Source organism: Xenopus tropicalis, chromosome 2 (assembly GCF_000004195.4).
Source record: "Xenopus tropicalis strain Nigerian chromosome 2, UCB_Xtro_10.0, whole genome shotgun sequence".
In the NCBI taxonomy this organism is placed as follows: domain Eukaryota; kingdom Metazoa; phylum Chordata; class Amphibia; order Anura; family Pipidae; genus Xenopus; species Xenopus tropicalis.
Window position 1 is genome coordinate 138,067,219 of NC_030678.2, and position 106,731 is coordinate 138,173,949.

The 106,731-nt window shown below is 38.4% G+C and overlaps 1 protein-coding gene across 1 annotated transcript; it reads left to right on the forward strand.

Annotated features, from left to right (window-relative positions):
* Window positions 1-22,021: 22,021 nt before the first annotated feature.
* gdf11.1 (growth differentiation factor 11, gene 1) lies at window positions 22,022-83,837 on the forward strand. Its single transcript, XM_002934513.5, has 3 exons — window positions 22,022-22,700; window positions 74,041-74,414; window positions 75,841-83,837. The coding sequence occupies exons 1-3, from the start codon at window positions 22,301-22,303 to the stop codon at window positions 76,219-76,221; spliced, it is 1,155 nt and encodes a 384-aa protein (XP_002934559.1). The 5' UTR covers window positions 22,022-22,300; the 3' UTR covers window positions 76,222-83,837.
* The last annotated feature ends 22,894 nt before the right edge of the window (window positions 83,838-106,731 follow it).

Consider the following 106,731-nt stretch of genomic DNA (forward strand, 5'->3'; position numbering starts at 1 on the left):
CATATTTATGATAGGCATGCCTTTCTTTTAGCTATACTAATTACATATATAAATCAGTTATACACACAAAGCAGGTCTTGTAATCATGTTGGTCAATTTAGATTTATTATAATTTTTATGATCTCTATGAGGAATCCTGTAGGAGGAGATAGAAATCAAAGCAAGAATCACATTAGAGCAAGCTGTTGAACTGCGTTATAAATAAAACAGTTAACAAGATATAGCCTATACTCGGTTAGCAAAAATAAGATGTAGATGCCAAATCAAGGTGCATTTCATATTTTTTATATTTGCTATTTCTAACAGGAGATAATGAGTGTTTTGTTCCGTGGAAAGAGTCAGTAGTGGAATATGGAAGGTGGAAATTTTAAGAATTAGTTTTACAAGGTTGGTGCTTGCCTCTAGAGCAGCAGTGCTTGAATATTGTCTCATTTTGTATGACAGCTTGAATGGAAATGCCCATTGAATCCTTTTGCTGATATAAGTGATATTTCAATGCAAAGTTAAGAGGAAAACATTACATGGTTGTGCTGCTATAGTTTTAACTACTCTTACACATGTGGGCAGGTGTGTAGAACCATTCTTATAAAGCTGTAGCTTTTGACATTAATTGCTTTGACCTCTGGGATAGTTTACCAAAATTTAATACAGAAGTGCTGCATGCCATCCTCATAATGCATGGAAAGTGCATGGAAAGTGCCTACAAAAAAAAAGGATTTTTTTTGCAAAATAAGGGGCACATAGCTAGCCATTATACTATAATGGAAGCAAATGAAACTACTGTATATATGACATGATTAAAACCTATTACTGATAATTATCCTGCTTTGTTGCAAACTGTGGTTCCTTTCATCCTGATGACATGTAGTTCAGTAAGCAATAGCTCAATGAATAAAACTAAAGAAAGAATAAAGTGGGGAAGAATGCATATTATAACAGAATACAACACAATAGGTTTGTAGTAAGCAGGCACAGGAGGAGACACAGGTACAATTAATATGATACTAAGATATGATATGATATGATACTAACAATACTCCTGGCTATACTCATGGGAAAACCCCATAGACTGTGCAGTTTGCCCCAAACCAGACATTTCTCATATCTTCCAATATCAACTAGATATAAGAACATGATGACTTCTGAGTTAATTGTGATCTGCACAATGCTGTACAATCTTCAGTTAACTTGCTTTTTAGAAGGGTAAAGGGAGGGCTGGAGTGTCAGGATCCATTGCATCTCTGTATAAAATTTATTTGGGACCAAAGTTGCCATTGCCTCTCAATGTATTTAATGTATTTTGGGAGCCAGTACCCCATGCTCTCTCACTGTATAATTTATGTAGGATCAGAAGACATTGATCTTAGAATTAATTAAATGTATACTGTGTATATACATATACACATATATGTATGCTGGAAAGAATACTAGCCATACATACTTCTATACATACTTTCCATACTGCACTTCCATGATGTCACTGCATTCCTCACAATCACATTTCCCCACACTTTATATAATCATGTATAGCTTGGGTGCATGCATGCCGTCAGCTCAGTTCCCTAAATTAGAAGAAGTAATGGGGTTAGTACACCTCAGGTAATACTTGAGAAGTGTGAATAGAGACCCAAGGTATCCTCCCTTTTGAGATAGCATTCACTATAGGTATCCCCAGATTTAACCTGTGAGAGAGATTATATGTGTTTATACTTCAGTTGAACTCCATTTAACTAAATGGAGTTCAAATGCCCTCACTCGGCTGGGATGAGGGCAGGTAAAAGTTATGGTTAAAATACAGTGTAGTGCAAAGTACAGCACTGCATTTGCAATTACACAAGTTTATTTTGTTCAATTCACATGATAAAAGTGAATTTGGAATGATTTCTCATGGTGAAAGGTCTCATTCAAAGCTTATTTATTGGCTTACTGAAGTTTTTAAACTTAAAAAAAGGGAAAAGGCAGATTATTTACGTAAGGAATGTATAAATGAAAAAAAGGTTAACTAAATATTCTGTTTGACAGAGTAAGTTTAAAAAGCTGTTAACTGCAGTCTCCACTGACTGAGCAAACTTTACTTTTCATTCCACAAACACTATATCATTGACTCAACAAGCCAAGGTTTAAGCAATGATTGATAATCTGAGAACAGACACTGGGAAAACTAAGAATCTCATAACTTGGTACACAGGACTACATTTTATCACTGCATTAAATCTTCTTATATTGCCATTGTTATTACTATGATTATTCCTTATTTTGAATTTTTAACATAATATGTTTATACATTTTTATACATTAGTAATACAACACATAATAAAAACAGTTTATCGTTAATTTATGAAAAGAAGCCAAGACAAGAAAACCTGTACATACTATCTACCTTGACCTACTGAACTTGACTCAAGCACCCTGCTGCCTTTTTCTTCTCCAGTGCAAGGTTGTTTGACCCTGCTATATCCTTTTTGTGTTCCATTTTTATCACTTTACCGAGTACAATTATTTCCTTTACATAAAATCCATAGGGGTCATCAGCTGTTTTTCCACACTTTGAATACTGTGTTCTGCATCGTGTAACTTGCCGCATGTCTCTGCACTTTGTTTCAGAAAGACCTGGGGCTGGCCCCTTGTATAGGGTCCTGCCTGCATTCAGCAGTACTCTATCCAAGGCAAGGGGCGTACCCTCTCCTAACTTGACTTTTAGGAAAGTTGGGGAACGGCAGGAGGCCCTGTGCTTGCAATCTGCCCTAAGGCAGGTGCAAAGTAAGGACAGGGGTCTGCTGCCCCTCCTAATGCTGCTCTGCACCAAGTAATGGATTTTTGAGAGCATCATTTTCCTGGGTGCAGTTGCTTGGTAAGTGAGCACTTCCCTTACACTCTAGCTTTTTCACTGCAGGGTAATAGAATAAGTCCCCACATGTCTTTGACACTAACAGATGGCCTTACAAAATGAGAGAAAATGGTGAGCTGCTGAGAACAATTTTGAAGCCATGGAACATTAGTGTTATAGGGCTGCTGAACGTCTGGGCTGAACAGAAAGTTCAGTGTATAAAATACAGCATTTCTTGCCATATTCTAATTTTAGGATTCAATTCTCCTTTAAAGTTCTAGACAACTGCAAATGAAAGTTTTGTCCAAAGAAGACACAGCACATTGTTTGATAACTGAACATGCAAAGAAGAGTTTGGATATTTTTCAGTATTCAGCCAAATCTTTTGTGGAGAGTTTATTCCATCATAATGAGCATCCCTGTGTATCCCTTTTGTGCAGTGCAGAAACTGGGTCTATTAATTGTAGTGCTCGGGACCTAATGTTTTCTGCATATTATAAAGTTACTAAACATATATATATATATCTTAATAATAAGCCCTTGATGTTTTTTCTGTCAAAATATTACTACTTGTCCAGTTTTGATCTGGACAGCCCAGTTCTTCTAGGTTCTATTTGGTTCAAAACAGCTTATTACGGATTGTCATCACCTTTGTCCTGGTTTTGCCACCAACAAAAGATGGCCATCCTAATATAGACTTATGCTACTGCAATGTCCTGTCTAATTATTCCAGAGAACAAAGATCTTTGGAGTGAGTTACATTTGCATTGTTAATTCTGCTATTGACATCTTACAAGGTTAACTGCAATAATACTTTAAAGAAATTGCATGGCTGTTCTAAGTTGGATGTTCAATAAACAACTATTTTATTTTTAAAGGGGCAGTATAACACCTTGTTCAACATGAGGTATAAATCTGTCAGAGGGCCTGAGCTGGAGCTAGGCCTCAGTAAAAGAGTCTATATCAAGCCCAAGATAACCAAAACCGTAAATAAGGAACTTGTGAATGGGCTTTAGTGGATAGCAGTATTCAATCTTAGCTCACTCTTAGGAGTTGTGCATTAGACAATAATAGGGTTTATACAGTGTGAAAGAGAACCCAACACTGCTAAGGACCAGTTAGCAACAAATATAACCCACTGGGGGATAGTGTACAACAATAGAAGAAGTATGCTGGATTCTCAATAGTCTATAAATGGAACCTTATTAAAAAGCAGCTGGCCAGCCTACTAATCACTAATCACAAAGAAAACACTGTAAAAACACAGTAAATTCATATAAACCATTAATGAAACCATTAATTACATCAACAAACAATTAATTCTGATTAAAAAGGTCAGTCTGAACTGAACAAAATTAGACCCAAGTACTTTTCTGATAATTAGTAAAATGAATATCAATTCATGTAATTCATGAAGTCTAGGAGGAGGATATAATATGAAGTGGTTAATGGTGAGCTTGACACCCCATATATAGTGTGGTATATAGTAGTATATATTAAAAAGTTATTGCAGCTTGTGGGCCCCACCAGCCCCTGTCCACTCCCTGCCTTGAACTTGTGCCACAAACAAAAGTGCAAAATATTAATTTATTTTTTACAAATAATATAGTTTACGACTACAGTTTTAGTACTGTAATAATGGTTGGAGGCAAAACCATGTTCCGCAACTTTGTATGATTTACTTAGGTGTGAAAAATGAATTTGGCATAGTCACTGTGTGCTATAATGTCATCACTTGCAGCTTGCTGATGCATGCGACTATGATTCGTTAGGTGTGAGTGGCTGGTTTATGTACAGCGCACATAGAGACCTCTAGATGTATCCAATCCTTAAGGCAGGTGTTATTTTTAGGGCTCACTTGAGTCTGTATGCCCTGTAATTGTAGCAGTCCATCAAAGCAGGGTTATATATAGGCGAAAATATATTTTTTACATTTTTATTTTGCTCTTGCAATTTAACTTTAGATTTTGCTTTTTGCGCTTGTGAAAGCATTTGTAAATGAGCCCTAAACTGTTTTATATTTAAGGTTTTTTAATGCTCAGCGACATCTCAGCACTCAGTGCCACCTTGAGGTAGCCAAGTCAATAGTGCCCTTTGACAACCCCCTGTGCTTGTTTTTTTGGGTCCAGGGGGTGCTCATCACTAGTGCAGAGTGCGCATTTGCAATTTCTGCACTTGTCTTTAAGTTACCAGGAGTGGATTTTTGCCGCCCCTGCTAACCCAGTGGGCACTTCTGTCCGAGGCAAGATAGCAGCGCCACTGTACATACTGAGGATTCATTTTATATGCACTTGTAAACACAATTTCAGCTTGTTCTATATAAACAATTGTTTAGTGTATTATTACAGTATTTTCCAGGTTTGAGTGACACTATGGTATATCTATTTCTCATTCTCATCTCTTTCTTGATGTAACAGCTACTACTTTATGTTACAGTAGATTTTAGGCCATTTTTGGTGGGATTTGCTTCCACCGAGCCACATAAACATAAGTGATCCTGTCTGGTTTACACTCTGGTGTCCAGTTCATCCCTCAGGTTTTCATTTGAGTTGGATAGAGCTGTGTGCAGGCCAGTCAAGTTTTTTCATTTCCATTTATCCAACAAAGCCACTTTCTTTAGACCTCAGTTTGTGCTGAAACAGGAAAGGGCCTTCCATAAACTGTTGCCATAAATTTGGAAGCACTGATTTGTCAAGAATGTAATTTGTAAGCTGCACCCTTAAGGTTGCTTTCGGTGACACCAGGGGCCTTTGTCCAAATCATGGATAACAGCCTCAGACTATTATTCCTACTCCACCAAACTTTACCATTGGCATTTTATAATTTTGAAATGAAAATGTAATTATACACACTGTAAAGAGGGTATCTACAATTCATTTATTTGTATCACTAGAAGGTTAAATGGTTTGACTTTCAGAAGGGGTTGAAATCGACTGCTTTTCAGGTGTATTTACTGGATGAGTGGGGCTGTAATTTGTCTTTTCTAGAGTATGGGGTTATAATAGAATCCTTTTCACCTGTATTTGCTGTCAGTGAGGCCTGACAAGTTGAATTACTAGCTGAATTGAGAGAGCCTGGCTTCAAATGACTTTTGGGTGTGGTTAATGAAAGGAAACAATCAACCTTTGTTATAGTTTTGTACAACAGTAATCAGAGTGTATATGAGTTAGCAATCTCCAGAGTACCATTTAGTGTGCATTTTAAACTTTTCTGTAAGTAACAGGCTGTTAATATGGAATGAACTTCAGGGAGGGTTCATCTCAGTGGGAGCAGGTATCTTTCATCTTTATCTGATTCCCAAAAGGCACAATTCAGGCAGGCTTTTTCACATTAATATTTTACTATCCACCTAAGAGAACATGGTAGTGCAGGGAAGCCACTTCCCTGTATCTGATATGAATCCCGTATTTTGGTGTCTCCACATTGGATTCTACTGCTTGTTCTGCTACCAGTTTTGACAGTCACAGCACAAAATCAGCATAATCACACACAATAATTTCAAAGCAATTATTATCTTAAACTCTCTAGTCTAATACAGCTAGTCAACAAGATGCCATTACTGTGAATAGGGTGACTATAGTGAACTTCTAACCAGTGCAAAAGAAGCTTATTTGCATCCAAGAAAGTATAAAACTTGAGGCAGTTGGGAGAGCAACGGCAGAAAGCCAAATCTTGCTCTCTCTACTCATACCTTGTGCATGACCAACCGGTGCACACTGCTGTCTAACACCAAAACCCTTTGTCTGCTAATTTTGTTCACATTGTACCTGTAATTTTCCAAGAAATAATTAATCCTTATTGGAGAAAAAACAATTCTAGTGTGTTTATTTAATGTTTAAATGATTTTTAGTAGATTTTAAAATCAAAATTACGGAAAGACCCCTTATCCCGAAAACCCAAGGGCCCAGGTATTATGGATAACAGGTTCCATACCTGTAAAACTATATCCCTGTATGTTCAAAAATGTACATTGGAACAAAGCTCAGGAAAGTAGAAGGTTCAAAACTGAAAGTCTTTTAAAACTGTAGTCAAATGTCTCTAAAGGTCTGACCATGATCTACAAGTATAAATAAATCTGGAGGCATCCAACAACTATGAAAATAGCTAATATGTGTCTGCTGATGGTATAATAATAGAATCCATACAAAATTAATCATCCTTGCAAAAGAAGCAAAAACACAATTTAAGGTTTGGTTGTAGCAAATGAAATTTAGTATAAATAATTTGTCATAAATGCAGGCTGTGTATTTAAGGTTTAAGATATGGCTACTGTGGATTATTAATGACCCTTTGATGCCATCAAAAGCCATAACATTACATAAGTCAGACCTGTTTTATTCTAATTTTTCCACAAAAAGCGGAGCACCACGTGATTAAAAATAAAAACAGTCTTTATTCAGTTACATTTAAAAAGGCACATGTACATCTCATGGACTTACGCTTAACGCGTTTTCGTGGCGGGAGCTGTTTTATTCTAAGAAAGCATTGGCCAAGGCAAGTGGCCCTCACCCTTCCTGCTTTATTAGTCTTGTTAAATCATTCCACTTAATTAAACTATGAAATTAGTAAGTGTGTGTTGAAATTAGACAGTATGAAAAAACCTTAAGAGAGGTGAATTCTGCATGATGGGTTAAAGGCCAAGATTATTTTTGTTAGAAATAAGTAGCCACTACATTTATTGTGTTATGCTATTTATTGTGTGGATGCTAAGAATGCTTTTGCAAACAGGCATGGACAAATGTTTATTTATACATTGAGCCTTGACAGGATCTCCATAGGCTAAAAGTCCAGAAGTTAAATGGTTTATGGCTGCACTGTTAAGACTAAATCCAACAAAAAGATTCTTAGTGCCACCGAGGGGCTTTATTTCTACATTTCCTCCATCTGAACTCCTAAATATTGTTGCAAAAATACTTTTCCTTATACTGTTCTTCTAGTTGAAATCACAAGAAGGTTAAATGATGTCAATGCTTTTTAAACAATGGAATGCTTTACTGTTTTTATTAAGCTCAAAGTCGGTGTGTGCATTTCTGCCAAATGTTTTCACAATTTTATTGCTGCTCTGAAATTTCCTCATATGAAGAGCACAATCTTAGCAACCTGGATGTTATCAGATCAGCAATTTGCCCACTGCAGTGCTCATTTACAATGCACTTCATAGCGGGAAAAAAAGACCTCATTGTGTGGTGCAAGTGAAAATAGCCGCAAAAGTCTGTGCTATATTTGGGAGCAGCTATCTTCATTAACACAGTGCTGATCTCATGAGGTAGGAAGCCTCCTAGCACTTCTGTCTGTACTAAGTGTGTAATTGATTTGGTGCTCAGTGCAGAGAGCAGAAACCCTGGGGTGTAAGTGCTCTATAAGTGAGCACTAAGGGATTCACTCTTGCACTTGCATCTCTAAAGTTTGTAAGTGATCCCTATAATCTTCTTGAAGTTTTGAGAAGAGGAGGGCTAAATCATGTTGCTCCTATCACAGACATATAGAATACTTTGTCTATTATATAGGTTTGGAAGCTGTATGACTGGCTAAAAAATGCTTAAAAAGCACAGGCATACTAGGTGTGGACAGTAAGCTCAACTTGACATCAGCCAGACAGTTTTTTTGCAGACACTTTAAGTTTGGTGTTGTCAAACTTGGGGGCAGATTTATCAAAATATGGGGTTAGAACTTAAAGGACAAGTCAACCCATAAAAGGAAACATAATTCTAAGCAACATTGCAATATACATTTATTACAAATTAGCAATGGTTTTTGAGTTATTTGTACAGTATATATAACTGTTATTGGACGTAGTGTTTGCCAGTCCTTTTAATTCTCTGCCTTGGTGGCTCTGGCATTTGAAACAAAGTAACACAAGCAGCAGACTGACAGTCCTGTCTTACTGGAGGAGCCTGGTATTTGCAACATTGTTTAAAACATAACAACCAGGAGTTCAGCAAATGTTGCTTTCAATAGCAATTACATTTAGTGGATTTTTTAATTTTTTTTTAATAAACTCACATTGGAAAATTGCTTGAAATTACAATTTCTTTCATTAGGCAAAAAATTATTTTTGGGGTTGACATATCATAAATACATAAAAACTAAAAAGCCATGTTCTATTCATTCCTATGGGATTTTTAGAAAGGGGGCTACTAGTAGCAGCTACTTGTCATGGCTATGGGAATAGACAATTCTGATAATTTCCTGATAATTGTATGTATGTTTTAACAGAGGCAATTCTAAGTATTGTCTATGGTAGGGTGTTTTCTGGAATTTAGTAGCCATGACAAGTAGCTGCTACTAAGTAGCTCCATGTGTCTTCACCCTTAGGGCAGTGGCAGACGGGGAGATTAGTCACCCTGCAACAAATCTTCGTTGCTGTGGGCATATGGGTCGCTACAATTTCCCAAAGTCGCCCTAAGTTGCCTTGAGAGGAAACTTCGGGCGACTTCGAGAAATCATAACAACATGTATGCCATCCCACTGGTGATTTAGATTCTTGCCGGTGGGATGGCATTGCGGGAAGATTAGTCGCAGCAACAGAGATTTGTTGCGGGGTGACTAATCTCCCTGTCTGCCACTGCCCTTAGAGTTCACAGTTTGATAAAAATGCTTCTAAAAATCCCATAGGAATAAATAGAACATTGGTGGGTTTTTATGTATAAGGCTGATGTCACACTTAGCGTATGGAATATATTTTTGGCAAGCAGATAATCGCCTGCCGAAAATAGCACCATACGCTCCTATCTGTGCCTGCGCCCGAATGAATGGAATACGCTGGAGTGTAGGCACATGTAGCCGATATCCGCCAAAGATATGAAGTCTTGCATTTTTTGGTGGATATTGGCTACATGTGTCTGCATCTGAGCGTATTTCATCCATTCCGTTGCAGACACAAGGTAGGGTAAATGTACAGTAGCGGGGTGTATTCTCAGCAACTTCTAAACATTATGATAAATCTGTTCCCAAGACTTAATTGTGAAAGTAGTTTCATCTGTTTGTGTGTTTTTTTTTACTTCACCCTCCAGCTGTGATTCAGATTAAATCTCCAGCCTACAACAACAGCATTATACTCAGGTGGGTCAACCCTGACACACACGAATGCTGTTCTGTATATTTCTATGCATGTGCCTAGGTTTAGGCATATGCTGTATACTTAAAGCCCCAGGGAAAATGGAGCTCAGACAAACACCAGAATCCTGCTCTATACTGTACTTCTGTCTTTTAAATAACATAAACAAAATATAATTGTACAATATATCTTTCCTGACCTTCTGGTTGGCTGTAACAGTTATGTTATCTTTCAGCCATACATTTGTATATGCAAAAATGGGCAAAGATTGCTTAATGCCGGGGGTAGGGGGTTGACAATTGTTAGTGTTTTGGCATTCTATAAAGCCCATTTGATTTGGATATACAGTTACCATTGTAAAGCTGTTTGTCCAGAAAAACCCCAGAACTAGAACTATAAGTGTAAAATCATACAAAGTGTTATCTTGTAATTTTTTAAAAAAAAAACACAAGGCTCCTTATTATTTATCCCTATAAAACATAAATCTCTCATTCCATTCACAATAAGGCCTACATGTTCAGGTGGTAATTGTACAAAGGGTGTATTTTCATGACATTTGTAACCCTATGAGTGACAGATGGCAGCTGAAACATAATTGAGGTCAGCAGAGTCAAGAAAAAATAAATCATTGATACAATAGTATTCTGTTAAAGATTTCAGTTATGCACAACGGATGTTTTATATGCTGCTGTGTTGTGTGCTTTTTTTGTCAACAAATGTAACAGATGATGATTATAAACTTCTTTGCTGTTAGTGTAGCACTCCTCATGCATCTATTCAATGAGTGTGCTAGAATGGAATTTTACATCTTATGGCTTTGTTAAGCGCTTTCTTTGCGAGCAGTGTCAGGGGAATATTTGGGTCTCATTCAGGAAAGATAGAGATGAAGATGGAGGGACCTTGCAGTCACAAGGTCTATACCAAGATTGCCTGTAAGCTGTGCCCATTTTATGTGAAAACACAACATTTTATATAAATTCTGACCTGAGCACACATTTTTTAAAAATGTTTGCACAAAAGAATTTATTTGCAAAAGGAATTAGAGAGAACATTGGTCTATATATCAAAAAGTACTAAGCTGTATGTTAATAGAATACATAAACTAATTTAAAACTGAAGGTAAAAGTATAAAATCAACAGCCCAGTAATTCTAACTAGTCCAGTGAAATACTGAATCTTAGATGTTGCACATTAAAATTTGAGAACTATAGTATAGTTTTTGGTGTAATGCAATACAGATAATAATTATACAAAAGGACAGAATATCATTATTCACGTGCTGAACAAGCCAGAATGTGATGGGAAAAGATGTTTTGTGGCACAGTACAATGCTCCCACAACACTGACTGACACTACTTATAGTGTCACTAGTAATTCTGTCCATGAGTGCAATTATAACAGTTTCCAAGGGGACAATGACATTAATAGGCAAACATTTTACAGTTAGTGTTTTCAGCATGCACTTTAAATTGCGAGAGATAAAATATTACACAAAACGGGAAAAGCACAAACACACATATATACATAGATACATACATATGCATTGAATATTTAATAACCCATTTACAAGATTATGCTCTGATAAAATTCCATCTGAGAAGAAGGAAGGGGAGGTAGTTCAAGTCACAGAGGTAAGGGTGGGAGAGGGGGTGGGTGGGACAGGAGTGGCCAAGTAGCAGGCTTTGTGCCTTTAAGATCTGTCACAGCCCCCTTTCAGATCCAAATGACTGCATTTCAAACTGACACAGAAACACCGAGAGCGTAGTCCTGAGTTACTTTGCTACCTTCTGTTCTGTTCTCTTCTCTCCTCTCCCTCTCTCCTTCTTTTTTACTTTGTTGACAGCCCTGGTAGGGGCCTTTTGTTACCACCCCAGCCAATGAAAGCATTTTACGACAGAGAACAGTTGGGATATAAAAAGGAGTCCCTTTGCCTAGTGCATGATCTGTGGTTGCCTACCCCTCCCCTATAGAGACCTGCAGAAGGCAGCTGTCCTCTGTGCAGCAGCAGCAGCAGCAGCAGAACAGCCAGCAGCCCCACTCTGGACATTCACAAGTGAAGAAATGCTGTCTCAGCTGTGTCCTCTGTTCCTCTGCATGCTTGTCCTGTCTATGGAGTTCTCCAAAAGCAAAGGAGAGGCTATCCAGCAGAAGGGATCTCTGCAGGTGGAACTCACATTGGGAGAGAGTGAGGAGCAGGATTGCCCCGTGTGTACGTGGAGGAAACACAGCAAAGAAATGAGATTGGAGAGCATCAAATCTCAGATCCTGAGCAAACTTAGGCTGAAAGAAGCCCCAAACATCTCCCGGGAAGTAGTGAACCAGCTGCTGCCTAAGGCACCCCCTCTTCAGCAGATACTGGATCAGCATGAGTTTCAGGGAGACTCTTTCCAGCACAACACTTTCCTGGAGGAGGATGAGTACCATGCCACTACAGAGACTGTCATAAGCATGGCACAGGAAAGTAAGTGTTTTTTCTCTTTCATCTCCAGCAGTGGGCAGTTGCAAACCCTCTCATATTACAGGTATGTGGCATTCAAGCCAGTGTAATAATTTCATAAACTAAATCTGCCACTTAACATTGCTCACTTAACTGACACAAATCTTATCACAGTAGCCTAAAGTCACACATGGTTTTAACTCATGTGCGTCAACTCCCCAGGTTGCATACTGTCTAGTCACAAATCAGAATAGGTACTACACTGCATTACTCAGCTCTGAGCACATGAAGGGGAGGAACAATTTGGTACTTGCTGCTAGGAGTCAATATTATCTGCTTGTTTGCTTGTTACAGAGTTAAAAAATGGAAGCATGGGTATCTGTTTCAAGGCTTGGCAATCAAAATCAAGTTATTGAGGAGTGAGTTAAAAGTGACAGCTTAGTCTGGATGTTATTTAAATTGATGTATATTTTAAGTACATATGTAATTCCCTTCTTTGTATGGATACTGCTTAAACTAATGTTAGTCCAAAGTTGCTGCAGCATGACCTAGAGAAGTGCTGAGTCAGAATCCAGCCATATTTAGGATATACTGGTATTTCAATCTTTTGGGGTGTTATTATTATTGTAGCATTTGTCATGCATTTGCTCAAAGATCATTCCCTTTGAGAACTGACTCTGGTGGAATGGATTTTGAAGCCTATACCTCACAATATCAGTATGAAAGCTACCTTTCTGGAATATAAATAAAGCTGACTAGGTATTCTATACATTTCTATGATGTAACACTACTTTCTGTTAAATATAATACTCTGTATTAACATGAAGTGATGTATTTGGATAAACCTGATACACATTGTATGATGCGTTTATGGTTATTATTAATTAGTAATTATAGAACATAATTGTTGGGTGTGTATTTCATAGTGCTAATACCTAAATTTAGTATTAGGAATGGCACACATTTCAAATCTCTCTCTGTACCACTACGCCTGATCCTGTAAGTAGTGAAACATTGACACTGAGATGATTTTTTTTAACTAAGTAAAAATATTATGGGAACTTTGGTATTCTACCACTGAAAATGTGTAAATCTGATGTCTGGTCTGGTCTGAAATGCAGTAATATTTGAATTTATTTCTTACATAATCATGACACTTAGTAACCATATGAATGATATATACAGTATGATCCTTTTTACTATTACCACCTGAACATGTAGACCTTTATTGTGGATGGAATGAATGTTTTCACAAAGTTAGATTAAAGGAGTTCTGTAGGTTTGCCACCTTCTGATATTGCCAAAGCCAGGCAAAGCCAAGTCTTCAACATAAGTAAAGAAAAATTGCTTTGCTTTACCCCATGCATTAGTTATTAGTAAGGTATTCTTCAGTAAAGAAATATTGCAGATAGCAGGATATTTTGCCCACCGAAATGTTACGACTCAATTGTTTTACAAAAATGGCAAAACCCATACCGTGTTCCCAAAATGAATGATCAAAGAGCCCCATAAAAACAGTATCTCAGTGATGACGCACACAGGTATGAGTTCCTATGTGTCTCTACCCAGTCTCTCGTTCCACAGAAAGGAAGAAACTCATATATGATTGACTGTGTTCATTCTTGACAAGTTTTCTGTTCGACAAATGGCTTTAAAATGGTAACTGCATGGCTAAACCAAATTGTCTTTACCTTATGCCATATAAAGGAATGTCAAACATTTTGACCATAAATCTTACAAACAAGTTTGCATATGCAAATATTTGGATGAAAGATTTCCTGCAGTTAAAGGACCAGTAACATTAAAAAGTGAAAATATTTAATTTACATTTAAAGGGGTGGTTCACCTTTAAGTGAACTTTTTGTATGTTGTAGAATACCAATTCTTAACAACTTTTCAGTTGGTCTTTATTGTTTATTCTGTCTAGTTTTTGAATTATTTGCCTTCTTCGTATGACTTTTTCCAGTTTTCAAATGGGGGTCACTGACCCCGGCAACCAGAGATCTATTGCTCTGTGAGGCTACAATTGTATTGTTATTTCTACTTTTAATCTCTTATATTTCTGTTTAGGTCCTCTCCTATATATATATCTTTAAATAAGCTGCTGTGTAGCCAATGGGGCAGCCATTCCAGCTGAATAGGGCAAAAAGGCAAATTTTTACACAGCATGTGACAGATAAGCTCTATAGAGTACAATGGGCCTTGTTCTTACACAGGATAATATTAATATTAAATTGGAAATATTGGACAGTCACACCAAAAATGAATGTGCATTGAAGTAATTAGAATATTATATACTGTTACCCTACACATGTTGTGTGTTTGCTGCAGAAACACTACTATAGTGTATATAAACAAAGCTGCTGCATAGCCATGGGGATAGCTATTCAAACTGAAATAGGGCTAAATTGCACAGGTTACATAGCAGATAACAGATAAGCTCTGTAAAACACCATTGTATTTACTATGTAACTTGTACCATCCTTTTTTAGCATAAATGGCTCCCCAGTAGATACCCAGCTGTTTATTTATATAAATTATAGTAGTCTTTCTGCTGCAAACACATAACTTTTAGCTGTGCAGAGCAGCAGCACATTATATTATAATTACTTTAAAACACTTATTTTTTTGGTGTTATTGGTCCATTAATAAATTATTTTTACCAGTGCGGGGTAAAGGTATATGCTATTCAAATACATATAACACACTTTGGTGTTACTGTTCCTTGAAAATGCTCCTTGACAACTTCTGACAGAAGAATAGTAGCTATTAAGGATGAGTGGGGTAGTGGCTTATATCTTTAAAAAAGGTGGGGGAGGGACACAGGTATCTATCAATCCTGTGACCCCCACTGGCCCAGGATTGACTCAAAACACTGTGAAATGTGTTCAGTTGCAGGTAACTTGCTGCGCTACTCTGCTGTTTTAGGTTGGGGGTAAGTGACAGGGACACTTGTTAAACTATGCGATAAGGGATAGGTGAGGGGAGGTCAAGGCAGTGCTAGTTAAGGGGGCTTTTTTAGTACAGGTGGTATAGTTCTCCTTTAATTACTTTCTGTTTGTCACAGCAACGTTTAGTTATGCATTAGGTGATCAGTATTGATTACCTACATGTATATCTATATGGGGGACACTTCCTGGCTGCTTGAATTGGAAAAGGTTCTCCCTTGATGTCCACATGGCGGAGGGACGCAAAAAGTATGCACAGTGCATGCTGCTATAAATCTAAGTAAAAATGCAAAAGCATAGCATACCCACACTCTCAATTAAAATATACAATATATTTGCCATTCCCCAGCCCCTTATGTCAGACAACACCTTAAATATGCACCCAAAAGGGGGCTCATACATATTACTGGGAAAAATATCAGGCACATTGTTTGAACAGTAAACTACTGCTCCTGTAAGAAATACACAATATACTGTACATCAAGCAACCCCTAAATGGTTTTTATTGTGTCTAACATATATCTCCCACAGAAAGTATTGGTGTAAGTGTTAAAGGTGTGCCTGTAAAAATGTTTCTTATATAGTTGATACTATACTATATAATATTGATCCCTAATGTTTGTGCCTGAATTGTCAAATATTAATGTATGAATCTACATTGTATATTTTTGATTCTCTAGAAGTGTCATACATTTTTATATGGTGGTATCTCTTTACTCAAGCCCCTTAGTGTTCGATTAAGAAGCACTTATATGCCAGGATTGAAAATCCGTCACAAAGAGCAAAGCATGCCATCAAGAAACCATGTCTCCTGCTGCTCCCTAACTTGTGCGTCGGGAAAGTTAGGGGGATGGAATACCAACCTGTTTGCTCGCCAGTAAAGTAGTCAGCGCTGTAGTAATGGGGAAAGGCCCGAGACAGAGCACAGTGACCTGCAGCAATATGCACACAGCAGAATGGAGTGTGAAAAGCGCAAAAAATGGCTGACTGCACCTTTTTTGCAGTGACGTAACTACTGGGGGAGCAGCAGGTGCGGCTTCACCATTGTCAGTGCCTCAGCTGCCGCCCCAGGGGCCCTGCACCCCAAAAGGTGCCCCCACTGGCCGCGTCACCTGCACCCCCCACAGGGGCCCCCACTGCGCCCCCTAACCCCCTGCAGGGGCCCCCACCCAACATCCTCCCCTGAGTGCACAGAAGTGAAACACGTTGGGGGAGGACATCGGCGTAAATTACCCCTAAAATAATGTTAAATGAAACTTATATGTATATTTATACATACAAATTTTATGTGGAAACTGGCAAAGGTAAGGTTCATCAATTAAAGAGGTTGTTCACCTATGAACTTTTAGTATGACGTAGAGAGTAATATTCTGAGACAATTTGCAATTGGTCTTTATTTTTAATTATTGTTAGTATCTTCATTATGACACATAGGGCCCGATTCACTAAAGTGCGAAATAACGTGCGCTATTTTTAGCATGCGCTAAAAATTTTACTGCTTCTTAATTTTGCCGACTTTTCGCACGATTCACTATTAGTACACTTGAGCTATTTTACGCGTGGTATTTCATGCGATATTTTTGTCGTGATAAATAGCGTGCGCGGTATTTTCCGCATGCACGCTATTTATCGCATGCGCACGCGACAATCGGCAGCATAAAAATGGCGACATTTTGCCCTGGGAGAGCACAGAGTGCTAGAGAGTTGCTGTATAAATATTTATTTGCAGAAAAAACCCCAAAAAACCTATAAAAATATAAGTAAGAAAAAAAAAGAAGCGCTAGAGATAATAAAATGGGGGGGGGGGCATTTAAGAATATTTAGCCAAATACTTAGGGGTCCGTTTGCTAAAGTGGCTTAAATTAAGTGGGAGATTTTAGACACAGAATAAACGGCAAATATGTTATGGGCACTTTATTAAACGGGTACAAATCTAATATTGCAATTATTCTGGCAACAAAACATTGGATTGGCAGTTATCACACTCGCCAGAAAATACGCTACGTACTAATTAACACAAGTTTTACTATTCAGCAAAATGGGCTAAAGGCAAAATTGTTGCCAGAAAATTTGCAAAAATTTCACCCATATAGCATATTGATGCTGTTACTGATAAATGTAAGAGTGTAGGGGAAACTACATGAAAGTATAGAATACCATATCAAGTAAGGCAAAATAAGTAGACATTACTCAGTTCAAAAGTAGAAAAATATCAAATTTTACTATAATAATAAAATAAAGAAAAAAGGTTGGAAAAAAGGGGGGAAAAAAACTTAGGGCTTGCTGCCCTTGAGTTCTTCCATGTCCCTCTTTAACTCATCCACCTCCCCCCAGAGCTGGGCCAGCTTAGCCTTCATGTTGGCCAGGTCCTCCTGCACTGATGGTCCCGCAGGAGAACCTGGCGCCCAGCGCTTGGCCTGGGGGGAGTCCGGGGCCTGGGGGGAGAACCCAAGGGCCTGGGGGGAAACTGGGGGAGGAAAGAAGGGGGGGGTGTCTGGGGCCTCGGGGGACCCTGGGGCCTCGGGAACATATTCGGCCTCAGGGGCCTCTTCTGGCTCTTGGGCCGATGGTCCTGGGGCCTCTGGGGCCAGTTCTTGGGCCTCTGGGGCCGCAGGTCGGGCCGCTGGGGCCAGTAGTCGGGCCGCGGGGGCCGGTAGTCGGGCCGCGGGGGCCGGTAGTCGGGCCGCGGGGGCCGGTGGATGGGCCGTGGGGGCCGCTGGTCGGGCCGCGAGGGCCGGTAGAGCCTGCTGGGCTGGTAGAGCCTGGAGGGCCTGGGGTTGGGCCTGGGGAGGAGGCGCCAGCTGAAGTTCTGTGAAATAGTATTGCAAGCTCCCTGCTGCTTCCCCCCTGCTTTAAACTTATTTATGCATATGTATTTGAAAATAGATGTGTATATATATATATATATACAATACGAAATGCTGGGAAGCTGCACACCATAAGGAACAATAATACCTGGGTGCCTGTGGCAAAACAAAATCTAGACAGGCATGGGGTGACGGCACACACAGGATTTTCACAAGGAGTCACAAAGATGTGAAATAATATTCAGAGGTTTATTGTGACCAACGTTTCAGTTCCTCACTGGCATTATGGTTGAACGTGATGGACGTATGTCTTTTTTCAACCAAACTTACTATGTTACTATGTTACTTTCATCATCCCTGACATTTCTTACATTTGTACTTTAGTTCAAATTACTTGCTAAATCTTTTACTGAATGTATACTGTACAATACAAGTACAAGTACAAGTACAATAATTACCTTCTGCAATTTCAGCTACCAGTTCTGGGCTCCTGCGCTTCAGGACGGACCACAGACGCTGGAGCTGGCGGGGGTCCACATCAAGGGCTAACCCGGCGAGCAAACCCTCTCTTAGCTCGCCCAGGATTGCCCTCTTCCTCTCGTGGACCCCTAAGTCCCCCAGCGGCGGGTCATCATATCCTGCACGCAGGAGCACGCTGATAATGTAGCGCCTCTCCCCTGGAAGCAGATCCGAAACCCCAGGCATGGTCCTCTCAGTTTGGTGGCTGCAGGCTCAATGACACAAAATGGCCCCAAGTCGCACATGTCACGAGATTACAAAATCGCCACAAAATATCCGCAAGTCGCGAGATTACAAAATCGCGATAAAAAAAATCGACAAAATATACATAGTAATGTATTTTGCGCGACAAAATATTCACCGCTACAGTACAGTACATTATCGCGACAAAATATTCACCGCTATAGTACTGTATATTTTGGCGACAACATATTCACCGCTATAGTACTGTATATTAGTAGCGAAATTCCATACATGCCAAGACTTAAGTAAAAGACTTAAGTAAAATTGAGTAAAAAGACACATACTTGAATAAATAACACTGTAAGTCCATATTTTATTGCCAAAAACTAATTTACTGTACTTTTCTATAATTTTTCGCCTGCCTATAGTAGGTGTTAAATTTCGCATAGCCGAATGCGATATTTAGCGCGCAAAAGTTATAGTGAATCATGCAATTGTATTCTTTTCAGCGCGGAAATTAACGCATGCACTAAAACTAGCGTGAAAAATACCGCATGCGAAAATGGCAACTTATCGCACGTGATAATATTATGGTGAATCGCGCGCTAGTTTTCGCATCTTTTTTACCGCAAAAAAAGCGTGCGATAATTTTTATCGCACTTTAGTGAATCGGGCCCTTTTTGTTCAGCATCTCTTCAGTTTGGAATTTCAGCAGCTATAAAGGTCCCAATTACCTGAGCAATCAGGCAGTGGTTTCAATGAGAAACAGGAATATGAATAGAAGAGGGCCTGAATAGTAAGATAAGTAAAAAAAAAGTAACAAAAACAGTAAAATTGTAGCAACACATAGCTAATGTTTTTTGGCTGCTGGGTCAATGACCCCCATTTGAAAGCTGGAAAGAGTCAGAAGAAGAAGGCGAATAATTGATGAACTATAAAAAAATTAATAATGAAGTCCAAGTTAAATGTTGTTTAGAATTGGACATTCTATAACATATTAAAAGTTAATATAAAGGTGAGCCACCTTTTAATTGTATTCAGCAGTGGTTAAAGACAACTTGCAGGAATGCATGAAATTGATTTTCAGGTTAATGCATAATTACTGTGGAGCATTTGCCAATATGTCACCATACGTAATTATTTTGTTTTCCTTGCTATTCCATCACAACATTTACACACAAGAGGACTCTACAGACACCAGAAATCTCAATTTTTAATCTCTTTTTTAGGTACTACAATGTTGTTAGGATCTTCTTTTTCAGATATTTTTTTAAAGCTATCTTTGCCCTTGTGTATATACCTGTAAAAAGGTCAACCTTTCCTTTAATGGAGAGGACTGCCATTGTTCCTTCACTTTTGAAGGAAGTGTTTGTGTGAATTTTGTCATAAACACATAAACAGCTTCAAATACCTTCACACCAAAGGAAGTCTCAGCTTTGGTGATAACCCAAGCTTAGAGTGTTTGAAAAGAAGAAAAAAAAGAGTGTAGATTCCCAGTTAGCTGATTTTCAAATTATTAAAAAAATGAAAACAACTGGCTTTAGCTGGTTTGCATGTAGCAGTGCTGCCTTGGAGCCTAAAATAAACTTTGTAGTAGAAGCTGCTGCTGGGATTCTAGCTAGAAGTTGCTGAGCCCCTCAATGAAATCATTTTACTCTCCATTCCCTCAAACCTATAGAAAATATGTGTTCTCCACACTTAAAGTGGTGGTTTACCTTTAAGTTAACTTTTAGTATGTTTTATATCTAGAAACTTTGCAATTGGTGTGCATTATTTATTTGTTTAGTTTTTGGTTTTCTTTTCTGTCTCTTTCTATCTTTCAGATAGACAAAAACTATTTCTCTCTGAGGCCACAATTTTATTGTAATTGTTACTTTTTATTACTTATCTTTTAATTCAGCCCCTCTCCTATTTCTGTTCCAGTCTTTCATTCAATCACTGCCTGGTTGCTAGGGTAAATAATAAGACTAGCAACCAACTAAAATTCCAAACTGGAGAGCTGCTGGGCAAAAAGCTAAATAACTGAAAAAACTTACTTTATACTAAAAATTATTTTAAAGGTGAACTACCCCCTTTAATGTTCTGCAGCTGTCACAGTAAGTGCAGCCAAACAATTATTATTATTAGCAAGTATGTGTACAATATATTCCATAGTACACTGTACAATTATTTAAGCAATCATTTTTGAATCTACAAAACTGATTTGTTTGTCTACAACTACATTCCTTTCTGCTGTTAAATGAACCTGTCCATCGGCTTCCACATCCAAACAAAGTATCCCATGGGATGACCCAAAACTGAAATGATAAGAAAAAAAGGTAGAGGAAAATAGGAATGGTTATATAGAACAGCGTACACAGGACAGTTGTTTTTAATATCCCTCATGCCACGTGTAAATCTGTGTTTTTGATTGCACCAAGTTGCATACAATCTGATTTCAGTGCAAGTCTACGGTTGCGACTGCTTGGTGTTCCTGATCTGATTTTATGGGAGCAAATTAAGCTAATGCTATTGCATTTGAAAAATACATGTACATAAGGCCTTAGCCATGACAGTCTTATTTTTATTAAGACTTTTTAATACACCATACCATACTCGCTGGTGTTTTTCAAAGCTAAAAAGGTGTCCATGCCAATCTGAGTAAAAGAGTTCTTCAGATATATTAAAGCTGCCCAATTAATACAGCATGTGCTACGAATCATGAGATACATACAACAGTTATGATATACACATTTTCAGACACAAATCAAGCTACCCAGCCTATGACTTAAAATATATTGTATACAGTTCCATGCTTTCTATTTTGTCCAATAAGCTATAGTACCAAAATGCAACTAACAATAGATGGGAGAAGCACACAGTCAGATGGTTGTAAAATGTAGTTGGACGATCAGTATGTAATACAGAGAAATACTTCACCCAAAATAGTGTTTGAAATACTTGCTAATGGACTATGAAAGACTCTTTTTATTATAGTGAATTATGAAAAACTACTAAAGTTATACACACATAATCTAAATAATAATGTATTTAATCATAAAAATCCATTTGCAAGATCATGCTCCATTTAAATGCATTCTAAAGAGAAAAATGGGAGGGACCCAAGTTACAAAGGTGAGTAAGGGTGTGAGGGGGGCGTGAAGGGGATAGGAGTGGTCATTGAGTAGGCTTTATACCTTTAAGATCTGTCACTTGCAATTCCAAGAGACTACATTTCAAACTGGCACAGAATCAGTGAGAGCTCAGTCCTAAGTTACTTTGCTACCTTCTGTTCTCTTTCTCTCTTCTCCTTTTTTTTACTTTGTTGACAGCCCTAGTAGGGGCCTTTTGTTACCACCCCAGCCAATGAAAGCATTTTACGACAGAGAACAGTTGGGATATAAAAAGGAGTCCCTTTGCCTAGTGCATGATCTGTGGTTGCCTACCCCTCCCCTTTAGAGACCTGCAGAAGGCAGCTGTCCTCTGTGCAGCAGCAAAAGCCTACAGCCAGCAGCCCCACTCTGGACATTCACAAGTGAAGAAATGCTGCCTCAGCTGTGTCCTCTGTTCCTCTGCATGCTTGTCCTGTCAATGGAGTTCTCCAAAAGCAAAGGAGAGGCTATCCAGCAGAAGGGATCTCTGCAGGTGGAGCTCACATTGGGAGAGAGTGAGGAGCAGGATTGCCCCGTGTGTACGTGGAGGAAACACAGCAAAGAAATGAGATTGGAGAGCATCAAATCTCAGATCCTGAGCAAACTTAGGCTGAAAGAAGCCCCAAACATCTCCCGGGAAATAGTGAACCAGCTGCTGCCTAAGGCACCCCCTCTTCAGCAGATACTGGATCAGCATGAGTTTCAGGGAGACTCTTTCCAGCACAACACTTTCCTGGAGGAGGATGAGTACCATGCCACTACAGAGACTGTCATAAGCATGGCACAGGAAAGTAAGTGTTTTTTCTCTTTCATCTCCAGCAGTGGGCAGTTGCAAACCCTCTCATATTACAGGTATGTGGCATTCAAGCCAGTGTAATAATTTTATAAACTAAACCTGCCACTTTACATTGCTCATTCAGCTGACACAGATCTTATCACAGTAGCCTAAATGTTTACATTTTGATTCCTTTGTATTTATTCTATTTAGCCAAATATCAGCCCAAAACTGATAGCATGACCTAGACAAATGCTGATTCAGACAATTTTTAGTTCAATTTTGCCCCTTTGGACCTTTCTGCTCATGCGCAGTATTTGCTGATTTTGTGTAAATTTCATAGGGCTACTGCTTTTAACTCTTCATTACTAGGAATGGCACACAGATTTCAAATATGTATGCCTCTAAACTCAATCCTGTCTATGGTCACCTCTGCAAAAGAAATTCTGAAAACACCAAGGTATATATATATGTATATAATCCAACAATAGGTGCACTTAAATAACCAAATATCAATTGCCCCAGTCCATGGAATATGTAGAATTCATAGCAAAAGAATTAACTAGCACATGTAGGGTTTCACAGAAAAAAATAAAAAATAGCTTTATTCAGTGTTTATTCGCCATGAGCCTTCATTAGGAACTCCAACACTGTGTATCAAGTGAAATTTAAACACAAAAAAGCTCCAAAAACCAGACCCACCTCCGGTAGAACACGGCACTCATGTGAATGATCTCTGAGTAGAAAAAAAACACACCTATAGTTCCATGACCTCATAATTTGTAAAACTGTGATATAATGTGCATACATGAACAACATATTGAGTTAAAAATATATACAAGTAATAATATGATATATTTATAACTTACAGTGTTATACAGTGTTACTTCTGAAGCAATGGCTTAGATCATAACCATAGCAAACAAGCAGCAGATCTGTTCTTGTTTTTTAAGAGACATCCCATATTTACTCACATCAAAGGTAATGTAAAAAGCCCACAACCCCACGCTCACCTGAAACTGACCTGTGACCAATACTAGCTATATATCTATATATATAAAGTAGCTAAAGGTATTTTAAATATAGCTCTTTAGGAATCAATAAAATTAACTCTCATGAAATGCTGTAATTAGAACCTTTTTCACATTGCCAAAACACCTAATTAAGCTTTTTGTGAAACTGAGATTTATTCTGTACATTAAAAAAATAAGATAGATTACTATCATTAGACATCATAGGTTGTATTTTAAAAGGTGGAAAATTACTGCCTGTCACTGGAATTGAAACTGTATGATACAAAGTGTGTATGTAGTTATGTAGTGTATTTTGAGTAATAAATCTGCCTGCTTATACAATTGAGTCATTTTCAACTAAATTCTGTAACTATCTGAAGTATCTTAAACTCCTGTGCAATTGCATCTACCAAAACAGAAAACCATGTAGTGTATGAGATGTTGCCATTGTACTTTGCCTTTGATTTCAGGGGCATCTAATAAAAAGTGGGTGGTTGGTGCACAGCAATCAGGTTTACAATCTAAGAATTATTTGACACAGTCTGACATGTTGCCCTTTTTATAATTTATTTTGCCCCTTTTAACAAGCCTACCTGTTAAATTGTTTTTGTGTTGTTTCAAATGGTATTCTTACATTTGCACAATTATTCTGTAAATAAATATAAAAGGTTGCCATGCATGAGGGCTTTTAAGTAAAACTTGTCCTACTTACTTCATCTTGCTGTATTCCTTTATTCTGCTTCCTTTATTATTTCGTTTTTTCTTGTTTCCTGCCTTCCTATTTGTTCCTCCCCATCGCTAACACTCAGCCTTTTAGCCTTTCCTATTCTCTTCCTACTTCTGTGCTGTTTTGTTTCTCTTCCCCTTTTATCCTCGGGTCACTTCTGTTAGTTTTTTCTCTTTTATCGTGTGCAGTAAAACACAAAGTGACTGGGGATACCCCCATGGGATACTTTTCATTGGTTGTGGGTGGAGATGGACAGATCCATTTGGCAACAATAAAGGAATGTGACTGGAAACAATATCTACTGCTTTGCAGGTCTTTGCAGCAGAAGGTATTGGAAGTGCAAAAAATTACCTGACTGCACTTACTGCAAATACCAGAAATGGGTGAACTTTGTGTGAGGCGCAATGATAGATTCTAAACAATGCCACCTGTATGTGTAGATAAGGGATCACAGGCAAATAAATGCATATATTTTGTGACCCTTTAATGTGGTTAATGCTTTTTTAGCATCTTTATGCATTAATATACAAATTCATCCATTTTGTCTATCTATCTAGCCGTCTGTCTGTCTATCTATCTACAGTTGCCTCATTACCAAATATATCTTTATGAAATCTGTTCTATTAATTTATTTCTTTGATCCATTCTTCTTTCTATCTCTTTATGCATTTTTGTATTTGCTAATCTGCCAGCCTGTCTATCTACCTGTTTTTGTTTGATCTATTAATTTGATCTATTCATTATTCAGTTGTAAAATCATTCTTAAACTATACTGTAGTTTATTTTCACCATCTATATTTTTCTATCTACTCTTTTTAATGCTAGTTTTCGCTTTCTCTTCTGTGTGCCACATGTTCTGGCAGTTTTCTTCTGCACTTTCTTTTTGCTCTTTATCCCTTTTGCTATTTCCATGGTTTATCCTCTCTTATACTCTTGCTCCTTCAGCTCACTCTGGAGCTACTTCACGCTCCTTCTTTGTTATACTCGGGTCACTTCTGTTGGTTTTTCTTTTTTAGCCTGTGCAGTAATAACAATGAGTGGCCGTGGTTACCCCATGGGGTCCCTGTGTTGTCCTTTTCATTGGTTTTGGGAGGAGATGGACAGATCCATTTGGCAGTGTTAAAAGAATGTGACTGGCAGGCTTTCTAATCCCTTATGTCTATTCCAACTCATGCTAAAAAGCTAAACATTATGATGCCCTTATACACATTACTTCATTGCAGAATTTAACTCATTGTTGGGTAACAGGATTCCCCTCATGGTGCCCATGTTGCCACACTTTACTACTTGTCACGTGCTGCTGGACCCATTTTTACATTTTATTAATTCTTTCCCTATTCAGTTATAAAGACCAGTTGGAAGGGCAAGAAAACTTTAATACTGCCAATAAATTCAAAAACACTTCTGATTTTAAATCTTGAAGGAATATTTGTTCTCACCAGGGTCACACAAAAAATGTTTATGTATTGTAAACTGCTATTTATCCCACCTTTACAATTAACTACCCTTTCTGCATTGCGCAAATTTCTTGTTCACCTTTGCTCATGCCACTGTGCCCTGTTTCTGTGCTGCTCCCATGAGTTGTTGCTCGTCAGGAGTGATCCATATCCAAATGCCAGAACTTCATTTGCATCCCATATGCCCTCACACAGCTCTCCCCATCAACTGATCACTTTTGTGATATATCAAGGATTTAATGAATTATCTAACATCGTTCTTCCCCCTTTGAGCCACATTGAGTACTAAGCTGGTCAGGCAAGTGCTACTTAGGTTAGACTTTAATTTTCTTTAAGATATGGTGGTTAAATTTTTGTTGTTTTCAACATTATCTCTGGAAGTTCTTTTCTTTTCCTTGCTAGCAACATGCTGCACAAATTATGCCCTTACTTCATGCCCTTGCTGTTACTTACTATTAACCAACTTTGGTAGAGTAAACAAAGAAATAGGCCAAGAGTTTCAGGGAGCTTCAGGGGATTTTGCTATCTGTCCCTGGAAGCTGTAGTGTTTTGGAAGGAAGAAACAGACCAGACAATCCATTCTAGTGGTTCAGCTTACATACTGGAGCTCACTTTCCACAGGAAGGCTGTCCTTTGGAAAGGTATTTAACTGTAGTAAAAATGTTAGGGAGGTCTCTTTGAGCAGGGCACAGAGCAGGAAAGATACCTGCCTGTGTAAGGAACTCTCAGAAAGGCTTCCATAACATGCTAAAAGTTAACGTAAAAGTGAACTATGCCTTTAAATTGTTACTCATTGAATAATACAGTATAAAATATAAAGTAATATATTAAGCAAGTGTTCAACTATTCTCTTGCATTATGATGTGACAGTAAAAAATTAAATTCTATAAAAGACAAAAGGGTAAGCAGAAGAAAAGGAAAGGAGAAGAGGTGAGAAGCATTGTGTGGGGATAGGTAGGGAGAGATTCAGTTGTTAAGAGTGGGTTTTTACTTACCAAGATAAGCTACAATATATCAAATATCTTGGGTTCAAGGGCTCATAGATCAGGTTGGATTGGTATTGTTTTTATAGTGTAGGACCTAGAGGCTAATGTGTCTGAAAATGTAAGGCCAACCTTATTTATAAGGCTAGCTTGCAAGAGCTTGCATGAATGGATTACTTGGTCCCTATACAAAATGATTGAAACACAATAATGCCCCTGACCTAGTGGAATGCAGTCATTCAAATGACTGACACCATGTACTAATCTTAACCTTAACTACTATGCTGCTAGGCTAGTAGGATTTGGAGAGTGACAAGGTATGGAATTACAAGACCAACTTACTAACATGCAGGTAAATACTAAATTCAACCATCTACCACTAGTGCAATGTAGTACTAAATTCCATACCCTTGAACATATCACTTTTCATATAAATAAAGCTTTTTCATTATAAATATATACATTTCTAGTAGTATGTGGCATTGAATGTTTCCATATAGAAAAAAACTACCATTTTAGATGCTAAATTTCACCCTATGCATTTGTGAGACACTGTGCTCACACACAAACTAAAAGCACACCCATATTAGGTTACATCAGCCAATGAATGGACAGAGCTGCTTCCTGTTAGAACCAACATCACTTCTTGTCAGGTGATCAGTGAGGGAGCACATAACATCACAGAATTATCTCGAGGTACAAGTTAAAAAAAAGAGCAATATTCACTGATAGGAATATGCTAGGTTGATATGATTTATTAAGGCTGGTATTTGTTCCTAGTTTTCTATATGATGTTTTCATTTTCCTATGTTTATCTCCTCTTCAATTAGGAATTTGGAATTTCAGATGCTATCTGGTTGCTAGTGTCTTGTTTACCTTAGCAACCAGGAAGGGGGTTAAATGAGAGACTAGAATATTAATAGGAGAGAGACCGAATAGAAAGATAAGTAATAAAAAGTAACAATAATAATAAAATTGTAAGATCACAGAGCAATCGTTTTTGGCTGCCGAGGTCAGGGACCTTTATTTGAAACCTGGAAAGATGTAGAAGTGAAAGGCAAATTATTCCAAAACTCTAAAAAATAAATAATGAAGATCAATTGCAAAGTTAATGTAAAGGTGAACCACCTTTTTAAGACTTTGCATATGTAGTCAAATTGATTAAACACCTTTTTAAACCATCTAAAAGTATAATCTCTCTAGTTATGTAGATCTTTTCACCTGTGTACAACATGGATCTCTCATTCCTTTTAAAGCATGCTGATGTATTATGTGATAACCTTGTGGAGGAAGGTGGCTATATCACAGTTTACGTAGGAGCAGTAACCCATAGCAACCAATCAGCAGGTAGAATTTTTTGGTTACTTTTTTACAAGCAAACATCATAGTGGTTATCTTAATTAGTTATTGTTTTATTATTACAGAGAAAAAAATGTAAATTTGATTAAAGTTGAGTGTATGGGTGATGGCCTTTTCATAATTTGGAGATTTCTGGATAATAGTTTTCCGAATAATGGATCCTATATTAAGCCACACATCCCTTTTCATCATTTTTGCACATACAGCCAAAATTAAACTTGTTTTAAAAATAATTCTAGGTATTATAGCTTTATTTAAAGAAGAACTAAACCCTAAAAATAAATATGGCTAGAAATGCCATATTTTATATACAGACTGTACTACACCAGCCTGAAGGTTCAGCTGATTTAGGCCTTCATAGTTGTTGCAGGAGTTTCCCACTTGCTCAGTGTGCTCTGGGCAGCTGTTGAGAAGCTATGCCTAAGGATTTTTGCTAATTATCAAGCAGAAAATGAGGCTGGCCTGTCATATAAGCTGATGCTATAGTGTGGATTATTAAATAACCATGCTATATATCATGACATTTATAATCTATATATACAGTTTATATTCCCTAAGATCAGAAAGTTACAGCAGCACAGAGCATGTGCAGTGAATCAGCAGGAAAAACATGGGGGGCTACTGGAAGAATCTTCAGAGACACAGATCTTCCCTGCTAACTGGCTGTAATTGCCTTGGACTGGTACAGGTACAAAACATAATGTACAACATTTCTGGCTTACTTCTTTAGTTCTCCTTTAAACCTGTCTTTTTATGACATTATTCATTATGCAATAGTAACAAGGAATAGTGCTTAAACGCTTAGTAATGAAGTCATAAGTTATGTACAGGCAGCATATTGTAGATTTATTCTTGAATGGGAGCTACAGTGCTGAACCCCTGGCTAACATATAATTAAATTAAATCCACAGTCTCAATGACATGGTGTCCTGTAATGAATAAGGAACAATATGTTTGTAATCTAAGGATCTCAAAAATAGACAACTTCCCCCCCTATTTTTAAAATGCTATCCCTCCGTATGTAATAAAAGGAACAAAGTTTGCTCAGGTGCAGTAGCCTATTGAAACTATTAAGATGTTTGATTTTAAACAGGTGACTAGTAAATTATACCTATTATACCTATTGACAGGCCAGAACTGTAGCGACCCTTGGGGTCATATACACAAAATTCTGTCAGAAGTGCAATAAGCACTATGGTTGCACAGAGATTGTATAGCACTTTGCTGTTGATGGAGAGTACTGGTTGGATCATTTTGTTCTTGATCATTTAAATGCAGACACACATGAATTACCTTGGGCCTTGGCCTATAATATGCTGTATAACAGCTTAAAAAGATGTCCTCATTTGGCTAAATCCTTTGACCTCATTTACCTCAAGTTTACTTAACATATAAAGTAAATACTTTACACAAATGAGTTAATAAAACAGAAAAAATATCTGAATAAAATCTGTAATACTGTTTATCCAGATCTATCTGTTGCAGTATATGCTATTGCTCTGTTTGATGGCATGCCTGGGAATGTTTTTGTTGAATTCAAGATAAATGTCCATGCTGAGAAAGCTTAACTGCATCTTCATGTGAATGGTTAACTAGGTATAAAGAACTTTGCTTGTCAGGCTATAATGCAACAACCAAGTTACATTTTGCTTCTTGTTTTTGTGCATTAGCTTGAAAACTTGAACCAACTACATCCAGTTGATATGATAGTAAATATATTTTAATAAATACTATAGTCCTTAGTTTTACATAGTTACATAGGGGCCCATCAAGTTCAACCCTTCCAAGTGAAACCAGCACACACAAACTTATACTGACCTATCAATACCCTCACATACATAAACTATATATACCAACATCAATACTAACTGTAGATATTAGTATCACAATAGGCTTGGATATTCTGCTTGTTCAAGAAATCACCCAAGCCCCTCTTAAAGGCATTAACAGAATCTGCCATTACCACATCACTAGGAAGGGCATTCCCCAACCTCACTGCCCTCACCGTGAAAAACCACCTACGCTGCTTCAAATGGAAGCTCCGTTCCTCTAATCTAAAGGGGTGGCCTCTGGTGCATTGATTGTTTTTATGGGAAAAAAAGAACATCCCTTATCTGCCTATAATCCCCTCTTATGTACTTTTACAAATTAATCATGTCCCCTAGTAAGCGCCTTTTTTTCCAGAGAAAGCAACCCCAACCTTGACAGTCAAACCTCATAGTTTAAATCTTCCATCCCCTTTACCAGTTTAGTTGCACGTCTCTGCACTCTCTCCAGCTCACTAATATCCTTCTTAAGGACTGGAGCCCAAAACTGCGCTGCATACTCAAGGTGATGCCTTACCAGGGACCTATAAAGGGGCAAAATTATGTTCTCATCCCTTGAGTCAATGCCCTTTTTTATACAAGACAGCACTTTATTTGCTTTAGTAGCCACAGAATGAAACTGCCTGGAATTAGACAACTTGTTATCTACATAAATCCCCAGAGTCTTCTCAATTAAGGATACCCCCAAAGCACTACCATTGGAACATAGTTTTGCACAATTTAGTATCATCAGCAAAAATAGAAACAGTACTCTCTATGCCCAACTCCAGGTCATTAATAAACAAGTTAAAAAGCAAAGGACCAAGGACTGACCCCTGCGGTACTCCACTAACCACACTGGCCCAATTAGAAAATGTTCCATATACCACCACTCTTTGTAATCTATCCTTCAGCCAGTTCTCTATCCAAGTAGAAATATTATGTTCCAGGCCAATATTCCTCAATTTTACTATTAACTTTATGTATGGTACTGTATCAAAAGCTTTAGTAAAGTCCAAGTAGATGACATTAATTGCCATTCCAGCATTTAGGCAGCGTTTACAGTGCCAATGGGTGGGAAGAGCAACTTTTTCCCACAGAACAAGAAGCCATGAGCCAACATCTCACAAACCAAATGGCAGTTTTGTCCTCAGATCTTGTATCTCTCTCCTGGCAAGGGCTACTGACCTACTAAGAAACCAACTACTACTAGAATTGCCCCTCTGACAAATCTCAAGAGGCATAAAATACAGCTCCTTCAATTCAGGGAGAATGACTAACACCAGACAGGGTCGGACTGGGCAGCCCCTGACCCCTGCCGGCACTAGACCCAACCCTTGCCGGTGCTCCCCCGGCCGATGGTGTCCCTCCCCTGCCACATTAAACATAAGTGAGCTCAGGGGAGGACGTCAGGCAGGGGCCCTTGTGGGGGGTTAGGGAGGCTTAGCCCCAGTGGGTCCTGCACCCCCCAATCCGACCCTGACACCAGAAATTGCACTAGATATTGTGGCACACAGACCTTCCCAGTAGATACCATGACCACACCATGCGATTTCAAACAACTGTATATTTTTCCCCTAGTTCCCATGATCCACCCCATCCTACGCAGACTCTTTCAGTTCCAGACAGCACCAAGCACCATTTGATCAAAGATGGAATTTGCAAAACATTATTTTCCTGGTGTAGAGGAACTCATCAGATGCAACATTTCAGTCTGGTTGAGGTGTTGACACCTTTACAGGTGCAGGTGCCAGCTCTCTCTTTTTCCGCTTGTGCTACATCCTGTTGTAAAGACCTTCATCCAGGCAGTGAGAAAAATGACATCTTACAGGCTCCATGGGACTTAAATTTACAGCTGCCATCTCTCCAGAAAGCTTACTTTTAACCACTGGCTACCATTAACCTGAAGCTCAGGTCCAAGTGTCCAAGTAAGGGGCCCTAAGCCACAAGTGCCTGATAAGATTGTACTTCATACCCTACCAATTTTTCAGCCAAAGGAAAGGTTGCATCTGCTTTTCATCTTAATTATTCTATGTACCACAACAAAGGGCTGCCAATTCACTTTAGAGTCTCAGCTCATACCACTAGATCTCTCAGTGCTTCCTGGGCTCACTTTCATGTGGCTTCCACAGAGCAGATTTGTCAAGCAGCAAATCTGCCACTCCTAAAGGAAAGAGCGCATTAATCCTTTCATTCCCTTTGCTGCCATAATGGGACTCAGAGATAAGAATTTATCTCAGGTTATACAGGTATGTATATAATTGTGGCCATAAAAATATACAAAAGCCATATCTTTAGTCAAGAATAAAATAAAATACCACACATGTAGCCATCAATTATGTCAATAAATGTAACACAAAGTCGCACAAAAATAATGCTTTTATTTCTATGAATTCTATGAACAAATCAGTCAAATTACTGAGCCAATAAGAAACAAGCATGCATATTAACTGATAAAAAGCAGTCTTTAAATTGGAATCCATTTGATGGTCTTTTTTTCCCCAGTTTCATTTTAAAATTTTATATAAATGGATGACATGATGATTATGTTTCGGAGTGACACAATGATGTTCCATATGTATTTTGTAGATGAGAATGAATTTCAGAAATGCATTTTCAGAACCAAAAGCAAACTAACTGAACAGTTATGTTCCATGTGGCCCCCCCTTCCAGTTGCCGATTGACTAACAGGTTAAAGAGCTACAAAAGTAGTGTTCTGGCTATATAACGTTAGACATACGTTCACTTTATAGATTACATTTTTGACTAATTATATTTGAAAATATTTTTTTTTATTTTGTACAGTCACATTTTTAGCCAGTTTTATCTTTACACTGAGCTGTTATATTAAGAAGAATAGCACATTCCCCAATAACACACCTGGAGTAAGTCTTCTGCACATCACAGTTTGTTCTTCCCAAACTTTACAGGTAATTGCCTAGTTTGCCCCCTAGAATAGCCTGTTTGGTGTAACAGCCTTATTATACTGGGAGTGAGAGAAGCAATGCTGGCAGCTTCTCCTTTATCCCTTTTATCGAAGGTACATGCCAGTCAACATCATTGCAAATGTATTCCACCCTCAGATTTGAAGCAGTAGGGTCACCACCCTACTCAGCAGGGGTTCACCCTTGAGCTGATATCTATGGGGCTGCCTTTGTTTAGACTGTTCCCCCATCATTTCAATTTATACACACAACTCACCAACCATGTAAGGTTGAGGTTTACCACCATTGTGCTACCTTTCTTTTATCTTCATAATATCCCCATAATCTACGTAATAAAGTCATCAGTGATACAGTTGAATATACTCATGGATGCCACGTGTAAATATTTAGTAGGAAGCATGGGCACCAAACTTTATTTATTTTAATAGGATGGTAAAATTCCCCCTAAGCTGTGTTTGTAGTGTGAATTTTAGGATCAACACACACCAAATTGTGCACACAGTTTTTCTAAAGTGCACACAAAAGATAATTTCTGCACAACAGAAATTGCTTTGTAAATGCAGTGCAATGCAGATGCTTTTTTTACCCAAGATCCAGATTTTTTTCCTATAAGATTCCTGTAAGATTTCATATTACTTTTCCCCAGCACAAATATGAAAATTGGACCTTAGTCACCATGGCACATGCATCCCGGTGTGTGGAGCAGTGGCAGACAACTGGCACAGTTGGTAGGTATGCCCACAAGTATACTAGTTCTGGGTCCATGCATTTGACCTTCTTTCACAGCTACTGCCAAGGTGCATTGAACCAGACCCATGGACTGCATTATTGGGCAGATGCCACAACAAAGATGCACTCTCACCTCTGCCTGGAAGGAAGCTAGCCCACACCCACAGGCAGTGGATTGGAAATATGGTGGATTGTGGCCACTGAGAAAATGACCTACATGCTGTAAGACAAATATGACAAATATGATCACATATGGAGCCCCTAAACAAACAGAAAAGATTGGAGACCAAATGACATTTGATTTGTTGATGACCCATTTATAGAAAACAATGACACAATGGTGACACACTGTTAATGTAATGTTTTGGTTTTATTTTTATCTTGTTTTGTATACCTTTCTTCCCCCCTTCTACCTCTCTTTCTCCTTTTTCCTACCCTTCTTCTTCTTTTTTTTTTATATATATATAATATATATATATATATATATATATATAGGCAAAGAAAGGCCTCCTTCCCAAAGCTGCTGCCCTAGACACAGGCTCTTAATTGTCTATACAGTAAAAACCTTGATTTAGGGTTTTTCCTCATTTTACATTTTTTGGTCCCATCAATATATAATGCATAATGCATTTCCCTGATTTTACATTTTCCTGGATATTACTATTTTTTCTGGTTACCTGAAAAAATAGGAGTTCTGCTGTATAGAAATACGGCCCTTTCTGTTGCATTTTTTTACTGTTAAGATGTATTACCATAGGACACTGGAGATGGAAGATTTAACATAGCCTATTTAGCTATGGTTTTGTGGCAAAGGTTATTAAAAAGGCAGGCAGGTAGGCATCAGGAGGACATCCGGAGGATATCAATTAGTAAATATGGTTAAAATATGGTACCTACAGCATAGATGCAAAATATGCACCAGAGATATAACCATCACAAAACATACAAGACAACTCAGCCGATGCTTAGTCACTGACAAGAGTTCCATGCTGTAAATGCCTTAGATTTAATGGGATTTTTTTAAGGGCTTCCACTCTAAAACACTGAACTGAACCATTAACAACAGAGTTACAGTGCCACAGTCGCTGCAATAATCAGCAGTTCATATTAGAATATGAAATTAATACAACATTTTTGGTAATAAAAAAATATTTCAAATAAATATTCAAAATCAAATTTTTCATGGAAAAATTAAGGGAAATGGTTAAATAGTATACCTTCAAAATGCAGAAACACCATTTATGAAGAGTGGATTTAATATAAATTATGAATTATATTATTCATGGTAATTTCTGAAAATAAATAATGTTGTGCTGAAACATACTGTATAAATAAATGATTTTAGAGCCTTAGGAATAATGCAACATTTATTCTGCTGTAATTGTCTTTCTGCTTACGCAGGTTTCATGCGTAATCAGCCTTTGGAGAAAAAAATGATAAAGCATAAACATAATGGAGCTGGGCAGTGACCTGAAAGCATGCTATAAGTATATGATAAGATTGTGCCTCTGAGGGTACTGCCATTTTATGACAATTGGGGGGGGGGCAAATATGTCTACCTAATTATTTTTTTTTTTAATTCTTATATTTCTTCTTATCTTTTGTGACTTAACGCTTGATTCACTAAAAGGACACGTGTCATAATTAAGAAGCGATGTTCTTTGCGTTATTTAACTTGCGATGACCGATTTTACGAGATATTTTAACGCATGCGCGATAATTTCTGCTCGCCGTATTAGCCATACACGCCATATTAGCACATGCTATTATGCACGTAGCAGTTACTTTCTGAAAACTACTGTTTTGAAAATGACCATTTCCCTGAAAACTGGACGCTGCATCACTCTAGGCAAACACAGACTTGAAAAAATCCCACTGCAAAGTCCATATTGTGTTGCCAAAAGCTCACGAACTGCAATTTTCCTAAAGTATCGCCTACCCCAAGTAGGTGTTAATATTCGCACAGATTAATGCGATATTCAGCGCGTTTAACGCTTCATGTGTGTTTGTGAATCATACGTTAGTACTATTTCTATTCTCTAATTAACACAATGCATTAGAAATAACGCTTTGCGATGATGCATTTTTTTCTGCATGCGATATGCATCTTTACGCATGCGAAATGACTTTGATGAATCAGTGCTTATTTATCATGTGCTTTTTAATGCAAAAAAGCATGCGATAAGCGTTATCGACCTTTAGTGAATCGGCCCCCTAATGTCTAAAACTGATGTTGCCAGAAAAAAATCCTTAAAGGAGAATGCAAGTCAAAATTTAAAAAGCATACTGCCCAATAGTCCTCCTATTGTTTAGTAAAAACGCCACACTTTTGGCTCACCTAATCAAATATTTACTCAGTCACACTTCCTTCACATTTTCTAGAACAGGCAGCCATCTCTAAAAAGGTATTCTTCCTTCCTTTCCCTCCTTGCTTCATACTGCACATGTGTTTCATTCCCTCCCCCCTCCCCTCTGCCAGATCCACTTCTGATTGGCTGGTGGGCATGTGTAGCTCAGAACAGGAGACAGGATCAAGTTACACACACGCTCAGAGAATAGGAAGGCTGCCGCTGGCACCTACAGGAGGGGAAGAGAGATTTCAGTGATGTCACTGTAGTCTTCACACTGCTGTAGGCTGCCAGCACCATATCTCAGAGAAGCAAGCAGGGATCTGGGAATTTAGATATGCAGTAAGTACTTAAAAGTAAATCTAAAGGCATTCTTTTTAATTTATATTAACCTTTCATTGTCCTTTAAAGAAATAAAGGTTGTATTGTGGCCTTTTTGTTTCTATTAATAAAGAAACTTAGTGTGACCGCAACTGCCCTTGTCAAAAAATACCCCTTATGTTTTTATAAAGCACACGTTCTGATGCATTCAGAAAGAAAACATTATAGAAAGAAAACATTATGATGAATCCTTAAAGATACTTAAAGAGACTACTTAATTTGATATTTTTATGAATTGATAATTTTGAAAATTGCACAATGTTTTATGTACCATATGTCCCTCCATTGTTACAAACGGTATTATGCCCAATATGTATAGGCGTACAATCCATAACAATGAATAATGCATTAAAATCACAAAAAAATTATATATAAATGCAATAAAAAAATGTATGCCTCGGTTAGACCTGTGGTCAAAAACACAATGCCATTCTTTTGTGTCTAAGTAGAAAGTGTTTTGTATTCAAAAACAAACAGTCAACAGTAATAGTGAAAGTTGGAAGTAAGAAAAGAGCAGGGCATCCCAATAATATAAAAAAATATAAACTTTATTACATATCAAAAACCCAACAGTAATGGTGAATGAAAATACAATAAAATCACTAAAAACATAAATTAAGTATTAAAAAATGCAATACAATCACCAGAATAAAAGAAAAACAATGAAACTCTTTTTATAGTAAAAAAAAAAAAAAACAGTACAGTCACCCATGTCACACCCACTGTTGTCCAATAATGCCTCAGTCTCTCACTTCCCTTTCTGCTCATTGTCTAGGGGTAGTGGGGGAACAATTGTGGAGCTAGGGAGCAGCTTTAAAAGCCAGCCCTCCACTCCTTTTTCCTAAGGTGGGGTATGTTATTTCCATGTTGGAGGGCAAAGCTCTGGAATGTGCAAATCATCTCTGAGAGAAGAATTCACCTCTAATCAATGATGCTAACACCTTTTGGAGACTTTCCGGACTGTCTTTGATGCTTCAGGTTGGGCAACTGCAGCCACTTCACATCTTACCCAGACTTGATAGGACAACCACAGTGCTAGTCAGTATACTATTGAGTTTCAGACACTGGCCTCAGAAACTGCCTGGAACAACGAGGCCTTTGTGGCAGCCTTCTCTCAGGGGTTGTCTGATAAGTTAAAAGACGGTCTGGTTTCCAGAGATCTCCCTGAACATTTTGAGGAACTTATTGTCATTACCATCAAGGTTGACACTCACCTGAGGGAGTGCTAAAAAGATAAAATTGTGGCACAAGATTCCAACCAGTCCTGGCACCACAGTTCCAGAAGCCTCTTCTTCCAAGTCCTGCTCCTCACAACCCTTACAGGAATCTATGCAAATAGGAAGAACACACCTCTCTGAACAAGAGAAACTACGAAGGCATTCTGCTGGTTTGTATCCGTATGGTGGCGTAAGACTGGGGGGAGGGGTCTTATCTCAGCAGTATTGAATCTTCTCCCCAGAAGAATTCTTATAGATTCTTACTCCCTGTGCAGTTTAAGTTGGCATCCGGACCAGTCACCAATCAAGATTTTCATGATTCCGGAGCGGCAGGGAACTTCATGACCTTTGCCAAGTACATTGATATTCCCCTTATTCCTTGTGGGTGTCCGCGATTGATGAAAGACCCTTGGTGTCTGAATCATCTCCAAAACTACAGGAAACTACCACTGCTTGTGGGGGCTCTGCATAAAGAGAAAGTGTCCTTTATTATCAACAATTGTTCTTCTGCTCCAGTGGTGTTAGGGTTACCTTAGCTCAGATTACATAAACCCCTCATCAATTGGTCCAATAATAAAATCTCCCACTGGAGTCCATATTGCCACAAGAATTGCCTGCCCTTCGACTGCGTTATGGTTACCTGCTGACTCAAACTTCATGCCCTACCCTCTGTATAAGCCCTCTTTTTGGATGTTTTCTACAAGAAGTGTAATTGATCTCCTCCCTGGAAACATGCCCCCTAAAGGCTGTATTTATCCTCTGTCTCCAGGACCCAGGCCATGAAGGCATACATACAAGACAACTTTCAGTGTTGGTTCATGCAGCCTTTGACCTCCCCTGCGGGGGCTGGATTCTTCTTTGTAGAAAAGAAAGATGGTGGTTTTTGTCCCTGTATTGATTACATTTGCCATTTTTTGGTATTATTATAGCTTAAGTAAGATTTCATGAACTTAAGCATTATCTTGCTGGCATGTGAAATTAGTGCAATTGTATGGCAGACAGAACACTCTTTGGTACTTTTATATTATTAGGGTATAGTTTATCCAGCCCAATGGCCATTGTTGAGGTTTTTTTTTCAAATATGTTGCCATATTGCTTTGACAGCATCATCTTTCATGGCTCTAAATAATCCAGCCTCCTACAGTCTTGTTATTATATGCATTCTATGGTCCATTTATCTTAATGGTCTAAATTGTCTGGCTTCAGATGTCTAAATCTACCGTACTGTGTGGCAGAGATGTTAGCATCCCTCATATACAGGTATGGAACCTGTTAGCAAGAATGCTTAGGTTTTCTGAATTAGGGGTCTTTACATAATTTGGGTCTCCGTATATCTAGAAAAAAAATATTTAAACATTAAATACACCAAGTTTTTTTACCCCCAATAAAGATTAATTATGTCTTAGTTGGGATAAAGCGCAAGCTACTGTATAATCTATCACTTAGTATGCAGGCTGAGAAACAGCCATGTGAAACATTAGCCTTTATCTTTCCATGCTTTTTCCAGCCTGTTTTCTCAACCCTACAATCAGTAGCACCAAAAGAGATTCAACCCTATCACTGCTGACAGGCATCACTATGGGTGCCTGTGACAGTAGCACCCATGAGACCATTGACAGTTATTGCTGTCATAGCTCATCTGTATTTGTATAGCTAATGCATATTTGAGAAAAGGACCATTTGCATGATGCCTTACTCCCAGGATCTAGCTGTAAGCCTCAAGTTTTACTTTCAGCCATTGCATTCAATGCCAAGTTTCATACATGAAAAAATATATTATACTTGTGCCAAAATGGCACCTTAATGTTGTGGGGGAAATAATAACCGAGTATAACTTATATTCCTGTCTTTTGACATATAGCAGTAGGACTAGCACAGTTATGAACAGATTGCCAGTTAAACCATTTTAATAACTATACAGATATTAATATAAACAACTCATACAACATAATGATGTTAATATAATGATGCATCTAAAGCTAGTCGCTGCCCCTCCCCACTATTAGTCAGATCTGATTGTTTTGGCCATCAGGCTCCATCAAAGAGCAATGTTAATTTGCCCTGGCTGTGGATGACCAGATTGCAGAATATCTTGGTGGAATACTTGGCAGGCAGGCCAGTATATGGCCACTTTTCTTAGTTCATTAGGCCTTGAGCACATTATCATTTTGAAACTAATGAATATATTTTAGAATATACCTTTTAGAAAAAATAAATGCAGAAAAATCTTTTGATGTGTTTGATTATCATTTGCAATTAAGAGAGATCCACCCAAGTCCCTTGAAAAATCTAAATTAGATTGTAAGCTCTAGATTGAAGCCAGATATACAATTGCTCAAGCCTTTACTAACTCATGCTGGGTTTGAGCAGAAAAAGCTTGACAATCATAAATCTGGCCCTTAAAGGACATGTAAACCCCCACACACAAAAATGTAATCAGTTAACAGCCTCTTTGAAATCTTTCAATACCGGCCACACTGGTTGTCCAGAGGTTAATAGTAAGGCTGTAGCATCTCCTTAATCATTTAGATTTCCTTCTCCTCCTGTAAACCACTTGGCCCCCTCCCTCAGGAATTTGCTTTGGCTGATGGCTTGTGGGCAAGCTCAGTTGTTCTAACCTCAGATTACTAAACACGCCCCCAGTCTAGCAGCCAGTGAAAAGATGGCATTGCTGGTTCCCATAGAAACTCAGCTCTAGCTGTCTGCTTTTTTCTCCCAACCAACTCTCCTGAGCAGAACTTTTATCAGAGACAGTTCTGCCTGTGTAAGCCTGTATTCTTGATGAAATGTGTGCTGAATAAGGATCTTTGTGCATCTATGATGTTTGCAGATTAAAATGTATCTGATTATGTCTCAAAATGTAGGCTTTACATGTTCTTTAAGGTTAAATATGTATACCATTGTATTGTACAATGCTGTGGAATATATTGGTGCTTTGTAAAACTTAATAATTCTAATAAATTAGACATTTGACTACAGAAAACATTCTGATTATCCCCCAAAATGGTATTTAAATCAGACCAAAAATAATATAAAATGGCTTTGAGATTCTGATTGTTTTGTATAAAAAAACATCTCTGAGATAAACCTAATTTTCATTGAGATCATACAAAATGTTGTGTTCGAGTCTTTTGTGCTTTTGTACAGCATTGTGCTCTGATGGGTGGAGAGTTGTCTACACTGTATGTCTATGGCCCTTAGGCTGATGCCACACGGGTTAATTCTTGGCCTGTGGAAAAAATGCTTGTCGAGAATCAGCCCCTCCTGCCATCAGCCTCCTACTTTGCCTGCACCCAGAAGCATTATGTCCTCCCGCGTGCAGACACATGCGGTGGATATCATCTCGAAATGCAAACTCTCACGTTTTTTGGCCTATGTCACCCACATGTACCTGTACCTTGGTGGACACAATGCTTCCAGGTGCTGCCAAGGTTGGAGGGTGATGCCAGGGAAGAGGTCGATTCTCAGCCTGCATTTTTTCCACAGGCCATGATTTAGCCCCATGTGGCATCAGCTTTTAGAGACAAAAGTTTGTCACTCTGCCCTAAGCCTCTGAGGGAGACAAGCGCAATGTTACTATATAGAATGTTCTGTACATTCTTACATTGTACATATATTATAATGTTTCACTGTATTACATATAAGATTTATTAGTTTAATACATGCAATAAGTGTAATACAGTGCTTAGATTTGCTTTTTGTTTGTATTTTTTTGTTTTGTTTAGTATTTTGCTTATATGCATTTATACAAAATAGTGATTGGCAGGACTATTAATTACATATTAAACTGTTTTGTATGACATTTCAAAGAAATTATTTTAAGTCCTTGGAGAAAATCTGCAATGCCTTCCCCTTTAGCAATAAAAACATATTGAGAATAAAAAGGAATTGTTTGAGACCTTTCAGAAAAAAGGGCACAGTTTTAATAACCAGTAAATTGCAGAGCTCCCATGAGAGGACTTTCTTAATAAGAGCCTTGTGCAGAATGAATTACAGGGCAGCAAGTTATACCTGCCTCCTTTCAGGGAGCATTATATGGAGTATGGGGCAAGCCAAATTGTGCATACATGCCATTCCAAGTAGGACTGCTTGCCCTCTTATCACAGACACCACATCGCCTGCTGCTGCTAATTAAATGACAGTATTTAACCTTACTGAAGCCAAGGCACATGTGATTTCCACTATCCTACCTGTGCTGCTAAAATTTAAAAAAAATCAAAGAAATGTATGTTACCTTGGAATGGTATGTATTACTGGAATTATATTTATCTGGATAAAGTTTTACTCACATTAGCAGATTGGGGCTGATTAATGAAGTATTGAACCGAGGAGATTCCCAGCAGTTTAACATTTTCCCAAACTATCAGTACTTTTCAGACTGTCAAGAACATTTTTCCGACAGGAATATTTTAAAGAACTGCGTCATTTATGAAATTTGCTACCTGTGTAAGGTTATCAGAATGTGTTTAACAGCTTTTGAGCTGCTTTAATATGTATGCACAGAGAAAGGAATTAGACTACACATTGGAGCACATTTTTCCAGCACAGAAAATTCATTAAATGTGAAAGCCCATTGTTAAACTTAGGGGCAAATTGATCAAAATGTAAGATAAGAGCCCACCCACTTTCTATTCATTTCTATGGGATTTTTAGAATTTATCTAATGGGAAACCTTCTCCCTTCATAACCCAATAGAAAAAGATTTAAGTAATGCTTCATGTTTGACCACATTAGATTATAAACTCGTGTGAGTAGGGCCATGCACCTACTGTCTATACTAGTGGTTCTCAACCTTCCTAATGCCGCAACCCTTTAATACAGTTCCTCATGTTGTGGTGACCCCCAACCATAAAATTATTTCTAAGACCATCAGAAATATGTGTTTTCCAAAGGGTTGTTCGACCCCCAAAGGGGTCCCGACCCACTGGTTGAAAAGCCGCTGGTCTATCCTATGCAATTGTGACAATGTCTATGTGTTTCTGCGATGGATTAGTACATGTAAATGTTTTAGATAATAGATATACTGTAATACAATTGTTTCAGTTCTGACATAACAATGGGAAGAAAACATCTCATAAAATCAAATGTTTGTTTCCAGCAAATAGTTTGTTGCAGAATGAACAGATACAAATTTGAAATGAAAAAAATATTATTGGTCCTATAAACACAACTGAGTCAATTTTAAAAACAGCAGTACTGAAGGGGGGTTGATTCAGGAGCTGCCCAAAATGACTTATTGGGTTTAAATAACAAACATAAGTCAGGTTCAACAGTATACAAGGTATGTGTACTTCACAAAGCCCAGGATAGTAAGATGTAACAGTTCATTTTTCTATGTTCTACACTGAGGGTTGCTACCTGTCTGGGACATACCTATTGCAGCAAAAGGTGGCAATCCTATCCACACTATGTGGCATATTTACTTAAGTGTGTGATTTCACCTCAGTTTGTCGGGTGTATTTTCACAACACATATATTTACTAAAAGCATGTATGCTGTTGTGAGAGAAATGTTCTCATGGTATAAGTTCTCTATTATTTACTAGTGTATTTTTTCCTACTTCTTGGGCTCCTCAGCAGTTTAAGAGTCTGCTTTCTGCTGTATTTCTATATGGATTTTTATTGTATAACATATGTGTTAAATATTAGCCATGTTAAATAGTAGCCTTGCCAGACACACTTTACTTATTATTTTATATAGATAACAAAGTTTATATTAGTGAATATTAATTATTTGTTATTGAATAGGATTCAGTTCCAGTGAGAATGACCAAAGCATTATTTAGCAGGGTCTACATAGGTCATTAGGCTTTTTTCAGGGGTTGTCAGTAGAAACAGGGAAGCCTTTGATTCAGCTAATAGCTGCGAGTTTGTCAACTTTCAATATTTATATGAGGTAGTGCATTTTCCCACACAGAGTAGAATTGTTGTGATATTTAATCCAAATATAAATAGTTAAATATAAAAGATAAATAATTATTTTGATATTTGATCAATAAAGTATTCTTGGGAAGAAAGAGACTGTAACTGCAGATGAAGTTATCAAATTTCTTGTGGGACTTTTGTGGTTTTTTGTACAGGTATTAGGTTTCTTCAAGGCAAAACTATTCTGAACACATTATTCATCTATTATATAGCAACAACATTTTATGTATTACTTTGATTTCTAGCAGTCTTTAGAGCCCTGTGCATGAAAGTTTTGATTGCAAGGGAGCCATGGGCAGTAGTTAAAGGGTTGGTTCACCATAAGGTTGACTTTTAGTATGCTATACAATAACCTATTTTTTAGCAACATTTCAATTGGTCTTTTTTATTTTTGATAGTTTTGTAATTATTTGACTCTTTCCAGCTTTCAAATGGGGATCACTGGCCCCAGAAGCCAAAAAAAACCTATTGCTTTGTGAGGCTACAATTTTATTGTAATTGCCTTATTATTATTTAGCTTTTTATTTAGGCCCTCCTCTATTCATATTCCTGTCTCCCTTTCAAATCACTGCCTGGTTGCTAGGTTAAATTGGACTTGGAGCAACCAGATAGCTGCTGAAATTCCAGACTGGATAGCTGCTTAACAAAAAGCTAAATACAATAATAATAATAATACAATATAAAAGTCTGATTGCATATTGTATCGGAATAGCATTCTCTACATCATACTAAAAGTTATTCTAAAGGTGAACAACCCCTTTAAGTACAGGGGTTCTTAGCACCTTGCGTTCCCCAGGGTTGTTCTGATGATGCAAAAACTAGGGGTGTTTTCGGCGATTCCCATCGGCAGGCAGGAATGCATATAGAGAGACTTAGCACACAAATTGTGTTGGGGCAAGGGGCAAGGGGCAAAATCCAAAACAAAGCACTCTGCACTCATCTTTTAAACTTTGCACCTTGCCCCTTTTTTGTAAATAAATCTGTTAATGTTTTCAAAATAGTTATTGGTCAGTTATCTCAAAACCCAATTTTTGTTTAGAAAGCTCCAAAATATGGGAACGTTATAATCTGTTTTCTGTGTACTGCCACTATAAAATATATGACTATTATTATTAATTTAAGTTTAAGTTTTGCTCCAAAATAATAATTGTTTTAGCAGGCAGTGACATTTACCCCTCCTTTTTAGCTATGGTAGCAGGTGTTGTGGTAGACACTGGAGATTGCTCTCAATTGTCACAGCCAGTCAGGAAAGGAGGGGTTTATTTTAGTGTCAGTATCATGGAAATGCTTGTAAAAAAAAAGATGTTTCAGAATAAAATAGGAAGATTTAAATTACGACAAAATTATACATACAATTTGGTTAATGTTATATAGTCCTATATATTATAACAAAATTTGATTCATCTCATGGAAATGAGAACATATCTAATATTATCAGTTTAAAATGTTGTACTGTTTCTGAAATACTGAAGTTACTATTTTCTTCTCAGCTATTTGTCTCTCTGCATGTAGATTTTTGTGTTTGCAGTTTGTTGTTTTTATAGAAATACAGCCATAATACATCATCAAGGCAAAGAGTACACAGGCCAGTTGTGTATTATTGCTAAATGTCCATCAAAAACAAAGGGATAGTCAAGAGTAAGTTGTTTTTTAATCGATTAAATGTCAGTGACACAAACCTTATATAAAATTTTTGTTTTGATGACAGTTCTTAATTTTTGACTGATTTCTTTGTCTTTGCAAAAATACTTGATGTAAGCATTCATTTATTATTTTGACAAAACAAATCTATTAGTTCACTAAAGGCTTTTAAGATCTAATATGCCATGTTACTAATAAAAAAGCCTATCTGGAGAACTCCAGGTTTCACCCTTTCAGGATAAGGGTTTCTGTTTCGGACACACATAAATACAGTACGTCTGTGAATATATTTAAAATGTACCACTCAAAATGCACCCAGCAGAAACCCCCACAAACAAAGGATATAGAAAACTTTTTCATATAGTGTCCTAGGACACTATGAGGATGGGAACATTGTTGCTTTAACTTTTTGTTTTATAATATTTTTGCCACTAGAGAAGTGGGTAACGTATTTTAAAATGTGTCTAACATGTCTATTAAAAGCCATGTTATAAATCACTTGGGGGTGCCAAATGTTAGACTCTTCTAGCGATTGTAATTACTTACCTGATAATCCCTGTGCTTCTGTTACCAGAAAACTGCACTGGCCCGGGGGTTCTTCTGTGCAGGCACCATAGAGTGATCCTCTGCCTTCTTTTTTGCATGGGTGCGCTTGTGCAGGTTTGGCACCCCCAAGTGAATTACACTATCTCTCTCCATTAAACTGCTATCTTGGGAGGTTGCATATTACTAGTTCTTCTGCTTTTGGACCTTTAAACAGATTTTTCAGACCTGTTGGATCAGACATTTTTAACTGTTCTATATCTTTTTGGTCTGCATTATTTCAGTGTGTAGGATTATACTACTAATACATTCTAATAACTTATAGGTGTCTGTATCATACGTTATGCATAATCTTAGGATCTTATCATCAGTGACATGTACCACCCCAAAAACAGCATTTATTCTGAGGAAAATAATTAAAAAATGAGAAATGGAGATTAGTGATAGTTGTCCAATTATGACAAATTTGTTGGGAAATATTTTTTTAAGGTTAATTTATTCCTTTGGGTATATACTGTATATGTGTGTGGCATGTAAGTGCATGCCAAGGCCCACACTGTTGCAGTTAAAGGTGCACAAAATTAATGCAATTCACTAACCTGCACAAACTTTTGCTCCTTTATCAAAACCATCATTTTGCCCTAGTTTGCCATGCTTACAGTGATGTTGGGATACTGGGGGTAAAGTGACAATGTAGGTAGAAAACATGGAGGATTGTTTTAATATCTTGGTGCTAGTTTTGTAAATTAGGTCTCTAAACTGTACGTTGAGCCCAAAGTGACCAGTCAAAGCAATCAGTCTTCAGGAACCAAACAAATCAGCTTAGGAAGGAGATCCCTGGACAATACAATTGTCTGAGTATCTCACTCCTATGTATGTGATGTGCAAAGCCCTTCCTGGCCATTCTATGTGGTTGTATGTTTAGCAATTTACTCATCATACCCCTAAAGTTTATTATTCAGCTGTGTAATTTTCTGTGTGTGGGCAAATTAAACCATATATTTTCACATGATGCCTAAAGTAGTTTTGTTTGAATTTGCTTTTATCTATTGGATAAAAGTTATTATTGGACCTTAATATGGCAGTAAATTGTACAGTAGATTTATAAATAGTCCAAAGGAGTGAGATTATTCTAAGAGAACCTATAGTAAAATAGAAGAGTACTGTTCTTTGTTGTACTGTTTTACTTTGGCAACACATGAAGTCATATCCTGTTCTTTAACACATCCATGAACTTGAACTTGAACTTGAACTACACAAGAGGGAGGCATAAAAACAGCAATAGTGAGAAGAGAGTGCATTCACAAAAGGCATGTGGGATGGCTCAAAGAATGACTGGGATAGGCAGAGAAGCAAATGTGCTTTAACACGAAATGCAGAATGCATATATGAAAAGGGGGTTACAGTAACTAAGGATGAAATAATTAGCAACAGATAAATAAACTTAGTACACACAGTTGTACAGGAAAATGTTTTCCTCTATTTGAAATCTTTTCATTTATGCTGAAAAATAGACATTTATTTGCAGGTTTAGTGATTATCTAAACATTTATATATTGTAGAAAGTAATTTCCTAGCCAATTATGCAATTGTTATTTTATTTTCATAATTTTGGGCATTGTTTGGCAGCGTTCCTCCTAATCTTCTGTAAATAGTGTTCATACTTTTTTTGCACTATTAAAAAACAGAGGTGCAAAGTGTACATCAGGTACTCAATACATGTTACATGTTATGTTTGAAAACCCTCATTTCCAATGTATCAGATTTCGTATCAGATGTAGTGTTATTAATTGGTTTATATTATGTGTATGCATTCAGCATTTTTGTGCACTGCAGAATTTCATAATTGTGCTGATGTTATTACATATATATATATATATATAGGTGCCCAAGCTTACAGAGAATATTGCTGGGACTTTTGCAATAATAATTCATTTCAATGGCAAGTGGCAGCAGTGTACAGTTCCTGCGTAGGGTCCAAGCACTGCCATTAAGCCACTATTTTCTAGTTAGTTTCTTTTAACAACATACCATGCTTTCTGCATTAGCAATGCAGCCCCTGTCCAAACCAATAAGCGTGCTACTAGTAAATGATGGGGATGCTTTTTGTCTGTCTTGTCTGTTTCTATAATGTAGCCACTCTTTTATTCTGTTTTGCTGTATAAGGCCAAATTGGGTGGGGCTCAAACCAGTTTGCTAAGCGTTATTAAAGGTTAAGAGCAAGTAGTAGCAAATTAAACTGTTAGATTTTTCACAGCTTAACAGAGCTACAGGAAGAGTGGCAAAATACATGTGGAAAATATAAAGGGAATGGCCCCCAAAGAACATTTTTGCATTATTAAAAAAAATTGCTGTCATTTCTGGCTCATCCCAACTTTCAAATGGTGGTCACCAACCCCTTCTTCAAGGGAACAATTTTAATATTATTGATACTTTTGATACTTTTTATAAGTTAGCTTTCTATTCAGGTCTTTACAGTTGTCACGGAAGCTCCCCAACTTGGACAGAAGTGTCAACGACACTCACATGCTCAGTGTGCTCTGAGCAGCTGTTGAGAAGTTAAGTTTAGGGGTTGTAACAAATTATCAAGCAGAAAATGAGGCTGGCCTCAGTGGCCTGTCAGATAAGATGATGCTACAGGGCTGATTATTAAATTCTGATGCTAACTGCACTGGTTTCATAGCTGCTTTATAATGTAAATCTGAATAAATCACTAATCAGCCTTATATTGTGACAGTTATATTCTATATATACAGTATATTGTGCGTCGATCCCTAAGCTCAGTAACTGACAGCAGCACAGAGCATGTGCAAGGAATCAGCTACTGGGGGCATCTTTGGAGCCACAGATCTTCCCTGCTTTAGGGCCATGGTTGCCTTGGGCTGGTACAGAACCCTAAAACATAAATTACAACATTTCTAGCCTATTTCTTTAGTTGAGCTTTAGTTCTTCTTTAAGTCAGAGTCGTGGAACCCCAGTCTTGCATTTCTATTTCATGATAAATTTTATGTTTAGGTGTAAGAATAAATACATGTTGTATATGTTTACCTAAAATCAACGTGGCACTGATAATTATTATATTTTTGTAGTAACTGAATTAAATTTGATGTTGTAAAATGACTTTAATATACATTTCTCTAAAATTTTTCTATGTTTAACAGAGGTTTATAATTTTATACTTTTGAATTAAAAAACTCAATTTTAGGCTGCATAGTTTAGTGTATTTAATCTGGTTTGCCTTTTTTGAGGCCTTACCTCCCTTTTTTACACAAGATAGCTTGTTGAGTTTGACCTATTGAGAACATGTTTTCATGAAAGTCTGTGTATTGTACTTAATGACTTAATTAACAATAATACCATAAGGGATAGAAATACTGAAATTTGTGTAAAATGTTCTATAACTAAATCTACTTGCTTTTTATTACATCCTGGTACTTGCTGTTGCATGTTGTTTCAATGCTGTATGTCTTAATCTGAATACACATGTATTCTTATGGCTCTTGATCTTCTGTTGTTTCAGGCACTGAAACAACAGAAGAAATCAGTGTAACTGACTTCGCCTGGCTGGGTTCCTCTAATGCACAGACTTCAGGATGAAATAAAAGGCAAAAGGGCAAGTACCATAAGTTTACATACATCATTTTTTTCAACCTTTTTGTAATTTATAGGGCTACAACCTTTCCCTTTTAAACTGTTTACCTAAACCTACAAGCTGCAGTATTAATGCCTACTTAATGTACTGGGCCCAAAGTAAAAGAAAATGCCTCCCTTACTGTACATAGCAAACATGAAGCTGTAACCATAAAAAGTAGAAGACCAAAGGCAAACTGCCTTTTATCAATTCAGTGTGACTATTTCTCTAATGATATTTTGACACATTATTTTACATTTGCCAGTGCATTTTCCCCATACAATTGTAGAGGGAAAATAAACTAGCTAATGTACAATCTAAACAGCAATGATGCATGGATATGATGGATATGGATATAGGATATTGGCATGGATAATATGACTATATGATACAATGGTAGCTGCTGTATCTTTATAATGGCAGTTCATCAATCTGCCCCTGGTGAAATTCATTTTGGTGCTTCTTATATTACAAGCACCTGCAATAACATGTGAATTTACGTACCAATTAAAGGAGAATCACCTGCTTGAAAGGCAGATATTTTTACAACTTTTTATAAGGTTGTCCATCCATTTTAAAGGAACAGTAACACCAAAAAATGAAAGTGTATAAAAGTAACTAAAATATAATGTGCTGCTGCCCTGCACTGGTAAAAGTTGTGTGTTTACTTCAGAAAGTCTACTATTATTTATATAAATAAGCTGCTATGTAGCCATGGAGGCAGCCATTCAAAGGAGAAAAGGCACAGGCACATAGCAGATAACAGATAAAACACTATTGTATTCTACAGAACTTATCTGTTATCTGCTTTGTAACCTGTGCCTTTTCTCCTTTTTTCCAGCTTGAATGGCTGCCCCCGTGGCTACACAGCAGTTTATTATATAAATTATAGTAGTGTTACTGTAGCAAACACACCAGTTTTACCAGTGCAGGGCAACAGTGTATTATATTTTTATTACTTGAAAGCTCTTTCATTTTTTGGTGTTACTGTTCCTTTAAGACTTCTGTGTGGAATGAGAAAAGATTTGGTAGTTTTATATGTTGGTTTACCACAAACAAACAAAAATACATATGTGAATACCAGAGTTTTGTCATTGTCAATAATATTTTGGTTGAACTGACACATTATTTTTAAAAAGGGTCAATATTTCTGCCAAACTGACTGTATTAAATACATTTACAAGATGACATAAGTGGGGGAAGAGAAACTGGCCTAATATGAGTGTTGGCATTTCTGTGTATTATAAATACATATTATGTAATGGGAAGTGCTGTGGTAGTAAATGTTTGTTTTTTTTCTGTATACTTCAATATTAAAAGTGAAGTGAAGATGATAAAATGAGCATAGATTTAAAAAAGTAAATACCCTACAAAGCAAAAATCACCTTTAGCTGCATTTAGAGTGAAAACATAAAATTCATGTATCACATCCCTCCATGGAAAACTGGTTTGACTCAACCAGATTTTTTCATTGTGAACAGTACTTTCAAGATCTTTCTACCACACTTTTATTGGATTCATGTCATGACAAGGTCATGCCATTTATCCATGGTTCCTTCCACTAGAGAGTCACCCAGGCACTCCAGCTGCAAAACATCTACACTGACACCAACATGTTGACTGTTGAAAGGCAGGCACATTATGTCTGGGATTTACCAAACTCATGGTGCCAGTGTTGTTGCCAAAATATTCAGTCCTTGGTTGATTAATCTTAAAACCTTTCTTACAAAATGTGCCATTATTTGATGCTTCCTATGTTTGATGAAATGTTTAAAAAATCAGAGAGAATAAAATACAACTTTGAAAACAATGAAAATTCTTTAGTCACAAGATCACTTTGAAGTTTTGGGGAAAAATGATAAGCAAATGAAATTACATTTTATAAGCATTAACCTGTACTGCAAAACCAACCTGCATCTCTAGCATGCAAACACTGTTAATTATAACTTTGCTTATTGGCCCATGTATGGGGCCTTCTTAACAACAGATATCTAATTAAAAATCAGCTGGTGTGTAGAGTGTAGAGAAGCAGGCATATAAAATGCACCTGCAGGAGCCATCTGTGAAGCTTGAAAGTGTTTTGCCATTAATTAGCTTGTGAAATGTAAATCAGGACCACTGATGATTTGTACATAGAATGGAAAGAGCTTTTGGGAGGATTTATGGAATTTTGTGGAATAAAAACAAATTGCATAAATAGTAAGATGTACTGAAATAGTAACTTTTGGTGTTGGCATTGTCATAAAAACATCAGAATGATGCTTTATATTTAATGTAATCAACCTGCTACCAACTAAACATTACGTTAGATGTTTAGCTTAAAGATGAAAAATGATAAAATCCAAATTGTAAAACTCTCACACTATAACTGAATTTATGCAGGTCTTTGGTTTCATTTCCTGTTTGTTTGGCTGCTTCTAAGTGCTTTTCAAAAAAGTGCCCTTTGGTTGTTAATAAATAAAGTTTAGGTTGTTATTTTGATAAAGAAACATCATTTTTTCAAACTAGATTAAATATAAAAGTAATAACTTCAGTATTGTAAAAAAAAATAAGGCTTATAGTCTTGTTTAACTAATTTCCTTGCTAATAATTTGGGGTCTGTACTTCATGTGATGTTTCAGCCCAGTTGGAAAGGGATAGCTTTCAGTAATTTCATAATTCAAATTTCAGAGTTGTTAAATTTCCCCCATCCTTAGAATACATTAAAAGTTATCATTAAGAAATCCCTGCTACGGGATTTTCCTAGGGAAAAGAAAGATTCTTTGATAGTACATCCTAGAGTTATACAGTAAATATCAATTTAACATACCCTGAAGTTTTCCCACAGTTTACATAGTTTTTTGTGGTCCCGCCAATTTATAATATAATTCAAATTTTGTCCTAATGTTCCAAAAAATGGTAATTTGTCCTCCATGAATGTTATTATTAGTGAAATAAAAAGGTTTAAATACTAACCAGATGCATATTTTGCCATGGTTCTGTCTGTAAATAGACAAGTCATAAAGTCTGCTCTTCATACAGTCATGCACAAATCATGTATTGCTTAAGGTTATGCATCTGACTGTCACAGAGGCCTTGCAAACGCTGTCCCATAGTGTAACATTAATTGCAGAAAAGTAGTTTTACGAACGTAATGGTTACCTGCGTTAAATCGTGCGCTAATATAGCAAGCGGCAAAATATTTCGTCCAACATGGGAATTAACGCACATATGGAAAATAACACAAGCAAAACCCTCATAAAATTTTTAATGCATGCTATAAATAGCGCTCGAAATATTGACCTTTAGTGAAGCAACCCTTATATATCATTTTTAATGTGCTGGTAAAGACAGTGTTTATTTATCTACCTGGTTTATTGGTTACAAAACACTTTAAAATGTTGCATAAAGGCTGTCCTTACGTTTGACTATTAATGCATATACACTTTTACCCTATTTTTGTTGCCCCTTTGAAACCAGTGAGCAAGCCAATCAGATGCTGCCATTTAACTACTCTTGGCAAATGCGCATTAACTATTTTATTAAATGTTATCCACTAAATTTTAAATACTAAATAACAACTGATAAATACTAAAATGTAATTGGTAATTTATTTCTGTTTAGTTGAGTTCATTTTGCTTGTTTGGTGGTTGGTGTACTGTTTGGTTGTTCTTTCACATGTGGCATTTGGTAGTTGTGTTTTGTTTCAGCTAAAAATCAGGAAATACTCCAAAGTGCTTCTCAGTATGGTACAGTGACATAATTATGGCAAAAGTGACAAAACTATTGGCCCAAAACTTGAACGTGTATATTTCATGTATTATATATGCATTTCTGTCAGAATACAAGCGAGTTGCTGGCGCTCCCCCTGCCCGACTGTTCCTCCCCTGACGCGTGAAATTTACACGAGCTCAGGGGACCACTGGTCTGTTTTCCACTATACAAAATTCTCCACTCATAGCTGTTCTGGTTAGTTCTTCCAGGGCATTCATCTAATCTTAACACCCACCTGTGGACATTCACATTAATGCTAGACTTGGGGTTAACAAGCAACTGTTTTACTAACAATTGGCAGCAACAAACCAAAGATTGGTTTGGTACATTTCAGAATTACCTGCATCTGCTGCTTTGAAAGACCCACCTAAACATGGCAAGTACCTAGAGCTGTGCATTAGAAGCACAGAATACACGGAAGCCTAGTGAACTTAAAATTAAAATTCTGAAAACAGACCACAGATCTACTTCTGTAAAAGATGGAATTATGTTATATATATCACATAAAAATATGCACTTTCAAGTTTAGAGTGTAGGAGAGGAAATTAAGCATCCAGTAATTTTAGTTGGCCAACTAATATTTACGTGCAGGTAAACCTAATACTTAGGGGCACATGTACTAATCCACGAACGTCCGAAAAGAGTCCGAATGTGTTTTTTTCGTAATGATCGGTATTTTCCGATTTATTTGTAAATTGTCGCAACTTTTTCGTAGCCGTTACGACTTTTTCGTAAATTGACTCAACTTTTCCGTAGCGTTACGACTTGCGAGAATTGTCGCGACTTTTTCAGATTCATTCAAGCTTCAGTATCGTGACTTTCCTTGGGCCGGGTTGGAGCTGCAGAGTGCCATTGACCCCCATGGGAGGCTTCCAAAATCATGCAAAGTCTGAAAGGGTTGCCCGCCGTTTACGAGCGCTCAATACGAAAAAGTCGCAACAATATACAAGCAAATCGTAATGGCTACGGAAAAGTTGCGACAATTTGCGCAAGTGGTAACGGCTACGAAAAAGTTGCGTCAATTTACGAAAGAGTTGCAATGGTGACGAAAAAAATCGCAAAAAATACGAAAAGTCGCAAAATGTTCGTTTCCAATCTGAATTTTTCGATTCGGATTCGTGGATTAGTAAATGTGCCCCTTAGACGCCCATTCATGAAAGCACAATTTTTTTTTCCGAAAAAAACGTATTTTTTTCTGATTTATAGAACTTTTCGTAATGACCACAATAATATTGTTAAAATGAAGCAACCTTACGATTGTAAACACAAACACAATATTTTTGTATGACCAAGGAAAGAATTTTCTCGCAATTGTCGCACATGAGAAATTATCGTGGTTACTCCGAATTTTTTCCAATCATGCTTTTAACTAGCGAAAATTGGTGCTTTAATGAATGGGCCCCTTAGTCTGTTAGGGCCCTAGTGGATTGATTTTGGTGTCCTTAACTGCTGCAATTATTCTAGGTTATAATCTATGGCTGCTCTGTTGCTTTATAAATGTTATTATTGTGTTAAAAATGGTGTGGTGTGCTATCTAAAGGGTCCAAAGAAAGACACAAATTTCCAATGCTATAAAATTCCTGTGTATGGCAGAAAACATAATGTTTTAACTGATGCGGTACTAATTTTTGATTGTGTAGAATTCTCTAAACACATCCACGACAGAGAAATGGATGATGTTTATAGGGGGTCTTTTAATTGATTCTTCTTTACCTACAGGAGGTGTGCTCTGTATCTCTCTTCTGTAGTATGCTGCCTAAGGACAAAAGGAAAAGGAATTTCTAGTAAGTTAAATTCTCTTCTTTTGTGGGACAAGCTCTTGACCAATAGATCATTGCAAATATATGGACCTAAACGTTCTTTTTTTACTTTGTTTTGTATTTGTCTAATAGCAATACTAAAATATGATTTTAAAATTATATTTTTGAGGGTGTTCCTGGGTTCCCCCCTTACTGTTGTAATGAAACTGAACCCTTCTCTTTTTTTGTTAATCATCATGAACATTTATTTATGTAGCTAATCTTTTACATAGCCTTTTCTATTTTATCTGTCTACTATGTTGAAATTGTGGAAACCACAATAAAAAAATAAGAGAGACCTTGTGGAAAGGTACTAGATTCCTTTTATATATATCCTTTTAATATATGCGATCGGTGGTTTAGTGATCTGTGCAGCATTGATTCAAGGGATGAAAACATCTTTTAAATCCCATTCCTAAAAAAGGGTATTAATGAGTTGGCAAGAGTGCAGAGATATGGCTCAATGAAACTATGAGGAACGTAGGCGTTGTTTTCTCTGGAAAAAAATAGTGCTTGTATAGGGACTTGATTAGTCTTTTTAAGTACATGGCTTAAACAAAATTCTTACCCTTTGGCATAATTTCTTATCCTCAACGCTCACGACGTCTAAAGTCAGCGGAATGTGTTTCGACAATGACATTAGTAGACCTTATAGACAAATATTAAACAAGGCCCCCCTGTCCCCTTAAGACTTGAGATACAAAACTTTTGAAGCAGTGCAAGTGGCTTTTTACGGCAAGGGCAGTGAGGCTGTAGAATTCTCTGCTAGGTTATGTTGTAATGGTAGATTATATTAATGACTTTAAGAGGTTTGAATGATTTCTTGGACAAGTATGATATAAAGGGTTATAGCAACCTCTAGATCTAGAGTTAATTTTATATATGTATGTGTATTTATATTAGTATATATGTGGGTGTTTGTGTTTGTGTATATATAGACATAGAGACAGTCTTTTCTGAACCCAAATTAACTATGTTTCTATAAAACCTCTACTGAGTCTTGCTATACTGACCCTTTGCCAGAAATATGTGTTTTATATCAACTCACCAACATTTTTCTGGAATCACCCTGATGTAATCACTCCTTCATCTGGTTACCTGCAGTAACAATCCAGTCACCCACTGACAGAATGTGCAACCAGAAATGAACATACCCTTGTCACTCAAAAGCACTAGCAGAGGCATGGCATAGGTGGAGCAAGTGTGGCCTGAATAGGGCATGCCTTTGGAGAAGTGGCTAGGATGCATATGGATTTAAAAGGTCTGGTTTGGTGTCTCTGCTCATAGTACAAATATTGATGTGTGCAGAAGAGTCATTAGAGGACTGATAACTTGAAAGATTCTTCAATCTGTTTTTGATTTATTAAAACTTTAGTTAGAAATGTTTAGCAAATTGACACACTTGGATGCTGGGAGAAATAACCTGGACAGTTATTTTCCAAGTGTAAAGGAATTGTTTCAGTAAAAATGGTTTTCTTACTATTAGGCAGAATCATCCCTGGCAGCAATATTAGTCATGGTTCTCTTGGTATGTATCTCGACAGGAGATGACTGATTTGTCTCTTGCCTTGTCAAGTTTCTCCAAGAATCTTGATAGAATAATCTTGAAACTGAAATTGAATTGGTCTTAGAAATGATAACTGTTCATTTTGTGTATGTGTTCTTTGTGTTCCTTAGTATTCACATACACTTACATGACATGCAAAAGGTGAGCTTCTTACTAATTTACATCTTTCTCGCAGAAGATAACAGGGTTTAATTTCTTATACTATTTAAAAAAGGTGCCATACAAAAGTTACATTTTGGTCACAGAGTAATTAATTAATTACTGAATTACATCTGTTATTACAAATTGTTTTGAAAACTCCATAATTTGTGAGCTGGAGCCGTATTATGTGTGCATGTGCAGTAATTTGACCATATTTTAATTTGACTGTGCATCCTCAACATAATATAGGGGTCCCCAACCTTTCTTACTCGTGAGCCACAGTCAAATGTAAAGACTTGGAGAGCAACACAAGCATCATAAAAGTTCATGGAGGTGCCAAATAAGGGCTAAGATTGGCTATTAGGGGCCTCTGTGCACCCTATCAGCTTACAGGGGGCTTTATTTGGTAGTAAATCTAGTTTTTGTTCAACCTAAACTTGCCTCCAAGTCACGGACACTGAGAGCAACATCCAAGGGGTTGGTGATCAACATGTTGCTCACAAGCCATTGGCTGGGGATCACTGTTTTAATAGGATACTTTGGTAAACATAACATTTTCTATATAGGCCAACATGTTACTACCGTTTTACTTCCATGACGTAATCTGTGTTTCTGTATATTGGCCAATATTTGTATTTTTTCCTCCTCCATTCTTTTTTTTTTTTTTAACAATTCTTTTATTGAATTTTGAATGTACTTTTTGAATGTAATTTGCAGTATAATAATTACAGTATGATTTGTGCTTGTTGTACAGAAATTTAATGAAATAAAATAACAAAGAAAGCAAAAACAATTAAGTGTCATCTTTGTTGATATAGACATTGTTTGCCGTTTAACATTCTAGCTCGTGCTCTCTTGGCATACGGGTCATAAGCAGAGTTGAGACATTATTATTGTGCTCCTTTGGGTGTTGAAGTTTGGGGCTTAGGGGTGGTTTTGAAAATGGGCCCATCTCCAGCTTATGTTAGAGTTATGAGTCCTAGGGGGGTTCAGAGTCTATCCACGAAGCCCATACTCTGTCAAATTTTTGAGGGCAGCCTCTCCTCATGTATGTGAGCTTATATAGGGATATAGATTTGTTAATCATGGATTCCCATGCTGTGATTTTTGGGCCCTCAGGTGATTTCCAGTATGGAGCAATTATTTTTTTTTTGCATACATGCACAATATAAGGATTAATGTTCTTTCAGCTCTCCTGGGCAATAGGTCTTCAATCTGATTGCTATTGGGTCTAATGGGAGTATCAGGTTCATCCTATTCCTTATAATGTTCGCTATTTTCCCCCAGAAGCACTGTGCCCGTGGGCAGGCCCATACCATGTTCATGAAGTCAGTGGGGGAATAGCGGGGGACCTGGGGCATTCCTGTCCTATTTCTGGGTTTATTTTGTGTAACCTCTGGTGTGTAAGGTATATACAATAAAGATATTTTAGATTGTTAATCTATCTCTACTGCTGATGATCTCTTCAAAAGTTGTCCTCCTCCATTCTTGTAGTTAAATGTGTGTTATCAAAGAGGATAATAACTTTCTTAAAACTGCGTCACCATACAGGTATTATGTATTTATGATTATGTATTTATTTATGTAGCTAATCTTCTTCAGCTTTTACTTAGCCTTTTCTATTAATTTGTCCATTGTAGCAAAATTGATTGTGGCGAAATATAATGAATTGGGTACTTATCTTGCAGTGCTATATTTTGGAGCATGGATGGTAAATTGTTACCCAAAATAAGAAAGACCTCATGGAATGGTACCAGATTCCTTCATACAGTACATGCTATCAGTGGTTGTTACTTTACAAAGGGCATTGACTAGAGGGATGAAAACTTTTCTAAAGCCCCAGCCCTAAAGTAGCATAGTAATGAGCTGGAAATTATTATGCAGGAATGGCACAATTAAAATATGATGAAGGACTATTCAAGTGGGGGTGGTTTTCTCCGGGGAAAAAGGTGCTTGCTTAGGGGCATAAGTAGTTATGTTATTAAGGGTAATAACATTCTTCCAATTGCATCACCATACAGGTGATATTTGTTGACTGTTGGCTTGTGTTGCCTATTTGAATACACATTTTGTTTTTAAAGTATAACATTATTTTGAAGGGTTTATTTTGTACGTATTTATAACTTTATTTATAGGGGGCTACCAGGATATGCAACTCTTTACAGGTTTACAATATAGAAAAGGACACACAGGGAGCACAAACAATGTAAAAAAGAAGTATAAGTATACAGAGATTAAGGGTGATGTTGTAAGAGATATAGATGGAAGGAGGTCACTTCCCTATGGAGATTACAATATAAGTGGGTTGATAAAATACAAACAAAATAGGAGGTCAAGATGTGGGCCAAGACCAGGCGCGGATTTGTGACGAGGCCACAAAGGCCCAGGCCTAGGGCGGCACAAATTTACATACGGCATGCCGCCTCGCTGCACAGTTTTTGCTCCCGTACGGAGTGATGGGGACCTCTCCCCTCTGCTCCATATGGGAGTTTAAAAGATTGCTGTTGTGCTTGCGCTTGCGCGCGGGGGGGTTCGCGCTGTGCGGGGGGGCGGATGAGGGGGTGGCCTTGGGGCGCCCGGTCAAGAAATCCGGCGCTGGCCCCGGCCTTAGTGGGCCCCAGAGGCCCAGTTCGACCCTTGCCGGCGCTCCCCCAACTGACTGTTCCTCCCCTGGCACGTTCAATTTATACGCGCTCGGGGAGGACGTCAGGTGGGGGGGTTAGGGGGGCCCCTGGGGGGGGTAAGGGACACGGCTGGCTGGGGCACCTGCAGGGCCCCTGGGGCGGGAGCCCCGGTGGGCCCTGCACCCCCCAGTCCGACCCTGGAGGTGGGAGTCAAGTTAGCTGGGGACTGCAATAGTCTGATGGGCTAGAACAGTGGTTCTCAACCTCCCTAATGCCGCGACCCTTTCATACAGTGTCTCATGTTGTGGTGACCCCCAACCATAAAATTATTCCTAAGACCATGGGAAATATGTGTTTTCCAATGGTCTTAGGCGACTGCTGTGAAAGGGTTGTTTGACCCCCAAAGGAGTCGCGACCCACAGGTTGAGAACCGCTTGTCTAGAAAATGGACAATATCACAAAAGAAGGTATTTACAGCAACATTAGTAAAAACTTACTGCATTGCTCTTGACCACCATCCTAAGGTTGAAGACATTACATATTTATATTTGTTCTAAACATGCCAGAGATGATATATTACAACTTGAGAGCACAGCAAGCCTATTTATTTAAAAATTTAAAAAGCTTGCTCTCACACTCTGGAATGTAATAGCATAATAAAATATGCATGCAACTAAGAGTGTGATTATCACTTAAATACATTATCACATCTTAAATATATCTGCTTTGTATCTTTTCAACAAAGAATATTCAAGACAGCTAAGAACATCTCACTCAGTACTTGTTAAATATATCTGCTTGTGTGATGGTGGCTGGTTATAATCTCATATATGCACCATTTATATGTTTAAATAGTAAAACAATCAACAAACTGTACTGAAAAATTATACTGTTAATGCAATGCCCAGTATTGCTAAATGATTATTAAGAAGGAATCCATAATAAAAACTGACTACTGACACATTCATTTTGTTTTCCTTTTTTGCTGAACAGTGAGCAATATTATTCAGTATAAAACAACAAGATAAGGGCAACATCAGCAACAACAAATAAAAAATGATAAATATATGGATATCCCGGGAGAAAATAAAATACCAGACATAATTTTAAAACCACAGAATGAATTGGTCAGTTAATATTCTGTTACTGTGGCTGGACCTAGCATATAATGCTAAATCAGCTACTTGGCAAGGAAACTATTGTTGTGCAATGTAATATATACACAAAAGATGTTAGAAAATAAACTATGGTTATGAAAAAACTAACAAAAATGTAATCTAAAGTCTATTTTTTGCATTGTAGTGATTCAAATATCTTGTACTAGAATGCAGTTTATGCAGACATATTTCAGGTCTATAAAATACAAAAGACTTCATGCAATCTATGTATCTTTGCTTCAAAGATGGTGCCTAGGTGCCTTATGGCTACTGCAACCCTATGGTAGTGGCAACCTTTTTTTTTTTTTTATCTATTTGCCATTTTAAGGCACTTTGTATGCTTTTAGTTAATTTGGCCAGATCAGTCGCACTTATATTGTATTTGTATATTCTATTTAGCCTCGGAGTTCTCCCACAACCCCCTTCTGTGTATCCATTTTAAGGCACTATTGGAAAGCTGTTTTGTTTTTTTACTGATCTTAGTCCATCTCTTCCAATATAAACAGAGTAATTTGGAGCTCTGTATAAGCACACCCCTACCTTCACAAGGTACAGGTGTACAGATAAACAACAATTCATTATGTAGAGAACTTATGTGTGTACTGGTTATAAGTTTAATCAATAGCACCCTTTTATCAGTGAAAACTACTGTATTAATAAGAATGCATAAAGGCATATTTATCAAAGGGTAAACAGACAATTTACCCTAATTAGACAGCAGGGGTTTCTGCCATGTAGCAAGGTGATTCTGTTCTGCCTGGTGTTAGAGATTTAAGGCAGCAAATTACAATGGTGAATCATCAGATTGGGATTATTATACTGAGTATTGGTATAATTTATTATATTTAATGAGTATAATCATAATCACAGATGGCGATAACTGTATGTTGAAAGTGACTTCGACCCATTGTTGTGCTTACGTCTTACACTTTTGTGTTGAACCCTAAAATTTCAGTTTACCAATGAATTTGGTAAAAAAAAGTTAGTTTATAAAGAATCCATTCATCCTTGGTATTTGGCAACAGTACATTCTCTGGACTATTACTTCTAGCAAATCTCCTTTGGTTTCTTTCCTGAAATAGTTTACTTTTTTGCTTATTTCTTCAAAATCTCATAAAACACAAACGCCTTCTCTTTCAGCCTAGAAGAGTAAGATAGTTGCGACTCAGCCAATGACCAGTCAGAGCTGCTCCTGCCATGAGACAAGTTCAGAACCATGCCTCAGGCGGCAGAGAGTGGCCAGTTACCCGCAATAAAAATGCCTCTGGTAGCTTTAAGAGCTGAATTTTTATTTTCTAAAACCGAAATTCAGCTCTGCAATTCAGCCCCCTGGACCCGCTCCAATGCTAAAGTTGTGAGTTTGGAGCAGTAAAGAGGTGGCGGCATCAGGACTGCTACCTCAGGCACAGCATCCCAAGGATTGGCACTGTGACCAGTGTAAGTGAGAATTATTGCTGGCAAAAGACCTAGCAGATACATACTGTAACTAACAAAAGCTTTGTGCTACTAATTTTTGTCAGCGTGAAATCTTGCAGCAATGCCCTCGTGCTATGACTGTATTACATTGACAAGCAAGTACCATGTCTCTTATTTTTTTAAATGTGGGGCTAATGTATTAATGCTCGAATTTGCATTTTTTCTGCTATTCAATTTTTTTTGTGCTTAAACTCCCGAATTCAAATGTTTCCAAAACTTAAATGTTTATTAACTTGAAAAACTTGAATGTAAAACTTTGGCATCTAAAAGCTTGCTAGTTCATGTACAAGTCAATGGCACTTTGTCCTAGGCACAATTTAAGGGTTTTTTTGTTTTCAATTTAAGTTATTTACATTTTCTGAGAGTTTGTAGATCCATTGAAATTGCTTAGTAGAATACAAATGTGGTATATTTTCATGGTTTTATTCAACTGAAGTTTGTATAGTGCTTTAGTGCCATTTGGAGAAGAACAATCACAGGGCCTGATGGACAGTGTAAGATCTGGGATGCAAGCAGATTTCTATGACCACTTGGAGATAAGATATTTAAGTAAAAAAAAGAGAACTGAGAAGCAGTCGAAGTGCAGCCAGAGCCGCCAGCTAATGATCACACAAACTAGGAAAAAGCCTTGCAGCATGTACATCATTAAGCATTATCCTTGAATAAGCATTAGGTGCACATGCTAGGATCATGGGTCCTTGGGATAAACTTGTCTCCAGGACTTTGAGACCATCCTAAAGGAAACATTTAAAGGCCTCATTTAAACTATACCCCAAGAATGAATACTTAACAAATGCATAGTTTATATTATGCTAAGTGACCTATTAAACAATCTCTCCAAACTGGAATATATATCAGTAAATATTGCCCTTTTACATCCTTTCCCTTGAGCCACCATTTAGTGATGGGCTGTGAGTTCCCTAAGAGATCACATGACCAGAAATAATGCAGCTCTAACTGTAACAGGCAGAAGCAAAAGGCAGAACTCTGTCCATTCATTGGCTGATGGGGCCTAGCATGTATGTGTGCCTTGGCTTGTTTGTGTGCACTTTGAATCCTATGATCCCCAGAGGGAAAATGGCAATTTTCTATTTAGGAGTACCCAACAGCATATAAAAAAGTAATGCTATATTTTTATGAAAATGGTTTATTTAGATGAAGCAGGGTTTTACATGTGAATTTGTTAATGAAATTTTGATAGAGATCAACATTGTTTGGGGGTATAGTTTTCCTTTAATCACAACCACAGTTGTTGCATGAATCTATGCCATTCATTTAACATAATTGTGTCTAAAGTCACTTCTTGCACTTGCTTATAGTGCACCTATTCACACCACTAAACTCAACAAAACATGGCACCCAAAAATGCATTTTCCACACTGCACTTGCTGTCATAAACTAACCCTTTAGTTTACCATTGGTGAAAATATGTACTCAGGACATCTACTGTCTAAATACACAATCTCTTCTATCAGAAAAGATTGACAGCTACAATTGTGCAATCAGAATTCGTGTTTCAGGCACAACACATTTCTAAGGTGTGGATTTTCCAATTGAACCTATATGTAAAATAAAAATCCTTCATTCACAAATGAATAAATGACTTCCTTATGAGTTGTTTATCCTATCACATTTCTTTTGATACATTCATTGTTGTAATTTGGAGTTACACATAATGCAGGTTTATAATTAAAATGAAAAACAGAAGTGGGAAGAGAATTATGTCAGTCTTTTAGTTTGGTGAAGAAATAAGTCTATGTGGAATAGTCAAACACCCAGAAAATCCGCTACAGCTGTGAGCACAACAGCTGCAAAGGATATCATAGGAAGTTGAGCATTAGAGGATTGTAAAAATTGTTAAAATTGTTACATGTTGTCATCAGCATGTCATCTATTTACCTTCAACAGACATGTACCGCTTTATTACAAGACCTAATATTATACATGCTTTATTCTTCCAGGCTGGGCAGGTGCTAAAAAGTTAGGAAACACTAAGGGAAACCGATTTACAGAAATACAGAAGGTCAAAAACCAGAAGGCCAAAGCTAATTTTGCATCTCTGTGTACTTTTTAACTTTCAACTTCTTGCTTGCATAGGTTACCTGCAGGTACCACGGATTTCTCCCAGAAATGTACAGAAAGTTTTATTGGCTCAGATAAATATTAGATATTTGATTTTTCTATCCTTCTGGGCAGGGTCGGACTGGGCCGCCGGGACACCGGGAAAAATCCCGGCTCTAGTCTAGACGCTTTAAATTTATGTGCTCGGGGGAGGATGTCGGGTGGGGGGCCCTGCGAGTGGGGTTAGGGGGGCCCCTCGGGGGGGCTATGGACTCGGGCACCTGTAGGGCCCCCGGGGTGGGAGCCCCGTTGGGCCCTTCCCCCCCTCAGTCCGACTCTGCCTCTGGGGCAGGGGTTGATGTGGCTAAGGTACAGTCTCTGTAGAGAACTACAAAATATGCCATCTCTATATAAATAAAGGAGAATAATTGTTTTTATTAGTAATTAGTAAACTTATTTGTTGGCTGATGCAATTTCATGTGCATTTGTCCATGATTTATGATGAATGAATGGATAAGATATACTGTAGCTGATTAAGAGAGGGGAAGGCATGAACTAGGGAAAAAAATTAGGACTTATTGGGACAGACTGATGATTTGGTGGATAGATTGTGAGAACTTGAGTAGAAATTTAATTAAAATGCAGTGAAATAAGTTCATGTGAATTACGATTATAGCCAGGTTTGTATGTACTAGCCCAGTTATGTACTATGTGTCTAGTATGTACTAGCCCAGTTATTAGCATCATAAAAGAGTTAATTAACCACTACAAGCACTCTCGCACCCTTTCCCCATAGTGAGTTAAGCATAAAACCAGTTCATTAAAGGTACTTGCATCAAAATTCCCTTTTTGCACTTCCAAATAGTTGTGCACAGTGCAATTCCAAATTGAGTGCTGCTGTGCCTATAGAAGCAGAGAAACCTTCATGCCCAGCATCCATTGGTGAAAGAACTGAGCGCTTATGTCCCTTGCACAGCACCATTAGCACACTTCTTGCAGAATTGCAAGTGATTTGCAATGAGATTATTTTAATTTTGCACTTGTGTTCAACTTGGCTAATTGCAAGGGGAAGTCGTGCCTGATGCAAATGCAGTGCGCCTGGCAGAATTAATTCAGGAACAGCTTCCCCTTGTGACCACAATAACAATGAAATTCTGGGTAAAAATACTCCATTGTGGGGAAGAAAACATGGTGACTGTACTTTGCCCACTGCACTTAGAGACATTGACCTCTAAAGTGTTTTCAAATATTTTAGACAGTCTTTTAAAAATGTTATGTTGTTGTTGGTTTACCTGATTCATAATGTCAACACCCTGCTTGTGTGTCTACTTTTTCCTTTATGGCATATTTATTTTAAATTATTCTGAATTATGACTTTGCAGCAGCAGCAGCAGCAGCAGCAGCAGCAGCAGCATAATTTATTTATATAGAAACATATGGCACATTTGGGAAATCTGTAAATGGGTGAAGGTTTGAATTTGTCTTAGGCAGTGTTGAAAGTAAAATTATAAAGCTCACCCTCATCTCACATTTCAATCCCAAAACAACTCCATGAAGTTTTCTGTGTTATCCTCCCTGTTGCACCTCTATCCTGTAAACTTGTGATGGTCTTCGTAAGATCAAGTCCTTATGTACTGTATAATTTGCCTGTTCCCATGAGCAGACTGTATTTGAGCTATAGCTTCAAATCAAGAGAAATTAAGCTGACATTTCCAATATTCCTTAAGAAAGTAAAGTTGCTATTTGCTAAATTATACAGTATGTGGGGCTTTCCTCCAACCCCTCTGCCTTCCATAATCTGGAGGTCCTTCCACAGTAACAATCATCCTTCAAAAGATAAAACAACATAGGGCTCATTTACACCCCCAAGAACCTTGCCACAGATGGCAGTAAGAGGCCAGTTACCAGGGCGTCAAAAAATGCCTCTGCTAACTTTAAGAGCCAAATTTCGTTTTTTAAAACATAAATTCAGCTCTTCTAGTGGAGAGAGTTCAATAACGATCTATGCACTAGTGATGTGGCCCTCCTAGGACCGGTTTCCACACTGAAGAGGTAAGCACAGATTGGGTGATGGGGGTGCCATCACTGGCTACCATTACCTCCTAACCATGCAGTAGTTCCAGATGCAGCGCAATTCTATCCGATTCATGCCCACATTTATCCCGCAATGACGAATGAGTTTTTTGAAAATGGTGCATTTTGGAAAAAACATTGTAATTGCGTTAGGGTAAGTGAATGCAACCTTATGTAGAACAGAGATCGGGGGGCAGTGAGGTCTGATGAGCTTATCATATGGGCAAATCTTTCCCCAATTTGGCCTCCCACTGAATATGGCTGATTCTTTGGCTCCTGTTAAATAAATGGATCATAATAGGGGCAACATTGCCCTGTTGCCCCCATTTACACAGGGAAAAAAGATGCAGACTTAGTCTGGGATGGCCGTGTTAGACTCCAGTGTTGGTTTGTTTCTGGCTAGTTTAAGTCTCCCCCCTGTACAATAGCTGTCAATGTGAGAGATCACATCACTTGGAAAATATGACTAAAAAGTGCATCATTTTCAGAGCTTTTGATTTAAAAAATACTTTCTTTGTGTATGCTGAAGAATACTAATGTGTCTTTAAAAGGGGATTTGGACATTTTTTTGATCTGTGGAATTCAGAATCTAGCTCTTAGGTTATGTTTTACTTGGTTATGCAGAAACAAACAATAAATAAACACACAAAGTAATGAAAGGAATGCACATCTTATTTACTGGCAGAATGCTCAGCAAAGCATTACTGCAGGAGAACTGATTTTTCCAATTTAGGGCAAAGTTATAATAAAAGCAAGAGATATAAATAAGTGATGACTATGATGTACATTTATCTCTTTGTCTGTGTCTTCTGGCTGGCAGGTTGTTTACATTTTATATTGCATCCATAATAGGAAAAGTAGTTGTTCATTACTAACCTAACAAGGAAAAAAACGCATACAAAATAACAAGAAAACATACAGTAAAGTAACAGTATATGTAACAACATCTCTTGGCTGAAAAATCAAAGATATTGAATTAGTCAACCACACAATTTGACATTAAAGTAACTCCAAGTCACCCCCAAAAAGTCTAATTTTACTAACAGCTTCTGGATATCCCTAAACTCTCTCTCTATGGAGAGAAGAAAATGAATCCTGTATTTGCCTTGTGCACCTATGAGAGACAGGCAATCCATGAAGTCTTTTTCTTTCTCTTCTTAATACAGCATTGGAACACAGCTATTCTTCACCACCTACTAGTGGGATTGAACCAAAAAGAAGCTAATAAAATGTTCAGCTTCTTTTTAGTCATTTTGCATTTGTCCTAGCAGTATAGGAGAACAAGAACGAATATTCCTGGGGTAGCACTTAAGGCTGATGCCACACGTGGCGTTTTTTACGCTGCATATTTTCTAATTCTCTCGGCGGCTGAAAAATGCACGATTTCATCATCCATAGGAATAACTTGAAAAGATTCGAAGCAAACCACACAATGCGTAAATACGCTAGAAAACGCCTTAGCACAGATTTTTCAAGCGTTTGCCGAAATACGCCAGTATTTGCACAGCAAGCTATTCCTATGTATACACAAAGGCAGCTGCCAGACCTAGCGGAAATACGTGGCGTTTTTTACTATTTCGCACTATTAGCACCATGGAAACGGGATTTGCTACGTCACCAGTACTAGGCTGAAAAACGCCATAGTCAGGGGCTGTGTGGGTTGTGCGGCGTTTTTAGGCTGAGAAAATACGCAGCGTAAAAACGCCACGTGTGGCATCAGCCTAAGAAGAAACTTTTCAACTTCTGTTTTAATGTGACAAAAAGTTACTTGAGTTTAAGGATTCGGGTTCGGTACTGCTGAAAAAAGCAGAATCCTGGTCGAAGCATGAACTGAATCCTGGATTCAGTGCATCAATAACACAAGGTATATGAAATCTCCTTCATACCAGTAAAACTCATGGGACAAAGCAGCACACAAAATATAAGAAAATTAACCAACACAGAAGCAACATTCACAGGAAAGAATTAAAAATATAGCTAAACTAAAGTAATAATAGTAACAAACTAATAACAAAATCAGGTACCAGAGTAGGTGAGCCCTGGTCTTGTATTACAGATAACAAACAGGAAAAACAGCAGAAGAGAACGTGAGACCAGCACAGAATGCAAAAATAAAACACAACAGCAATTCAGGGGAAACCATTCTATTTCAGGGGATCATTGGCTCTCAGCAGTATGACCAAGACAGACCTTATATTTACAAACAAAAAATGTAAAATGTGTTTGTGTTTACCCATCTGTGTCACTGCAGTGTAAGTTACCAGAAATTGGTTCCATTATTGTATTGTCTTGATATTGTGCAAAATAAAAGGTATATTTGACTTTTCAGTGTAATCAAAATATTTCCATTTTTTTAAACCATAGTTTCAGCCTGCATGGTTTCTATTAAATATGATAAAATTATTTTCTTTGATTTGTCCTGGAAAGTAAAACTTAGTAATCAGTTCCTTGTTGTCTTCTGTTTCCTGCTTTACAACATCAATTGATATTGTAGAGAATAAATCAAGTACATTTGACTTTTCCGTGTAATCAAAATATTTCCATTTTTAAACCATAGTTTCAGTCAGCGTGATCTCTATTTGATATGATAACATTATTATTCTTATTTCTTTATTCTTGGAAAGTAAAACTATTAGTTCCTTGTTTTCTAATATTGCCTCTTATTTGCAAATACAAATACAGCATAAACTGTACCCTTTATATGGCTATTGGTGTGGAACCCTTCAGGCCTGGGATATACCATCATCAACTCTTTTTAGCTATAGCCCTTTGTGCAGCTACAATGTGGTGTACAGGTGGTTCAAATTTGCTGCTAGATGGAAAGTAAGCCATTCATTTTGCCAGGGCAATAATACAGCAACAGTAGAATATTCTTCATTATTTCCTGGTTATCAAACAGAATGAATACAATGTAAATCAACTCATATTTCTATCTTTGCAGTAGAAGGATATTTAGATTGAATGTTTATTAAGATAAGGTTTGTTTATTGATTGCTCCTTTACTAAATAATATCAGCAGTCCCATATTTGTAACACTTCAGCATCAACATTAAAGGGGAAGTTGACTTTTTAAAAAAATTCTCTGCAACTATGTATTAGTATTCATTTTAGTGAGAGGGTTTTAAATTATTAACCCTTCATGTTCATCCTATTTCTGATTTGCAAATGAAAATGCTGTCTGGTTGTTGAGGTCGCTGACCACAGCAACCAACTTAACAGATCTACTGTGGGGCTTAACCGTTGTTATTTTGATTTTTTTTAGTGTGTCTTTTGAGATTCTCTGCCTTTGGTCTTCGATTCTGTCTTTCAAATTAATGCGTGGTTGCTAGGCAACCAGTGTACTTCTTTATACTGACTTTAAAGGTAAACTAAGGGGCAGATTCATTAAAGTATGAGTAAAATTCGGATTGGATACAATAATTTCTGATGATCGCAAATATCACGAAAATGCTTGCGAAAAAATCGTATTAGTCACGATAATATCGTATTGGCGATCCGAAAATCATGAAATTTTGTATCCAAACGATCGGAAACGCCGGGAAAATATATCTGACTTTGATCCTTCTGTGCATGATTTTGGAAGTCTCCCATAGGGCTCAATGGCACTCTGCAGCTCCAACCCGGCCCAAGGAAAGTCTCCCATAGGGCTCAATGGCACTCTGCAGCTCCAACCCGGCCCAAGGAAAGTCTCCCATAGGGCTCAATGGCACTCTGCAGCTCCAACCTGGCCCAAGGAAAGTCTCCCATAGGGCTCAATGGCACTCTGCAGCTCCAACCTGGCCCAAGGAAAGTCTCCCATAGGGCTCAATGGCACTCTGCAGCTCCAACCCGGCCCAAGGAAAGTCTCCCATAGGGCTCAATGGCACTCTGCAGCTCCAACCTGGCCCAAGGAAAGTCTCCCATAGGGCTCAATGGCACTCTGCAGCTCCAACCTGGCCCAAGGAAAGTCTCCCATAGGGCTCAATGGCACTCTGCAGCTCCAACCCGGCCCAAGGAAAGTTACGATACTGAAGCTTGAATGAATCCAAAACTTTCGTACTCGGCGCGACAATACGATTTTGTTGCACAAGTTTTGTCGCAAAGTACGAAAAAGTTGCACAAATGTACGAAAATGTCGCAGAAAATACGTACAGTACGAAAAAGTCGGATTCGGAACGATTGTACATTAATATATCTGCCCCTAAATGTAACATGTAACTAAAGAATAATATTAATACTGAATCTTGCACAAATCTAGTAATCCATTGTTTTTAGTGTTTTTAAATTTCTAGAAAGGACTAAAGTGATTTTTTAATTAGGCAATAATAAAAAGTAGGTTTAAGTACACAAAGTGCACTAAACATGCTTTTGTTATAACTCTGATTTTGCTGTTAACACAGTGTGTGCGCTAAATACTAATCTGTCAGGCTAGAACTTGATTGTCAGTGATACATGTTGTCAGTGTAATGCACACTATGGCAGGGTAGATACTATCAAAACAACGTTTGCCAAGAAATAATTTTCAGTCTGTATAGACATTTATTGCTCTGATATACACTTAAAATATAAATATATTATATACAGTCTATAACATAAGAGAAAATATTCAAGCAGCGGCAGCCTCAATTTATAAAACCATAATGCTTCTCTGGAGCAGTCAGGTCTATTAAAGTGTACTTTGTTATGAAACTACTAATCATGCAGACTCCTACCAGTCTGATGTCTGTGTTGCCCTTGAATGCACACTAGGTAAAACCATATGTACTGTATTTTGTATATTTGTATGTGTCCTAAGGGAATATAGGACTTTTTAATACAAGGTCCATTCTAGCTGTATAATTAAATTTGCAACAGTTAAATTATACAAATATAAGAAAATTGTTTTTGTAATATCGAAATACAATAAACAAAATATATAATAAAATATAAAAAAATAATGATATGCAATACTGCTCAGTTTTTCAAAACAGCTAGTCCCTGCTCTGTAAAGCACACAAAGCAAAAATAATTTTTGGTAAAACTGGTCAAAACCTGCCCTAGTTTATGCTTGCTTGTTGCTTGTTTCTGCTTCTCCTTGTAGAAGTGATTTTTCTGGAATTGAACCTATGTTGGTAAATCCATTCGTATATACCCAGCAGCAAGGGTTGGAAACCCCTGACCCCAAGCATTCTGGATAACAGGTCTCATACCTGTGTGTGTGCGTATATATTTATATATTTATATATTTATCTACCAAAAAATGAACTGGCTACTACAATTGATCCAGTCCCTGCTAAAAGACCAATCTGGGTCTAGCTTTTTTTGACCCACCATGTGTATAGCCCTGGCTATGGTGGCCTTGGGCTGCTGCAAAATCCCAGAGCATAAGGTGTAGCATTTCTACTTCCAATTCTTTGTTGAGCTTTGGTTTTCCCTTAAAGGGGTGGTTCACCTTTAAATTAACTTTTAGTATGTTTTAAAATGATCTATTCTAAGCAACTTTTCAGTTGGTCTTAATTATTTATATGTTATAGTTTTATAATTATTTGCCTTCTTCTTCTAATTCTTTGCAGCTTTAAAATTGAGGTCAGTTACACTGATCTGGTAGAGACCTGCCAAGTGACCTAATTGCCTATATCGTCCCTACCTAAAAGTACATGAGGGGGGCAATTACACATACTTACTGAAAGTTTCTTTTTACATTTGTTTATTTTTCTAGATCTGATAGATCTGTTGGTTAAAATACACCTATAAAACACCTATATCTTTCTTTTGCAACATTATTATTTTCTGTTTCCTACATCTGCTCGCTCTTTGCTGTACTACATACACTTAGATCACATAAATTGATACACACTACAGTGTAGTGAGCTGTGTGTAGTGTAGTGAAGTAAAGTGCATGTTACACTAATGGGCACAGAGTTTGATAGAGCTTCCTAACCTGACCATTACACTGTGTAAATATGGCATCTAGAAATAATATCTACACATGTCTGTTATAAAGAGAGAAAGGGACCTGCTTGTTATCATTTACAATATAGAAGATTTCCTCCAGCTTGATGTTGGTAGATGTAGTTTCACAAAAGCTAGAGATTCCATCTTTTTGATGTCAAAGTCTGCTATGTGCCTTTAGTGTATAAGATTTATAGATTTGGATCAAAAGGGTATGTGAAATATTGCATTCAGACCGCTCATCATTAATTGAACTTGCCTTTCATTCAAGGTTTTTCAGGCTAGAATATGTCAAAGTATCTATTGGTCAGTGTATAACCTTTATGATTTTAATCTATGATCTTTTGACCTCGTGTTTTTATTATATTTTTCATCTGATTTTGTCAGTTTCTAATTCCTTACCTTTTTGCTTTATTATATTATAATATTAATTCTTCCTCTTTGGCTCTTTTTCTCTCTGGCTCTCCCTAGATTTCTCTATTTGTATTCCTCCTCCCTTTCCTCTCTCCCCTTGTCTCTGGTTCTGTGGGCTTTGCTGAGCTGATTGTTTCGCTTGGCTCCATACTGGAGGAATTCTGGCTCCGTTCCCTAGTGTTCATTACTCCCCAGGGATTTTTGAAATGGCCTGCTGCACCAGAAACCTTATGAGAAACAGATGTCCCTCCGTCTGTCCCTTGGGGCTTTGTCTCTCTTGAAGGACTGGTGCCACTGAGACCCCTGCCATGGAAAAAATGAGGTTAGGAAAGAGAAACCAAATGTACAGTTTAGGAAAAGAGAGGGAAAAGGAGTACATTAAATAGACAAGGAAAAGTAATGGTAGCTAGACAATGTGACTACTAACCTGAAGAAATGGCATCTTTATCCTGTTTTTTTTTAATAGAAGCAAATGAATTTCCTTCCATTTGTAACCACTCTCACAAGTTGCCCAGCGCCGTCATGCTCTGTTTAACCTGGATACAGGCAAACTGTTCATTACCGAACAGGGATGGCAGCATATTCCAGGCATTAATCATGCTACAGTATGAGGCCAATTTGCCAGTGAATGCTTAGCAGACTGTGGAACTATATCGGAGGCATCATAATCACATGCAGATTTCCCAGCTCTGCGTTATCAGTTTAAGGTGGTACTTCATTTCTTAGCAACCACTGCTATCTGTAAAATATCTTTTAAAAATGTATATGAAAAATATAATAATGAATAAGCATTTTGGGACATATTTGAGTTACATTACAAGAAAATTATTTAAGATTTTTTTTTAACTAAACATTAAAATGCTGCTTTTATGAGAGTAATCCCAAACAGGAGACTGTTCCATACCAATGACATTTACAATTACATCAGTTGGGACATTTATTTGTGAATCAAACTCAAGGTATTTACACTTATTTTGGAAGCTGTTGCATCTGCCTTGTGGGCTATGAAGGTAAATGTGTCTGTGTATATCACTCTTCAGAACCAGAACCAAGAAAACCAAGAGATGTTTACACATAAACTACTTAAAAAGCTTAATTAATATATTTTGAAAAGTTGAAAAGCTGCTTAGAATTATTTAACAGTGGGTGCTCCCTTATTACTTTCCCTGACTCATATTAATGAGCTATAGAGCAGCTCCATGAAATTATGGCTATTACAAGTCGGTTCATTTGCAATTGGAAGTGGTAACGAGGTGCTACACACTGAACCAAAGAGCAATCACATATTTAGGGAGGAGAATGAACTCTTTATATAAAAATCTACTGGCATACCTCATTCAAGAGGCACTGGTTGGTAACTGAAAGCATTCTTCCATTTTTTCTTATAGGTTGGTCAGTAGAGGCCACCCTGTTATGGACTATTGCTTATCTCTTCTCCAAAAGCAGACATAGCTGTTCTGTTGCACAAACTAACCCTTGGTTATGCTGCCCCAAAGCTACCAGTAATATGTCAGAATGAAATCAAGAGAATGCAGAATCATATTAACAGACCTCATATTTGGAGAAACACACAGGGAACAATTTTTAGTTGTGGATGTTATTAACTCGGCATGGGTATGAGCAGATGCCATGCAAATCTTTTCTGTAACTTTGATAGCTCTTTCTTTTTCATCTTCAGCTGACCACGCAGTAAGAATAGATGGGAACCCACACTGCTGCTACTTTAACTTCAGCCCAAAGATAATGTTCACCAAGGTGGTAAAAGCACAACTCTGGGTATATTTGCGGCCTGTTCAGCATACCTCCACAGTGTACCTTCAGATCCTACGTCTTAAGCCTGTGACTGAAGAAGGGAGCAAACACATCCGTATCCGCTCCCTCAAGATTGACCTGCACTCCCGCTCAGGCCACTGGCAGAGTATTGACTTCAAACATGTACTGCAGAACTGGTTCAAGCAGCCACATAACAACTGGGGCATTGAGATTAATGCCTTCGACCCTAATGGAAATGACCTGGCTGTTACCTCTCTAGGACCAGGGGCGGAGGGACTGGTGGGTGCTTAGATCTTTTAAGATGCAAGTCTTTATTTATAGTAAGATGTTGAAAACAAAATCTTTAAAACAGATGCATTGCTTGTTATGACTGGATGTGTGTATTGGCACAAAAAACCCAATGAAAATATAACATTCCCCAAACTGTGCACTTGCCCTGATTCATTAGCATGTTAAGTGGATAGTTAGCTGCCCTTGATGGGAGCCACAAACTGCTACCTGTGACAACTGGTTTAATAAAAATGTACATTTTGTAATAATATTTTTATTTGTATACAATGCCACTTCAAATACAAATTAGTATGCATTTTGAGCTTCTTGCATAGTTACATAGACAATTAAAGTAGCACTTTAATTGCAAAAGGTTTCACCAATAGTATTTTGATTGCTGATATGAATACAAATATATATTACAATATTTATCAAATTTACCAAGGATATTCCATTTCCAGGGGCTTCTCTGAAGCTGGAGACTCATCTAAAGGAGATGCACTCTCTGCCTTTCCCTAAAACGTTATGATTGTGAAAATGAGATTTGATGTGAATGGTCATTCTCCAGATAGGTCCTTAGAATAGTATTTACAATTAGTTTTTTCTTTAACCTTTACTTTTTAAGCTTAGTGGAGTGCTGAACAAATTCAGATTGCAGAAGAGCAAAACAAAACTTACAGGCACATCTTGGGAGCCCTTGTTACTTGCATTTAGCGTAAATTGCCCCTAAGAGGTGCTCACTCTAAAACTTTTACAATGGAAGAAATTTCTCTACAGCTGCAGTGGACAATCTATTATCATCTATTATGTTTGGGTCAAGGCAGATAATTTGTGTGCTCTTACCTGGTGTGCAAAAGGCATGCACCAGGATACTCAGTATGTAGAAATGATTACATACACGCTATAATAAAATATTTGCCATGTAGACACAATCAGGGTCCAAAGACTTAACTGGCCATATTATGCATACATGTAACTTATGTGACTTAACTGTGACTTAATATGTAGATGGCAGTTACATCCAGGTCAGCTAAATATGTATATCATATAGAATAGATTGTGTGTCACAAATGTTAGACTTTGCTGCTATCATAGTTGAAGGGTTAGTTCAGGGACAGGGTCATTTTCTTGAGAGATTTGTCTGTCAAGGTTAACTTTTCAATGTATGACTTGGCCCTTGCCAAAAAAACATCCTTTTTGGCTCTTTTCATACTTTTTAATTTATCGAGTCATTTTAGCTATGTAGAGTTGCCTATCTAGAAAGACACTGACAGACTAGACAGCATGATGAGCCCACCAGGAAGTGTATTCTATACCATTACTGTTTTTGCGTTGAAGAACCCTTTATGTTCCTAATTATATTAGTATATTCATCTACAAATAAAAAGTTGCATGTCCTTGTTCTTCTTTAATTTTGTGCCTCTTTTCTATCCAGCACCCCTTTATGGAGCTACGTGTTATGGAAAACAATAAAAGATCACGGAGGAACTTGGGGCTTGATTGTGACGAACATTCCACGGAATCCCGCTGCTGTCGCTACCCACTTACTGTAGACTTCGAAGCCTTTGGCTGGGACTGGATTATTGCCCCCAAACGCTACAAAGCCAACTACTGTTCTGGCCAGTGTGAATACATGTTCATGCAGAAGTATCCGCACACTCACCTTGTGCAACAAGCCAACCCAAGGGGTTCTGCTGGGCCATGCTGTACCCCTACCAAAATGTCCCCCATTAACATGCTGTACTTTAATGACAAGCAACAGATAATTTATGGCAAAATTCCAGGTATGGTTGTTGACCGATGTGGCTGCTCTTAAGATGCTGAACGCTGCCTACTCACCCTCAAATCCTCTTTCTCTCAAGGGTACAAGCAGACCAAAATTTTGGGACTGGGGATAGTGGAGTATAAGCCTTCAATGTCCCTTTCCCCATACAGGTTAAGATAGAGACTTATCACTCTTTGCATTTCATTTCTGCTTATAGTTCAGCTCTTGCCCCTTGCAATAACCTGTGTCATGTATTAATTATAGAACCCAGAGAGTTGGGTCCCTAAACAAACAATACCAAAAGCAAGAAATTAAACAGCATCTCACACCAGGGTGTGCCATATTGCACTAAGAATCACAGGCCAGCCTTTTTGCAAAATCCAACTTATTGTGCAAATCATTCTTCCTATGTAAAAAGAACTGAAATAAGCATGGAAGATTTTTGTTCATTTTAATCATTTTAAAGGCATTTCTAGTCCAAAAGCAGCATTAAACAGCTGTCAGATGCAAAAGAGCCAAAAGTGTCAGATGTTTTGTACTCGACAGCTGTTTCCTTTACAGTGCCCAAACCATTGTACATAAACCATGTAGTGATGTAGTGCTTTCAATATGTCACACTCTGGTCCAGTTGGTTGCATTCATTCACTTGCACTTGTGCACATCACCACTCACACTATTTTTCATGGCCTTTTGCTTAATAATCACTGGAGTTTCCTCCCCTTAATCAATGTGCCTCGCCCCTCAGACGGGACAGCAAAAGAAGATCAGGAATATTTTGGGAAGAAATTGGATGTATCTTGTGCTTTGTGCAATAAACAAAATGCAACACAAATAATGAACACAATAAAAAGCCCTATTAAGTCTCACTATGGGTTTTATAACATAATGCCTTTCTGCTCTTACAGTGTATGGGCTGCTGACATATCTGTGGCAGGGACATACTTATAGCTCACTTAGAGATAAAATAACAAATACTACATGGGGGTTCCCTGGGCTGGTTCTAGACTGGGACAAATATGGCAGTTTCTCTTGCCAGCTATTCCTTGGTAAAGGTAGAAATGACTTATAATTACTTAGTATAGTAATCGTTAGATAATGTTTTATCTGTATCAGATGTGTCTTTTAACCATCTGTTGTTGAACTGCAGCCTTCAGCCTCTGAATGCTGTTGGGGCCACAGTTTCTAAGTGTGTTTTAAAGTTTTCTTAAAGGGGAACTGTCACTATCATAAAAAGTCCATTAAAATGTAGCAGGTGGTTAATAAATCTGTTTCCCAAATAGTCTTTATTATTTTTCTTACAATTGTTTATATATTTAACAATTTACCTGTGAGTTCCTCGATCTCTTTTCAGCTGTAACCAACACACTCATGCTGTGTATTGCTGACAGGTTTCACCTGCTGTAACACATTCTAACATGCTGCATTGCTACATTGTTTGCAGCAGGAAAAGACTTTGAGGAAGCACACTAATAAAACATTTATATCTCAAAATCTAAGAAAACAATAATAAACCCTATTTGTATAAAGGGATTACTAATATTCTACTAGAGTCTGGCCGCATGTTTTTATCAACTGTTCCCTTTCATTTTAGTGGACCCATTCCATTCTTCTTATGTAGCCTTGGGTCTCTCATTTCTGATGCCAGCCCTGGGGATTCTATGAAACAGTTCTACTGCAAAGAGTTTCATCCTGTAAAACCTGAAAGATCTAACATAAGGTCTCGCTATAATATTATTAATGGGGTGCAGTGAGCAAGAACAATTAGGCAAATCGTTTATACACATGGTATTGAGGCTTCTCAGGGATTGGGCTATCGCCAGGTCTGAGTAAGGTTCATTATAACTTATCTTGTTTTCATGGAACTGGGTATTTGTCATAAAGAACGAACACCATAAATATCATAGAACCTCTGTATGCCCCTCTTTTTTTGCTGTCAAAACCGGTGCAGTAATTTGTTGATCATTTAGAATCATCCATGTCTTCATTTGTTTTAGTTACATCACTTACTCCCTGTCTTGTACAATGCAGTGGCATTGAAAATCTCATTTTTAAGTTTATTTTCATTCTGTGGGATTTTGCAATCATAATTCCATCAGAAAAGAGAAATTGCCCAAATGTGATTCTTCTTTCCCCAAACCACCAGCCAACACGCAGCATTTGTGTGCCTCTCGTAGGCAGTTCCCAGCAGCTTCATAGTGATAAGTTTATTGCAAACCAACTAGTTGTAGGGTGTGCATTCATCTTGTGTTTGCTAAGAAGAGGTGAGTACATTTTCTGTTTATATTAGAGAGCTAAAAAAGAAATTTCATCCTGTCATATTAATGGCCACTTGGTGCTGGTGACACTCATTTGTCTGCTATACTCTATTGGGCACAATAAATTATATATTTTGTGAGCTCTCCCTCTGTGTTAAATAGCTAATGGGTGTAATTGCAACACTAGCCTTCATGTGTTGTGCCGAAACTACACCTAACACCAGCCTATTCCTATATAAGAACGTACAGCAGCTGCACAAGCTTTTTTGTTGGGTAACAGAACATTCAAGTTGAAACTTGAAATTTGGGAAAATCAATGTAAAGTATTTTATTTTCCAATGCAAACATCTTCTTTTGAAACCACACAAGTATATTACTCTGAGGGATTATCTTTTTGCCACCGATAAAGGAAATATTTTGAAAAACTGCAGATATAGTTCAGATATCTTGAATTTTGTAAAGACAGGAAAACTTTTATATAAATATTTATTGTTACAAGATATTCTGTATTCATGTAGAGAGTGAAACATTTTATGAACTGTATGCCTTTAAAAGGGGAACTGCATTTAAAAGCAGATTTTATTATGTTGTGGGAATAGCAAAAAGGAGCATAGTTCTACTCAGTAAATTCAAAGCCCTTAACCATTAATGAGTTATATGTCAGTCTTTCACCCCTTCAGCATAGCCCACTAAAAAACAAAACAAAATATGAACTTTTCTCCAGCCATTACATGTTTAAATCTCCAATAGCAAAATTTGGTGCATTTCTAAGGTGAGAAGCAGGGAGACATAAACTGTAAATGAAGGCAAAGCAGCAGAGTATGGAGTGTTGTAAATTGGGGAAGAGATTTAGAATGCGCTTAGGGGAACGGAGAGCCTGTTGCAGATTCATAAGGATGGTTGGGGAAGGAACCTGGGTTCAGAGGTCCACAGTGAGGGGCAGATCTTTGGAAAGCTCTACATACAAACTAAAAATCATTGGATCTGCTGTAGCAAGTCACAATTTCACCTGCTCTTATTAAATGCTCACCCTTCCCTGTGAGGGCCTGTATTATTTGCTTACATTTAGTATTGCCTATAGTATTTTATTACATTTTGCTGGGATTCCTGTCTTAATTTGTCCTTGTAAGGGCTACACTAAACTACAAATCACTCTGTAAAGCTTCCTGAATAATTCCCAAAATGGATCTCCCCTAAGCAGCATATTAAGCAGAGGCAAGAGATGTTCATCAGATTCAATTTGTTCATCTCCTTCTCCTTTCACTAAAACTATTATTTTTAATATCATAACAACTGTCAGATAGTAAAGATAAGTCTTTTATGGTAGATTGAGCAAAACTATTATAATCATACAAGTTGTAGGAATCGGTAGACTTTTCAGACATAGTTATTTAGTTAAGAAAGATGACACGGGTCCGCCATTTCAGATGATTCCAAATTAACCGCCCTGGCTCCAGAGGATTTTTTCTTTAGTGATTAAATAATGCTAAAATAATCTCTTTTGTTTGGCAAGGGCACCATTTGCACTACAGAAGATCTTTGGAAGAGTGGAAGAATTGATGCTATTTTTGTTTTCTATTTGTCCAGCAGGCTCCAGACTTGAAGGGACGTTTTGTCCAGCCTTTAAATATATATTTAATTTAGGAGATACTGCACTGTCAGCTTTCATATTCCAAGATTTGTTCATTGCACTGTCATCCACCCTAGTATGTGTATATCTGGGATGGCTAGAGGTACAGAAGTAGTCTCATCTGAACACTTTGTCTGCCCTCTCTCCACTCGTGTTTTTGTGTGATTAGGGAGACTTAGCGTAACAATATTCATATTAGGGGTGGGAGTTCTGTGTTGAAAGGTTGCCACAGAGGGGAACTAGAACAAAGCCTGCGATCAGGCTACAACGTCCCCATGCCAAATACTAATTAAGCACTATTCTAAGTGCAAAGCCTCCACAAACTTCATGTAACGTTGTGCCATTGTGTTTCGAGAGCAAAGGCATGAGGCTTCAGCAGCCTAGAAGTGCACTGCAACCAGGCGCTGCCTGTCTGGAAGTTGTGTGGCATTCTATAAAGAAGGCAGTCCCAAAAGAGAAGCATCTCCTGCTTAGGAACAAGCATTAAATGTGAGGTCAAATGTTATGAAATTGATGTTGCTTTTGCTTAAAGGAAAAATGCCTTGAAGATTTTTGTTTGTTTGTATGATGGGGAGGATTTGGTGCTGTGAATGCTCTCACTACACAGATCTGTTACTATTGCTTGTTTGATGAAATAAATGATGTAGTTATTTGTGTGGTTTTAGCAATACTCTCTGTGCTCACATACACTGTGACAATGACCAAGACGTTTAGTTTTATTCTCAGCTTGGAAAATGGGGTTTGTCAGAAGGTGACTATTTCCAGTATATATCACACTCCTACCACCTCCTATTAATCACGCATGATAATGCAACATACTGCTTGCAGAATTACAGAATACTGGAGACAATACAATTACAACAATACTTGACTGATATGTATGTTTTTATCAAATCCCAAAGCAAATTTTAGGAGAAACAGTGACTTTTCCCCATACCAAAACCATACAAAACAAAAGTAGGGGTAAAAAAAATAAAAAAAAAATATCTGAAATATTGAAGAAATAATGAACTTGCTTGGCCAATTTCAATGAAAACTGGAGAGTTGTTAATTTCTTTCCATCTCCACCCGCAGGTTTCTTTGGCATCAAAAGGACAATACATATCCATGTTTAACATGCACAAAATACATAGGGCTTATGCTGAAAACTCATCCTGCCTGACTCCACAACTGCTACTGATACAGTCATAACAGACCACTGTTTTGTTTTATCCTCTTTTATCCTCTCCTCCTGTCAGGCCCAAGATCTCTAGGCTCTTACAAATATCAGAGGTGCTGCTGAAAGATGCCATAGACAGTCGTTATTTATCAGGCCCATGGAGGCTGTTTGGGCCTCTCTGTACCTGAAATGCCAAGGCCTATTTTGATTTTCACTCTGGACCTCCCTCCCACCCCCTGGTACCATCAGAGTTTGTTTAATAGTTAACTGCATAGAAGCTCAAGCTATAGCCTCCCACTGAGCTACCAAGCTGTTGGGCTCTTTTTGTTTGAAAAAACTAGTCTAGTGGGAAAAAAATTGAGAAGTTTACAAGTGCTGCCCATATATAGTAAGTAAAAACAACCTGCACTAATTTAAAAAACATTTTTTTTATTTTGGGCATGGGTAATCTTCCCTAAACAAGTCACCAGTGTTGTTCTTTTGGCATTCTTCCCTAAAATGCCAGATTGCCAACTCCTTTTGCTGCCAGAATAGCCCTAAAGCAGAGCCTCAATTTTGCTTTATACTTGATCAGAACTCTGGTGGCTTTTTCACATTTTCATCACTTCTTCATATAGCCACATGGCCAGCATTAAGCCAAAGTGTACTGGAATTGGCCATCTAACTAAACAAAACCAGAAGCCATATTTGCCACATAGCAAAGTGCACACAGAAGCCAGGCTATGAAAGGTATTTCTCACATTTGTGCTCTTAGACTCCAAGATTGCCGAATGCACAAACTAGGCACAGAACGTTCTCTTCCTATCTCTGACTACGCTGGTCATTTGCACAATGTTAGATTTTGTCTCTGCACCCTTCCTGGTTGATTTCCAGTTGGGATGTTTTCTACATATAGATTTCCAGCAATGTTAGTCAGTTTGCTGATCTCTCGCTGTTATTTTACTTCTTTAGTAAGTTGAAATACTGTACCACTTTCCCCTCACCCAAACTTGTTTCATTCGTTACCCATGCTGGGCACATGGAGTCCCCAAGTTTCTTCCTTTAATAGAAACATGAAGTGAGGTGCATACCTGGTTCTAAACTATTTTTTGGTCAGGAAGCTAATTCCCGTAAGGGAAAAAGTATGAAAACTCAATATAACAGTAATGTTGTATTAATTTTGTGCAAAAACTCTTTCTCATTGGGTTGCTTTATGAGCTGTGAATCTGCCCGGCATGGTTAGTAAATATCCCCTACTTGGTTTTATACTGTAAACATTGGGTCCCCAAGAATAAAAGTGAGGTATATAACTGGTTCTAAACCAATTTTTGGGTCAAGAAGTTATGGTTTTAATTATGCACCCCTAAGGGAAAAGCATAAGATATAACAGTGACGCTGTATTCATTTAGTGCAAAAACTGGGGTTTGGTAAAACTTTCTCATTGGGTTGCTTTATGATCTGCTCGGCATGGTTACTAAATATCCCCTACTTGGTTTTACTTATTTATTCTTGTAAATTCTGATTAACATATTATGAATGCATGTGATTTATTGTAACGGTATCTGCTCCAGTGACTTCTCCTGCAGGTGTATGAAGATTTCCCATCAATTTGCACTTAATAGAAATGTTGACTATGTGCCTCCTTTCAATAATAGAATTACCTTCTGTTAATTAGGCTACATAATGATCCACTAACATGTTGGACCACAGTCACTGAATACCTAAGACCAATACATCGTCTGGGTTGTGTCGGCAAGATGAGCTTTATGGACTATATAGTAAAATAACCATGACACAATAGGTGGAAGCGTGTGCTTTTACCACATTCTTTATCTCCCAACCATACAAATGGATCTTTAGCTTTTCCATTGTATCAGAGATAAATGAACTAGGAGGTTCCCTCTGTATGGATGAAATGAAGGTATTAGGATACTAGTGGCAGACATGCTGTGTGTTCTCACAGTTACAGTTAGGCTCCATGCTTTATGGTTGTTACCAAGATGGTATGCAACATTCAACTGTTTCCAGACTAACATTTTTATATGGATTATCAGCTTTTGAGAAGAGAGTTACTTCGCCATTGCTGAATGATAATTCCCTGATAGGGATATTACTGTTTTTTTTATCACCATGGGATCAGAGACATATTGTGCTTTATTCCAAAAAAAAATGTTTACATATCCAGCGTTCCAAACTGAAGGATAGCAAGAGACATTGACCACAATGGCTGTTCTTTGCCAGCAATGAAAATTTGTTTTATGCTTTCCATGAATCCCTGCCTGGCTTTTCTGCAGGGACTTCTCAATCATCCGACTGCAAACCATCAGGATGGGCTTTTTCATGGTTCTGTGCAATCCCTGCAAGAAGACCTAACGAGTTCTAGTTACATACCTGCCTGAACCCAGTTGCTTTTGAAAAAAATACAATTATGTGGCATCAAGTAATAAGCTTCATGTAGAGCTTTATAGAATTTAAGAAAAAAAAATAACATGCTTTTCAGCTCTTCATAATTTGTATAAATCGTGTTAATCTGTAATTTGTTTTAGTATATGTGATACTGTACATTTCTTACATCCTTGCACCAGCTCCTCCATTTTTTATAGACTTTGTTTTGTACAATAAAAAAAACATGAATATAACCTTATTTTCTTGTTTTTCTATTCTGTGACTGAACATCAGCAGTGTTTTATCAATGTGTCCTTGGCACAATTGTTATATACAAAACAATACCACAAATAAATCTATGTAGCTGTGAAGCTCTGCAGAGCCAGCATATTTATTCTGCAAAATAGTGGAGATTTGTGTCTCAAGTTGGAATCAAGCCAGGCTATTTGGGCCATTTAGGACAATGGATTGTGTTGTGTGTAGGCCAAACTGAGCCAACATTCCAGTCAAAACCTGTTTAGGATTGAATGGACACCTTAGTAAACCAGAGCAGCCAATGGTCCCAGGATACAAGGGCAGCCCCATTCATCTGGGGTTTTTTTTGGCTGCCAAAATGTTGAATCAGTTCTCTTACTGGCCAGACTGGCCCTCCATGAGTGTTTGGGTAAGCTGCATGTACATGATTTTTCTGATATGCCTGTATTCTGCCAGTCAGTCAGAATGGGAAAACATTAATGAATGAAGGTGCATCAGTTAGTCAGAAAGCAAATTGCAGTGAGAAGCAAGCACAGGGTTTTACTTCATGTAACATTACACATTAACTCCTTTATTAATATAAGAAGTGTAATAAGAGATTTCTTGTGATTGTTCTAATGAAACAACTTACTAAGACACTTGTATCTTGCCTCTAAACAGTGGTTGGAAGGATCTGAAAGTTATGGGCTGAAGGTAGGATGTGTAAGAACTATGGTTTTCCTTTATAAAGAAAAAAAAAAAAAAAGACATTACATTGATGAGATAGTGATGCTATGTGACAGTTAGAGCAGAGCTGTCAACCAACCCCATGTCATGAGGGAAATAATGATCTAGCCCTGTTTTTTCAAACCTGAATTCCTCCTCAAACCATTATTTTCCCATGACATGGGATTGGTTGACAGCTGTGAGTAATGCCTCCGCTCAATCACTCCCTAGATTTATAAATCCATACTTTTCGTTAAAGGGTTGCATGGTCATGGTTGGGAAGCCATATTTTTAGCATCAGTGGGCTACAGTACTTGGGGGCATTGGGCTTCGTAGCAAAATCATTTTGGGACATGCAAGGTACACACACAGGTAATTCCTGTTCTGCAAACATACATTAAGGTTTCATCAAGCAGTACCACCCAAGCCCCCAGCAGTTCAGGGTTAAGGGCATATTTTGTTCAGCCCTCAGTGCTTTCCGTTGTCACATGACATTGCTGCATGGGTTTGGCTTGTTGAAAAAGAAAGAGGCTGAGCCATTTAAAGCTTCCTTCCTTTGTACAATAACATTTAACATACCACAAAGTAGGCTGTTTAGGTTGGATCGTGTCACCAGCATTGAGATAATGTGACTTCCATTATAGACCAAAACTGGGGTTAGAGTTCCTCTTGTTGCTTTGTTCTCGATTAAACTTGTTTTTATTTCAGTTCAGCAATTGGATTTGAAAAAGGTATTTATTTATTGCCTGGGACAACCTGGGAAATCCACACACAAGTCTTCATGGCATGTGAAGTCATGGAATTGACACCCATCTTTCACCCACGTGAATCCCATAGGGGGTTACAATTCCCAAATAGGTATGCATTTGTCTTCCGATGAATCCCGTAGGGGGCTACAATTCCCAAATAGGTATGCATTTGTCTTCCGATGAATCCCATAGGGGGTTACAATTCCCAAATAGGTATGTATTTGTCTTCCGATGAATCCCATAGGGGGTTACAATTCCCAAATAGGTATGCATTTGTCTTCCGATGAATCCCATAGGGGGCTACAATTCCCAAATAGGTATGCATTTGTCTTCCGATGAATCCCATAGGGGGCTACAATTCCCAAATAGGTATGCATTTGTCTTCCGATGAATCCCATAGGGGGTTACAATTCCCAAATAGGTATGCATTTGTCTTCCGATGAATCCCATAGGGGGTTACAATTCCCAAATAGGTATGTATTTGTCTTCCAATGAAATTGCGAGTAAACAGGACAAGAGCTTTCCGTGTGTCTATGTCCTGTAATTTCATAGCACTAGGAGATTTTTTTTTTTCAGGACCAAGTTAGATGAAACATCTCTAATCCCCAACATGGTCCTTCTGCAGCAAAATAATGAAGTTAGCCTGAAATGCGTCCTGCTGGATTAAAAGGAGCATAAAAAAGTCTGTTTCAGTTGTAGGGGATCCCCGTGTACATGTGACAGAATATTTGAAAGAGTGAAGGAGCCTAGTCTACCTCTGCGGTAAGAAACCAAAGGGGCCAAAGCACAACACAGATAATTGGGCCAAGAGACCACACATAGTGAGGGAAGCATATTTGAACAGCTGAATATCATGTGTCATAAAGTAAAATATTCTGTGCTGAGAATCTGAGTGTGTATAGAGTTAACCAGCAAGCAACATGGAATTCAAAGCAGCAGGTAAAAGTGGCAAAGAGATACTCCTGCGAGAAGGTGAGCAGGGGACCAGAACCAATGTCAATGGTTTTCTGACTTTTCTGATTCAACCCCCCCCCCATTTCTGATTTGGTTTGAGCTCCTCTCAGGGTTACAGATATATAAAACATTGTTGGCCAATGAAAATGATGTAGGGCTATCAAGATAAATGATCCCTAGTAAAACTTTAGATTCCCCTCTCTTCCATTCTATGACTATAGAAGTAATAATGAGTGAAACTTTTTATAATCATTTTGGATCTAAATGATAAAAACAGTCAAAGGCATTTGCCTAAATCATTGCTCTCTGGATCCGAGTGCTCCCTTGGGCCGCCCCTGAGTCACGACAGCCTTGTGCCCTGTCCATGGTTCTGAACTAATTGCACTTTTTCAGAAAAAAAACACACAAGAAGCTCAAAATGATCCAATGCATAAAACACCTATTCCCCCACAATGCAAAATGCTAACCGTGAAGGGGTTTAAAATCATAATTTTCAGGATGTTTGCCATTTCCTTAAGTAGCCAGGGGTTTAAATTCCATAAGCATTAAATTCTACTACAACCCCTTGCAAATGGTTTTGTGTAGACAATTCAGAAGAAATTGCAGTAGAATTTGTTTAGCAGATAAGATTTCTTTAATGGATTAATTATGTGGGGGTACCATTTTACAAGCCACCCCCAGTGATTATAATCACTTACCTTGGGCCCTGTGCCAGTGCTCCTCTTTGCTGAAAACTGCACCTACCCATGGTACTACTGTAGGGAGCACCTAGGTCGCCACCGGCCCAGTATTCTAGCGGCCTAGCCAGTAATACCCCTGCCTAATCTGTAACACCCTTAGGCCAAGAATTAGCAGCGAGGACCACAGAGACCAGAAGCAAAATGGTGGAATGGTTAGTCTTTCAAATGAACACTGTATTATAATAGGTAAAAAGATCCACTAGCCTTTAGTTGAGGAAAGTCGTCCTCATTTGTAAGCAAAGCAGAAGGAATTCTGGAAAGGAGGATCAGGATTGTTTCTACAATTTATATTCACATAGGATACTCCATAAGGCTCACCCACTGGCTTTTAGGGTGAAGACACATAGAGCCTGATCATTTACTGATAACTGTTTCTACCTGTGTTTTAGCTGAGGCAATTCTCAGTATTGCCTATGGCAGGGTATTTTCTGGAGTTTAGTAGCAGTGAAAAAGTAGCTGCCACTAGTAGCTCTGTGTTAGAAGCTGCACATAAACCACAGCCCTTATTGGGGCTTATCAGTGCATCCCTTCCGGCATTCCTTCTGCTTGCATACGAATAAGGACATATCTCCTCAACCAAAATGCTATTCTAGTGAATCCACTTCCCTGGCTTTATAAATGCCAATTGGAAAACCTTTCTTTGAACTGATGGGTCCCAATAAGGGTTAAACCAGTCTGCATTTGGTAATCCAATCCGCATGCTGCCCTGGATGTTAAAACCCAGTAGGTAAGGTTCAGCCTCCAGAGTATTCATAGGAAATTATAAGACCAGGATCCCTTTTAAAAATACATGGTCATTTTTCTTTAATGCTATAGATATAAGTAATAAGGAACAGATTTATAAAATGCTGCATATATATATTTCAATAATTCACAAACATATAAGCAAAATTATCCTTGATTTTGCTCTCTAGGAAACTTTTCTTTTTATAGTTTATCCACTGGGCATAGTTAGTTCATTTGTTTTTGTTTTTCTCTCTTTAAATTATTAAATTATTTTGTTACTCTGTAAGCATTCTATTTTCTTCATTTCTTATTTTTTTGAAGGACAAACTGTCGAATGTGACTATTGTTGTACAACCTATATTTAAATAAATTGTCATTATTCGTCTTACATGTTTATTGCAAAACTTCAATAAAATGTAAAAAAAAAAAGGAAATTTTAGGAGCGATCTTGGACTTCTTGCTTGGATAAAAAGCACTTCCTAGCAGCATATCCTAGACAGAGCTATACAGCGTGGCCAACATGCCAACCATGTGACCAGTACTTGTTTCCAAAAGTTTCCATGGAAGTGCAAACAAGCAACCTTCCTGATGCAAAAATAAACAACTTAGCACTACAGCATGTAAACATCAACTGCACCTAACATTTATGGGTGCAGGGCAGCCAATGGAGGTTATAATACAGGGCTATGTCATTTTTTTGGGTACTAACAGTAATCACTAAATACAGTATACTATGTCACCTGGGGCTTCACATATAAGACTTGTACTGGACCCAGAGGAAAAAGAGACTTTGTGGTTAAGCATATAGCGAGATGACCAGGAGTGAGAGTATATATGCTGAGGTACTAGCTGCGCACAGACAGAGTAGCTTCCCGGGTATGGCTGGATATCAGCAGCTGCACAGGACTGAGAACTACTTGGAAAATGTGCTTTATGTTTTAAAAACGAGTTTGAATTTCTCTCCATCAGTTCCTGAATGTTACTGGGGGCATAAGGATAAATGGTGAGGATACAGCTGGGGAAATCAAGCTTTAAGCAGAAAAAAGAATAGAGAAAATGAAAAGAATAAGTGAATGAGAAACAGGGTAAAGAAAGGGAGAGAAAATGATGGGAAGAGGGCAAATTAGTACAAAATGAGAGAAAGAGGTGGATTGGTGGGGGCCGGCACAGATGAGGTCTGGGGGTGCAATCTTCCTCTCACTTGTACTGTTTTCAAGCTCAATTTGTTTATTTGTTTTTCTCCAAGCAACGTCAAAAGTTTAACAAGCGCTTTCTTTTGTTTGGGTCACGTAGAGGATCCAGTTTGCGCATCACCTGATACAGTGGGATAACCATGACCCAAATTCAGAAATGGAATAGGGACAAGAATTAAACTCATAACAATCACAAGGGTGTATGTGAGCAGAGAAATGAGGGGGAGGAGGCCTGAATTAGTGTATAGAAGGAGCTATTTATTCAGAGCCTCCTCCTCTTCCCCCATTATCATCTGCTAGGCCACACACAGTTGTCCATGGAGATACCCTATGCCAACTATGACATCATATGACCTATTACCCCAACAGAACAAACTGTCCTCATGTGACGTGCCTGGGAAAATGAGAAGGATAACAATTACACGAAACCTTTGGAACCTATCCTACAGTTATTCTACTGCCTCTATGGGAAACACCTATAACGGGCTAATGACTTTTCTGTGAAAATATCCAACAAAATAGTGCAATTTGCCACTAATCAGATGTACTTGCGGTTATGTGCCCATGTAGGCTCATTTGCTGGCATGTGTATTGTTTCCATCTAGCACAGTGCTGTCCAACTGGCGGCCCGTGGGCCGCATGCGGCCCGCGACCCCCCTCTGTGTGGCCCCCCACCTGTCTGGCTGCTTTGATGGCTTACCTTTGAGTAAGCATTAAATGGTATCAGTACTGAGATTAACTGGCCCCCTGCATGGTTCTCACCTCAGATTCAGGCTGTAATCCCTCTGTATTGTTTAAAACTGTAATCCCCTGTGTTTTTCACACCATTTAATACCTGCATTGTTCACCCCCTGCAGTGTTCACACCTCAGGCTCAGACTGTAATCACTCCCATTGTTTACTTCCTCAGACATAGGTACTGTAGGCAGAGTATGGCACATACAGCCAGCATAGGGAAGGTAGAGTATGGCACACACAGGCAGCATAGGTCAGGGAGGGTATGGCACACACAGGAAGGGTAGGGCAGGCAGAGTATGGCACACACAGTCAGGGTAGGGCAGGCAGAGTATGGCACACACAGGCAGGGTAGGACAGGCAGAGTATGGCACACACAGACAGCTTAGGACAGGCAGAGTGCTTCCTGTGTGTGCCATACTCTGCTTGCCCTATGCTGCTTGTGGGAGGTGAACCTGGCAGAGGGTTTGTTGTGGGAGTTTGTTAGCAGTTGCAAATAGCCATTAAATGGTCCCTAAGGTGTGTAATTATGTGCTGGGGGTTGCTCTGCTATCCACAGGGGAGGAGGAGGCATATGGAATTTAAGGGTATATCTTAATATGACATAATTTTTTCACATATGAATGATGGTTGATATCCCCACAGCAAGGACCAAGCATTTGGGATTTTGCTGTGCTACCACCATTGTGATAAAATAGGTGTGGTTTGAAGTGGGTGTGGTTTCAAAAAGGGGAGTGGTCAAAACTGGCTTCCATTAGCGGCCCTCCACCATGTATGCTAGAGAAATTCCGGCCCTCGGCACCGTAGAAGTTGGACAGCACTGATCTAGCACATAACCCCCCCCCACCCCCCCGATATTTCTGCTAGGAGTGGTCTGTACCAAGTCGTTTCATCTTTGGCAAATAAGCACAACAATCATAGATACTGACATGGCACCTTATGGTTTATTCAGGTGAAACCTTGGCATTAAAGCTACATATGCACATTCTCCTGCTACCCAATTCATTCAGTTGTTATGGAAATAGATTTATACTAATGCATATACTGTGCATCTGTGGCTTACTACATCTCCTAGCATGCCACTGTCAAAGTTTGGAAACTTCAGATGGAACTACTATAACCTTTAATTACTATCAACTGGGCACCCTGCACTAGAATCCCTGCCACTGGGGCATTAACCCACTCTGTAATCAATGGCAGACTTACCTTTAGTTCTGTATTCATTCACAAGGAGATGCAGAATAACCTATACAATGGAAAGAATTTTATCACAGGCCTGATAAGCTCTCCAGTAAAGTAACTGGACTGAGATTTGCTAAAACTGCTACCAGTGCAGTTACCAATAGCAACCATTCTGCAGTCTGTTTTGATCGCACAAATTCAAGTTACAAAACTAAAGCAGATATCTAATTGGTTGATATGGGTAACTGCATTAGTGCAATTTTACAGTGAGAGCTGCTATGTTATGGAATTCTCTCCCTGAATCATTCACACTGGCTGATACATTAGATAGCTTCAAGAAGGGGCGGGATGGCTTTTTAGCAAGTGAGGGAATACAGGGGTATGGGAGATAGCTCTTAGTACAAGTGAGGGAATACAGGGGTATGGGAGATAGTTCTCAGTACAAGTGAGGGAATACAGGGGTAGGGGAGATAGCTCTCAGTACAAGTGAGGGAATACAGGGGTATGGGAGATAACTCTCAGTACAAGTGAGGGAATACAGGGGTATGGGAGATAACTCTCAGTACAAGTGAGGGAATACAGGGGTATGGGAGATAACTCTCAGTACAAGTGAGGGAATACAGGGGTATGGGAGATAGCTCTCAGTACAAGTGAGGGAATACAGGGGTAGGGGAGATAGTTCTCAGTACAAGTGAGGGAATACAGGGGTAGGGGAGATAGCTCTCAGTACAAGTGAGGGAATACAGGGGTATGGGAGATAACTCTCAGTACAAGTGAGGGAATACAGGGGTAGGGGAGATAGCTCTCAGTACAAGTGAGGGAATACAGGGGTATGGGAGATAGCTCTCAGTACAAGTGAGGGAATACAGGGGTATGGGAGATAACTCTCAGTACAAGTGAGGGAATACAGGGGTAGGGGAGATAGTTCTCAGTACAAGTGAGGGAATACAGGGGTAGGGGAGATAGCTCTCAGTACAAGTGAGGGAATACAGGGGTATGGGAGATAACTCTCAGTACAAGTGAGGGAATACAGGGGTAGGGGAGATAGCTCTCAGTACAAGTGAGGGAATACAGGGGTAGGGGAGATAGTTCTCAGTACAAGTGAGGGAATACAGGGGTAGGGGAGATAGCTCTCAGTACAAGTGAGGGAATACAGGGGGAGTCCAGTGGGATAGGGGAGATAGCTCTCAGTACAGTGAGGGAATACAGGGGTAGGGGAGATAGCTCTCAGTACAAGTGAGGGAATACAGGGGTAGGGGGAGATAGCTCTCAGTACAAGTGAGGGAATACAGGGGTAGGGGAGATAGCTCTCAGTACAAGTGAGGGAATACAGGGGTAGGGGAGATAGCTCTCAGTACAAGTGAGGGAATACAGGGGTATGGGAGATAACTCTCAGTACAAGTGAGGGAATACAGGGGTAGGGAGATAGCTCTCAGTACAAGTGAGGGAATACAGGGGTAGGGAGATAGCTCTCAGTACAAGTGAGGGATACAGGGGTAGGGGAGATAGCTCTCAGTACAAGTGAGGGAATACAGGGGTAGGGGAGATAGCTCTCAGTACAAGTGAGGGAATACAGGGGTAGGGGAGATAGCTCTCAGTACAAGTGAGGGAATACAGGGGTAGGGGAGATAGCTCTCAGTACGGGGAGGGATAGCTCTCAGTACAAGTGAGGGAATACAGGGGTAGGGGAGATAGCTCTCAGTACAAGTGAGGGAATACAGGGGTAGGGGGATAGCTCTCAGTACAAGTGAGGGAATACAGGGGTAGGGGAGATAGCTCTCAGTACAAGTGAGGAATACAGGGGTATGGGAGATAGCTCTCAGTACAAGTGAGGGAATACAGGGGTAGGGGAGATAGCTCTCAGTACAAGTGAGGGAATACAGGGGTAGGGGAGATAGCTCTCAGTACAAGTGAGGGAATACAGGGGTAGGGGAGATAGCTCTCAGTACAAGTGAGGGAATACAGGGTAGGGGAGATAGCTCTCAGTACAAGTGAGGGAATACAGGGTAGGGAGATAGGTACCAGGGGTAGGGGAGATAGCTCTCAGTACAAGTGAGGGAATACAGGGGTAGGGGAGATAGCTCTCAGTACAAGTGAGGGAATACAGGGGTAGGGGAGATAGCTCTCAGTACAAGTGAGGGAATACAGGGGTAGGGGAGATAGCTCTCAGTACAAGTGAGGGAATACAGGGGTAGGGGAGATAGCTCTCAGTACAAGTGAGGGAATACAGGGTAGGGAGATAGCTCTCAGTACAAGTGAGGGTACAAGTGAGGGAATACGGGGATAGCTCTCAGTACAAGTGAGGGAATACAGGGGTAGGGGAGATAGCTCTCAGTACAAGTGAGGGAATACAGGGTAGGGGAGATAGGTACCAGGGGTAGGGGAGATAGCTCTCAGTACAAGTGAGGGAATACAGGGGTAGGGGAGATAGCTCTCAGTACAAGTGAGGGAATACAGGGTAGGGATAGCTCTCAGTACAAGTGAGGGAATACAGGGGTAGGGGAGATAGCTCTCAGTACAAGTGAGGGAATACAGGGGTAGGGGAGATAGTTCTCACTACAAGTTGATCCAGGGACTGGTCCGATTGCCATCTTGGAAGTCAGAAGGGAATTTTGAACTTAATGGAAGTACATCTTTTTTCAACCTAACTTACTATGTATGTTACTACTTCTATGTAAAACAAATAACAGAGCTAGTAAATAATGTTTATTTTAAAGACTCCATCGCAATCCATAGCCATTAACCACCCTAAAGATCCTCGCCCCAATGCAGATGCCCATGAACCATCATATCTAAAAATGAAAAATGATTACGCTAATTGAACCCAAGAACCCATCTGACAAAATTTGAACATCTCTACAAAAAAACAAAAACATTTAAATTAAAACTAAAGTGCTGAACATATTAAATATATAAATAGGATCCAGAGTATTAGAAGCTAAAAAAAATTCACTTGGACCTATGTAAACGAAATGTCATGCTGAGACCCAGGATAGAGCCATGCTAAGCCCTGATTGTATTGGTAACGGTAACGTTTTATGGCATAGGAGTCGCATTTATCTCAGGCTAAGGATAGCACTTTACTAGCTGCTCGTAATTCTGATTAAAGTGATTGAGATCTGCATCTCCATGAAGGAAACAATACACAGACATTCTTTTTATGCGGACAACTGTAGGTGGTGATGACTCCATGCTGGATGGGGAACTAAAATCTATGAATGTCTATTGGAAATTTAGTCCATAAATCATTATGTTTTGCTCCTTCATTCATAATGGAATAGAAAAACGCTCTTTTATGACAATGCTAAGATGGCAGAACCCATTGAATCATTGATTTAATATTGAGGATTTGAAGTATGGAATTGTGTCTCACTGAGACAAATTGAATTGTCATTTGCTGCATTATCTTGTCATGGCCAACAAGGGAGCTCTTTATTGGTAAAATGAGTGTGCAAAGCTTTTGAAAAGCCAATGTGTGTTCTTTATTTAAAGTTCTAACTTAAATAAAGACCTAAGAGGTTTTTTTTAAAGGCTTCTGCAATTAATTATAACATATATACACAATAAGGGAAATATATTGCCTGCCTTCTGCATGCCATATTAGTGCACAAAAGCCAAAATAAACACATGTGCCCAGATTAATTCTAGAGCTATATATTCTACGTGTGCATTTGCTCAAACTATGACATACACAACATCCTTTTTAGTATTTGGTTACACAACTTCTTATAAATTCATCAATTATCAGTCCAAGACAAGATTAAAAGTATAACTAATCTGTAATTTACACATGTCTAAGACTGAACTTACTCTTGTTAATTCATGACTGGGTCTCACTTGCACAAATGTTACTGAGAATACCACCATATGCTAACTTTCACATAACTCATTCCCCATTTTTATTTGTATGAAGAAGTCATGAAGAGATATAGTAAAATGTAGTCGCTACTTTGTATAGGCATGTGTTGTAGAGAAGCCTGAATAAACTGAACCAATTACCAGGAGGTTTGTTTTCACTGTGGAAAGGCAAGTGTTGCCAAATTATAGGAAAATGTAGTGAAAGGGGAGCTCAGCCTAAAGTCCAGTAAGGGATTTCAAGTGAAATCTTATTTGCTGTTGTAGAAATTTCTGGCAGCTAAGCCTAAGGACTAATTTGTATGTGCCTGTGATTTGGAGGTCAGATCAGATTTGGAGGTCAGCACTTATTTCTGACTAATATATCCTTGAAACAAAGTACTATAATAACCAAAAATATTGTCACAACTTTTAATGCCAATCTCAAGGTTATATTTGTTTATAAACGACCTTGGGGTTGGCACTGAAAGTACTGTCTCTATTTTTTATTGATGATATTACATTGGTCCTTGCAAGATGTTGAAAAATGTAAAGTTATATAAAAATAACAGAAATGTTAGTTATACACTAAAGGGAAGTGTGTGGGGCCTTCTTTAATGAGAATGGATGGGGGGGTTGTTGTGGATAACAAACTGTGCAACTCTAGGCAGTGTCAGTCAGTGGCTACTAAAGTGAATAAAGTGCTGTTTTGCAGAATAGAGAGACAAAAACATAATTTTGCCCCTTTATAGGTCCCTGGTAAGGCCTCACCTTAAGCATGCAGTGCAGTTTTGGGCTCCAGTCCTTTAAAAGGATATTACTCTTTACAAGTACAAGAGACTGTTCCTTGAGCTTAACCTTAACCTTCAGTTAAAGGATTGCAAATGGTTCTTTACAGCAAGGGCAGTGAGGCTATGGAATGACCTACATGGGTATATTATGATGACAGATTTCATTAATGCCTTTTAGAGGGGCTTGAATGGTGTGTATATGTAATTATTTCTATAAAGCTCAACATTTGGGTACATAAGGATACAAGCAGAGGCAGGGTGACCTGACCGGCCACCTCATCCTACTTTCTCCAACCCACACCCCTCCCTGGGGAAGTGCACGAACAGGCACCGAACGTGCACATTGAGGGGGAGCGCAGCGTTTAAAGGGCGCATTCACCACGCCAGAGGGGTGAAGAGATCCTGGACTAGGGGTTGGCAACAGAGGTACCTGCCTAGCCCCCCATGACTGTCGCCTACCACTAGTTGGGTACAAGACATTATGGTCTGCATGAGAAAGGGGGAGGAGAAACAGTGAGTATGATGATGGGAGAACCCAGTAAACATGCCTTTTCAGGTGACAGGATGAAAAGCATGAGATGCCAGATGCCCCATGAGTGGAAAAATTATATGCTGTCTATTGCCAAAATATGGTGGCATTTGGCTCATTTTGAAAACAATGTATGTATGGAAAAGATAAAAGTAAGTTGAGAGCTGCCTATACATTAGATAATAGGAGGTGGGCGATATCAGGCTGGGAATATATATATATACAGTGGAGGAAATAATTATTTGACCCCTCACTGATTTTGTAAGTTTGTCCAATGACAAAGAAATGAAAAGTCTCAGAACAGTATCATTTCAATGGTAGGTTTATTTTAACAGTGGCAGATAGCACATCAAAAGGAAAATCAAAAAAATAACTTTAAATAAAAGATAGCAACTGATTTGCATTTCATTGAGTGAAATAAGTTTTTGAACCCCTACCAACCATTAAGAGTTCTGGCTCCCACAGAGTGGTTAGACACTTCTACTCAATTAGTCAACCTCATTAAGGACACCTGTCTTAACTAGTCACCTGTATAAAAGACACCTGTCCACAGAATCAATCAATCAAGCAGACTCCAAACTCTCCAACATGGGAAAGACCAAAGAGCTGTCCAAGGATGTCAGAGACAAAATTGTAGACCTGCACAAGGCTGGAATGGGCTACAAAACCATTAGCAAGAAGCTGGGAGAGAAGGTGACAACTGTTGGTGCGATTGTTCGAAAATGGAAGGAGCACAAAATGACCATCAATCGACCTCGCTCTGGGGCTCCACGAAAGATCTCACCTCGTGGGGTGTCAATGATTCTGAGAAAGGTGAGAAAGGTGAAAAAGCATCCTAGAACTACACGGGAGGAGTTAGTTAATGACCTCAAATTAGCAGTCACCAAGAAAACCATTGGAAACACATTACACCACAATGGATTAAAATCCTGCAGGGCTCGCAAGGTCCCCCTGCTCAATAAGGCACATGTGCAGGCCTGTCTGAAGTTTGCCAATGAACACCTGAATGATTCTGTGAGTGACTGGGAGAAGGTGCTGTGGTCTGATGAGACCAAAATAGAGCTCTTTGGCATTAACTCAACTCGCTGTGTTTGGAGGAAGAAAAATGCTGCCTATGACCCCCAAAACACCGTCCCCACCGTCAAGCATGGGGGTGGAAACATTTTGCTTTGGGGGTGTTTTTCTGCTAAGGGCACAGGACAACTTATTCGCATTAACGGGAAAATGGACGGAGCCATGTATCGTGAAATCCTGAACGACAACCTCCTTCCCTCTGCCAGGAAACTGAAAATGGGTCGTGGATGGGTGTTCCAGCACGACAATGACCCAAAACATACAGCAAAGGCAACAAAGGAGTGGCTCAAGAAGAAGCACATTAAGGTCATGGAGTGGCCTAGTCAGTCTCCGGACCTTAATCCAATAGAAAACCTATGGAGGGAGCTCAAGCTCAGAGTTGCACAGAGACAGCCTCGAAACCTTAGGGATTTAGAGATGATCTGCAAAGAGGAGTGGGACCAACATTCCTCCTAAAATGTGCGCACCTTGCTGCCTTATGCTCTCATTAGTAGCGATGAACTGAAAAATTTACTAATCTGCAGAAAAATTTCTTAAATAACAAATTTCACTGAAATGCATTGGAGTCAATAACAAGGCTCCAATCCTGTTGGTTTATGTGGAAGTTAAGGGGTGAATAATAATGTTTTCTGAGAACAGGCTATTTTTTACCAGTGAGACATAACATATAGTGAAATTCTAGCATGGATTTTGCCACTGGCAAAAGAGTAACTTACCGTGAAACTGTACCAGGTGACAAAGTGTGCTCATCCTTACTCATTAGCGTTATGGGCCAAGCAGTTACTACCAGGACTCTACATCCATTGTTTCCACAGTCCTTAGTAATTGTGCCATCATTCCACATAGAGTGGCAAATATATCAGTGAAACATTAGCGCCATGTTAATCCACCTAAAACACACTACAGCATTAAATGTTCTAGCTGCTTTTAGTGTTCTTATTGTACTACAGACTTATACAGGAACATTTGCTATAATGCCCCAGAACTTTTAATGCACCAGATACAATGCTGTACATACCCAGGCAATATTGGTGTGTAGGCGCCATCTCAGTGCATTGTGCCGGAGTCTGAGCTTTCAGAAGGAGCCAGCACTACATATTAGAACTGCTTTCAGATAACCTATTGTTTCTCCTACTCCCATGTAACTGGAGGAGTCCCAAGCCGGACTTGGACTTCTTACTATTAAGTGCTATTCTGATATCTACTGGGGGCTGCTATCGCTGATTGGCTGCTTAGATGGGGGGGATATCACTCCAACTTGCAGCCCAGCGTGTGAGTGAAGTTTATCAGAGCACAGGTCACATGGCTGTGGCACCCTGGGAAATGAAGACTATGACTAGCCCCATGTGAAATTTCAAAATTAAATACAAAAAAATTCTGGATTCTGCTGGCGAAGTTCTATTAACTGATGCATTGTGGGAAAAAAACATGTTTTCCTTAAAGGATTTAAAACAAAGTTTGTCAGTTGTTACGTTACCAGGGCTTATGGCACAGTAACTCAATCTCAAAGGTGCTTTACCCTGATGTGAAAAGCAAGGATTTATGTTATTCTGATGATGGATCCTGCTAATCAGCAAGTAGGAAATGTACATGGCAGAAGGGAAGCAGCTCCTTTCTCTGGCTCTTAGTGTAGCTCTAACAGTATCAGGGAAGGGCAGAAATAGAAAGATTTCCTCTCAAGGCAACTTCCGCGATTTCGGGACATTGCGGCACTGATTTACATTTTCACCGATGGGATGGCATTTCGGGGGGGATTAGTCGCCCGCGACAAGGGAGATCTCCCCCATGTGCCACAGCCCTTATTGGAGGAGCCGCTTGGATGTTGAGCGTTAACTCCCAGCAGCCCTGAGATACAGCCGCTGAACTGTATTTAACAGTGTAAAGCCACAAACTCTATATAAACATATTATAAAAAAATAAAGTGCCAACATATTCTGCAGCACAGTACAATAAATACATTAATATTATTCTATTGAATATCCAGATTTACATGCAAAACAACCAATAACCAAAGAGCTTTTGCTTTACACTAAGTTTCGTTTGCCTGTATATACACTTCAAAACCCCATATTTAACAAAAGGCACTAAGGTTGCCCAGGAGCAGTAACCCATGACAACCAATAAGATGTTTGTTTTTAAACAGGTGACCACTAAATTCTACCTGCTGATTGGTTGCTATTGGTTACTACTCCTGGGAAAATTTTGTGCCTTTTATTACATAACCCTAAAATATTTCAGCCACCATCTCTATCATCTATGCAAAATAAAAATCATGTGGGCTGCATAATTGAGTGAGATTCTAATGAAATAGTTGCATTTTTATAGTGGTGGATTTTAGAGGGCCTTGATAAATGTGGCTCTATCTCTGCATTCAACAAAGCCAAGAGCTGTCAATCAGACCCTTTCCAGGTATAGTGCTTTATATAATGTGAAGTGCTGCTTTCAAATAAGAATAATAACAAAAAATTGCCTATGCTTCCCATGGATGCAATGAAATGTTTATAGCCACACTGGCTACTAACTGTGTGCATGCTGGGCAGGCAGGTTCTCCCTTTGAAGTGTATTTCACTGAGCTCAGATCACAAGAAGCTGACAGAGGGATCAATTTAGAGTGCATCTCACTCAGTTCTGCCCATTCTGGCTGCATGAGTCTGTTAGAATAACCGGACCTCAAGCTGCAGCTCCATATACACTATTGTTAATCCAGCCCTGGTACCACTACAGGATTTGTGGCATACTAAGGCCAAGTCCACACTAAAATCAATTAACCTGGGCTTCAGGAGTAAAGGGAGAGAAGATTTAAAGAAAAAACAAAAACATTTTTTTGTGCTTTTAATAGCACAGGCTAGTATTCTAATGCCTACTGGTTCATAAATACATGTGCTGCTGTAGGCGACTGCTCTGCAGTATCTGCAATCCGTAATGATACCTGTAATACAGTGACAAAGGGGCATTGCCAAGGGCAAATGAGGTCACCTCAGGGGATGTCAGTTTCTCAGCGGAGAGCCTCAACCACACATACAGTGCTGCATGAATTTGAGAGATTAAGCACAGCCATCCTTCACCATGGGGGCAAGGGGGAGGTGATGGAAGGGTACGTAATGGTAACAAGGGTGCACAGGACTTAGAGAAGAAAAAACTCCACCTAATTTATTTTAGTCTTCAGGCTGGGGCCATTCGTGACTAATTTGGGCTGAATAGGAGCAGAAAAAAAATCTAAGGGCTGACAAAGAGCATAGCAAAGTGTGGGAAAGGGCCAGGGAGAAAAGGCAAGCTGTGCCCTGCGGTGTGTGAGAGTTGGTTCCATTGCCGACAGCACAAATTTGGCATGACTTGACTTCTCGGGGACGCGATGCAAAGGGCCGGCATAGGGTCAGAGAGCCAGGAGAGAGAAGGAACAAGACAAGAAGCACAGAGAATAGCCAGCAACACAATGCGGGGAAAGGGGGCGTGTGTGCCTTGTGTGACAAAGAAATACCCACACATGTTCAGCAAAATTGCACTTCCCCCCTTCCTCCTGTCCTTTCTTTCTTTCGCATTCTCTTCTCATTTTCTTCTCTTTTTCTCTATTCCCCTTTTTTTGGCACTTTATCACTTGGGTTACAGGGAGGTAACGGAGTAGCTTTCTTTCAGCAAGACATTCACAATGTAATTTTAATTTCATACAGTGCTTTTCAGTGGAATCACGTTTTGCCTTACAGTAAGCATGAACCTGAATGGACAAAGGAAGCATCGCAAAGAGCAAGCTCAATTCAGCCACTGTGTCCAAGGTCTAAAGAGTCCAATAACTCATTCTGTGCTGCTGGGATCTAAAATACACATATACTATTAATGAGGGATTGTTCAAAGTATGGGCTCTAGTATCCAGAAACTCATTAGCCACAATGCTTGAATAACCCACAATGACATTGCCTTTTAAAGACTGTTCTTCGTTATTGCCAAAATTCTTCCTCCTCTGCAGTAATAATGCAAAGTCTTGTGCTCGATAACTTATCCAATTCTGTAAACTGCATATTGGCATTTCGTTAAGCAGTCTGCTTTTTTTTATTGTAAAACACAATAAAGAGGATTTGAAAAGAAAAGGTAACATCCAGTGTGAATTCAAGTTGATGGGAAAACAACTGAATTACTTCTAATGCTGAGATGGCTTTTAGCAGAGTTTGGGCATTTAATTACTTAGCTATCCTTTTTCAAAAAAAACTGCACTAAAATGGGTATGAACACCTACACAAGCACAATTTATATAAAGCACCCCCTACTGTAAAATATAGTAGTTCCATTACGGCCAAGCGCTTTTATACAGGTCATGGAACTCCAAGGTGACTACTAATATCCTTATATTTTACAACAGGGGGTACCGTATATACTCGAGTATAAGCCGATCCGAATATAAGCCGAGGTACCTCATTTTACCTAAGAAAACTGGAAAAACGTATTGACTCGAGTATAAGCCTAGGGTGGGAAATGCAGCAGCTACTGCTAAGTTTCAATAATCAAAATAAATACCAATAAAATTACATTAATTGAGGCATCAGTGGGGTATATGTTTTTAAATATTTATTTCAAAGAAAAACAGTAAACTAGCTCTGTAAGCGGAGAAGAGGGTCAACAAAAACAGCAGGCACTGGAGGGTCTGGTTGCGGGGGGGCCTAATTTGCACACAAAGGAGAGAGGGTGCTAGTCTGGAGGGACCCATGGCACCCGACTCGAGTATAAGCCGAGGGTGACTTTTTCAGCACATTTTGGGTGCTGAAAAACTAGGCTTATACTCGAGTATATACAGTACTTTATTTATTAGAATATATAAGTTTAAGTATTTTATGAGACAGAAATTACATCACTAAGCACTGTTTATAAGGATATAATTTACAATTTGGTCCCATAGGTAAAATGACCAAACTGTATATTTTATATATATATATATATATATATATTTTAATATAAAATATCAAGGCAAAGTCTGTACAGTTTTGTCCCCTTGTACTTGGCCTGCAGCCTTCTATTTATATTGTCTCTTAGGGCAAAGACACACAGAGCGATTATTCGCTGCGACTTTTAATTAACCCAGTCGTGGCAACTTTCTACCCATAGAGTATAATAGAGTTGCTGCAACAAATCATACACACGGATTAGTCACCGCAACTTTTAAAAAAAAAAAAGTCACAGCGACTAATTGCCCCGTGTTTCTTCGCCCTTAGGCATAACGTACAGCAAGGGATATATTAGATTTGAGCACTCATTTAGGTAATACAGCAGTTAACAGATAAAACACCATTATATTCTACAGAGCATATCTGTTATCTGCTATGTAACCTGTGCCTTTTCTCCCTTTTCCAGCTTGAATAGCTGCCCCCGTGGCTACACAGCAGCTTGTTATATAAATTATAGTAGGGTTTCCAAAGCAAACACACAACTTTTATTACTGCAGGGCAACAATACATTCTATTTTAATTACTTTAAAGCTTTCATTTTATTTGTGTTACGGTTACTTTAAGTCATGTGACTTCAACGCTTTGGCTTACTAAATGTGTCAATGTTTTCCTTTTTTTTTTAAAAACAAAGTCTCAAATTTTAATGATTTAGTTTGGTATGTAAATCTTTTAAGGGGGATTTGGTACTCAGGTGAATTCTAATATTATGATTTGCTGCATCTCAAAGAAATTAATAAGAAATGCATAACTAGACTGTTATTAATTAATATGTCCAGGAATGATGGACAATAATGGACTTAAGGTAATATTAAATTATGGGGTAGCTCCAACACATTAAATGGGGGGCAATAAAAACAATTTCCTTTGAAGTCTTCAAAGAAGGAACCAAGGAATGGTTAAACACAAAACACTGAGATGTTCCAAAATTGCCGCCAGTGAGCTTTAAATCCAGTGGGAAAGCTCTGAAAGCTGCAGTTGGAAGAAGGTGCCCCTTATATCTGATAGAACAAAAGAGCCAAATAACACCCATGTAAGGGTGAAACACCATATAGGCTGATCATGGGACCTGATTGGGTTGATAACAGGCAAGCCATGGTTAATTTTTTATGCAAGGGAAAGCCAAACTTTTGGAGAAAACTCCCTCATGGCTATAGGAAGCAAATGATTAGTAAAGGGTATTTTTCCCAATATTAAGTCTAGGGTACCAATTGTCAGCTCTGTAATATTTATTGTGGAATAAGAAATTCTGGAAACCTGGTCAGTCAAACTTATTTTGCATTAGATTATTTAACAGTAATTAATCCTCAGGAACCAAAGTCTGTTGCCTAGAAGTCACTTTTGCCCTAAACTCTACTTCACTCCCCAAATCCGGATTCTCACAAAATTGTGCGCCATCACCTATTAAATCCTTCCTCACACACAAAATGACCAAAACACTCATCCATTGCGGTCATCATAGGCATCTCCAATCCATCATGAACACTGCAGCCAGACTCGCTACTGTGGCACAAGTGCTGCCCATCTCTGACCGTCCCTGCACTGGCTACCTGTCATATACAGAACTCCCTTCAAGATTCTTCTCATCACTTACCAATCGCCCATTAGTGTCACATTCCCATACTTTATATTAATTACCAAGCACTGTGACAGATGTAATCTTTGCGCTACACATTACCTCCTATCTTTTAAATAATGAAAGAATATTTTTCTAAGCACATTTCTAAAGTAAATTAATCAAGAGGTGAAGTAGTTTTGCATCTATCCATCATTTCACAACATGCACAGCAACTGTCATCTTAATCTGGAGAGGAAAAAGCAAGACTTGAGCAAAGATATTTGTGCTATGGAAAGCAGCCCAACTAATGGACACGAGTGCGAGATTGAGGAGCCTTGAGTGGTTGATCAGAGCTACATCTATTAAGCTAGCTGACAAGGTTGAATTGCAATCGTTATGGACACAGGAATGTCTATATTTGTAAAGTTTATATCATGCTCCGCATTATAGAAAAACATATCATTTTGTTTACCTTGAACAGACTCGTCACATCAGCTCGTTCATCGTGCTTATTCTCTTGCTCATCATTAATATTTCCATTAGCATCTTATGCTATTCTGGACAAAATATTTCAACAATTCAGCTGTATTTTACATTTCTGCCCACATCTTCAAGTCCTTCAAACCCCGGCTGCATTGTATAAACCATAATTCACTTTCTAATACCACTAAACCATCTCTGCACAATCTAAAGTGTATACATCCTGAAAAACATGTCGCTACTATTTTATATCAGCATTTAGCATCATCTTCATTACTGCTGGCTGGGAATAGAACATTAGTGCTGGCAAGCTTAGCCCAAGTTAGAAACTCTTGTTCTTGTATTACTGCCTTTGTAAAATGTTCTAAAGGGTTATGCATTTTTTCCCGAATACTCTATCAAAACAAATGGGAGATAAAAACAAGAAAAAAATGCATGGAATATAATTGCTTTTCCAGTTCTTCTTCTAACTTCCTTCCTGCCTTGTTCTTCCCTTTTCTCTTCTTGCTCCTCCTTGTTGTTTGCCTACCCCTCTTTAACCCTTCCAGTTCTACATGGAGGGCAATTTATTCATGTTCGAATTGGAGTGCATATTCAAAACTTGTTTCTGGAAAAACAAAAAATCACCTCTCAATCAAACTTTTGATTGCAATGAAAATCAACATCTTCCATCTACTTTTAAAAATGTTACTGTTTTAAAAGGAATACCGTTATAGGAAAACACAAAACCCATCAGTAAATAGAGCTTCTCCAGCAGAATCCTGCATTGAAATCCCTTTTTACAAGAACACAGATTTTTTTTTATATTGCATTTTGAAATTTCACATGGGGCTAGCCATATTCTTCATTTCCCAGGGTGCCACAGTCACGTGACCTGTGCTCGGATAAACTTCAGTCACACTTTACTGCTGCACTGCAAGTTGGAGTGATATCATCCCTTCCCTTTCCCCCCCAGCAGCCAATCAGAAGAACAATGGGAAGGCAGTAAAATAGCAGCTCCCGGTAGGTATCAGAATAGCACTCAATAGTAAGAAATCCAAGTCCGGCTTGGGACTCCTTAGTTACATGGGAGTAGGTGAAACAATAGGTTAGCTGAAAGCAGTTCTAATGTGTAGCGCTTCTGAAAGCTCAGACTCCGGCACAATGCACTGAGATGCACCTACACACCAATATTACAGCTAAAAATACATTTGTTGGTTCAAGAATAAAATTTTAAATGGAAGAGTAAATTGCTATGTAAACAGTGTAATTTAGAAATAAAAAGTACTCCATAAAATCATGACAGAATCCCTTTAATGTTTATTCTGCAAGACATGAAGGAAGCTGCCATCTCAGGACTCAATTACTCATGGAGAAAGCAGAGGAGTTGAAACAGGCATGAAATTGTGATTTCCTTGGTATTTCCATGAGCTGTTGCATTTCAGACATCAGGGTCAGCATTTGCTGCAGTTTCAATTAGAAAAAGTGTGCTTCTAATTCCCATTGAAAATCTGTTGAAATGCCTGTGACAGATTTCTTTAAAAGGGAACACTACTATTATAAAAGAAAGTGGAATTCTAAGCAACTTTCCAACATCTGGTTGCTATGGTCCAATTTAACCTAGCAACCAGGCAGCGGTTTAAAAGAGAAACTGGGTTATGAATGACAGAGGGCCTGAATAGAAAGATAAGTCATAAAAAGTCACTATAACAATAAAATTGTAGCCTCAAAGAGCAATAGTTTTCTGCCTGCTGGGGTCCCTATGACCCCCTATTTAAAAGCTGGGATGAGTAAGAAGAGGAAGGCAACATTTTTTTTAGACGAATTAAAAAGTTGCCAAGAATAGGCCATTCTATAACATACACTGAATGATCCACACGTCTGGCAAAGTCACCAAACGTGCAGATCTTACCCCAATGCCCCTCCTTGAGGTGATCTGATCCAATTCCTTATACTTTAAGTAGTATGTGCTATTTGGTACTTCTTAACAAAAAATTGCCATTTTAAGAATTAAGTGCCACCTCCTGGGATCATAGGATTCATAGTGCACACAAACATGCTAGGCCCCATCAGCCAATTAATGGACAGAGTTCTGCCTTTTACTCCCACACTACTTCCTGTTACAGTTAAAGCTGCATTATTTCCTGTCAGCTGATCTCTGAGGGAGCACACAGTCCATCACTAAATGGCAGGAAATGGAAAGGATGTAAGTTTGGCCAGATTCTTTAATAAGTCACCTAACATAATATAAACTATCCATGTATTAAATATAGTTTTCCTTTAATATAAAACATTTAATACAAATAAAAGTTTAACAAAAGGAGTTGCCACGATATTCCATTTTTCTGTAGAAGGCAGATGACCTGTACTACTGTATGTGACAGAGGCTGTTAAGTTAGCCATTTAATATTAAAAGTCTCTTTAAAGTACTTTAATCACATTCCAGTCAAAACTTGGTGGAAAACCCAAACCAAATCTGTAGGCCCCTTGTGGCCTTGCTGTTTAATAGCTCTATGGTAGAGAAATGGCATCAAGCACTACTGCCATGATTAGCATTATTATAATGAACACAGGATTTAAACCGGCTACTTTAAACACTGAGCAGTGACTGTGCTAAATAATGGAATTCTGCCCTGACATTTTTTTGGCCTTTTGCGGACTACATCATCAGTGACAGCCAGATAAAGGAACCCGTCACTGTGACACACGGATGCTAAAGCAATAAGGCTACTGAGCACACAG

Excerpts from the sequence above, each read along its gene's own strand:
- gdf11.1 (XM_002934513.5), top strand. The coding sequence starts at position 22,301 with ATGCTGCCTCAGCTGTGTCCTCTGTTCCTCTGCATGCTTGTCCTGTCA. Across the intron at positions 22,701-74,040 it reads CATAAGCATGGCACAGGAAA|CTGACCACGCAGTAAGAATA; the intron begins GTAAGTGTTTTT and ends TTTCATCTTCAG. Across the intron at positions 74,415-75,840 it reads GACCAGGGGCGGAGGGACTG|CACCCCTTTATGGAGCTACG; the intron begins GTGGGTGCTTAG and ends TTTTCTATCCAG.